This window comes from Aotus nancymaae, unplaced genomic scaffold (genome assembly GCF_030222135.1).
Source record: "Aotus nancymaae isolate 86718 unplaced genomic scaffold, 86718_ANA_hifiasm-v0.15.2.pri h1tg000046l, whole genome shotgun sequence".
NCBI classification, from domain to species: domain Eukaryota; kingdom Metazoa; phylum Chordata; class Mammalia; order Primates; family Aotidae; genus Aotus; species Aotus nancymaae.
The window spans coordinates 27,092,490-27,236,668 of record NW_026988460.1 but is presented as its reverse complement, the minus strand read 5'-3'; the positions used below and the strand labels follow the sequence as shown (position 1 = coordinate 27,236,668).

General features: G+C 44.5%; 1 protein-coding gene and 2 non-coding genes across 3 annotated transcripts; 2 read left to right on the top strand and 1 right to left on the bottom strand.

Annotated features, from left to right (window-relative positions):
• Positions 1 to 32,952: 32,952 nt before the first annotated feature.
• On the bottom strand, positions 32,953 to 33,083 carry LOC135268941 (small nucleolar RNA SNORA24). Its single transcript, XR_010337274.1, has one exon. It is a non-coding gene; the product is annotated as a small nucleolar RNA SNORA24 (small nucleolar RNA).
• A 12,731-nt stretch (positions 33,084 to 45,814) lies between these two features.
• Positions 45,815 to 125,203, top strand: RAB7A (RAB7A, member RAS oncogene family). Its single transcript, XM_012435380.2, has 6 exons — positions 45,815 to 46,025; positions 106,887 to 106,947; positions 109,449 to 109,575; positions 117,174 to 117,392; positions 118,356 to 118,484; positions 123,699 to 125,203. The coding sequence occupies exons 2-6, from the start codon at positions 106,895 to 106,897 to the stop codon at positions 123,792 to 123,794; spliced, it is 624 nt and encodes a 207-aa protein (XP_012290803.1). The 5' UTR covers positions 45,815 to 46,025; positions 106,887 to 106,894; the 3' UTR covers positions 123,795 to 125,203.
• Positions 74,680 to 74,843, top strand: LOC135268910 (U1 spliceosomal RNA). The gene has a single exon (XR_010337253.1). It is a non-coding gene; the product is annotated as a U1 spliceosomal RNA (small nuclear RNA).
• Positions 125,204 to 144,179: the final 18,976 nt, after the last annotated feature.

The window sequence follows — 144,179 nt, the reverse complement described above, 5'->3', positions numbered from 1 at the left end:
CAGACAAGAGGGCATTCTTTTTTTTTTTTTTTTTCTGAGACAGAGTTTCACTCTTGTTGCCCAGGCTGGAGTGCAGCGGCACGATCTCGGCTCACCACAACCTATGCCTTCCGGGTTCGAGCAATTTTCCTGCCTCAGCCTCCTGAGTAGCTGGGATTACAGGCCATGCCATCATGCCCAGCTAATTTTTTTTTTTGAAACGGAGTCGCTGTGTCACCCAGACTGGAGTGCAGTGTGACAATCTCGGCTCACTTCAACCTCTGCCTCCCAAGTTCAAGTAATTCTTCTGCCTTAGCCTTCCAAGTAGCTAGGACTAGAGGCGCGTGCTACCACACCCGGCTAATTTGTGTGTGTGTGTGTGTGTGTGTGTGTGTGTATGGTTTTTTTTGAGACTCGAGTCTCACTGTGTCGCCCAGCCTGGAGTGCAGTGGCACGATCTTGGCTCACTGCAACCTCCACCTCTCAGGTTCAAGCGATTCTCCTGCCTCAGCCTCCTGAGTAGCTGAGATTACAAGCTCCTACCACCATGCTGGGCTAATTTTTGCATTTTTTTTAGTAAGACAGGGTTATGCCATGTTGGCCAGGCTAGTCTCAAACTCCTGACCTCAGGTGATCTGCCCACCTAAGCCTCCCAAAATGCTAGGATTACCGGTGTGAGCCACCATGCCTGGCCTAATTTTTGTATTTTTAGTAGAGACAGGGTCTTACCATATTGGCCAGACTGGTCTTGAACTCCCGACCTCGTGATCTGCCCGCCTCAACCTCCCAAAATACTGGGATTACAGGCGTGAGCCACTGTGCCTGGCCACACCCAGCTAATTTTTTTTTTTTTTTTTTTTTTTTTTTGAGACAGAGTTTCGCTCTTGTTGCCCAGGCTGGAGTTGCAGTGTTTCGATCTCGGCTCACCACAACTTCCGCCTCCCGGGTTCAAGCAATTTTCCTGCCTCTGCCTCCTGAGTAGCTGGGATTACACACATGCGCCACCATGCTTGGCTAATTTTGCTTTTTTTTTTTTTTTTGAGACGGAGTTTCACTCTTGTTATCCAGGCTGGAGTGCAATGGTGCGATCTTGGCTCACCGCAACCTCCGCCTCCTGGGTTCAAGCAATTCTCCTGCCTCAGCCTTCCGAGTAGCTGGGACTACAGGCACGCGCCACCATGCCCAGCTAATTTTTGCATTTTTTAGTAGAGACGGGGTTTCACCATGTTGAGCAGGATGGTCTCGCTCTCTTGACCTCGTGATCCACCCGCCTTGGCCTCCCAAAGTGCTGGGATTACAGGCGTGAGCCACCGCGCCCGGCCTAATTTTGCATTTTTAGTAGAGACAGGGTTTCTCCATGTTCATCAGGTTGGTCTCAAACTCCCGACCTCAAATGGTCCACCTGCCTCAGCCTCTCAAAGTGCTGGGATTACAGGCGTGAGCTACCGTGTCAGGCCTAATTTTTGTGTTTTTAGTAGAGATGGGGTTTCACTAGGTTGGCCAGGCTGGTCTCTAATTCCTGACCTCAAATGATCTCCCTGCCTCGGCCTCCCAAAGTACTGGGATTACAAGTGTGAACCACAGCTCCCAGCTAAGAAGGCATTTTTACATGGGATAATTACACATAGCAATCTGGGTTGGTTGGTGAAGGTATTAAATATGCTAATGTAATGAAGAGTTTAGCCAAATTACTTTTTTTTGTTTTTTTCTTCTTTGTTTTTATATATATATATTTTTTTTTATTTAGCCAAGTTACTTACCTGTACTAAATGCTCAGTAAATATTATCTACTATTGTTTTGGGAATCCCTCAGTTGCTTGATGAAGTACCTTTTTGCCTCTGACACTTTATAAGGATGTAAAAATATGCTAGTTCTGTAGAGCTCTTACGATTTTCATCATCTTAGAGGCCACGTGGAAAGAATTTAGATTCTTTTTTTTTTTTTGGGGGGGGGACGGAGTTTTGCTCTTGTTACCCAGCCTGGAGTGCAATGGCGTGATCTTGGCTCACTGCAACCTCCGCCTCCTGGGTTCAGGCAATTCTCCTGCCTCAGCCTCCCGAGTAGCTGGGATTACAGGCACACGCCACCATGCCCAGATAATTTTTGTATTTTTAGTAGAGACGGGGTTTCACCACGTTGACCAGGATGGTCTCGATCTCTTGACCTCGTGATCCACCCGCCTCGGCCTCCCAAAGTGCTGAGATTACAGGCGTGAGCCACCGCACCCGGCCCAGAATTTAGATTCTTATTGTGGAGCCCACAGTAAGTTACTTAACCTTTCTTTTGTTGTTGTTTGGTTGTTGTTGTTTGAGACGGAATCCACTCTGTTGCCCAGGCTGGAGTGCAGTGGAGCGATCTTGGCTCACTGCAACCTCTGCCTCGTGGGTTGGAGCAATTCTTCTGCCTCAGCCTCCCAAGTAGCTGGGATTACAGGTGTGTGCCACCATGCACGGCTAATTTTTGTATTTTTAGTAGAGATGGGGTTTCTCCATGTTGGCCAGGCTGGTCTTGAACTCCTGACCTCAGGTGATCCACCTACCTCAGCCTTCCAGAGTGCTGGGATTACAGGCGTGAGCCACTGCGCCTGGCCATACTTAACCTTTCTTGGTTTCAGTCTCCACATGACTAAGGTGAGAATCGAAACCTTTTTCATAGGGTCACTGTGAGAATAGTAATTAGAAATAATATATGTAAAGCACTTTGTGCAGGGTATGCAGTAGGTACTCAATAAGTGGTACTTAATTCTGTAATAACCTTAGAGCTAAAGAACTAATACTGCCCTCTGGCAGAAGAGTTTCCCTGGTCAAGGGGCAGGGGTGGGTTGCTGCAGGGTGACAGTTAACACAGGAAGCCTACAGTGAGAAGTTGAAGGGATGGCAGGTTCACCAGCTTCAGAGCCTTGGACCTCAGGCTTCCTGTCTCTATTGGGAAAAAGGCCTCCACAGGAGGCGGATATGGTCTGCAGGCTATTGCAGAGATGCCTCTTTGCCAACAGCCACCTGCACTGTTTCATTTCACAGTTGCCTATAAGCCACTGTTTCTGAGGCTCATCTTCATACTTTAATATGAAGTGGCTGCTGCATGCTTTTTTTTTTTTTTTTTTTGAGACAAGGTCTCGCTCTGTCACCTAGGTTGGAGTGCAGTGGTGCAATCATGGCTCACTGCACCCTCGACCTCCTGGGCTCAAGCAGTCCTCCCTAGTCTCAGCCTCTCGAGTAGCTGGGACTACAAGCAGGTGCCCCAGCTGGGACTACTACACCTGGCTAATTTTGTATTTTTGGTGGAGTTGGGGTTTCGCCATATTGGCCAGGCTGGTCTCAAACTCCTGGGCTCAAGTGAACCTCCCACTTTGGCCTCCCAGAGTGCTGGGATTATACGCATGAGCCACTGCACTTGGTTGGCCCTTCTGTCTTTTGATAGAAAATTCAGTATGTAATGCCTTAGCCAAGCACAGATTTCAATTTTCTCATGAATCGAGAAGTCCAGAGAGGTAAAATCACATAATGGAGCCATTGGGCCAGTGTTACTTCTGTACCTTTGCTCAGTCATCCTTACCCTGTGGATATCATCCTCATTCTTGTCAACTCAGGGTCATAAATAAGGTGGCTGTCACCTCCTCTATCATATCCGCATTTCAGACAGGGTAGAAGGGAAGAGAAAATGGCAAACCATACTTGCCAGCTCAGTCAGCCCTTATTCTTATGAACTTTTCAGGAAGCCCCACCCAGCAACTTCCACCTACACTTCGTTACCTAGAACCATATTATATTACCTATAACCATATTATATGGTCACTTCTCCCTCCAAGGAACACTGAGAAATGAGGTTCTTTTTCTGGTCACATTGTTGTCCTGAATAAATCAGGGTTCTGTTAGAAGAACAAATTGGAAAGTAGATATGTGAGCAATACAGTAAAACTTCATTAACCAACATTGTTTGTGTTGCCTGACTGCAGGTGATCTGCCTGCCTCGGCCTTCCAAAGTGCTAGGATTATAGGCATTACCCACCACGCGCAGCCGCAAGCTTTCTTGACAGTTCTGTTTGGAGAAATCATGGGGCACCCAGGTTTCATCTGTTTTGTTGCTTTGTAACCTCTAAGGAGTTGCCATCACCTAAATAGTCTAAAAATTGGTTGCCACCACATCCAATCCCAGCCCATGTAAAGTGGGAAGAGAAGAGGTAGGCCCGTCTTTTTTTTTTTCTTTTTGAGACAGAGTTTCACTCTTGTCACCCAGGCTGAAGTGCAATGGCGCAATCTCAGCTCATCACAACCTCTGCCTCCTGGGTTCAGACAATTCTCCTGCCTCAGCCTCCTGAGTTGCTGGGATATAGGCACATGCCACCACACCCGGCTAGTTTTTGTTTTTTTTTTGGAGACAGAGTCTCACTCTGTCGCCAGGCACCAGGCTCGAGTGCAGTGGCACAATCTCGGCTCACTGCAACCTCCGCCTCCCGGTCCAAGCAATTCTGCCTCAGCCTCCCGAGTAGCTGGGACTACAGGTGCACGCCACCATGCCCAGCTAATTTTTGTAGTTTTAGTAGAGATGGGTTTCACCATGTTGGCCAGGATGGTCTTGATCTCTTGACCTCGTGATCTGCCCGCCTCGGCCTCCCAAAGTGCTGGGATTACAGGCTTGAGCCACCACGCCCGGCCTAGTTTTATATTTTTAGTAGCGACAGTATTTCTCTATGTTTGTCAGGCTAGTCTCGAACTCCTGACCTCAGGTGATCTGCCTGCCTCCCAAAGTGCTGGGATTACAGGCATAAGCTACCATGCCCAGCTGCATGCCCCTCATTTTTAAGAGTATAACCAATAAGTTGCTCATCCACTGGCCATGCTGTAAGGCTTTATTCTAAGCATTCATATATTCACATAAAAATCGAAGGTCTTACTATAATAAGAGAGGTCAAAACTTTTCCCTTAGCAGGCATGGTGGCTCACACCTGTAATCCCAGAACTTTGGCAGGTGGGAGGATTGAGTCCAGGAGTTAGAAACTAGCCTGGACAACATGGCAAGATCCGCCTCTACTAAAAAAAAAAAAAAAAAAAAAAAAAGCCAGGCAGAGTGGCACATACCTGTGGTCCCTGCTACTGGGGACGCTGAGCCTGTGGTCCCTGCTACTAGGGACGCTGAGCCAGGTGGATCCTTGAGCCCAGGAGTTTGAACCTGCAATAAGCTATGATTGCATCACTGCACTTTAGTTTGGGTGACAGAGCGAGATCCTATCTCTATGATATTTTTTAAAAAGGAAAAAAAAATTAGCTGGATGCAGTGGTGCATGCCTGTAGTCCCAGCTACTCAGGAGGCTGTGGTGGAAGGATTGCTTGAGCCTGGGAAGTCAAGGCTGTAGTGAGCTGTGATTGAGCCAATGCAGTCCAGCCTTGGTGACAGAGTGAGACCCTGTCTTAAACAAAACAAAACAAAACAAAATCTTTGCCTTCCTAGAGTTTACATTCTTCTGGGGTGACACAATGAACAAATAAGTATGTCAGGTGGTAATAAGTATTAAGAAGAAAACAAAATCAGGATAAGGGGATAGAGATGCAGATGATACTTTAGAGAAGATGGTCAGAAAAGACCTCATTGAGATTGTGATATTTGATCAGGGACTGCAAAAGAAGAGTGCTTCTGGCAGAAAGAATAAGTATAAATTCCTCAACATTAAAATGTGCTTGGTATGGCTGAAGAACAGCATGGTGAGGCCAGGTGCCTAAAATTGAATGAAATCAAAGGAATATGAACTAGATCATGTACAGCCCAGTAGGCTAGGATAAAGAGAGTGATTTCTTTAAGTAAAATCAAGGTTACTTGGGGGAAAAATAAAAAATAATAATTTTAAGAGATAGTGGTTTTTTTGCTTTTTGGTTTTTATGAGACAGGGTCTCTATTGCCCAGGCTGGAGTACAGTGGTACAATCTTGGCTCATTGCAACCTCTGACTCCTAGGCTTAAGCAGTCCTCCTACCTCAGTCTCTTAAGTAGCTGAGACTACAGGCACATGCCACCACACTCAGATGATTTTTTTTTTTTTTTTTTCAGATGGAGTCTTGCTCTTGTCCAGGCTGGAGTGCAGTGTTGTGATTTTGGCTCACTGCAACCTCCACCTTCCGGGGCCAACTGATTCTTCCGGCTCAGCCTCCCAAGTAGCTGGGATTACAGGCATGTGCCACTGTGCCCAGCTAATTTTTTGGTTTTTTATTAGAAACAAGGTTTCTCCATGTTGGTCAGGCTGGTCTAGAACTCCTGACCTCAGGTGATCTGCCCACCTTGGCCTCCCAAAGTGCTGGGATTACAGGCATGAGACACCGTGCCTGCTGGATTTAGATTTCTTAAAGACCATTCTAATAAGTTACAAAATCTATATATGTGGTATTACGATATATACTGGTCCACGGTTCCTGGTCCATAACTCCCATAGCCTTTGTTACAGTCTTTTGTTATAATGCTGGATATATTAGGCCTCAGGGCAGGCCTCTGAGCTTCTCCTGCCCTCCTTCCACTCTAATGTTCTCTAGAGTTTCCCACTTCTCTGATTGTGGATCTTCAGACCCTCCTGTAAGAAGGTCCCATCTTATACTCCATAGGAAGGAAGGTTGATGGTGAGAAGCTTCCGTAAAAATCCAAGAGAACACACTGGGCTTGGTGGCTTATGCCTGTAATCCCAGCACTTTGGGAGGCCAAGAGGCAGATCACCTGAGGTCAGGAGTTCAAAACCAGCCTGGCCAACATGGTGAAACCCTGTCTCTACTAAAAATACAAAATTAGCTGGGCATGGTGACACACACCTGTGATCCCAGCTACTTGGGAGGCTGAGGCAGGAGAATCACTTGAATTTGGGAGGCAGAGGTTGTGATGAGTTGAGATTGTACCATTGCACTCCAGCCTGGGCAACAGAGCAAGACTCTGTCTGGATAAAAAAAAAAAGATCTGACGATTTGACAAATCAGGAGAGAGGCAATAGTCAAATCCTCAACAGGCCAGTTTTACCAAAAAAAAAAAAAAAAAAAAAAATAGATTCACAGCAGCCAATCAAAAGGGGCCCATTCAACCTAAGTTGCTTGATAAGGAAGTCTCTCTGCTTTAAGCCATACAAGGCAAGTAACCCAAAGGAAGCTAATGTTAACCAATCCACTTTTTACACCGTGTTGTTTCATTGTTCCCGGTCAAGCTGCCTGCCTTAGAAAAACCTACTGCTCTGCCATGCCTGGTAGAGCTCCTCTATTTTGTAGGCTGGATGTTGCTCAGTTCATGAATCATCAATAAAAGCTAATTCGATCTTTATTTTGTTTATAGACAAGGTCTTGCTCTGTCACCCAGGCTGCAGTGCAGTAGTGCAATCCTAGCTCACTGTAACCTTGAACTCCTAGGCTCCAGTGATCCTCCCACCCCTGCCTCCCAAAGTGAAGAGATTACAAGCATGAGACACCACATCTGGCCAAATCTTTAAAACTCAATTTGTTGAAATTGTGTTCTTTGATGCAACCCACAGAATGGGAGAAAATATTTGTGAATCATATATCTGATAAGAGATTAATATCCAAATTGCATGCAGAACTCCTAAAACTCAACAACAGAAAACCCACTTTCAAAATAAGCAAGGGTCGCACAGCAGTGTGAGCATACTTAATATCTGTGTGAGATAGAGGAACAAACCTAAGTGATTTTTCCTACTCTTAGCCACTCAACACTACCAACAGAAGCTATGTGGGGGTTATTTTCCCACACACCAAACATCTATTCTGCGAATTCCCCAGCAGACACCAGCTGGGTGTCCTCCAGTTCAATTCTGACACCATCTACCTGGAGATAGTGTCAGATCCCACAGGTTGAGGGCTCAGTCCCACAAGACCACCCCCCATTTCACATGCTGCAAGCATGGGTTATGGTCTGTGCTTCTGACCAATTGGCTATAAATTGGGGTTCCTAGGATTCATTTAATTGGCTAATGTGGCTCACAAAACTCAGGGAAACACTTATTGATGTGTACTGGTTTCTAATAAGGGATATTACAAAAAATACAGATTAACACTGTAATCCCAGCACTTTGGGAGGCTGAGCAAGGTGGGTGGATCACTTGAGGTCAGGAGTTCAAGATCAGCCTGGCCAACAGGGCAAAACCCCATCTCTGCTAAAAACATAAAAATAGCTGGGCATGGTGGTACATACCTGTAGTCCCAGCTACTCAGGAGGCTGAGGCACAAGAATCGCTTGAACATGAGAGGTGGGGGTTGTGGTGAGGCTAATTGTGCCACTCCAGCCTGGGTGACAGAGTCTGTTTCAAAAAAGGAAAAAAAAAATACCAATGAACAGCCAGATGGAGGAGATGCCCAGGACAAGGTGTGGGGAAGGGGCACAGAGCTTCTATGCCATCTCTGGGTGTGCCCTTCTCCAGGAAGCAGCCTGTGCCCAGCTATTGGGAAGCTCTTCCGAACCCTGTCCTTTTGGGTTTTTTGTGGAGGCTTCATGACCTACACGATTGACTAAATCATTGGTCTTTGGTGATCAACTCAACCTTCAGCTTCTCTCTCCTCCCCAAAGTCAGGAGGGTGCTGAAAGTTCCAACCTCTAATAACAGGTTGGTTCCCTTGCCAACCAGCCCCCTTCCTGAGGATATCAGGGATCTGCCAAGAGTCCTCTCAGTAGAACAAAAGAGCTCTGCTCCTGTCACCAAGGAAATTCCAACAGATTTAGGAGCTCTATGTCAGGAACCAGAGTTCAAAGACCAAATGTTAGAACAAAAGATTGTCTTAGCAACCCTACTGCTTAGAAAATTACAAGAGTATTAGGGGCTTTTGTGCCAGTAACTGGGGCAGAGACCAATATGTACATTTCTTTTTTTTTTTTTTTTTTGAGACAAAATCTCCCTCTGTCACCCAGGCTGGAGTGCATTGGTGAGATCTCAGCTCACTGCAACCTCCTCCTTCTGGATTCAAACAATTCTCCCTGCCTCAGCCTTCCAAGTAGCTGGGATTATAGGCACCTGCCACCACACCCAGCTAATTTTTGTATTTTTAGTAGACCCATGTTGGCCAGGCTGGTCTTGAACTCCTGACCTCAGGTGATCCGCCCACCTTGGCCTCCCAAAGTGCTGGGATTACAGGCATGAGCCACCGTGTCCAGCCAATATTTCTTATTATCTCACAATGCCATTAAACAATACACTTAAAAATTGTTGGCTGGGTATGGTGGTTCATGCCTATAATCCCAGCACTTTGGGAGGCTGAGGCAGGCAGATCACCTGAGGTAAGGAGTTCGAGACTAGCCTGGCTAACATGGTGAAACCCTGTTTCTACTAAAAATACAAAAAATTAGCTGACGTGGTGTCACGAGCCTGTAATCCCAGCTACTTGGGAGGCTGAGGCAGGAGAATCGCTTGAATCCAGTGAATCCAGGAGGTGGAGGTTTCAGTGAACACCATTGTACTCCAGCTTGGGCAACAAGAACGAACTCTGTCAAAAAAAAAGGTCGGGGAGCTGGGCACAGTGGCTCACACCTGTAATCCCAGCACTTTGGGAGGCCGAGGAGGGTGGATCATCTGAGGTCAGGAGTTCAAGACCAGCCTGGTCAATATGGTGAAACCCCATCTCTACTAAAAATACAAAAATTAGCTGGGCATGGTGGTGGTGCACGCCTATAATCCCAGCTACTGGGGAAGCTGAGGCAAGAGAATCACTTGAACCAGGAGGCAGAGGTTGCAGTGAGCTGAGATCAATCACACCACTGCACTCCAGCCTGGCAACAGAGAGAAACTCCATCTCAAAAAAAAAAACTCAACACATATACACACAAAGTTAAAATTATAAATTTTGTTATGTGTATTACGTATATTTTACTACAATTTTTAGAATTTTCTTTAAAGAACAGGCAAAGTACTTGAATAGATACTTCTTCAAAAATGAAATGCAAATAGCCAAAAGCTCATGAGAAGATACTAAACATCGCTAATCATTAGGGAAATGAAAATCGAAACCACAACAAGTTATCACTTCACACCAATTGGGAAGACTGTTAATAAAAAATTACAAAACAGGCCAGGCACGGTGGCTCACGCCTGTAATCCCAACACTTTGGAAGGCCAAGTCAGGCGGATCACCTGAGGTCAGGAGTTCAAGACCAGCCTGTCCAACATGGTGAAATCTCATCTCTACAAAAATATAAACATTAGCCGGGGATGATGGTGGGTGCCTGTAATCCCAGCTACTCAGGAGGCTGAGGCAGGAGAATTGCTTGAACCCAAGAGGCAGAGGTTGCAGTGAGTCAGGATCATGTCACTGCACTCCAGTCTGGGTGACAGAGCAAGACTCCATCTCAAAAAAAAATTTTTTTTTTTCACAAAACAGGCCAGGTGCAGTGGCTCACACCTGTCAATCCAGCACTTTGGGAGGCCAAGGCAGGAGGATTGCTTGAGCCCAGGTGTTTGAGACTAGTTTAGGCAACATAGGGAGGCCTCATCTGTAAAATAATAATAATAATAGCCAGGTGTGGTGGAGCATGCTTGTGGTCCCAGCTACTTGAGGGCCTGAGGTGGAGGGAATCCCTTGAGCCCAGGAGGGGGAAGCTGCAGTGAGCCCTGATTGGGCCACTGCATTCCAGCCTGGGGGAAAGAGCGAGATCCTGTCTCAAAAAATAAAAAATAAAAAAAATTTAAAAATTCAATAAAATGAGACTCCATCTCTACATAAAATTTAAAAATAAAATAAAAATAGGCCAGGCTCAGTGGCTCACCCCCATAATCCCAGCACTTTGGGAGGCCAAGGCTGACAGATCACCTGAGGTCGGGAGTTCAAGACCAGCCTGACCAACATGGAGCAACCCTGTCTCTACCAAAAATACAAAATTAACCACGTGTGTGGGCGCATGCTTGTAATCCCAGCTACTCCGGAGGTTGAGGCAGGAAAATCACTTGAACCCGGGAGGCGGAGGTTGCAATGAGCCGAGATCACGCCATTGCACTCCAGCCTGGGCAACAAGAGTGAAACTCCGTCTCAAAAAAAAAAATAATAATAACCACAATCAAATACTGAATCTCCAAGTACACATCACCAGCTTCTATAATATAAACTACTAATGGCCAATCTTGTTTTTTCGCTGCCTATGAGTCATACATGCCCATGTCCTCATAGGCAGCACCTCTGCCTCCCGGGTTCAAGCAATTCTTCTGCCTCTGCCTCCTGAGTAGCTGGCTAATTTTTGTATTTTTAGTAGAGACGGGGCGAGGTGGGGAGGTTTCGTCATATTAACCGGGCTGGTCTCGAACTCCTGACCTCGTGATCCACCTGCCTCGGCCTCCCAAAGTGCTGGGATCACAGGCGTGAGCCACTGCGCCCGACGGAAAGTCGCATTTTAAAAAACTGCTGGAAGCACGCAGTGCTCCGCTCCCGGTTCAGTGACTAGCAGCCTTCCCAGCGTCCGGAAGGCTGTGCGCAGGCGCCGCCCCTCCAGCACCCCCCCGCCCTTCTGCGTGAACGTCTTCCATTCGTGACCGAGCTGCAGCTGGCTCCTGCAGACTCCTGGGCCTCCTGCAGGCTTCCTGGGGCATCTAGAACTGCGTGTCTCGCGCGGGTCCGCTCGGCTCCCCACTTGCTCAGCCACTGCCACTTACTCAGGACCCTTCCCCTGTGGAGCGAGATGCTTGGCGGGGACAAATACGGAGGCAAACGCTGGGCTTCCTCCTTCCGCAGGAACCATGGCCCTGATCTCCGGCCGCCTCCTACTGACCTGGGGTTCTGGCCCTCACCTCCCCCAGGACCTAAGCGCGCGGCCCGCCCCAGCTCCCTCTTTTTCCTCAGGGTTCGGGCTCCCAGCCTCCGCTCTCCATAACCACTCGCCTGCCTCACCAGGGCCCAGCCTGGCCCCTGTGAGCCGCCACAGCTCCGCGCCGTTCCCCGGCAACAGCGGCCCGGAGCTTGAGCTCCCGGCGCCCTCCCCGCTCCAGCCCGGGCAGCTCACACCCCTCAGGTGTTTTCTTTACCTTTCCCTTTCTCCCAGAACCCCTTGAGGATAGGTTGAAGACATCTTTTTGCTTAACCCCTACTTTCAAGGTTTATTTCCTAACAACAAAGACATTCTGTTAAAAAAAAAAAAAACCGAGTTCAGGCGGGGCGCGGTGCTCACGCCTGTAATCCCAGCATTTTGGACCTCAGGTCAGCAGTTCCAGACCAGCCTGGCCAAATAACAGGGTGAAACCCCGTCTCTACTAAAAATACAAAAATTAGCCGGGCATGGTGAGCGCGCGTCTGTAATCCCAGCTATTTGGGAGGCTGAGGGATGAGAATCGCTTGAACCTGGGAGGCCGAGGTTGCAGTGAGCTGAGATCACGCCAATGCACTCCAGCCTGGGCGGAGAATGAGACAACGTCTTAAAAAAAAAAAAAAAAAAAAAAGGATATGATACTGTTAACTCATTCAGAGTCCATCCTTTGTGGCTTTTTCCCACTTAGTTCGTCCAAGATCCAGTTAAGGAGCATTGCATTTTGTTATCACGCCTCTTTAGTCTCTTAATCTGGAAGAGTTTCTCAGCCTTTGTCTTTTCTAATCTTGATATTTTTAAAGAGCACAAGTCAGTTATTCGGTAGACTTCCTCAGTTTGGGTCTACTTGATGTTTCCTTCTTAATAGATCCAGGTTATACATTTTGAGCAAGTATACTTACTTGAGAATGTGTCTTTCTCATTTTGTTTTGTTTTTCTGAGACAGAGTTTCGCTCTTGTTACCCAGGCTGGAGTGCAGTGGTGCGATCTCGGCTCACTGCAACCTCCGCCTCCTGGGTTCAAGCAATTCTGCCTCAGCCTCCCAAGTAGCTGGGACTACAGGCGCGCACCACCATGCCCAGCTAATTTATATATTTTTAGTAAAGACGGGATTTCACCATGTTGACCAGGATGGTCTCGATCTCTTGACCTCGTGATCCACCCGCCTCGGCCTCCCAAAGTGCTGGGATTATAGGCGTGAGCCACTGCGCCCGGCCGAGAATGTGTCTTTCTCAGTGCATCTTATAAGAGATCCATGATAGTAGTTTTTTTGTTGTTTTGATTTTTTAGGTGTTTGGTTTTTTTTTTTTTTTTTTTTGAGACGGAGTCTCCATCTATTGCCCAGGCTGAAATGCAATGGCACCTTCTTGGCTCACTGCAACCTCTGCCTCCCGGGTTCAAGTGATTCTCCTGCCTCAGCTTCCCCAGTAGCTGGGATTACAGGCGTCTGCCACCACGCCCAGGTATTTTTTTTATTTCTAGTAGAGACGGGGTTCCACTATGCTGGCCGGGCTGGCCTCAAACTCCCAACCTCAGGCAATCTGCCCGGCTTGGCCTCCCAAAGTGCTGGGATTACACACGTGAGCCACTGTGCCCCACCTGTTTTGATTTTTTAAACTGACATAATAATTGTACATAGAATTTGTAGCAATTAAATCGGGGTAATTAACATATCTAGCATATCAAACATTTATTGTTTCTTGGTGTTGAGAACATTCAGTATCCCAGACAGGGTTTTACTGTACTACCCAGGCTGGAGTGTAGTGGCTATCATACACTACTGCCTGGAACTCCTGGTCTCAAGCACTCTTCCTGCCTCAGCCTCCCAAGGAGCTGGGACTACAAGCACATGACACTGGTGCAGCCTTCATGATTGTTAGTTTAGCACAATATTATGAATGTTAAATGTGATTGTTTGGTTAAGGTGGGGTCTACCAGATTTTCCACTGTAAAGTTATTTTATTTTGTTGTTTTTTGAGACAGTCTCGCTCTGTCGCCCAGGCTGGAGTGCAGTGGCGCAGTCTCAGCTCACTGCCACTTCCCTTCCCATCCTGGGTTCAAGTAATTCTCCCATCTCAGCCTCCTGAGTAGCTGGGACTACATGTGTGTGCCACCATGTCCAGCTAATTTTTGCATTTTTAGTAGAGAGGGTTTCTCCATGTTGATCAGGCTGGTGTTGAACTCTTGACCTCAGGTAATCCACACATCTCAGCCTCCCAAAGTGCTGAGATTACAGGCATAAGACACTGTGCCCAGCCAAGTTATTATTATTACTTTGAGACAGAGTCTTGCTCTGTCACCCAGTTTGGAGTGCAGTGGCGCAATCTCGGCTCACTGCAGCCTCTGCCGCCAGAGTTCCAGTGATTCTCCTGCCTCAGCCTCCTGGGTAGCTGGGATTACAGGCACATGCCACCACGCCCAGCTAATTTTTGTATTTTTAGTAGAGATGGGGTTTCTCCATGTTGGCCAGGTTGGTCTCGAACTCCTGGCCTCAGGTGATCCACCTACCTCCACTTCCCAAAGTACTGGCCTGAGCCACCGTGCCTGGCCAGCTCCAAGTTATTATTTTATAACTAATAATTGTACACACATACTTTGAGACCAACGTGGGTTTTTTTGTTTGTTTGAGACAGAGTCTCACTCTGTCACCCAGGCTGGAGTGCAGTGGCTCGATCTCAGCTCACTGCAGGCTTCGCCTCCCAGGTTCAAGTGATTCTCCTGCCTCAGGCTCCCGAGTAGCTGGGACTACAGGCATCTGCCACCAGCCTCGGCTGATTTTTGTATTTATAGTAGACCTGGGGTTTCACCATGCTGGCCAGGGTGGTCTCAAACTCCTGACCTCAGGCGATCCACCTGCCTCAGCCTCCCAACGTGCTGGAATTATAGGCGTGAACCACTGCGCCTGGCCTCCAACATGCTTTGTTGTTTTTTAACTAGGTAGGGGAATGAAAAGGAGGCACTTTGGAAGAGGGTTTGGTAAAAGTTTGCTTCTGGGATCTACTCTACTCCCACTCACCTAGTTTCCAGATCCCTCTTTCATCCTTACCATTGCTCTCCTCTAGCCCATCCATTTCTGCCTTGGATATCTTTAGAACCAGTGGCTGAACGAGGCCTTGGGGAACGTTTCTTCAAACCTAGGGCCTAGAAGATGCTAGGGTGTGGTTCTCAAAAACATTTTAGTATCTAAAACAGATAAAATAGAAGTTGTTTTGGTGGGAGCAAGAGCAATGGGCTGCAGACCTTCTCCTCAACTGGCTGGCCTCTGAAATACCCCATTCCACACCATGGGAAAGTATGGAAACCCCTGGCTCAACGGGCACACCAGTGGCCTCTAGCTACTCCGGAAGGCTGGCTTGGACCTTATCCATCTCTGGTTTGCTGCTTCATACACCACTGGCCTGAGTCCTGGGGCCATGTCAGAAGGGAGCCATTGGCTTTTGAGAAAGAACTCTAGGCCTGTCATCAGGCAGCATCCCATCCCCCTGCACCATCCTCACTGCTCTTTTTTTTTTTTTTGGAGACCGAGTCTTACTCTGTTGCCCAGGCTGGAGTGCAGTGGCGTGATGTCAGCTCACTGCAACCTCTGCCTCCTGGGTTCAAGTAATTCTCCTGCCTCAGCCTCCCGAATAGCTGGGACTACAGGCATGTGCCACCATGCCTGGCTAACTTTTGTATTTTTAGTAGAGATGGGGTTTCACCATGTTGGCCAGGCTGGTCTTGAACCCCAGACCTTGCGATCCACCCACTTTGGTCTCCCAAAGTGCTGGGATTACAGGCATGAGCCATTGCACCCAGTCTCCCTGCTGCTCTTTCTGTACTGTCTTCCTGGAATGTAGACTGCAGGCCAGAGACTGTACAAGGAAAAGCAGCAGAGACCCAACCAGCCCATCTCTCCTCTCTGCCCTGGAACCTGAAGGCAGCTGCTTCCCTCCAGCCTGCATCATTGAGGAAGCGGCCAGGTTGGAGGCCCAAGCAGAGGGCCTGGCAGATTTCCTGAGTACTCTCTGCCACAGACCAGACCCTCCAGAGGGGAACTGGGATCTGGAGAATGACCACTGCCACCAGGAAGTGGCCTGGAAGAGTTTTTCACTTCTCCAAAGATATTGTTCATGGTAGCTACTGGGCCTATAGATAAGTCAGATGAGGTGGGGGGTTGGAGGGCAGTGAGGAAGACATTGCCCAGGATCACATCCCAACCTTGTCACTGATCACTAGCAGCCATGTAATCCTGACAGGTCATTTCAACCTCTGACCCTCAGTTTCCATTCTAAAGTGGAGGCAAAATAAGCAGCTCCTACGGTTGTCATGATGACCAATGTAATTCTGCAGTGAATTTTCCAAATGTCAGGAATTGGAATGATAACTGCACAAATCTGTGCTATACCTTCATGCCAGCTCTATTATACTATTGCTTATCTAAGATATCCCCTAATTGCTTTGCTTTTTTTTTTTTTTTTTCCTGACATGGAGTCTTGCTCTGTCACCCAGGCCAGAGTGCAGTGGCGCGATCTTGGCTCACTGCAACCTCTGCCTCCCGAGTTCAAGTGATTTTCCTGTCTCAACCTCCTGAGTAGCTGGGATTACAGGTATGTGCCACCATGCCCGGCTAGTAGTTTTAGTAGAGACAGGGTTTCACCATGTTGGTCAGGCTGGTCTCGAACTCCTGACCTCGTGATCTGCCTGCCTTGGCCTCCCAAAGTTCTGGGATTACAGGCATGAGCCACTGCGCCAGGCCTATTTTTTTTTTTTTTTTTTTTTTTTTGAGACAGAGTCTTGCTCTGTTGTCAGGCTAGAGTGCAGTGTCACGATCTCAGCTCTCTTGTCTCACTGTGACTCCTGTCTCTCGAGTTCAAGCAATTCTCCTTCCTCAGCCTCCCAAGTAGCTATGACTACAGGTGCATGCCACCATGCCCAGCTAATTTTTTGTATTTTTAGTAGAGACAGGATTTCACCATGTTAGCCAGGATGGTCTTGATCTTCTGACCTCATGACCCGCCTGCCTTGGCCTCCCAAAGTGCTGGGATAACAGGCGTGAGCCACCACACCCGGCCCTGCTGTGCTTTTTAAACATGGGCATGTCCCAAAGCAAAGCTGCTTGAAAAACTGGGTTTATTTTACAGGTTATCATTTCCTACTCTACTTAAAATAGATGATTACTAAAATAAAAAATGTTCATCTTTATTCACTTCCTCATCTTTGTTTCTGAATCCTCTACCACTACCCTTCCTCTCCCCGAGTCTCTGATTGAATTTCCATAGTTTTGTTTGTAGGGAGAGAGGTCTAAAATCTCAGTGCTGACAGGTGTTTTAACTCATTTGGTATACCGTTGCAGACATTTGACCTGGGTCATGAACAGGATTGTACAATCCTCATCTTTAAATGTGGAAGAGAGGACCAATGGTGTCACAGAAGCAATATCCCTACAGAGAAGGCTGTGCTTACATTTGCCCTAACTGGCCCTCAGGAGTGGTCTAGTTCTTCACCTGAAGCAGGCTAGGAGTTTTCTGGTGGAGGTGTCTACATTGCCTTGTAGACATAACAGGCTCTCCAAAATGTGAGCCAGAGCCTGAATTTGAGCCATGTTTTAGCTGGAATGCAGCGGGGCAGTCAAACCACATACCTTCTGCATTAATCAGGGCTCAGTTACAGAAGACATGGCATTCTAGCCATTTTCATCAGGAAGGGATTTAATGCAGGTGATTAGATGCTCACAAAATCTCGGAGGATCTAAGGAAATGGGCTCTGGGTGGACCTCCAAGAATATGCCCAGAACTTGACTGGGTGTGGTGGCTCACACCTGTAATCCCAGCACTTTGGGAGGCCAAGGTAGGTGATCATCTGAGGTCAGGAGTGCAAGACCATCCTGGCCAATATGGTGAAACGCCATCTCTACCAACAATACAAAAATTAGCCAGCTGCAGTGGCATGCTCACTTGTATCCCAGCTACTCGGGAGGCTGAGGCAGGAGACTCACTGGAACCCAGGAGGTGGAGGCTGCAGTGAGCCGGGATCATCAGCCTGGGTGACAGAGTGAGGTTCCGGCTCAAAAAAAAAAAAAAAAAAAAATGCATCCAGAACAAAACAGCAGAACTGGCTTATGCTGAAACCTAGTGTCTCCCTGGTTGTGCTGGACAGCAGTGAGGACCCAGGCAGCAAAACAATGGCCCCCACCTGACTCCTAGCTGTTATATTATGCACTAGCGCATTAGAGGAGTAAAGCTAACTCTTATCCAGAATTCTAACTGCAAGAAAGTCTGGGAAATGTAAACTTTTTTTAAGCTCTCTAACCTCTGCAGTTTAAGAAGGCACACTAAGAGCTTGACATTGATGATAAAAACCAATTTAACATACCCACCACCTCAAATAAAACATCTTCCTCTCCAACACTTGGTCTCAGCCTACCTCTTCAGTCTTATCTCTAGCCACTCATCGAACCCATATGTATTCCGTGTTCAGGTGAATTGTCAGGTGCTATTGTCTGACTGTGTCCCATCCGTAATTCAAGTGTTGAAACTTAATGGCTACTGTAGTGATAGTAAGAGGAGGGACCTTTAAGAGATGATTAGACCATGAGGGCTTCTCCTTCATGGATGGGATTAAAGCCCTTATAAAAGAGGCTTGGTGCAGCAGCCTCCAGCTCTCTTGCCCTTCTGTGTTCCCCCACATGAGACCACGGTGTTCATTCCCTCCAGAGGACACTGCAGCAAGGCACCATGTTGGAAGCAGAGAGCAGCCCTCACCAGACAACTGGATCTGCCGAAGTCTTAACTTGGACTTCTCAGCCTCCAGAACTTTGAGAAATACATTTCTGTTCATTAGAAGTTACCCAATCTCAGGTATTTTGTTATAACAGCACAAGATAGACTAAGACACTGGGGTACCTCCAACACTCAGTGCATTTGCTCAAGCTGTTTCCTTTTTTTTTTTTTGTAATGAGACAGAGTCTTGCTCTGTCAACCAAGCTGGAGTCCAGTGGTGCAATCTCCACTCACTGCAACCTCTGCCTCCCGGGTTCAAGTGATTCTCCTGCCTCAGTGTCCTGAGTAGCTGGGATTACAGGTGCACACCACTGTGGCTAATTTTTTTGTGTTTGTTTTTTTCTTTTCTTTCTTTTCTTTTGCAACAAAGTCTCACTCCGTCACCCAGGCGGAATGCAGTGGCACGATCTCAGCTCACTGCAACCTCCACCTCCTGGGTTCAAACAATTCTCTGCCTCAGCCTCCTGAGTAGCTGGGATTACAGGCACCTGCCACCATGCCCAGCTAATTTATTTTGCATTTTTAGTGGAGACGGGGGTTTCACCATCTTGGCCAGGTTGGTCTTGAACTCCTGACCTTGTGATCCATCTGCCTCGGGCTCCCAAAGTGCTGGGATTACAGGCGTAAGCCACTGCGCCCAGCTAATTTTTGTATTTTTAGTAGAGGTGGGCTTTGGCCAGGTTGGCCAGGCTAGTCTTAAACTCCTGACCTCACACAATTCTCCCATCTCTGCCTCCCAAAATCCTGGGATTACAGGCATGAGCCACCACACCCAGCTCAAGCTGTTCCCTTTGTCTAGAATGTTCTTTCTTGCTTTTTCCCCCAGACAAATGAATTGCCTCTTCTTACAAGCTTCTTCTTGCCTCCTGGAAAAGAAGTCATGTCCTGGCCCCCTACAGCTCTTTGTGTGTACCTTTTAACATGATATATTTACATATGTGTCCCACACTTGACTGAGAGGGCAGAGATCATCTCTTTGCTGTCACAGCTGAGGAAAGTCTGAGTCAATTCCTTTTAGCTCCTGGCTTATTATTAAAAAAAAACAAAAAAAGGAGATCGAAATAGTGTATCAAAGTTTCTAGAATAGTCTAAAGGTTTAAGGTTGCCAACTTAAAGCTTTTCTTTTTGAGACAGAGTTTCACTCTTGTTGCCCAGGCTGGAGTGCAATGGCGTGGTCACAGCTCATTGCAACCTCCACCTCTAGTGCCCAAGCAATTCTTGTGCCTCAGCCTCTCAAGTAGCTGGGATTACAGGCACCCAACACCACATTCGGCTATTTTTTGTATTTTTAGTAGAGACGGGGTTTCACCCTGTTGGTCAGGCTGGTCTTGAATTCCTGACCTCAGGTAATCCACCTGCCTCAGTCTCCCAAAGTGCTGGGATTACAGGTGTGAGCCACCGCACCTGGCCCTAACTTAAAGCTTTTAATACAAAAATGGTGATGCAGGTGCTGCAGGCATAGATAGTCCCAGCTACTTAGGAGGCTAAGGCAGGACAATCGCTTGAGCCCGGGAGGTCAAGGCTGCAGTGAACTGCAGTTATGCCACTGCACTCCAGCCTAGGTGACAAAGTGAGACCTTGTTTTATTTTATATTTTTTAAAAAAGGACCAAACAACTCCTAGGCTAAGTGATCCTTCTGCCTCAGCCTCCAAGTAGCTGGGATTACAGGTGCCGTGACTGTCCACCTGCACATGTAATTTCATTCTCTGTTAGAGCAGCTGAATATATCCCTTGATTGATCCTGGTTCAGGACTATGGAGTGATATGATAAGCACTCTTGTCTTGCAGATATAATCTCATTTGGAGACAGCATTAAACTTCCAAATGTAGGACCTTTTTTATGAATGTGAGGTCCAGGCCCATGTTTTTCTCGGATCCCTGAAGAAGGTGCTAGACTCAGTCATAAAGCAGACTCTCACTATATAAAGGAATTAATGATTTAGGAGGTCATATGTTTTTTCACACTGTCTCAACTGCTCTTTCAGCAAAGTAGCCTATTTCCATCTCTAAAAGGGCTCCAGCCAGGCATGGTGGCTCATGCCTATAATCCCAGCACTTTGGGAGGTCAGGGCAGGAGCATTGTGTAAGTCCAGGAGTTTGAGACCAGCCTAGGCAACATAATGAAACTCTGTCTCTATAAAACAAAAAACAAACGAACAAACAAAAATTAGGCTAGGCATGGTGGCTTATGCCTATAATCCTAGCACTTTGGGAGGCTGAGGCGGGCAGATCACCTGAGGTCAGGAGTTGGAGACCAGCCTGGCCAACATGGTGAAATCCCGTCTCTACTAAAAATACAAAAATTAGTGAGGCAGGTGGTACATGCCTGTAATCCCAGGCACTTGGAAGGCTGAGGTAGGAGAATCACTTGAACCTGGGAGGCAGAGGTTGCAGTAAGCAGAGATCACGCCATTGCACTCCAGCCTGGGTGACAGAACAAGACTCTGTCTCAAAAAAAAAAAAATTAGCTGGGCATGGTGGCATGTGTGCCTGTAGTCCCAGCTACTTGGGAGCCTGAGGCAGGGAAGGAGCCCATGAGCCCAGGAGTTCAAGGATCCGGTGAGCTATCATCTCATCACTGAACTCCAGCCTGGGCAAGAGGGTGAGACCCTCTCTCTAAAAATAGTAAAGGAGGTTCAGCAAGACTCAGGAAGCTCATTATGTAGAGATGTCCATCACTCTGAAACACTGGAAATAACCTAAGAGGAAGTCAACATGGGAGGGGTTAAAGAACTAATGACTTACTCATTCAAAGGAAAATTACAGCCATTAAGATAATGACAATTATGTGTCAATGTATAAGAAGCTTTGAAGTCACGCTAAATCAAGAAAGATTATAAAATGGTATTGGGATTGGGAAATCAACTATGTTGAGAAACATACACAAAAAGGAGAAAATGTCTTTATCACCTAATATGAGGTAGGCCTTCTGCGGAGTCTCAGGGATACACTCACGAATAAGAGGTGGTCTTGATATGGCTCTCTGTTATGGTCCCTGCCCCCAGAACTCTTACCAGGAACCTCCCCAGGACAAAGCAAGTTAAATGTTTGATAGCCGCCTGTTGGTTGTGAGTGGGGATGAGCGTTCTAGAGCTTTTGCCAATTTCAGTGATGTAAACATTTTCGCCAGGCCGATTTCAAGCTACAGATGGAATTTCACTAACACAGAATTGGGAAACGATATACACAAATGGCTCTTGAGAGTCAGTGCAAACTAGCTACAGCAGCACATTTGGGAGGTGGTTGCTAAATAAGCAATAATTTATTCATAGGATGGAATCCTAATCAGCAATGAAAATATCATACTGTAGAATAATTAGTCATATTTGAAGAAGTTCATCTAGTTATAATACTGTTCAAAAAAAGAGAGAGAAAAAAAAAGTTCAGAATTTATTTCCAAGCTTAAAAAGCAAGTGGTGGCGGGCACAATGGCTCATGCCTGTAATCCCAGCACTTTGGGAGGCTAAGGCGGGCAGATGATGAGGTCAGGAGATCAAGACCATCCTGGCCTAACATGGTGAAATCCCGTTTCTACTAAAAATACAGAAAAAAAAAAATTAGCCAGGCGTGGTGGCTCTTGCCTGTAGTACTAGTTACTTGGAGGACTGAGATAGGAGAATTGCATGAACCTGGGAGGCAGAGGTTGCAGTGAGCTGAGATCGCACCACTGCACTCCAGCCTGGGTGACAGAGTGAGACTCCATCTCAAAAAAAAAAAAAAAAAAAAGGCCAGGCATGGTGGCTCACGCCTTTAATCCCAGCACTTTGGGAGGCCTAGGTGGGCAGATCACAAGGGTCGGAAGTTCGAGGCAAGCCTGACCAACATGGTGAAACCCTGTCTCTACTAAAAATACAAAACTTAGCCGGGCATGGTGGAGCGCGCCTGTAATCCCAGCTACTCAGGAGGCTGAGGCAAGAGAATGACTTGAACATGGGAGGCAGAAGTTGCAGTGGGCTGAGGCTGCACCACTGCACTCCAGCCTGGGAGACAGAACAAGACTTTGAGACTCCGTCTCAAAAAAAAAAAAACAAGTGGCTGAGGTCAGGTTTAAGACCAGCCTGGCCAACGTGGTGAAACCCTGTCTCTACTAAAAATACAAAATTTAGCTGGGAGTGATGGTGCACACCTGTAATACCAGCTACTTGGGAGGCTGAGGCAGGAGAATCTCTTGAACCCAGAAGGCAGAGGTTGCAGTGAGCCAGGATTGTGCCACTGCACTCCAGCCTGGGCAGTAGAGTGAAATTATATCTCAAAAAATAAAAATAAAAAACAAAATAAATAAATAAAGCTAAGAAACTTAGCAAAGTTCCAAGATATGAGATAAACATTTTTAATATAGTTCTATTTCAGTATACTAGCAGTGAAGAAAACCAGTATAGTAGCAATGAAATATCTGAAAATGCAATTAAGAAAATTCTATTTACAATAAATCAAAAATGATAAATACTTAGAAATAAAATTTATCAAAAATGTACATGATTTATACATGGAAAAGTACAAAATATTGTTATTTTTTATTTTTTATTTATTTATTTTTTAAAGATGGGGTCTCACCATGTTGGTCAGGCTGGTCTTGAACTCCCGACCTCAGGTGATCCGCCCACCTTGGCCTCCAAAGTGCTTGGATTACAGGCATGAGCCACCGCGCCCGGCCAAAATATTGTTAAAAGAAATAAAGAAAACCTAAATAAGGCCGGGCGCGGTGGCTCACACCTGTAATCCCAGCACTTTGGGAGGCCGAGGAGGGCGGATCATGAGGTCAAGCGATCGAGACCATCCTGGCCAACATGGTGAAACCCCGTCTCTACTAAAAATACAAAAATTAGCTGGGTGTGGTGGTGCGCGCCTGTAGTCCCAGCTACTCGGGAGGCTGAGGCAGGAGAATTGCTTGAATCCGGGAGGCAGAGGTTGCAGTGAGCCAAAATCGCACCACTGCACTCCAGCCTGGCGCCTGGCGACACAGCAAGACTGTCTCAAAAAAAAAAAAAATTCTAAATAAATAGAAAGACACCCATGTTCATACATTAGAAGACACACAGTTGTGCTGGGCAGGGTGGCATACGCCTGTAATCCCAACACTTTGAGAGGTCAAAGTGGGTCGATCACCTGACGTCAGGAGTTCGAGACCAGCCTCGCCAACATGGTGAAACCCCATTTCTACTAAAAATACAAAATTAGCCAGGCAAGGTGGTACACGCCTGTAATCCCAGCTACTCGGGAGTACCTAAGAGGGTATCACGTTAGCATCAGGATAGACATATGAATAATAGTAAAGAACTGAGGCCGGGCACAGTGGCTCATGCCTATAATCCCAGCTACTCAGGAGGCTGAGGTAGGAGAATTGCTTGAACCCAGGCAGTGGAGGTTGCAGTGTGCCAAGATCATGCCACTGTACTCCAGTCTGGGTGACAGAGTGAGACTCTGTCTCAAAAAGAAAAAAAAAATTGGGCCTGGCCCAGTAGCTCATGCTTGTAATCCCAGCACTTTGGGAGGCTGGGATCACCTGAGGTTGGGAGTTCAAGACCAGCCTGACCAACATGAAGAAACCTCATATCTATCAAAAATACAAAATTAGCTGGGTGTGGTGGCGCATGCCTGTAATTACAGCTACTAGGGAGGCTGAGGCAGGAGAATCACTTGAACCCCGGAGGCGGAGGTTGCAGTGAGCTGAGATTGCCCCATTGCTCTCCAGCCTGGGCAACAAAAGCAAAACTTCGTCTCAAAAAAAAAAAAAGTGTAAATTTTGTAGTATGTGAATTATAGCCTGGACTATAGATTAGAATTCACATTTAGTACGTTCTATGTCCTTCATAGATTAGAAGACATACAGTTATGCTGGGCAGGATGGCTCACGCCTGTAATCCTAACACTTTGAGAGGTCAAAGTGGGTGGATCACCTGAGGTCAGGAGTTCAAGACCAGCCTGGCCAACATGGTGAAACCCCATTTCTACTAAAAATACAAAATTAGCCAGGCGAGATGGCACACTCCTGAATTCACATTTAGTACATTCTATGTCCTTGTACTTTAACCATGACTTCTGAGGCTTGGTTATATAAGACCTCAAGTGATCTGCCCACCTCAGCCTCCCAAAGTGCTGGGAGTACAGGTGTGAGCCACTATGCTCAGCCGAATTACATCTTAATAATAATAATAAAAAGTAGGTTACAAAGCAATCTGTTTTGTGCATGTGGTAAGTTAGCAGCCTGTAAGATGAACCCCAGTGATTCTCACCTTCTGATAGTCACACTCTTGTGTAAACCTCTCCCCTCTGGTGTGGGCCAGATTTGTTTCCTCACTTCTAACGAACACAATACAGCAGAAGTGATAGAATGTCACTTCTGATATTAAGTTATGATAAGACACAATGGCTCAGATGATAGTGACTCTGGGTCCCTCCTCCTCTCTGTCACTTGTGTCCTCCCCCTGGGGAAGCCGGTTGCCATGTCGTGAGCATGAGCAGCCCTGTGGAGAGGTCCACGTGGCAAGGAACTGATGTCTCCAGATACCAACGAGAGCAGCCTCACCAGCAGGCAGGGGATGAGCTGCTGAGCTTCAAAGTGGATCCCTCCCCAGTCAGGGCTGGAGATGACCTCAGAGTGCCAAGGCAATCTGTCAGCGGAAGAAAAAGTGGGTGGACTTACACCACCAGTTATTAGGACCTATTATGTAAATATAATACAGTGCGATATTGGCATAAGGACAGGCGAAGAGATCAATAGGACAGGACGGAGTCTAGAAATAGATGCATTCACATACTGTCATCTGATTTATGGCAAAGGTGACACTGGACAGCAGTTGGAAAAGGAGTGTTTTTTGTTTTGTTTTTTTCTTTAGACAAGCTCTCACTCTTGCTCAGACTGAAGTGCAGTGGTGCAGTCATAGCTCACTACAGCCTCAAACTCCTGGGCTCAAGTGATCCTCCTGCCTCAGCCTCCCGAGTAGCTAGTACCACAGGCCCACGCCACCACATCCAGATAATTTTTGTACTTCTTGTAAAGGTGAGGTTTCACCATGTCGCCCAGGCTGGTCTCAAATTCCTGGGCTCAACCCATGTGCCCCCCTTGGCCTCCCAAACTTCTGGGAGTACTGGTTTGAGCCACAGTGGCTGGCTAGGAGGTCTTCTCCATAGATGACACAGGGTCACTTCTGCTTCTCAGGCTATGCTCACTGGCCATTGGTGCCCTCTGTGTGCCCAGGAGTCCACAGAACCCTGTGGGATCTTCCCTCAGCTCAGAGCCATAGGAGAGAGATCTGTCTTGGGTTTGATGTCTTCTTACCCTCTCAGCTCCTCTCCAGGGATCCCCCTTGCCAGGCCAGTCCTCCTGGGTGAGAAGCCAGCAAGATGCATGTGGTCTTCAGCCTCCAGTTTGGCCCCAGTGGTCCGTACCCACCGCCGTTCACGTCCATCTGTAGTCTCCTCTCACACTGAATCAAAGCTGACCTGGGTGATAAGCAGCATTCTGTCAGAGGGCCAGTGCATGACTTCTGAGGCTTGGTCATATGAGACCTTGTGGCACTGCCTTGGGCCTTTGGCTTGTTCTCTCGGGGCAAGGTCAGCTGCCTACCTTGAGGACACTCAAGCAACCCTGTGAAGAGAAGCTGAGTTGTCAGCACCAGTTTGCCAGCCACACCAGTGAGCCACCTTGGAAGCAGGCCCTCCAGCCCCAGACAAGGCTTCAGATGGCTCTGGGCCCCAGCCCTTGAGATTTTCAGCTGAGGCCCTGTGGAAAGTAAAAAAATTTCCTTTTTAAAGTTTCCTTTCTTGTTAAAGAATAAGTGTGCTAGATGGGCATGGTGGCTCACGCCTGTAATCCCAGCACTTTGGGAGGCTGAGGCAGGCAGATCACAAGGTCAAGAGATCGAGACCATCCTGGCCAATATGGTGAAACCCCGTCTCTACTAAAAATACAAAAAAAAATTAGCTGGGTGTGGTGGTGCACACTTGTAGTCCCAGCTACTCGGGAGGCTGAGGCAGAAGAATCGCTTGAACTGGGAGGCAGAGATTGCAGTGAGCCGAGATTGCGCCACTGCACTCCAGCCTGGTGACAGAGCGAGACTTAGTTTCAAAAAAAAAAAAAAAAGAGTAAGTGTGCTAATAACTTTGTTAAGCCCTATCCTATGTAACTGTTAGACATGCCATGCTTACAGGCACATAGTACATTCTATGTCCTTGTAGTTTAACCAAGATATCTGTGCTGGACGTGCTCACAGGCATGTCCGAGCTCTCCATTGCTTTTACCTGTTTAGAAAAGTTTTAAGTTGTTAGCCAATCGGGTTTTGGTTTAGATTGTGAGGTCTAGCTCCAGCCAACGAAGATCAGACACAGCAGTAAGGATGACCCCAAATGCGTAAGGAATCCATTTGTGTGTTTTCCTTTGTTCTTTGTACTCTCATGGCACGATGGCTAGCAAGGATACCCTTCCTACAGTCCAGGAGGTAAAAATTGCGTTGCTGAAAGATCTTTTGTCTCAGTATTAATTTTTCTTTGTGGCACCGAGCATCTATTTCCAGCAGGCCCCAAGCATCATGTAGTAGAGATAAATCATTCCCTGTTGGAGCTCCTAGCTCACAGAAATCCCGAGGTAATAAATGACTATTGTTTTCTGCCACTAAGTTTTGAGGTGTTTTGTATTGCAGCAATACATAACTAATACAATGGCCCAAGCCCAGTGCTGAACTCTGGGAAAGTCCTCGTTGTTTACTTCCCCAAGGGGGCTTAACAGCTAGCTCCCTGCTGCCTCCCTCTCCCTTCCCTCTCCAGGGAGGCAGAGGGCAGGATCGACCCATCTGTTGCCTCCTTGGAGGTTCCACTGGGAAATGAGACACCCATCTCCCCTGCTGATAGCATCGCCCCCCAGGCTTTAAGAATAAGTCTTTTAGAATCTCCTCACTTTGGCAATAGTGAGGAAGGAAAGAAAACCCCAGCATTCCCCAGTGGGCAGTGACTAGGATGGATTCCCTCTGTCATCTCTTCTCACACTTGTGCTCATATTCGGGGGTGGGGAGGGATGAGTGATTGTAGTAGGGCTGGTTCTGCCACCTCTTTGTACATACCTGTGGCATGTTCTTGCCCCAATCTCAACAGAGTCTTTGAATCATCCTTAAGCGTGAGGTCCACAGCACTATTTCTCGTCAATTTTGGATCTCCATTGTCAATACCAGGAAAACAGGAAAAGTCCATCTCAAACATTTGAGTCCAGGCTTTCACCACCTGGCATGACCTGATCTTTCTGCTTGGGTTTCTTTGCTGTTCCTGCTTCCTTTGCTCTAACTCCCTCCCCTTGGCAATGAATATATAAGCATTTTCTGGGACAATTTATTACATGCTCTCTTTTCACCAAACCTCTGCACACAGTGGTCCCTTTGCCGGAAACAACCCTCCTCTTCCTTTGCCCAACAGATTCTTACCCTTCACGAGCCATCTCAGCACTGCCTCCTTGGGAAAGCCCTCTTTGACTACTCTGTCTCTCTGGCTATATTAAGTGCCTCTTCTGGGTCACCCTAGCTCCTTTGCTTCCTTTACCACACTGTATTTGTGGCAGAGGAAGAAATACAATTTTTTTTTTTTTTAAGATGAAGTCTTGCTCTGTCACCTAGGCTGAAGTGCAGTGGTACAATCTCAGCTCACTGCAACCTCCACCTCCCCAGTTCAAGTGATTCTCCTGCCTCAGTCTCCTGAGTAGCTGGGATTATAGGTGCCCACCAGGATGCCCAGCTAATTTTTGTATTTTTAGTACAGATGGGGTTTCACCATGTTGGCCAGGCTAGTCTGGAACTCCTGGCCTCAAGTGATCTGCCCACCTCAGCCTCCCAAAGTGCAGGGGTTACAGATGTGAACCACTGTGCCCAGCCCAGAAATACAGTTTCTGAAGCACAATTTATTCTCCCTCTTCTTCTTTTTTTTTTCTGACAGAGTTTCACTCTTGTTGCCCAGGCTGGAGTGCAGTGGTCCGGCTCCCCGTTCAAGTGATTCTCCTGCCTCAGGCTCCCGAACAGCTGGGATTACAGGTGTCTGCCACTACGCCCAGCTAATTTTTCATATTTTTAGTAGAAATGGGTTTTCACCATGTTGGCCAGGCTGGTCTCGAACTCCTGACCTCAGGTGATCCACCAGCCTCAGCCTTCCAAAGTGCTAGGATTACAGGTGTGAGCCACTGCCCCCAACCTTATTTCTCCCTCTTCTATAGCATGTGGATGCTGCTGGAAAGCAGCTGTCCAGCTGGCACCCTGTTTCCCACCACCTCTTACATCTAGGTGTGGTCATACTACTGGCTCTTGCTAAAGGAATGCAAGCAGAACCCATTATGTGTCACTTCCACACCAAGGCCTTTAAAAAGCGGATGTGTCATCTACACACCATCAATGTCCTGCTACCAGCTGTCTTTGGGCAATGACATGACCCTTAGGAACGGTGCCGCCACAAGATGGTTGGAGCCCAGTGTCCAGGATCAACGTATAGAGGAAAGCTACCTGCTTTGACTATGTCTGAGATGTAATTCCTTTGAAGGCCTATTTGTTACAGCAGCTAGTGTTGCCTTAATACAACATTGTAGTGTTTACTGGTGTCTCTCCACTAGAATAGTCTTTTTGTTTGTGTGGTTTTTTTAGGCAAGTTCTGGCTGTATCGCTCAGGCTGGAGTGGAGAAGTGGCGTGCTCTCGGCTCACTGCTACCTCTGCCTCCCAGGTTCAAGCCATCCTCCCACCTCAGCCTCCTGAGTAGCTGGAATTACAAGCCTGTGCCACCACACCTAGCTAACTTTTGTATTTTTTGTAGAAATGGGGTTTTGCCATGTTGCAATCTGCACACCCCGGCCTCCCAAAGTGCTGGGATTACAGGCGTGAGCCACCGTGCCTGGTCTCTGGCTAGACTAGTCTTAAAGGAAAAGTAGGAGTTCTTTAGGTGAAAGAAGATGAACTGGGGGTGGGGGTGGGGGAAGGACAAAAGATCAATGACTGTATCAGTAACTCAATAACTACTCACTGAATGCCTACCGCCTACTATGTTCCAGGCATTGGAGGGACAGACAGTCAAGACAAAGTCCTCACTGTCATGGTGCTGAAATTCTAGGGGGAGAAACACTGAGCATGTAAATACATAAAGCACAGAGGAGCATTTCTCAGAGTGGCGACATGGAGAAAATATAGCAGTGTAACAAGCTAATGGGTTAAAGAGTAACTGGGAAAAGGTACTGGACCGGATGATTCAACAGGGCCTCCCTGGAGTGTCACTTGAGCCAAGACTCCAATGGTAAGAAGAATCCAGCCACGCAACGAACTTTGCAGTGGGGAAGGGGAAGGAGGAGACTTTCCTAGATAGAGGAACTAGAAGCACAAAGGCCCTAAGGTGGGAGGGAGTTTGGTGCACTTGAGAAAGAAAGAAGACCAGTGTGGTGGGAATAGATCGATTGGGGAGAGAATGAGGCTAGATGGGGGCAGGGTGTGTCTTCACCCCTCGTCCCTGCGCTATTTTCCCCGATCATACTTATCGCCTGATACGCTATATATTTCTCTTCTGTACATGCTTTATTTTCTATCTCTGCACTAGGCTGTAAGTCCCATGAAGGCAGGGATTTCTGTCTGTTTTGTTCACTGCTGTCTCTTGGTAGACAGTGCCTAGAACAGTGCCTGCCACACAGTCTGCCCAAGATGTGTTTGTTGAGTGAATAACTAAATGAAAGATAGATAAAGGCCACATAGTGCAGGGCCTTAAAGGCCATGGTAGGATCATTCTAGGCAAAGGGGATTGCAGGTGCACTCAGGGAGAGGCAAGTTTTGGTTAGGTTAGGACAGGCCAAGCCTCCCACAGCATGGAGCCAGAGGAGGGCTGCAGTCCACACTGTAGAAAGAGTGGCAGGGTAAAGGCAGTCCATCTGGTCCTCCTGGTCTCCCTGGTGCTTGTTAATCTGACTGGCAAAGTCTGAAGCAGGCAGGCGCTGTGGTCTGGTGAAGCAGAGCCAGGGGAGACATCATCCCAGTGAGAGAACATGGAAGGAACTCACAGCCACAGCAGGGCAAGCGGCCCCATTTCCCAGCAGCCCCGTGAGCTCAGTGTGGCAGGGGGCAGCTCTGGGGCTCAAGCCCACTAGGGTAGCCCATTGGTCCTGGCGTTATCGCCTGTCCTTTCTCAGGCCACTTGCTCTTCCCATCTGTGTCAGTCCATTTGCGCCACTGTAAAGAAATACCTGAGTCTGGGTAATTGGCTCAGAGTTCTGCAGGCTGCACAGGAAGTGCGGTGCCAGCATCTGCTTCTGCTGAGGCCCTGAGGAAGCTCCCAATTGTGACAGAAGGCCAAGGGGGAGCAGGAATGTAATGCGAGAGAGGAAGCAAGGAGGTGCCATGTTCTTTTAAACAACCAGATCTTGCCGGGCGCGGTGGCTCAAGCCTATAATCCCAGCACTTTGGGAGGCTGAGGCGGGTGGATCACAAGGTCAAGAGATTGAGACCATCCTGGTCAACAAGGTGAAACCCCATCTCTACTAAAAATACAAAAATCAGCTGGGCATGGTGGTGTGCGCCTGTAATCCCAGCTACTCAGGAGGCTGAGGCAGGAGAATTGCTTGAACCCAGGAAGCGGAAGTTGCAGTGAGCCGAAATCACACCATTGCACTCCAGCCTGGGTAACAACAGTGAAGCTCCGCCTCAAAAAAAACAAAAAACAAAAAACAAAAAAACAACCAGATCTTGTGTGAACTCAAGGAGATTAACTCATTCATTACCAGAAGGAGGGCAGCAAACCATTCATGAAGGATAAACATCCCCCATCAGACCCCATCTCCAACACTGTGGATTACATTTTAACATGAGATTTGAAGGGAACAAACATCCAAACAATAGCATCATCTATCCAAAGCTGTCAATGGGGTAGAAACTGTCATCCTCATCCCACAGGAGGAGGAACTGAGGCTACATTTTTTTATTTTTTTGAAATGGTGTCTCTCTTTATTTCCCAGGCTGGAGTGCAGTGGCACAATCTTGGCTTACTGCAACCTCTGCCTCCTGGGTTCAAGCAGTTCTCCTGCCTCAGCCTCCCAAGTAGCTGGGACTACAGGCACGCACCACCACGCCCAACTAGTATTTTGTGTGTGTGTGTGTGTGTGTGTGTGTGTGTGTGTGTGTGTGTGTATTTTTAGTAGAGTCAGGGTTTCACCATATTGGCCAGGCTGGTCTTGAACTCCTGACCTCGTGATCCACCCACCTCAGCCTCCCAAAGTGCTGAGATTACAGGTGTGAGCCACTGTGCCTGGCCCTATATTTTGTTGTAAGAATTCTTCAGATGCAAGTGACAGAAATCCTACTTGAGTTGGCTTGTTTTTCTTTGTTTGTCCCATAGAAAAGAAAGCCCAGGGAAGTAAGAGTAAAGGAGAGAGAGGAGTGAGTAAAGAACTGAGTGAAGGAGGAAAAGCGAAGACAAGATCGAGTGTCATCAAACTGGCTGCAGAGTCTCAGCAAACATGGTTGTTGGGTTTGAGCTGCCAGATCAAATATAGGATGCCTGGTTAAATTTGAATTTTAGATGAACGCAAAGAATTTTTTTTTTTTTTTTTTTTTTGAGACAGAGTCTCACTCTGTCGCCAGGCGCCAGGCTGGAGTACAGTGGCACAATCTCAGCTCACTGCAACCTCTGCCTCCCGGGTTCAAGCAATTCTCCTGCCTCAGCCTCCTGAGTAGCTGGGACTACAGGCACACACCACCATGCCCAGCTAATTTTTGTATTTTTAGTAGAGACAGGGTTTCACCATGTTGGCCAGGATGGTCTTGATCTCTTGACCTCGTGTTCCGCCCGCCTCGGCCTCCCAAAGTGCTGGGATTACAGGCTTGAGCCACTGCGCCCGGCCGCAAAGAATGTTTTAATACAAGTATTTGTATTCACTAATTCTGATAACCTAGATGAGACATCTCCAGGGAGGTCATGCTGAACAGTCTCTTGGGAAGAGGAAAAGTAAAAGATATTAATCCTCAGTTCCTTTCTGAATCCTCAGTCTTGCTGGTCAGAGTTTACTCATGGGAATGTTCACTCCCCACATTTCTATGTCATATTACCTGGCTCATCTGGGCAGTCACTGGAGAAGCCAAAGCCTCTGAGTCCACTCAGGCTGGACCTGGGCACTGATGTTGCTGCAGCTGCCGCTGAGGCAGCCCCCGGGTGCAGCTGTGACTTTCCATTCAGCAAGTGGTGAAGGCCTAAAAGTGGGGTTGGGGGCCTAAGAGGGAGTGGGAGGGGAGCAGATAGCTTCTGAAATGGCTGAATGTGGGTGCCCAAAATTGTGTCACTCAGACAAGTCTCTTTTCATTTCCTCGTTTTCCTCTATTTTGACTTGGATTCTGCTATGGTCTGAATGCTGGTGCCCCTTCCCAAAATTTCTATGTTGGAACTCCTTTTTTTTTTTCTAGAAACATTTGAACAATAGTTTAGAAAAGTTTGCCCAATAACCTGGAACCCTCCAGGTTTTTAATGGTGAAGAATGTTACTTGTACAGGTCAGAATCTGATACCAATGAAATGGTGACAGCTTTGTCAATAAACAAGAATATGCTCTTCCACGGCTAGAAAGGGCGACTGACACAGCTGACAGGTTCCAAAGATACATGGAGACTACATTGGAACTTAACCATCAAGGTGATGGTATTAAGATGGTATTAATCACCTTTGGGAGGTGATTAGGGCTCTACCCTCATGAATGAGATCAGCGGCTTTACAAAGGGCTTGAGGGAACCTGATCATCCTTCCCGCTCCCTCTGCTGTGGGAAGACTCAGCCAGAATGCACCATTTTGGAAGCAAAGAACAAGCCCTCACCAGACATTGAATCTTCCAGTGCTTCGATCTTGGACTTCTCAGCTGCCAGAACTGTGAGGAATAAATTTCTATTGTTTAGCCGGGTGCAGTGGCTCAAGCCTGTAATCCTAGCCCTTTGGGAAGCTGAGGCTGGCAGATCACCTGAGGTCAGGAGTTCAAGACCAGCCGGGCCAACATGGTGAAACCCCGCCTCTACTAAAATACAAAAATTAGCCAGGCATGATGGCAGGTGCCTGTAATCCCAGCTACTCAGGAGGCTGAGACGGGAGAATTGCCTCAACCTGGGAGATGGTGGTTGCAGTGAGCTGAGATCGCACCACTGCACTCCAGCCTGGGCAGCTGAGCGAGACTCAATCTCAAAAACAGAAAAAATTTCTATTGTTTATAAATGACCCTGTCTAAGGCATTTTGTTACAGCAGCAGGCATGGCAAAAGACAGCTTCACTCTCACATAGGTTCTCTCAAGGAGATGAGAAGTCCACCAACAATTCTAGACATGCTTTAATCTGTCTTCATGCTCCTTCCATCCTAAAAAAATCCACTGAGTGTTATTGGCCCCGATTGCCCTGGATGTGGTCAACTGCCCCTCTTCCAAAAGAGTCACTGTGGGCAGAGGGGTGCAATGCAGCCTGTGTGCAGGAAGGCTCTAGAAAGCAGTTGTGGCTAGTGTGGCACAAGGAAGAGGAAGGATAGGAGATTACGTGTTCGTGTGATGTGTGGTTGTCTTCCTGTGGGTGTTCCTCCAGCCACACACACAGAACTGGGAGCTCCTGGTGCACTGGTTCATCTCTGGGTCCCTATGGTCATACTCTGGAAGTTAAAATTGATGTATTCAGTTTTGAATAAATGAATAGACAAACCTTCATTTCCTTTATAGCACCTAATAAAAAAGTGCTTCAAGTCACCACATGAAATTTATCTCACCTGGCAATGGATATGTAATGTCAGTTATTCCTTTGTAATGTAAAGGAGCACTTTATTTATTTGTTTTTAAGTTTGTTGGTTGTTTATTTTAAGAGATGGAATGTTGCTACATTGCCCAGGATGGACTCAAACTCCTGGGCTCAAGTGATCCTCCTGCCTCAGCCTCCGGAGTAGCTGGGACTACAGGTACGTGCCACTGCATCTGGCTGAAGGAGTGCTTTATAAATCACTTTCACATCTGATTCTCACAAGAACTCAGAGGTAGGATTTATCATCACCATTTTATTTATTTATTTATTTATATTTTTTTGAGATGGAATCTCACTCTGTCACTCAGGCTGGAGTGCATTGGTGTGACCTTGGCTCACTGCAACCTCTGCCTCCTGAATTCAAGTGATTAGCCTGCTTCAGCCTCCCAAGGACAACAGGCAGGCACCACTACACCTGGCTAATTTTTTTTGTATTTTTAGTAGAGATGGGGTTTCACCATGTTGGACACGGCTGGTCTCAAACTCCTGACCTCAGGTGCTCTGCCCACCCGGCCTCTCAAAGTGCTGGGATTACAGGTGTGAGCCACCATACCTGGCCCATTTTATTATTTTACTTTTGAGACACAGTCTTGCTCTGTTGCCCAGGCTGGGTATAGTGGCACCATCTTGGCTCACTGCAACCTCTGTCTCCCAGGTTCAAGTGATTCTCTTGTCTCAGCCTTCTGAGTAGCTGGGATTACAGGTCTGTGCCATCACATCTGGCTAATTTTTGGATTATTATTATTATTATTTTTGAGACGGAGTTTTGCTCTTGTTGCCCAGGCTGGAGTGCAGTGGTGCAGTCTCTGCTCACTGCAATCTCTGCCTCCCGAGTTCAATTGATTCTCCTGCCTCAGTCTCCCGAGTAGCTAGTACTACAGGTGTGCACCATCATGCCCTGCTAACTTTTGTATTTTTAGTAGAGATGGGGTTTGCCATTTTGGCCTGGCTGGTCTCAAACTCCTGACCTGGGGTGACCTGCCCACCCTGGCCTCCCAAACTGCTAGGATTACAGGTGTGAGCCACCGTGCCTGACCATATCACCACCATGGGAAGTGAGGATACTGGGGCCCAGAGAGCTCAAGTGAATTGCTCTGACACAGGCGCTCAGACTGAATGCTGAAGATCAGGAGAAGTTACCAAGGATAAAAGACTATGGTGCAGCATGTTGGGACAGCCAGCCAGTGACTTCTGGATTAATAAAAACTGCCAAGAAGAAAACCTTGGAAAAGCTGTCCACTTTATTTATTTATTGAGATGGAGTCTCGCCCTATTGCCCAGGCTGGAGTGCAGTGGCGTGATCTCAGTTTACTGCAAACTTCGCCTCCCGAGTTCAAGCAATTCTCTGCCTTAGCCTCCCAAGTAGCTGGGATTACAGGCGCCTGCCACCACACTCAGCTAATTTTTGTATTTTTAGTAGAGATGAGGTTTCACCATTTTGGCCAGGCTGGTGGTCTTGAACTCCTGACCTTGTGATCCACCTGCCTCAGCCTCCCAAAGTGCTGGGATTATAGGCATGAGCCACCACGCCTGGCCAAAATTGTCCATTTTAAAGCAGCAAAACCTAGCTAGGCACAGTGGCTCATGCCTGAAATTCCAGCAATTTGGGAGGCCAAGGTGGGAGGATCACTTGAGCCCAGGGGTTAGAGACCATCCTGAGCAACATAGCAAGACCTCCATTTCCACAAAAATTTAAAAATTAGCTTGGTATAGTAGTTCCAGCTACTTGGGAAGCTGAGGCAGCAGGATCGCTTGACGTCAGGAGTTTGAGTCCAGGCTGGGTCACACAGTGAGACCCTATCTCTACCAAAAGACAAAAAAAAATTAACCAGGCATGGTGATGCACCTGTGTTTCCAGCTACTTGGGAGGCTTAGACAGGAGAATCACTTGAGCCTAGGAGGTTGAAGCTGCAGTGAGCTATGATCATAGTACTTGCACTCCAGCCTGGGTGACAGAGCAAGACCCTGTCTCAAAAATAAATAAATACATAAAGAATAATAAAATAGGCTGGGCGTGGTGGTGGCTCATGCTTGTAATCCCAGCATTTTGGGAGGCCAAGGCGGGTGGATCATGAGGTTAGGAGATCAAGACCAATCTGGGCAACATGGTGAAATTCCCCCTCTACTAAAAATACAAAAATTAGCCGGGAGTGGTGGTGGGTGCCTGTAGTCCCAGCTACCCAGGAGGTTGAGGCAGGAGAATGGCTTGAACCTGGGAGGCGGAGGTTGCAGTGAGCTGAGATTGCACCATTGCACTCCAGCCTGGGCAACAGAACAAGATTCCATCTCCAAATAAATACATAAATAAATAGTAAAGTAGCAAAATCCAGAGAACTTTACAAATCATGCAAAGCGGTGTCAGAATAATTCAATATTTTTCTCTGCTTTAAATTGCTCAATCATGTGTTGACATTTGTCAATGCCCAGTAGGGTGCTGGGGACATTGAAGCAGATCAGAGCAGCTCCTGGACCTGGAAGAGCCCCCAGTTTAGATGATAAATAAACAGCCAGAGAGCCACATCAGGGGTCTACCAGGGCTACTAGGTTCACTGTGGGAAAAGAGGAGAAAAGGGCAGTGGCCAGAAAAGGCTCTGCTGTACAAACAACTTGTGAAGGGAGACACATCGCACACACATACACAAACACACACACTCCCCACCCCCCAGCTTAAAACGTTCCAGAGGGTTTCTTATCACATGTGGTATAAATTTGCAAGGCCTTGCTATGACCTGTGAGACCCTATATGGCCTAGGTTTGTACATTGCTCCCACCTCAACTCTTTCTTTTTTTTTTTTTTTTTTTTGAGACGGAGTTTCGCTGTTGTTAGCCAGGCTGGAGTGCAATGGCATGATCTCGGCTCACCGCAACCTCCGCTTCCTGGGATCAAGCAATTCTCCTGCCTCAGCGTCCCGAGTAGCTGGGACTACAGGTGCGCACCACCATGCCCAGCTAATTTTTGTATTTTTAGTAGAGACGGGGTTTCACCTTGTTGACCAGGATGGTCTTGATCTCTTGACCTCATGATCCACCCGCCTCGGCCTCCCAAAGTGCTGGGATTATAGGCGTGAGCCACCGTGCCCAGCCCCCACCTCAACTCTTTCTACTCTCTCCCTCGCTCACTCTGCTCCAACCGTGCTGGCTTCCTTGTTGTTCGTTGAGCAGGACACCTTTTTCTGCACAAAGCTTTTACCCTTGCCATGCCTTCTACCTGTAATATTTTCTGCTCAGGTATTTCAAAAGGCTGGCTCCGTGTCAGCAGGTCTCTGTTAAAATGTTACCTCCAGTGGGGTGCAATGCCACCTACCCGTTGTCCCAGCTACTTGGAGGCCGAGACAAGAGGATGGATGGCTAGAAGCCAGGAGTTCGAGGCAGCAGCACACTCTAATTGTGCCTGCGAATAGCTTTGCACTCCAGCCTGGGGACCATAGTAAGATTCTGTCTCCAAAAAAAGTCATTTCCTCAGAGAGACCTTCCTGGCCACCTCTGTCTAAGTCACCTCTCCTCACCTTCACCTCCATCACTGTTCTGCAACACTGTTTTATTGTCTGCATCTCATTGATCACATTACGGATTTTTTTTTTTTTTTTTTTTTTTTTGAGACGGAGTCTCGCTCTTGTTACCCAGGCTGGAGTGCAATGGCGCGATCTCGGCTCACCGCAACCTCCGCCTCCTGGGTTCAGGCAATTCTCCTGCCTCAGCCTCCTGAGTAGCTGGGATTACAGGCACGCGCCACCGTGCCCAGCTAATTTTTTTGTATTAGTAGAGACGGGGTTTCACAATGTTGACCAGGATGGTCTCGATCTCTCGACCTCGTGATCCACCCGCCTCGGCCTCCCAAAGTGCTGGGATTACAGGCTTGAGCCACCGCGCCCGGCCTTTTTTTTTTTTTTTTTTTTAATGGAGTCTTGCTCTGTTGCCCAGGCTGGAGTGCAGTGGTGCGATCTCAGCTCACTGCAACCTCCGCCTTCCAGGTTCAAGCGATTTTCCTGCCTCAGCCTCTCGAGTAGCTGGGACTACAGGTGCCCACCACCATACCCAGCTAATTTTTTTTGTATTTTTAGTAGAGATGGGGTTTCACCATCTTGGCCAGGCTGGTCTTGAATTTCTGACCTCATGATCTTCCCGCCTCAGCCTCCCGAAGTGCTGGGATTACAGGCATGAGCCACTGTGCCCGATGATCACATTATGGATTTTTTTTTTAGAAAAACTTAAAATATTTAATAGTTAATTATATATCAAGGTTGAAACTTCAACATATATAAACTTACGTCCACAGAAAAACCTAGCTCCCTTTCCTGTCCCATTTTCAGATGTAGTATAGTGGCTTTGTGCTATGTCAACTAAGCTACATTTACCAGAATTCTCTAACAGCAGTGATTTTTTTTTTTTTTTTTTTTTAGACAGTCTCACTCTGTTGTCTAGGCTGGAGTGCAATGGTACAATCTTGGCTCACTGCAACCTCCACCTCCTGGGTTCAAGCAATTCTCCTGCCTCAGCCTCCCAAGTAGCTGGGATTACAGGTGCCCGCCACCACGTCTGGCTACTTTTTTTTGTATTTTTTAAGTAGAGACGAGTTTTTGCCATGTTGGCCAGGCTGGTCTTGAACTCCTGACCTCAGGTGATCCACTCGCCTCAGCCTCCCATAGTGCTAAGATTACAGGCATAAGCCATCATGCCCGGCTGATATTTTTAATACTCTGAAGGTCATGCAGCATGCCAGGCAATGGGGCAGCTCATACATTGTGTCACTAGACTTGTTGGCAAAGGGTGCCAACCCAGAAGTGCATCTCCTACAGCCCCCACCAGCTCTCCTCCTTTGGCTTCTCTGAATCCTGGCCCAAGTACGTGTGCAGCTCTGGATGAAAAGTGTTGGGTTCTGCTGCTGCTCACCCATTCATGGCACTGAACTTAGAAGTGATGAGAGACAGATAAGGCTCCCAGTTGGTCCTCATGGGTGGCTCTTGTTATCCTCATTGGGCCCAGTGTGTCATTATTCTGATTCACATCCAGCTTTTATTCCTCAATGCTGGTATAACTGATCTGAAGTGGCTGATGTTGGGCTCAACACTAGACACAGAAGCAACAGCCTGTGTAGACTTTCTACCAACTCCCACAATTCAGTAAGTTCTAACCCCTTCCATTAATTCCTCACTCTCATCACTCACAGTGCTTCTACTTCTCTGATTTTAATTGATATACCAGATAACCACTTTTTTTTTCAGATAACCATTTTTATTAGTTGCCGAAGTGTGTCCTTACTCTTCACTTTTTAAAGCATATGATATATACTCTTCTGCATCTGGCTTTATCATGTAACAATATCTCTTGGAGATCTTTCCATACCAATATATGGAGAATTCTCATTTTTTTTTTATAGTTGCATAGTATTCCATTGTCTAGATGTACCGGACTTTTTCACCAGTTCCCCATTGATAGAAATTCTAACGAAAATTGTGCACGCATGCGCCCGTGTGTGTATGTGTTTATACATTGTGTACCACACTAAGTAGTAAGGGTCTTGACATCAGGGGCCTTGTTTTTCTCGTGTCCTTAGAACCTAACAAAGCCTAGCACATAGCAGATTCTCAGTAAATCATTTTTGAAAGAACTGACCTGTAGTGAGGTACTTCTCCACTTTCTCTATGGGCAATCCTGTTCACACCCATTACTTTCATTTCCATCTACTCTGTCTTTTTTTTTTTTTGAGACGGAGTTTCACTCTTATTACCCAGGCTGGAGTGCAATGGCGCGATCTCAGCTCACCGCAACCTCCGCCTCCCGTGTTCAGGCAATTCTCCTGCCTCAGCCTCCTGACTAGCTGGGATTACAGGCACGCACCACTGTGCCCAGCTAACTTTTTGTATTTTTAGTAGAGACGGGGTTTCACCATGTTGACCAGGATGGTCTCGATCTCTTGACCTCGTGATCCTCCCGCCTCGGCCTCCCAAAGTGCTGGGATTACAGGTGTGAGCCACCGCGCCCGGCCCGCATCTACTCTGTCTTTTATTTATTTATTTATTTTGAGATGGAGTCTTGCTCGGTCTCCTAGGCTGGAGTGCAGTGGCGTGATCGCTGCTCACCACCACCTCCGCTTCCTGGTTTCAAGCAATTCTTCTGCCTCAGCCTCCAGAGTAGCTGGGATTACAGGTGCACACCACCACATATGGCTAATTTTTGTGTGTGTGTTTTTAGTAGAGGGGTTTCACCATGTTGGCCAGGCTGGTCTCGAATTCCTGACCTCGTGATCCACCTGCCTTAGCCTCCCAAAGTGTTAGGATTACAGGTGTGAGCCACCGTGCCCAGCCCATTTCCATCTACTCTCAAATTTCTATTTTCAGCCCAGGCTACCCTGAAGAAACCCAACTTCCAACTCTGCCTTAGACCAAAATGTTTAACTGCTTCCTCCCTATCTCCACTTGGATGTCCACAGAAATCCTTTGTCTCAGCATTTCCAAAATTGAACTTCTCACTCCTAACCTCCTCCAACCTATCTGCTGTGCTTTGGATATGGTTTGTTTGTGCCCCCAAAATCTCATGTTGAAGTGTGATCCCAGGCCAGGTGCAATGGCTCATTCTTGTAATCTCAGCACTTTGGGAGGCTGAGGAGGGCAGATTACTTGAACTCAGGAGTTCGAGCCCAGCCTGTCCAACATGGTGAAACCCCGTCTCTATTAAAAATATAAAAATTAGCCGGGCATGGTGGCAGAGGCCTGTATGATGTCACCAAGGCTGATGCCATCATAGCTCACCGTAATCTCTGCCTGCCAGGCTCAATCAGTCCTCCCACTTCAGCCTCCTGAGTACCTGGGGGCCCCACCACACCTGGGTAATTTTAAAATTTTTTAGTAGAAATGAAGTCTTGCTATGTAGCTTAGGCTGGTCTGGAACTCTTGAGCTCAAGCAATCCTCCTGCCTTGGCTTCCTAAAGTGCTGAGATTACAGATGTGAGCCACAACTCCTGGCCTCAAGTATTCATTTACAGCGACACAAAATGCTATCCCTCTGTCCAGGGTCCAATGTCCTTCTCCCTCTGGCCTCTCAAGCTCATCCAAATAATACCAGGTCTCGCCCATGACCCATTTATTTCAATAAGTAACAATCCCTACCTTTCCCTCTGGACCCAACCTCACATCTAGTCCCAGCTTAGGCTTCCTCCCTGCTCACCTAGTCCCTGAACCTCCAGCCTCACCTCCTACAAGACACCAAGTTACTACAGCACTTTTAAAGCAGCTGCGATTGGCCAGGTGTGGTGGCTCATGCTTGTAATCCCAAGGTGGGTAGATCACGAGGTCAGGAGTTTGAGACCAGCCTGACCAACATGGAAAAACCCCCATCTCTACTAAAAACACAAAATTAGCCAGGCGTGGTGGCGTATGCCTGTAATCCCAGCTACTCAGGAGGCTGAGACAGGAGAATCTCTTGAATCCAGGAGATGGAGGTTGCAGTGAGCTGAGATCGCGCCACTGTACTCCAACCTGGGCAACAAGAGTGAAACTCCACCTCAAAAAACAAACAAACAAAAAAACCCAGCTGTGATCATGTCATTTCCCTGACAACTCTGGGATCTGTTCCCACCCACCTGTTCTACTGAAGGTGTTTTATACAACTCTTCCCTTCCCCTTCATTTTGTATAGGTCCTATTCTGGTTTATCTATTGCTATGTAAAAAAGCACCCCAGAACACAGCTTAAAACACAAATTCTTAACAACTCATGGTTCTGTAGGTTGGCTGGGTTCAACTATAAGGTAATTTTTACTTAGGACCTCTTGTGTGGTTGCAGTCAGCTTTTGGCTGGAGCTGCAGTCATTTGAAGCCTCGCCGTGGCTTGATGTCCCAAATGGCTCAGTTACATGGCTAGCAGATGATGCTGGCTGCTGACTGAGAGGTCAGCTGGGACTATTGACAGGAGTGTCTATGCATGGTTTGGGCTTCTCACAGTATGGAGGCTGTTTTTTTGAGAAGGAGCTTCTACTACTTAAGCATTTCAAGAGCTCTGGGCAAAAGCTGTAAGGCTTCATGTGATCTAGCCTTGGAAGTCATAGGATGTCATTTACGCTACATTCTACCAGTCAAACAAGTCACCAGCCCAGATTCAAAGGGAGGGAAGACGACTCCACATCTAAAAGAAAGGAAGAGCAAAGAACTTGCCACCATCTTTAATCTACCATGGTGAACCTTCTGGATACAAATTATTTCTATTTCTTCCAGGTTCAAAATATAAGGTAAATCCTCACTGAACATCATCCATAGGTTCTTGAAAACTGCAACTTCAAGTGAAATAATGTATGACGAAATAAATTTTCTTATAGGTTAACTGATAGGAACAATAGTTAAGTTTCTACATCATATTTCTGGGCACAAATACATCACCAAACGTATAAATAATGCTCAAAACACGTATTTTTTGTTTGTTTGCTTTGAGACGAAGTCTAGCTTTGTCGCCGAGGCTGGAGTACAGTGGTGCAATCTCGGCTCACTGCAATCTCCACCTCCTGGATTCAAGTGATTCTCCTGCCTCAGTCTCCCCAGTAGCTGGGATTACAGGCACATGCCACCACACCTGGCTAATTTTTGTACTTTTAGTAGAGACGGGGTTTCACTATGTTGGCCAGGCTGGTAAAGACCAAAATACTTCTAATATTAAATATTAAAGTAAATGTGAACTATATATACATTTAAGACAGATTAATGAAAATGGGCAAGATAAGTATTTATCCAATTATTCCATCTCAGGGTCACAGGTGGCCAGAATCTATTCTGGAAGCTCAGGACAGGAACCAACCCTGTACAGGATGCCATCCCATTGCACACAGGTGTGTGTACACACACACACACACACATGCACATGTACTCAAACTGGGACAATTCAGACACGCCAATTCGCCTAAAGGGCACATCTTTGGAATGTGGGAGGAAACCAGAGGAACCAAGGAAAACACAGACATGGGGAAGAGTGCTAACTACACAGACAGGGGCCCCAGCCAGGAATCATTTTTTCTTCATCAATGTTATAACTGAAATGATGTTATTGGAGGACCTGCTCTACTTAACTCCTTCCAAGGACCCTGAAAGTCTCAATCCCAATACGTCATTGGCTCAAAATGGGTCCTGTCATGCAAATCAGGTCAAGGTGTGATGAGTTCCTCAGATATAATTCCTTAAGAACAGTTCTGAGTACTGTTCCTCTGAAGGTCTGTGAGCTAGAGGCGTTATCTGCTCTCCACAGACCCAGCATACAGAACATAAGCAGAGTAGACACTTCTGTTCAAAAGGGGGAAAAACAGGAGTGATAGCTGCCACTGGGTCATAGTATTTCTGAAATCCAGCCAGGTACATGATGCCAGTTTCTTGATTCGAGTCCCCTCCTGCTCCCTGGGAATGATTATCTGTAGCTCCTGGCTCTACCTTCTTGGCTCATATAGGTTTCTTCTAAGTCATCCTTTCTTTCCCACAGGAAATACCCCATGTTTGCATCTGAATAGCCTTCTCAGAAGTCCTCTTAGAAGGCTGGGGGCCCACATGTCCCATTTTAGGTTTGCGCTCTGCCTTTTCTGGTATAGTAGTTGTCCCTTGCTATCTGTGGTGGATTGGTTCTAGGACTTGGATACTCAAATCCTGCAGTTGGCCCTGCCAAACCTGGGGATGAGGACTACTGCGTTCCTAGTTGCTACTTTATCTTCAAGCCTAGAATTTTGATTGGCTGCAGAATGGGATGGAATTATTATAACTCTTGACCTTCGAAACTATTTTCAGTTTCCATTCCCTTGAATACTCTGTAAATTGTACATATTGAGCACCTACTATACCCTAACACTGTTTCAAGAATCAGGGATTATCTTGGTGAATGAAACACAAAAATAGCTGCCCTTATGGAGCTGCCATTCTAGTGGGGAAGGCAGACACTATGCAAATAAGTGAGTAATGTAAGAGGAAAAACTTTGGGAGGCTGAGTTGGCAGGATTATTCAACACCAGGAGTTCAAGACTGCCTGAGTAACATAGTAAGACCTCCTCTATTACAAAAAAAAAAAAAAGGAGAAAGCAGTAAGGGAGATGGCAATTTTTTTGTGTGTGTTGCGGTGACAGAGAAAGGGACTTCAGTTTTAAATAGGGAAGGCTATTTTACTGAAAAGTTTACTTTAAAGTCAAGACCAGAGGAAAGTGAGGGAGTGGCTAAGCAGATACCTGGAGGGACAACTTTTCAAGCAGAGAAGTACAACTGCAGAGGTCTGATGTAGATATGTGCCTTCTCTTTTCTTTTTTATTTATCTTTTGGAAGAAACAGTCTTGTTATGTTGCCCAAGCTGGTCTCCAACACCTGGGCACATGCAAAGTGAAAGCAGAGAAAGAGTAGACTTACCCCAGAGGCAGATGGTATGCAAGGCCATTTCAGAATACACATAGAGAAAACAGGAGAATAGATTGTGAGGTTTTTGGGGAAAGAGCCAATTTTAGTTGAAAAAGTAGGGGAAACCCCAGACATTGTACCATCTCAGGCTTGAGACTGCTCTCCTAGCTCCTAAGATTTTTTTTTTTTACCCAGACCATTCAACTCCTGAAATCTTATCAGGAAGCTGCTGACCACCAGCTTCAGGTGTTTCTATCTATTGGGAGACTGCCTTTCCCCAGTTCTGGCTGCAACAACCTATTGTTTTAGAGTGACAGCTTAACAACCACCTGACCACTACTTGATGGTTGTCTCACATTGCTGGTGGGGGAATGGCCCATCTCCTGCCCTGCTCAGGTCTGACTACTTATCTACCGTAACAGTTGCAAGGTTTTTAGATGGAACAATTGAAAGAATGGAGTTTGAATGAACCAAGATAAGAAATGACTATGAAAGTGCATTGTTGAAGATGTGGACAAAAGTTCTGAGTGGATCCTGATGTGTTCAGATGAGGCTGGTGCTTGCGAGGCTGCTCCATGCTTGCAAGAGGAGTTCTACTAGGTCCATCTTTGTCACATCTTCTTTAAGACTAAGTTCAGAGAGGCTTAGCTATTTTTCCATTTTCGTGGGCTCTCTCCTCTGCCAGCCAAAGTGTCTTTCTTTTAAGTGTCTCTATCACCGAGCCACACAATTGCTGTAGTCATTTACAGTCTACTAGAAGGATAACACACATTGGCATCAGACAGACCTTGGTTCAAAACCCTGCTCCACCAGTTTCTGTGTTGAGCTAGACCAACTGACCTGATATGCTGGGTCTCAGTTCCTTATTTGTAAAATGGTGCTAATAATCTTTGCTTAAGTGGTTAAAGTAAGGATAAATGATGTCTTCCGAAGAAGGACACAACTGGAATGGCCAGTTTACCCCTCGTCCTCTCTTCGCCGGCATTCTTTATTCTGGAGTAAGGAGGGATGGCTGAGGGAATCCGTCTGTGGGTCCAACATGGCGCCGTCCTGCTCCTTGTACAAGCCTCAAAGATGGGGACAATCATCTGGGGGCAGACATGTTTGTAGCACGTGACCCAGGCTCAGGCCCGAAGCAGCCGGAACGTGAACGTGACGCAAGGTTGAGACGGGACTCCTCCTCCTCGCTCTGGCGTCGAGCGTCTCGTGACAGGTACTTCCGCTCGGGGCGGCGGCGGTGGCGGAAGTGGGAGCGGGCTTGGAGTCTTGGCCATAAAGCCTGAGGCGGCGGCAGCGACGGAGTTGGCGGCTTGGAGAGCTCAGGAGAGTTCGCTGGAACAGGAGCTTGGACCTCCCCACTTTTGTCCTCCGTTGAGTCTCCTCCTCGGCGGGAGCCCTCGCTACGCGCCCGGCCCAGAGCCTCCAGCGCAGCGGCCGCGGTAAGCAGCGGGCCCAGCCCGGCCGGCGGCCTGGCCCCATCCCCCTCTTCAGCCCCTTGGTCGCCAGGGCCTCGCGTCCTCCCTGTCCTCCTGGGCAGACTCCTGGCCCAGCCCTGGCCTCGCGGGGAAACTCGGCATCGCTCGGGTCCCCGGAGCAGGCCCGGACCCCGCCCGGCTTGGAGAGGTCGGAGGTCGTCGGGTGTGACCTCTGGCGGGGTTGCCGACCCCGGCCGCCAGTCTCGGACGCTCTATTTACTGTTGGTGTCGATCTCAGAGACCCGAGAGGATTCCCTGACTTGGGCTGCCCTGCGCCGCGGCAGGACGCGCTAGCCGGTGGAGTTCCTTAGCGCGGCGAGCCGGAGGGTGTCGGAGCCCACCCTGCCGGCCGCTGTGCCCACCTGGCGGGCATGGGTCACAGGCGCTTGGGCCGAGCCGCGCGTTCCTCTCCGGCTCTTCAGTTGAACAGCCTGACCCTGTTAGTGGGAGAGGTTTCCTGACGGCAACTGAGTCAAGGCAGTAAGTCAGGTCACGTGCGCTGGGCTCGGCTTGATACTTGTGTACATTGAAGTGCCTCTGGCGCTGGGAGACGGGGAGCTTTTTGTCCTAGGCATGTTACGGTAAATCCTGAGGTAAGTTTTTCAACTCATTTGAGGAAAGATGGTAGTTGGATGTAGAGTTGTGTTTCCATTCCGATCGTGTTGGGGGCCTCTTTCTGCATTCATTTTAGTCTTGTTACCTAATGGTTCATAAGGGGAATATTGAGAATACGGACAGCAAGCATTTGAGTTTTTATTGTATGCTAGGCAGCGTGGCAAGACCTTTTAACAGATCATTATGCTTACCCTTTGTTGAAAGAAAACATAAATCTTCTGAAGTACCACTGTTGTGCCCACTTAACAGAGTGGGAAGTTGAAGAACAGAGAGGTTAAGTCATTTGACCAAGGCCACACAGCTAATAAGTTATGAAGCAGAGTTTCAAGCCTAGGCAGTCAGAGTCCAGAGCAGTGTATTCAATTTCTAGGTTATACTGCTTTCACGTGCCCCCGAAGCTTGGTGGTTTATCTTTTGCCACCTGGTATCTGTACCTCCCTGCCTCCCACCGCCTCCTTTCTTTCTATTGATGTCATTCGAAAGTCTTTCTGGTAGCATCAGTTCTACCTTAAAGCTATAAGAAATGCCATTTGCGACTTATCATGCATGTTGTAGTGCACTATCACCGAATTAGGAGCTCTTTAATACTGGCAGGGTACTTAATTGAGGTTTGAAAAATTTCGCACGTAGGCCTGGCAAGCCTTCTTCGTGAACCTTTCTTACAACCTTAGTTGATGGCTGTCCAGCCAGTTGGTTCTTTCCTGTTGAAAATACTGCATCTTTGGTTTCCTAAAGAACAGGCTCTTGTCTCTTCCTTGTGACTTAAGCAGCTGATGAGGCACATGATTTCTCATCCATGGATTAATAAAATCTCCTCTTAGTGTGTTTCTCTCTTCAAACTTGGGAAGTTTGTTCAGATTTGAGTTTAAGAACTGGAAGGTGAGTTAGGAGTACTTTTGAAGGGACTGGCTAAGCTAAAGCTTAGTGTTCACAATCCTGTTGTATTCAAATGTGTCCTTTTTTAAAAATTTTGCTACCCAGCCTAAAATATTTAAGTGAGTAATAAGTACTGTAGCTTTATATAATGTTTGAGTTTAGAGGAGAGTAATGATAGACACCTTTTTATTCATTCATGAAGTATTTTGAGTATTCATTGAGTATCAGCAATGTATCAGGCATTGCGGGATATTGACTCAGGGAGATAGGCATGGTTCCTGTCCTCAAGGAATTTTTAAAAGGTGAATAATCTTGGCCAGAAATTCTGTTGTGGAATGATTTGGCGGTAGAACTCCAGGCTTTTTGAAAGAGTTATTTTCTCATCTCTGCCAGTGAATCAGTAGTAATCCAAAGGCTGGTGCTCTGGCTAACTTTAAGACTTTGTTAATTTTAACAACAGCATTTGTATATATGGCTTGCTCTCCAGAGAGTGTAGAAGATAATGTTACAGTTTCTAATTAATCTCATCTTTTAAAAAGTAACCTTCAGCACTCAACTTGTTTCTCTTTTTGCTCTAGTGGCATTTTATTTTATTTTTTTGAGATGGAGTTTCACTCTTGTTGTCCAGGGTGGAGTGCAATGGCGCAGTCTCTGCTCACCGCAACCTCTGTCTCCCTGGTTCAAGCAATTCTCCTGCCTCAGCCTCCTGAGTAGCTGGGATTACAGGCATGCACCACCATGCCTGATTAATTTTGTATTTTTAGTAGACATGGGGTTTCTTTGTGTTGGTCAGGCTGGTCTCGAACTCCTGACCTCAGGTGATCTGCCCACCTCAGCCTCCCAAAGTGCTGGGATTACAGGTGTGAGTCATCTTGCCTGGCCAACTCTAGTGGCATTTTTTGTTCACTCAAGAGGTAGTCTGTGTCACTGCCATTAACGTTGCACTGCAATATCTTTGAGCAAAGATACATTTGGCATGCTGGATTTTTTTCTTCAGCTGGGAAGAAAGTTTAATGTAGCACTGATACTGTACCAGCCATAGTTTCAGTACCATTCTAGGTAGAAAAGCTGTGCTGCTCTATCTTCCACAACTTTCTAGATTCCCTTCTTTAAGAGATTTGGATTTTACATTTGTGGTAGAACATTAGTAAACAGAAGGGCGGAATACAGAAAATACTTTAAAAATAGTTTTATTAGTATAACCTTCTAGGTAGTTAGCAACCACTTGGGGCAATTTTGTTTTTCTTTTTTTTGTGCCAACTGTGCCTAAGCTCCCAAACCCTGTAATCAGAGAACAATGCTTGATAGTAAAGTGTGGCTTTGAATCAGTTTTCTGACCCTACTGCCAAGTGAGGCCAAAAAGTTTTGCTTATTTGATTAGCTTTGAATATGTCCTCAAAGAGATCTTCACTAATAACGTTTTTGCTCTTACATTTGGCATTAGCCTTTGTTTTTGTTTTTTTTTTTTTTTGAGACAGAGTTTCGCTCGTTACCCAGGCTGGAGTGCAATGGCGCGATCTCGGCTCACTGCAACCTCTGCCTCCTGGGTTCAGGCAATTCTGCCTCAGCCTCCTGAGTAGCTGGGATTACAGGCACGCGCCACCATGCCCAGCTAATTTTTTGTATTAGTAGAGACGGGGTTTCACCATGTTGACCAGGATGGCCTCAATCTCTTGACCTCGTGATCCACCCGCCTCGGCCTCCCAAAGTGCTGGGATTACAGGCTTGAGCCACCGCGCCCGGCCCTTGGCATTAGCCTTTGTATGCAGAGATGTAGCAAACACAGACCACACAAATATGACAGTTGTCTTATGCACATTCCTCTCTGGCATTTGACACAAATATTTTAGTTTTTCCTATGATAAAATATCTAACTCCCCATTCATATAATTAAACAAATACAGCTGAAATAGGTTTGACCAGATACTGGATTTGGAGCTGTAGGCAGGCTTTTCCTGGGGAGATAAGGTTTAGAAGTCCTCCTGAATAAGACTAAACAGAGGTTCCCCTTGGCACTAAATGTCTTCTTCTGAAGGCAACTGAAGCTCTAGAAATGAACTCCCCACCTCCCTGCGTATTTTTTAGCTGTTGGCTTTCTGTTGATGACTCTTAGCTCTCATCGTATTCTGGCATCCATTCCTTTGTGTTACTGCACGCTTATCTGTTAATATTATCTAATAGATCTCTATGCTCCTCTGCAGTTTGCTGCAGAAACATTGTGCAATGTGTTGATCTTTTCAGTTATTTGCTCTCACATCTTCCCTCTCTTCTGTTTTTCCGCTTACTCCATATGGCATTAAAGACAAAAAATAATTTGTATTTGTGTTTTAAAACTTATTTTTAAAACATTTCTTAATGGTGATTGTGGTCACTGCGATTTGTGAATCAGAGGTGAAAGTGATGTGGCGAGTGAAATCAAAACAGGCATTTTAGCAGTGTCTGTTGCCAGTTTCAATTTTAGTATCCGAGGCTGTGATTACAAGAACATATTTAAGAATAGCTACTTGCAAAATATCTCCTTGGGGGAGGAAGAAAGCTTGGAAATTGGTTCCAATGCTGACCTACAGTATTGGCCTTGTTCATTTGCTTGAAGATGTAGTACTTAATTCATGGGGTCTGGAGTCTCTGTTTTGGTGATTTCATCACTGCTGAGGAGATCAGTTTGCCCGATTCTGTTGTCCACTTCTGGTAGCTTGGAGCTGCCTACAGTTGGGACCAAGCAAATCCGAGGGAACCTATTAAGGGAAGCCTGGGAACAGGGCAGTTTAGGAATTCTCCAGCCTTGCTTGTCTCTTAGTTGGTCTTACTTGTATGGCTACTGCCAGAAAAAGGAAAGGTTCTCTCTTCTCCCTCAGCCTTTCCTTTCCAGCTTTGGTTCTTTCTCCTGGGCATTAACCATTTCAGAACAGGAGTCCTTTAAAAATTACTTAGTGAAATAAATAGTTGTATCATTTATTTCCAATATTGGAATATAAGTGTAATAAAAAGTTGGTTTCCATTTGATAAACTTTTTAGTTTGAATTATTTGAGAGTACATAGTTACAAAGCCGCTATGAATTAACCTTAAATAACCCAGCATAAACTTTATGAAAAATAGCATCCCTTGTATATGATATTCAGTCTGCCTACCAGCAGTTCTCCCATGCACTTACAGATAGGGGGATCCCTGAGATAACTACAGATCATCTAAAACCCACTCTTAAATCCTCTGACCTGCACCATGTTGGTGGTTGTTAAAAGAGCAGTAAGATTTTGTAGAAACCTTCCTACACAACATTTGCCTTTAAATGCTTTTTAATATTTCTGTGGTGCTTGTAGTTTACATTTGATTTTATTTGGTGCTCACAACTGTTCTGTGTATCTGCCTTAGATAGCTGAGGGTGGATGCTCTGGTGGCTCAGCTGGCATGTCAGTCTAGGTCTTTTAGCTCAGTGCTCTTTCTGATGTACCATCCTGCCTTTCCGTTGTACGCGAGTGCCCTAAAGACCACATCATTTCACGCCTTATAAAAGTGCTCATGCCTGTAATCCTAGCACTTTGGGAGGGTGAGGCGGGAGGATTGCTTGAGCCCAGGAGTTCAATACCAGTCTGGGCAACAAAGTGAAATCCCATCTCTACAAAGAAGAAGAAAAAAATTAGATGGGTATGGTAGTACACCTGTGGTTCCAGGTGTGTGGGAGGCCAAGATGAGAGCATTGCTTGATTCCAGGAGTTTAAGGCTGCAGTGATACGTGTTCATGCCATTGCACTCCAGCATGGGGGGGCAGAGCAAGACTCTGTCTCAAAAAAAAAAAAAGGAAAAAGAAAAGAAATTGAACTCTCCCCAAAAATGAGTGAGAATTTAACTGTGGAGGAGACTGGACACTCTTGGGTCTTGTGACATGTGATACTTCTCATAGTAGATACTGAATGAGGAGAAGCTAGGGATCATGGGAATAGCTGTATTTTTCAAATGTTTATTGGTAACAAGTGAGGAACCTGATGCATCCAGCTCCAGAGTAAGGTTTATTTGCCATGGTAACACTGGATAAGCACATTATTGCCTGTATTTTGAAGTAATTTATCATTTCTTTATTTTAGTAGACATACATATATACAGAAAAGTGCACAAATAAGTGAACAGCTTGGGGAATTTTTACAAACCCAAAGGCCCTCTTATATCTCCTTTAAGTCATTATCATCTCCTGATGCTTGGGTAGTGAGTCTTCTGATCTCTAGAACTGTAGACTAATTTTGCCTGATTTGGATTTTGTGTAAATGGAATCATACACTGTGTATTCTTCTCTATCTAGTTTCTTTGACTCAGTGTTGTTTGTGAGGCTTTATGTTGTTGTGTGCAGTTGTAACTGGAGTTTTCATTGCTCAGTAGTATTATGTGATATATCATAATGTATTTAAGTAAAAAGACTGAGTTTTAGGGTATGTGTCTGTATTCATTTGCTAGGGCTGCCATAACAAGTATCACAGATAGAGTGGCTTAAACAGACATTTATTTTCTCAATTCTGAAGGTTAGAAATCTGAGGTCAAACTGTTGGCAAGATTGGTTTCTTCTGAAGCCTCTTCTTGGTTTGTATATGACTGTCTTCTCTTCCCTATATCTTCGCATGATCTTTCCTCTGTATTGTCTGTGTCCTAATTCATTTAGGAGACCAGTCATATTGGATTGAGGCCCACCCTCATGACGTTACTTAACCTCAGTTACCTCTTTAAAGGCCCTGTCTCCAAATAAGTCACATTCTGAAGTATTGAGGATTAGGATTTCAAAATAAGAATTTCAGGTGGACACAGTTCAGTTCATAAAAAAAGTATTCTACTCTAGTCAGTATGGCCAGTTTTAAAAGTTGTACCAGCATGCACTCCCACAAGCAGTATATGGGAAGTCCAAATATTCCACATCCTTGCTAGCAGTTGTAACTTTTTGTCTTTTTAATATTAAGTTTTTCTGGTACAATCCATTTCTTTTTGGCACCATGGTATACCCTGTTTACTTACCACTGTAGGGGAAGCTCAAGGGGCTGGGGAAGGTGGTCCTGGGGTAAAATGTGTCATAGTTTGAGACTACCTCTTTTAAATGCTGCTTAAATCCATTGGAGTCAGAAGCAGAGGTTTGGCCAGGCACGGTGGCTGACGCCTGTAATCCTAGCACTTTGGGAGGCCAAGGCGGGCAGATCACTTGAGACCAGGAGTTTGAAATCAGCCTGGCCAACATGGTGAAACCCTGTGTCTACTAAAAATACACAAAATTAGCCAGGTGTGGTGGTGGGCACTTGCAATCCCAGCTATTTGGGAGGCTGAGACATGAGAATTGCTTGAGCCCAGGCGGTAGAGCTGAACCAGGGAGGTGGATGTTGCATGAGAATTGCTTGAACTCAGGAGGTGGAGCTGAGATCGTGCCACTGCACTCTAGCTTGGGCAACAGAATGAGACCCTGTCTTAAAAAAAAAAAAAAAAAAAAAAAAAACAAAGAAAGAAAAAGAAAGGAGAGCAGTGCTTTAGTCCAGTGAGTGAGCAGTTAGTCTTCCATAGTAGTGCATAGTTTATTACTTTTGTAGTCTGGAGTCCATTCCTGGTGGTGGAATTGACCTATAAAAGAATAATCTGTGGCCAGGTGCAGTGGCTCATGCCTGTAATCCCAGCACTTTGGGAGACTGAGGCGGGCGGATCACGAGGTCAAGAGATCAAGACCATCCTGGCCAACATGGTGAAACCCCATCTCTACTAGAAATACAAAAATTAGCTGGGCGTGGTGGCGTGCGCCTGTAATCCCAGCTACTCAGGAGGCTGAGGCAGGAGAATTGCTTGAACCCGGGAGGTGGAGGTTGCAGTGAGCCGAGATCCCGCCACTGTACTCCATCCAGCCTGGCGCCTGGCCACAGAGCAAGACTATCTAAAAAAAAAAAAAAGAATAATCTGTGGTGTATGAATCTAGCCATAGTAGACAGTGCTTTCATTCAAACTTCTTTTTTTTGGTCAGACACTTGAACCCTTAAAATACCACATTCTTTCATACATATGTTAGAAATAGGTCTGTTTTGCCTATTCTGACTGACCTTTCAGATACTAGCAGGCCTTTGACCACCAGCTTTTTGGCTGTGTACTTTTCAGCTTTGTGTATCCACTATAGACCTTAGTTTGATTGAAATAATATATGACTTTGCCTCTCTTCCAACTCTAAACCACTTGAGGACAGGGATGAATCACTATTCTAATCTTGAAATATTACTAAACTTTTGTTTAAAATTTTTCCAGTTCTAACTTTGCAGAGTAAGTTATTGTTTATAGCATGCAAGTTATGCTTCTGTGTCAGTGGTTAATATATGTAGCTTTCCTGAATGATGAACTATGTGTTCTGTGTTCATTTAACAGATTTTTCTTCTCTACTTTAAGAAAACACTGTTGGCCCCTGTGGGGAATTATTCAGGAATAATTGTAAACACAGTGTGGATGAGACTCATTTATTTAAAGAAAATGCTGGAGTTGTTCAGTTCTGGGGTGGTGAGGGACATGTTGAGTGGAATTTTTTTTTTTTTTTTTTTTGAGACAGAGTTTCGCTCTTCTTACCCAGGAAGGAGTGCAATGGTGTGATCTTGGCTCACCACAACCTCTGCCTCCTGGGTTCAGGCAATTCTCCTGCCTCAGCCTCCTGCTTAGCTGGGATTACAGGCACGCACCACCATGCCCAGCTAATTTTTTGTATTTTTTTTTTTTTTTTAGTAGAGATGGGGTTTCACCATGTTGACCAGGATGGTCTTGATCTCTTGACCTTGTGATCCACCCGCCTCAGCCTCCAAAGTGCTGGGATTACAGGCGTGAGCCACCGCGCCCAGCCCTGTTGAGTGGATTTTTAAATAAAAGGGTAGGCAGGTGAGAGTTGGGAAACCATTATAGTTGGAAGGAATGGCATAAGTCAGTGAATGGATGTAGGGATTGCAGTAGCTCTAAACTGAGAGTGGTTATATGTATGGGAACCAGATCCTAGTAGGGAGGGCAGGCACTGTAATGCTATGTTGGAGGATTTAAGTTCAACCAAGTGGCACTTCATTCCATAATGCTGGAATAGGCAAGGCATAATCTCACTTGAACCTCCAGTTAAGGATGAGGAATGGCTTTGATGTTGTAATTTGTCCAAAGAAACCATACATTAAGAACTTAGCAGCCCAGGACTGAAATACAAGTGTTGTGCCTAAACTTTCAGAGTGTTGCTTCCTCAGAAGTGGCTTTGATGAAAAGTTAAACATGGGAGCTGGTTAGAGGGGGTGGGATAGAGGAAGAGAGCAGTTCATTTAGTTTTCCTCTTTAGCCAGCCTATTTGCTCCCCTTAGCAATTTATGGGCAGTCTGTTTTACTGGTTTAGTGCCTGAGATAATCTAGGGTTGATAACAAAAGCTTTCAGCTATTGAAAATAGTTCTTATGTAACTGTCTGTTTTACTAGCTATCTGCTTTCCAGTTTGTCTTAACAAAAAGAAGAAAAGGCACAAGTCATCCTGGTCTCTCATTAGAGACTAAACTTTTGGTTTAGTACCTGGGTTTAGAAAGCTTGATAACAGTGGTACATCTTATCGAAGAATCTGCTGCTCTAGAAGCAAAGTTCTCTTCACAAGAATTGCCTTCCAAGGGACTTGCTTCTTTGTGTAAGTTGCCTTTGCTTTTTCCCTCCCAGCAGGAATGCAATACTCAGAACAAAGTACATAAACAATGTATTTACATTTCGTAGAGGTTGTTACCTTGTTGAAGCTTCACAAATGTGTAAGCAGCATTTGCTTTGTCATTTTTTTTTCAGATGAGGAAATGGACCAAAAGGTCATGGTCGTATCTTGGAGCCACTGTGTTAGTGGGACTGGGAGTAGCATCCAGTATTCTAAGTTAACATAATTCTTTAATAATGGCAAAAGAATAATGGCATCTTCTGTGGAAGAACAGCCTTTGTAAATTTTATCGTTCAGTTTTATATAAATGTTTTAAAAAGAGGGAAGATCAGACTAGTCTGTTTCTTTTGAAATATAAATTTTCAGGTGGTAAATCTTCAAGCAGTATCAGAATAAGCTAGGTTATGCTGTAGTAGCTAATAACCTCAAAGTGGTCAAAAAGAGCATAGATTTTCTAGAGGCTCTGCATCATTCTTACTCCGGCCGAAAGAGCAGCCGTGATAGGAATATTGCTGGCTGTCTTGGCAAAGGGAAAAAGATTGGAGGCTCTTGTTCCTACAGTTAAATTCCAGCACAGGAATGACACATTATTTCATGTTACTTTTGCTTACAGTTCATTGGCCAAAATGAGTCACACCACACAAGGAATCAATTGTGAATGTGTGGACTTGGAAGTCACGGAGTAGGAAATATTTGGGAAATAGCACTAGTATCTTACTTGGCTTATAATGTGTAATAGCTATTGGCAGAAATAACTGTCATATGTAGATTCTCTTTCTACAAATCAGCTGGTTATTTAAATGCTAATAAGAGCTTTGTTATAGATACTGGGTTGCCCATCTTTACTCACTAATCACCTTCCTGTCCTAAGAAACTTGCTTTTTTTTTTTGAGATAGAATCTCGCTCTGTCACCCAGGCTGAATACAGTGATGGTGCAACCCCAGCTCACTGCAGCCTCTGCCTTCCAGGCTGAAGTGATCCTCCCACCTTAGCCTCCCAAATAGCTGGGACTAGAGGCGTGCACCACCATGCACCAGCTAATTTTTTATGTTTTTGATAGAGGTGGGATTTTACCATGTTGCCCAGGCTGATCTTGAACTCCTGAGCTCAAGCGATCCTCTCCTCTCAGCCTCCCAAAGTGCTAGAATTACATGTGTGAGAAATCTATCTTTCTCTCTTTTTTTTTTTTCTTGAGACAGGGTCTCACTCTGTCACCTGGGCTAGAGTGCATTGGTGCTATCATGGCTCACTGCAGCTATGACTTCCCAGGCTTAGGTGATCCTCTCATCTCAACCTCCCCAGTAGCTGGGACTACAGGCACATGCTACTACATCTGGCTAATTTTTTGTATTTTTCTTTTTCTTAGAAATGGAGTTTCACCAAGTTGCCCAGGCTGATCTCAAACTCCAGGGCTCCAGCGATCCTCCTACTTTGGCCTCCCAAAGTGCTAGGATTACAGGAGTGAACCACCATGCCCAGCTTTCCCCTGTCTTTAGAACCCTCCCCTTTAATGATTTGTTCTTTATTTTATATTTTAATTTTTTGAGATGAGGTCTCACTGTTGCCCAGGCTGGAGTATAGTAGCCTGAACACAACTCACTACAGCCTCGAGCTCAAGTGATCCTCCTGCCTCAGTGTCCTAAGTAGTTGGGCTCATAGTTGTGTGTCACTATGCCCAGCTAATTATTATTATTTTATTATATTTATTTATTTATTTATTTGAGACAGAGTCTCACTCTGTCGAGCAGGCTGGAGTGCAATGGCGCGATCTCGGCTCACTGCAACCTCCGCCTCCCGGGTTCAAGCGGATTTTCCCACCTCAGCCTTCCAGGTAGCTGGGATTACAGGTGCATGCCACCACGCCTGGCTAATTATTGTATTTTTAAGCAGAGACAGTGTTTTACCATGTTGGTCAGGTTGGTCTCGAACCCCTGACCTCGTGATCCGCCCGCCTCAGCCTCCTGAAGTGCTGGGATTACAGGTGTGAGTCACCATTCTGGGCCGCAAGTATTAGATTTTTAATTAGGTTCATGAAGCCTCTAAGCATTTCGTGTTTTGCTTTCTCCAGTCTTTTTTTTTTCTTCAGTATTTGAACATATATAGTCATTTCATAATCTGTAATTTAGTTGGATTTTTACTGTTAACTGTTGTCTAACTTTGACAAATTAGATTTGTCATTCCTGGTGGAAGATTATTAATGTCCAGTTCCATAGGAATTTCCCAGGTTTCACATACATTGAAAATGTTCCTTGAGGCCGGGCGCGGTGGCTCACACCTGTAATCCTAGCACTTTGGGAGGCCGAAGTGGGTGGATCACCTGAGGTCAGGAGTTCAAGACCAGCCTGGCCATCATGGAGAAACCCCATCTTCAAAAAAAAAAAAAAAAAGAAAGAAAATGTTTCTTTTGCCACAAATGTTTCTTTTCTGCCTTATTTATTTTAACAGATAAAGAGGGGTTTAATTAATTTTCATGATTAAGAGTGTACCATTGGGCCAGTCTCTATTTTCAGGGATGTTGCAGACATGTTAGCAGTCTGAATTGAACAAAACAGTTGCCTGTTAAAGACAGGAAGAAAATACACTGCATCAGCAAAGTCTTCTTTTTTCCTCTTGTTGTCTTCTAAAGGCATAGCTAATCATTTCTGCATGTTGTTATATGAAACTTGTCTACATGCAGTTGTTCACCTGTTCCTGCCAAATGGCTCTCTTTTGTGACTTGCAGTACTGTGAGTTTATAAAGTCATCCTGAGTTGTAGAGTACCCATGATCTTGTGGGGAGAGGGAAGGAGGGCTGTCTCTGAGGAGGGTGGAACCTTATGGCCAGTTTTCCGTTAGCCAAGTGTGGAGGTGAGGGAGTATTGGAAAGATTTTTCCCTGTGAGAGTATATGAGTATATGAGGGAGGTAAGCATGTATTGGCCGACCCGGCAATGCACCCCCATCCCCGTACAGATGGTATATACAGTTAGTGAAAAACTTCACTTGTTCAAAGGACAAGTCAAACAGTGTATATCAAAATCTAAGAAATTAGTTTAGTTTTTCTCCTTCCCCCTGCTGTGGTAGGAACCACCACACTCTCCTATACTCGTGGAAAGGTAGTCAGCATGCAGGTACCCAGAAGATGCATTGTGCCAGATGCTATGGTAGAGAGATGCCAGAGAAGGAAGATGGTTCCTGCCCTGGAGGAATTTTTCTGGTTGGCTACCCAACATGAAGAATCACCTACCAGAGAGGATGATATAGTATGAAATAATAAGATGTGATAGTAGGCTTTTAGGACAGTTTTTCACTTTTTTGTTAATAGGCAATGGTATATGTAATAAATCCAGTTGTACAAAAGGAAATTTTGAAAACAAGTGCCACCTCAATTCCTGCCTACTTAGGGACAATATTGAACCCTACAGAATTGCTGTTTTTTGACCTACAAAACGACAGTTTTTAATTAAAAATTTTTTTTCTCTCTTTTAAAAGTATGTAAATGCAGCTGTATTTGGAAAAAATGAGCTTTATACAATAATACATGTAAAGTGAGTATAACTTATTTAGTACCCCACTTTAAAAAGTATGTAAGTACAGTTTAGAATGTTCAGCCAGGTATAGTGGCTCATGCTTGTAATCCCAGCATTTTGGGAGGCCAAGGCCAGAGTGTTGCTTGAACCCAGGAGTTCAAGACCAGACTGGGCATCCTGGGGAGATCCTGTCTCTACAGAAAAAAAAAAAAATTAACTGATTGTGGTGGCACATGCCTATAGTCCCACTAATTTGGGAGGCTTAGGTGGCAGGATTGCTCGAGTCTGGAAGGTTGAGACTGGAATAAGCCATGATTGTGCCACTGCACTCCAGCCTTAGTGACAGAGTGAAACTCTGTCTCAGAAAAAAACAAATGTTTTTTAATATTACATGTATGTCTCTGTTACTTAGAATATGTATTTTGAATTGACGTAGGGGCAGAATTTTTTTTGTCACTTGGATTTTCTCAACTGAGAGGGATATATACAGGGGAAAGAAGAATGGACCTCCACATATGTTAATGTGGCAGAACCTGGGAGGTGGGCTGTCTGGGTAAGCAGACATTCTTGGGCAAGGATTTGAGATATTGGTAGGCCTTGAAAATGAGGGGAAAGAATTGGGACCAAATACAACAAGAAAGCAAGCCTGGTATGCAATATCGATTTCATTTTAAGTGAGCTTTGTGCTCTTAAAGTATGTTACTTTTCAAGAGCCTAGGTAGGAAGTACTGTGATGTGGCAAAAAGCAGAAAGTTTTGTACTTATTTTCACATTAGCCACATTTTTGTCATGATAATTATCCATATTTACATATTTAGAAGGGAATAACAAAATGATATCTGAGGGGGATTATTCTGGTAGAAAAGATTTACACTTATTGTAAAACACAAGTATGATGTATGCAAGCCTAGTATAAGATGATAGCCATGGCTATAAAATCAAGGAAGGCAATTTGACAGACTTTTTTTTTTCCTTTTTTTTTTTGAGATGGAATTTTGCTGTCGCCCAGGTTACAGTGCAGTGGCATTATCTCGGCTCACTGCAACCTCTGCCTTTGGATTCAAGCGATTGTCCTGTCTCAGCCTCCCAAGTAGCTGGGATTACAGGCGTGTGCCACCATGCCCAGCTAATTTTTACGTTTTTAGTAGAGATGGAGTTTTGCCATGTTATCCAGGCTGTTCTCCAACTCCTGACCTCAGGTGATCCACCCAAAGTGGTGAGATTACAGGCGTGAGCCCCTGTGCCCGGCCCTGTTTGACAGACTTTGCATCTGACAGACTGCACAGGTTAGGGATGAGGGGTGGGCATGGACATGTGCAGCAGAGTCAGTGATAGAGAAGTGGAGAAGCAGGGCTGATGCTCTTGAAAAACAGGAGTAACCTTAGCTCTCTGGGCACTTCGATAGAGATCTGGGCACTTTGGGCATAGTGTGATACTCAGGTTTGTATCAACTTCTGGTAATACAGAATAGAAGTTCTTGACTTGCCCTTTTGCTGCTCATCAAAGATTATATTATATGCATGGCCATTGGATACTGAGTGGTCAGTTGCTGAAGCAGTTTTCGCTATTTTTGGCTATGTTTAGTAGAAATTGCTGATTGTTGAAACATCAATTTCCCAAGCGTTTTGAGTCCTGTCTTACTCTACTGATAAAAATGAGCTGCCTCAAAAAAGGGCATGTTTTAGAAAGAGAAGGTTAGAGAGCGTTTCCATAGTGAGAGCTAAGTTATTTTCCCTCTGTGGAGCATTCTTTGTATTCTTTCTTATATATGCTTCTCAAAAGGTGCTTCCAATAAGACAACAGAAGCTAAAATATTTCAGCAAAATATATTCAAGTTCTAATGTGTGCTGGGCACAGAGTTAGAAGTATTCACTCCAACTGTAGCTTCAGAGCACTGGGCAGTTGTTTTCAGAATAAAGACACTGGATGCAAATTTTGTGTCATGCTCTTAATCACTTCTTAATGCTGTGTTTCACTTCTGGTATTTTGAACACTGCTTAAACCCAGGATCTACTAGTTTGATATTTTGAGTCTGCTTTTACATTAGATTATCTTTATCTTCTTCTGCCACATATCAGATCCTTTCCTATTGTAGTCTTTTTTAGTCGTAAGAGATTTAAGGAAGGAGTTAGGTGGGTGACTCATCACTATCCTTTTTTATTTTTATTTTATTTTTTGGAGATACAGTCTGGCTCTGTTGCCCAGGCTGGAGTGCAGTGGCATTACCTTAGCTCACTGCAACCTCTGCCTCCCAGACTCAAGCCATTCTCCCACCTCAGCCTCCCTAGTAGCTGGGACTGAACTACAGGCATGCCTCACCATGCCCGGCTGATTTTTGTAGAGATGGGGTTTCAGCATGTTGCCCAGCCTGGTCTCAAACTCGTGAGCTCAAGTCATCCGTTTGCCTTGGCCTCCCAAAGTGCTAGGATTGTAGGCTTGAGCCCCTGCAACCTGTTGACTATCTTTTACTGCAACTAGAAAACAGATCATACCTGTATGTACAATAGAATATGCATGTGCCTGGCATTCTCTGCAAAGGGAATTAGCAGTGACTCAGGGATTGAATGTGTTTGATTGAGGTCTAAAAATTGGACTGGGCCACTGATAATTAAATGAAGACTACAGACTGGGGTGGTGATGTCAAGCAATATGGCGAAGTAGGAAGCTCTGAGGCCTTAATCTTTCCCACCAAGTCAACCATGAGCTGGAAAGAGTGGTTGGAATCAAGTATTTTGAAACTCAGCAACTTAATTAGACACTTAAAATGACCCAAGGGAGTGATGTGTGAAGGAGAGGCTGCTGATTTTTTGTGAGTGGTGTGCTCACAGATGGACAGTTGTAGCTCTCAACAAGCAATAATCAGCAATCTCTGATCAGTGGGAGAAGCAGATTTCCAGAGTACCACAGTATAATACTCAGACTATTCTATTTCTCAACAAAATTACAAAACATAAGAAAACAGGTAAGTGTGGCCCATTCATAGGGAAAAAATATTGACAGACACCATCCCTGAGGAAGCCCAGACATTGGAATTGCTAGCCAAAGACAATGAAGTAACTATCAGCAATATGCTCAGTGGACTAAAGGAAACCATGGACAAAGAAGAACTAAAGGAGAGCAGAAGTACAGTCTATGAACAAAATGAAGAAAGAGGCTTGGTATAGTGGCTCACACCTATAATGCCAGCATTTTGGGAGGCCAAGGTGGGAGGATCGCTTGAGCCTAGGCGTTCAAGATCAGCCTGCTCAACGTGACAAAATTCTCTCTCTTAAAAAAAAAAAAAAATTTGGCTGGGCGTGGTGACACATGCTTATGCCTGTAGTCCAGCTACTCGGGAGGCTAGAGTGGGAAGGTCACTTGAGCCCTGGGGTTGGAGGCTGCATTGAGGTATGATCACATCACTTCACTCCAAGCTGGGTGACAGAGTGAAACCCTGTCTCAAAAAGATAGAAATTATAAAAAGGAGGCCGGGCACAGTGCCTCATGCCTGTAATCCCAGCACTTTGGGAGGCCAAGGTGGGTGGATCACCTGAGGTCAGGAGTTCGAAACTAGCCTGGCCAACATGATGAAACCCCATCTCTTTAAAAAAAAAAAAAAAAGATAAAAAGGAGCTGTACAGAAATTCTGGAGCATAAAAGTACAATAACTGAAATGAAAACTTTATTAGAAGACTTCACCAATACATGTGAGCAGACAGAAGGGCCCATACCTAGGTCAGGCCTCTTAGAGGGTCTGATCCATTTGGGAGACATTTGAAATTTACTCTCTCAGTTATTTTGAAATGTGATACGTTATTATTTGAAATATGATACTTTATTATTGACTACTGTTATAAAAAGAAAATATTACACTGGAAAGGTCACACTCCTTCAATATCCAGTTGGGAATCTCAGTAGCACAGCCAAGTGATCTGCTAAGTTGCTTTGGGGATCACACCCGTGCCACTTCTATAACTGCCAACACACAGCCTGGTTCACAAGACTTCCTTATCCTATTGTGGACCTTTTGGCCCAATTAACATAGGCCCACAGGATTTAAAGTTGCCTTTGGTCATTGTGAAAAGTTAACCAGGTAGTATCAGTGTGAGGTCACATACAGTGTGTGCGTATCTGCCCTGCGTTCGGCTCATAGCCACTTGTAGTAATTTTTTGCTGTTGGAGTCACCTCCATACTTCTCTGAAGTCACTTTTCTGTTAAATTTTACTGGTTAATTCCAAGTACTGCATGTCTACATGTTGCCTAAACTAGGGTATGCACTGCCCCAATTCTGTGCAGGGAGGGTGCAAAACAGCAAAATATTTGTGACCCATCTTTCTGGAGCTTCAGTTATACGGTAAAATTTGGAAGAAATAGTAGTTTAAGAACCACATATATATATATGTATATATATATGTATTTATATGTGTGTGTGTGTGTGTGTGTATATATATACTTTTCTTTCTTTCTTTCTTTTCTGAGACAGAGTTTTGCATTGTTGCCCAGGCTGGAATGTAGTGACACGATCTCATCTCACTGCAACCTCTGCCTCCCTGGTTCAAGCAATTCTCCCACCTCAGCCTCCTGAGTAGCTGGGATTACAGGTGTGTGCACCACCATGCCCAACTAATTTTTGTATTTTTAGCAGAGATGGGGTTTTGCTGTGTTGGCCAGGCTAGTCTCGAACTCCTGACCTCAAGTGATCCATCTGCCTCAGCCTCCCAAAGTGCTGAGTTTATAGGTGTGAGCTACCGGGCCCAGCCGAGAACCATCTTACTAAGAAAAGACAGAGAAGAGCAGGAAAGGGGAGAAGTGTTCCAGGAAACACAGTCCAGGCTCTGACGTTGCCCCAGGTGGAATGGAGGGACTCACCCCTTACTTTGGATAGGGTGCTTTTGAAGGCCACAGGGGTGGCGTGTGCCTGTAATCCCAGTTGCCCTCTTGACTTGAATCCCATGCAGAGACTTCGTTGGCAGTTTGTACACACCCATCCTCTGCTGGTTGAGTCCTCTGAGCTGGGTGCGCTGGACATACAGCAACATGGACTTCTTGACCAGCTCCCCCGGCAGCTATTTAAGTCCATGCCTGGCTGACCTGCCATGCCATGTTGTCAGGATCCATGGAGCTCAGGATCTTGTTGCTTTCCATTCTAAATGCAAGGAGACATTTGAAATAGGCTCAGATATTCTGAAATGTCCAAATGTACATTATTATTGACTGTAGTCACCCTGCTATGCAGTAGATCTCAAAACTTACTCTTATTCAAAACATTTTACCCTTTGATAAACAACCCTACATTATTTCTCTCTCCCACTACCCCAGACTCTGTTCACCATTAATCTACTCTCTTATTTCTGTGGCTCAGCTGTTTATTTTTAGCTTTTAAATTTTTCTTTAATTTTTAGAGACAGGGTTTTGCTCTGTTACCCAGGCTAGAGTGCAGTGGCTTGATCATAGCTCACTGCAGCCTTGGACTTCTCCAGCAGCAGTGAGGGAAACCCAGAAGTCACCTGTCCCCAACGATAATCTTGGGAATCAAGTCCCTCTGTGCTGCATGACCAGATGTTGTGACCTGAGCCTCTCCCCTATGGCAAGTGCCAGGCCCAGTAGGGGCCACGAGGAGGTTTGTCAGTTTCATCTTAAGAATACTTTGCTGACCTGGCACAGTGGCTCATGCCTGTAATCTCACCACTTCGGGGAGGCTGAGGCAGGCAGATTATTTGAGGTCAGGAGTTCAAAACCAGCTTGGCCAACATGGTGAAACCCTGTCTCTACTAAATAAAAAAAATTAGTGTGGTGGCACATGCCTATAATCCTAGCTACTTGGGAGGCTGAAGCAGGAGAATTGCTTGAGCCCAGGAGGTGGAGGTTGCAGTGAGTGGAGGGGGCTGTGTTAGTATTGGTCTCATTTTCAGGGAGAGTAAGGTACTAGCAGGCATGGGTGGCTTTTCCAGTGGTCTTCTGCCCTGTTCTTCTAGCCTGCTGACTTATAGAGGTAACCAAGGTAAAGGTGGGAAAGGCAGGCTAGCTTAGACTCCTCCTCTTTTGGTAGACGGGATGTGGGCTAAGCTTTGGGGAATGGGGAAGAATTGGTGGGACCCCCCCAGAAGGCGAGGGCTGCACTCTGAACCTTCCTCTAGTTTCCTATACAACAGGACTAGGTGTGTGGCCATGGCGTAGTCATATTTTTTTCCCCAACAAGGACTCCTGGATGTGGTCAAGAATTAGAGGATGCATGGAAACACCTGGATGTCCAGGCAAAAGTCTGCTGCAGGGGTGGGGCTTTCATGGAGAACCTTTGCTAGTGGGAATGGAGCCCCCACACAGAGTTCTCCACTGGGGCACCACCTAGTGGAGCTGTGAGAAGAGGGCCACCATCTTCCAGACCCCAGATTCGTAGATGCACCATCAGCTTGCACCATGTACCTGGAAAAGCTGCAGACACAACACCAGCCTATGAAAGCAGCCAGGAGGGAGGCTGTTCTCTGCACAGCCACTGGGGTAGAGCTGCCCAAGACCATGGGAACCCACCTCATGCTTTAGCGTGACTTGGATGTGAGACATGGAGTCAAAGGGAGATCATTTTGGAGATGTGAGAGTTTAATGCCCTGCTGGATTTCAGACTTGCATGGGGGCGTATAGCTCCTTTGTTTTGACCAACTTCTGTCATTTGGAATGGCTGTATTTACCCAATTCCTTTACCCCCATTGTAGCTAGGAAGTAACTAACTAACTTTTGGTTTTACAGGCTCATAGGCAGAAGAGGCTTGCCTTGTCTCAGATGAGACATTGGACTGTAGACTTTTGTGTTAATGCTGAAAAGAGTTAAGACTTTGGGGGACTGTTGGGAAGGCATGATTTTTTTTAAAATGTGAGAACATGAGATTTGGGAGGGGCCGGGGTGGAATGATATGATTTGGCTATGTCCCCATCCAAATCTCATTTTGAATTCTCATTGGTTATGGGAGGGACCTGGTGGGAGGTAATTGAATCATGGGTACAGATCTTTTCCCGTGCTGTTCTCAAGATAGTAAGTCTCACGAGATCTGATGGTTACAAAAAGGGGAGTTTCCCTGCACAAGTGTTCCTCTCTTTGCCTGCCACCATACATGTAATATGTGACTTGCTCCTCTTTGCCTCTGCCATGCATGATTGTGAGGCTTCCCCAACCACATGGAATTGTAAGTCCAATTAAATTTCTTTTGTAAATTGCCGAGTCTTGGGTATGTCTTTATCAACAGCATAAAAACAGGCTAATACAGTAACCTCCTAGCTATACTAAACTATATATCCTAAGAATGCTAACCAATAATACTGGTGCTACAAACTATGCTAATTAATGAACATAATACTAACAATACTAACTGTATACTGACTACACTAACAATGCTAACCAACAATACTAATATGCTAACCAACAACATTAACTAAATAAAAAATGAAAAAATGAGAAAAACAACAAAGGAAATGGAAGAAAAATGGGAAGAAGATAAAATAATTTAAAAAGTGGGAAAAAAGTAAAGAAGGATGAGTAAAAGAACAAAGAATAAGAAAAAGGAAATTTTAAAAATGACAAAAAAAAGGACGAAAGTAAAGGAAAGATAAGATAAAAGAGAAGAAATGCACTTGGGAGGAAACAAGCTAATTGTGGTCTATGTTTGTCAGGTCACCAAAAATCAGTTTACTGGGCTGTGCACACCAAAAACTTAGGTCCAGCCAAGTGCTTATTTAGGTGTTTGTAATTCTAGAACAATGGCTCCTTATAATATCAGAGCAAGAAATGGGCCAGTCATAGCTGTGGATAATCCATAGTAGTTTTCTCACTTTTTGTCTCAATAACCTTTTTCTATTTTTTTTTTTTTTTTTAAGAAGTGCTTATTTTTTAGGTGGGTTATAGAGATTGAATATAGATATACATCAGAAACCTGAAGTATGCCACAACAACCTTTTTCATTTCTAAGTTCAAAATCTGTAAATACCTTTTGGCTTTTAAACATGTCATAATGTGTACACTCAATATTCAATACCTTTTTCTTTGAACTCTGAATATTTGGTCTCAAAATGATGCTACAAATTAACTAACATCATGATATCATAAGGAATTGTTCTATTGCATAAGAAACGATCGTGTGCATTATTAACATCTGTAGAATGAAGAGGAGGATATCTTTTATCATAATTTCAGAAGATCATCATCAGATTTCTCGTCAGAACCTTTGAGAACACAAGTTAGTAGGTTGATGTATTCAGTTGTTGATGGAAGAAAACTGTCAATTATGAATTGTATATCCAGCAAAACTGAAATCCTGTCATATGCAGCAACATGGTTGAAACTGGAGGCCATTATGTGAAATGAAATTAGCCAAGCATGGAAAAACAAATATCGCATGTTCTCACTCCTATGTCAGAGCTAAAAAGTAGATCATATTGGTGGGGAAGCGGATAGAGGATGAAGGGGGGAAAAAAAGAATATAAATGTATTTGTTACCCCAAACTGTATACTTAAATATGATAAAGATAGTAAATTTCATGCGTGTGTGTGTGTTAAACCGCAATAAAAAATATTTTTAAAAAAAATGAGGGTGGAATTAAAACATTCATTCCCAGATATCTTAGTCTTTTTGTGCTGCTGTAACAAAATACCTTAAGACTGGATAATTTATAAAAAACAGAAGTTTGTTTCCCACAGTTCTGAAGGTTGGGAAGTCCAAAATCAAGGCTCCAGTAGATAATGGTGTTTGATAAGTGTTTGCCCTCTGCTTCCAAGATGTTCCCTTGTTTTTTCTGTGTTCTCACTTGGCAGAAGGAAAGAACTTGCTTCCTTGAGTTCTTATATAAAGTCATTAATCCTATCCATAAGGGTGGCTGAATCATCTCTTGAAAGCTCCATCTCTTTATTTTTTTATTTTTTGTAGAGATGGAGTCTTACTGTATCACCCAGGCTGGTCTCAAATTCCTGGGCTCAAATGATCCTCCTGCCTGTACCTCCCAAAAGTGCCGTGGTTACAGGTGTGAGCCCCACTTCTTAATCCTGTTGCATTGGGGATTAAGTTTCAAGATGAATTTTGGAGGAACACAAACACTAAAACTGCAGCACCAGATGATCAAAAGCTTAAAAGAGTTTGTTAACACTAGATCTCCCTTCATGTAAGAAGTCATAAAAGTTGAAAGGACATTAGACAGGAAAACAAATCTGAATGAAGATACAATCATGTCTGATAAAGGTAAATACATGAAAAATTATAAAAGCTAGTACTATTTGTTTTCTACATGATTTAAGAGACTAATGTATCAAGTTATTAGTCTGTGTTTTGAACACAGCACATAGAGATGTAATTTTGTAGCATTAATGGCTGAAAGATGGTGGGGTTGCAGCTGTGTAGGAGCAGTTTTTATGTTATTGAAGTTAAACTTGGTGTACATTCACATCAGAGTGGTATAACTTTAGGGTGTTAAATGTCACCCCCATGGTAACCACAAAGAAAATACCTGTAGGATACACACAAAAGGAAATGTAAGGGGAATTAAAATGTTTTTTCTGCAAAAATCAGCTAAACACGAAGGAAGATAATAATGCAGGAAATAGGGGACAAAACAACTGCGAGGCATATATAGAAAACAAACAGTAAAACCAAAAGTTCTGCCTTATCAATGTTTACTTTAAATGTAAATAGCTTAAACCCTGTAGTCCAAAGACAGATTGGCAGAATGGATAGAAAAGACTACAGACTGATCCAGCATGCTGCCTATAAGAGACTCATTTTAGATCAAAGACAAAAAAATGTAATGTGTAAGGATGGAAAAAGATACTCTTTTCATATAGTAACCAAAAGAGATCAGGGTTGCTACACTAATATCAGACAAAATATACTTTAAATAAAAAAAGTTTGCAAGAGACAAACAAGGACATAATATAATAAAAGGTTTAATACAGCGAAAAGACAAAACACTTACACATTTACACACCTAATAACAGACCATTCAGATATGTAAAGCATGACTGAAAGTGGAAGGGAGAAATAGTTCTACAATAGTAGTTGGGGACTTTAATGGGTAGAACAACCAGGCAGAAAATAAACGGGGAAATAGAATATAGTACTTGAACAATACAAGAAACCAACTAGGTCTTGCCGACTTACACAGGACATTCTACCCAACAATAATAGAATGCATATTCTTCTTAAGTAGACTTAGGACCTTCTCTAGGATAGACCATACATTAGGCCACAAATTAAGATTCAGTTGATTTTAAAAAATACTATACCAAGTATTTTCTTTGACCAAAATGGGATGAAGTGAGAAATTAGTAACAGAGGAAAACTGGAAACTTTGTGTAAATTAAGTAACACCCTCTTCATGAACCAGTGGGTCAAAGGAGAACTCACAAGGGCAATTAGAAAAGAAAAAAAGGATTAGAAACAATTTAACAGAAAGAAAATACAACATTGCAAAACCTATGAGATGCCACAAAAGCAGTGTTGAAGAGGAAATTTATAGCTATAAGTGCCTTCATTAAAAAAGGAGGAAGACCTCAAATCACCAATCTAATTTTATAAAAAAGATTGTACTCCAGCCTGGGCAACAGAGCAAGGTATCTACTTCGTTAAGGTATAAAATTGGTGATTTGAGGTCTTCCTTCTCTTTTAATGAAGGCACTTATAGCTATAAAAAAGAAGGAAGACCTCAAATCACCAATTTTATACCTTAACAAAGTAGAAAACAGTAAACCCAAAGCTAGCAGAAAGAAGGAACTAATACAGTAGAGATAAGTAGAAAAATTCAGCAAATCCAAAAGTTCTCTGGAAAGACTAACAGAATTGACAATCTCTTACCTAGATGGACTAGGCTGGAGATGAGAAACCCAATTCATAACCACCTTTGTTTGTTAAGTTCTTGGGACTGTACTCTTTCCACTTTGGACGATGCCGTCTCCTCAGCCTTGAAAGTGATATGATTTTATATGTAGGGAACTCTGAAATTTTCTCACACACAAAACACTTTTGGACCTGCTAAACTAATTCAGCAAAGTTGTAGGATATAGAATCAACAAAAGTTCTATTTCTGTAACACTAACAACAATCTGAAAAGGAAATTAAGAAAGCAGTTATATTTACAATATCATGGAAAAGAATAAAATAGGAATAAATTAGGTAGGAGCAAGATTTGTGTAGAAAACTACAAAACATTTCACAAAGAAAGTAAATACTTTAATAAATGGAAAGGTAACTTTTGTTCATACATTTAAAAACTTACTATTGTTAAGATCACATTACTCCCCAAAGTAAGAAATTCAGTGCAGTTCTTATTAAAATATCAATGATGGTTTTGCAGAAAATAGAAAAATCTATCCTAACATTGATACAGAAAATCATGGGATCCTCAGGAGCCAAAATAATCTTGAGAACACACAACCAAGTTGGAGGTCTTACACTTACTGATTTCAAAATTTACTACAAAGCTACACCAATGAAAACAGTGTGGTAATGGCAGAGGTTCAGATTTGGACTGTTGGGGTTTTTCACCTTAGTATTCAGTATCTTTTTTTTTTTTCCATCAGTTATCATTAGTTTATTATAAAAGAGAGATACGGAAATTATTTACATGATGAAAGATTTCAGAACTTCAGTGGAATGGGCAGCTTCACATTGATGCCATTTCAATAGTGACTTATTTCAGTCTACATAGTTTCCAAGAATGTCACCATCTCTAAATAGGAAATAATCCTTGTCATCTAGAACTACTTTGGTGCCTCCATATTCTGGGAGAAGAACTTTATCTCCAACTTTCACGCTAACTGGTTGAATCTCTCCACCCTTTCCTTTAGAACCCGATCCAACAGCGACTACTGTTGCTTGCAACACTTTTCTTGAGATTTTTCTGGAAGCATAATGCCTCCTTTGGTTACAGTTTCAGCAGCACTCCTTTCAACCAATACTCAGTCAAAGAGTGGGAGAAACTTTCTAAACGCCTGTCCTGCCATGACTCCCTCAGCCTCAGACTCGTACTCTGCTCTGGCGCCCAGTATCTTTTTTTGAGACAGAGTTGTGCTCTGTCACTTATGCTGGAGTGCAGTGGCATGATCTTGGCTCACTGCAACCTCCACCTCCCAGGTTCAAACAATTTTCGTGCTTTAGCCTCCCAAGTAACTGGGACTGCATGCCACTATGCCCAGCTCATTTTTGTATTTTTTAGTAGAGATGGAGTTTCACCATATTGTCTAGGCTGGTCTTGAATCCCTGGCGTCAGGTGATCCGCCCGCCTCTGCCTCCCAAAGTGCTGGGATTACAAGTGTGAGCCACCGCACTTGGCCCAATTCCACTCTTGTGCATCCATCACCACTGTCTTATTTCCAGAACCTTTCCTCATACCAACCAGAGACTATACAAATTAAGCAGTTATTCTCCATTTTTTTCTCCCCCAGCCATACTTGATAGAACACGAATATCAAATAAGTGCTGTGGAGAACAGTAACACAGGGTAAAGTGGAAGCGTGCTATTTTGTGTAGGATGGTCAGGGAAAGCTGGCATTTGAGCCACTGATGGTGCAGGAGAGAGAACAAGTGTGATATTGAGGCCAGGTATGTTTAGCAGGTTGAAAGCAAAGCTACAAGTGCAGGAGAGGCAGAGGCATGAGATGAATGTTTTATATTTTATTTTTAATTAAAAACAAGTTTTTTTTTTTTTGGAGACCGAGTCTTACTCTGTCGCCCAGGCTGGAGTACATTGGCACAATCTCAGCTCACTGCAACCTGTCTCCTGGGCTAAAGCTGTTTCTCCTGCCTTAGCCTTCTGAGTAATTGGGACTGCAGGTGCCCACCAGCATGCCCAGCTCATTTTTGTATTTTTAGAAGAGATGTGGCTTTACCATGTTGGCCTGCTGGTCTTGAACTCCTGATGTCAAGTGATCCACCCACCTCAGTCTCCCAGAGTGCTTGGTATTACAGGCATGAGCCACTGTGCCTGGCCTAAAAACAATATTAAAAAAGAAAAAAATAGAGACAAGGTCTTTCTATGTTGACTAGGCGGGTCTCTAACTCTTGAGCTTAAGCGATCTTCCCACCTTAGCCTCCCAAAGTGCTGGAATTACACTTGTGAGCCACTGCGTCCAGTCTATTTTATTTTTTATATTTTTGGAGTCAGGGTCTTGCTCTGTTGCCCAGGCTGGAGTACAGTGGTGCAATTGTAGCTCACTGTAACTTCAAAGTCCTGGGCCCAAGCGATCTTCTCACCTGGGCTTCCCAAATCACTGGGATTTTACACCTGGCTAATTTTTAAATTTTTTTGTAGAGACAGGGTCTCACTTTATTGCTCAGGCTGGTTTTGAATTCCCAACCTGAAATGATCTTCCTGCCCTGGCCTGTCAAATTCCTGGGCTTACAGGTGTGAGCCACTACCCCAGGGTTTTTTTTTTTTTTTTGAGACAGAGTTGTCTTGTTCTGTAGCCAGGTACCAGGCTAGAGTGCAGTGGCACGATCTCAGCTCACTGCAACCTCTGCCTCCTGGGTTCAAGCAATTCTCCTGCCTCTGCCTCCCGAATAACTAGGACTATAGGCGCGTGCCACCATGCCTAACTAATTTTTGTATTTTTTAGTAGATGGGGGTTTCACCATGTTGGCCAGGATGGTTTTGATCTCTTGACCTCATGATCCGCCTACCTCAGCCTCCCAAAGTGCTGGGATTACAGGCATGAGCCACTGCACCCAGCCAGGTTTGGTTTTTTAAATTTTGCTTGTTTGTAGTGACATTCATCAAGAATGAGTGACTTTAAAACAACAACGAAAAATATTTAGGGATTTTTACTCTTGGGCAGGTATGCTTCTGTCTCTCAGCATTTATCAGATAAAAGGGGTTGGAGTAAATCAGTGATGTTTTGTTTGTGGATAGAACTCTTGAGGGTTCCCTGAACATGATCCTTTGGTAGCATTGGATTGCTCTTGGCCATCCCATGAATAGCTGTATTTTATCTGTTTTTTACTTAAGATTTCATATATGAGTTCATTTGAAATGTTACTGTTGCCACAAAGAAACAAAATCCCTGGCTCAGAGTTTTAAGGGGACTTGTAGTTCTAATGTTCCTCAGGCTTTAGTTAAGTAGTAAACAAACTACAGGTTGTTTTAAGTTCAGTAAAGATCTTGAACCTACAGCCCCTGTGTTTTACAAATGAGGAAATTAAGATCAGTATCTTCTGTTTAATTTCTTTTTTTCAAAGAAGCCAAATGTATCATAAGCTGATAGGTCTCTGGCCATGAAATAGGGTTTCAGTTATATTGAGATTGTTGAGTAACTATGGGGAAACTGAGAGTTTACATTTTAAAGCAAATGTGTTAACCTAAGAGGAATAAAATTAAGTAAACCATGTGTTAGCTCCTCGTAGTGTGGCGGGAATTCAGTATTATGGTGGAAAAGCCCCAGGAGTTTAACGTGGTAGGTAATGAAGGTTTATGTTAATTCTTTTCCATGATTATCTTGGTCGCTGTGTGTTGTCATCTCAGGTTACTTTCTAGCTGTGACTACCTAAAAGTTGTCTGAGGGAGGCTGTGCACTGGGTGATCTTGTGAGGCAGGTGGACGTCTATTCTGCCAAGATCTTGTGGGCTCAGTTTGAGAATGGGTTTTAAGTTTTAGTCACTTTACGCCTCCTTTGCAGGAATGTAGCTTTTGAAATAGAAGCAAAGTGTTGCAAAACCTTTGACATTGTATTCTTTAGCACTTCCTCCTCAGCCTGAAGATCTCAGCTTTTGCTTGGGCATTACAACACCCCATGATACCTGAACCTCAAGTGAGCTCTGTTAGCTTTTCATATTTGCCCGTGTATAATGGGGACTTTTATGAGTCAATTTGACTGGGCCTCAGGTGCCCAGATATTTGGCTAAACATTATTCTGGGTGTGTCTGTGAGGGTGTTCTGGATGAGATGGACATTTGACTTGGTAGACTGAGTGAAGGTGACTGCCCTCCCCAGCATGGGTGAAGAGGAGAGGCTGAGCAGGAGAGCAGGAGGCTGAGCAGGAGAGTGTTCCTTTCTCTGCCTGATGGTGCTTGAGATGGGGCATAGGTGTTCTTTGGCCTCTGGACTCCAGGCTCCAACTAGAGTTTAACACTGTTAGCTCTCCTGATTCTCAGACCTCCCGACTGCAGGTTATGGGACTTCTCAGCCTGCATAATCTTGTGAACCAATTTCTTTGTAATAACTCTATGAGTAATCTGTTGGTTCTGTTTCTCTGGAGAGCCCAAGTACTCCAGCAGTAATAGTCACTTTTTCCTAGAGATAGGTTTTATCTTGGAGGATCCTTCTGTTGATCCTTCCCATATCTCTGTTTCACAAACACTTCCTGCAATGTAGAGTGCTAATAACTGGTTTGTGAGTACCTCCCAGATATACTGGGATGAGCAAAAAGGTCAGTGCCATCACCTAACAGGCTGTTGATTGTCAAGCCTTTGTATAGAAGCAAGGAAATTCATCTAGCAACCATAACAGAGGCAAAGCCTAGAAGTGAAAGATGAGTAGATTTTTGGCTAGCAAGAGCTACAGAAAAACACTCAGCCTCTAGCTTAAACTGAGGTATAAACATATGGAACTAGTGTAGACCTTGAAATCTTTTCTGCTCGAATCCTCTTGGTAGGGAGACCTAGGCAAAATCTTGTCATTTCCACTGACAGTCCCATAGCAACTTCAGTTAAGGTATAGACCTATATAAAGTGTTTTATCCCTTAAAAGGCATCATCACCTATTTCCCTGTGGAATTCTCCTTACAACCCTAAGAGGTGGAGAGGAAGCCTTTCTTACAGATAAGGATGGAAATCGTGCAGATGCACAAATTTGTTTATAAAGCAAAGTAGAAACCAGAGTACCAAGGGGTCAGATTTTTCCAGCCCCCAAATCCTTGGCATAAGTGTACAAAAAGTAAGCACAGCTATTCTAGGGTTTTCTTAGCCTGCCTCCTCTCCATGTTAAAATTCTGGCCTTTATTCTGTCCTTTGAAGATTATCTCTCTATACTTACCTGGCAGAGGAGATACCATGATCACGAAGGTGGTTTTCCCAGGACGAGGCTTATCCATCGCACTCCGGATGTGCTGACCCCTGCGACTTCCCCAAATGTGGGAAACTCGACTGCATAATTTGTGGTAGTGGGGGACTGCGTTTGCGCTTTCTCCTGGTAAAAGAAAAAAAAAAGAAGATTATCTCTACCCAGTTGAGGATTCAACATCTAGATACCCTCTTTGAGAAGCATTATTTAAGCCCTCATATAATGTTGGGTTAGATTCCTGATCACCTCCAGCCCCTTATTTTGTGTTGAGAGTTTGTTTTGATTACAAAGTCATATATACTCATTGTTTTAAAACTTAAAATATGACAAACCATAGTCAAAGTCTTCTATACCCCTACATCCTACTCGGAGGAAGAAGTCTTGGCTATGCCTATGACATCACACATATATTACCATTTTCCTGTCTGCTTATCCAGGGTCTCCTTAAACCACGCTTGAAGTAGGGAGACTATCTTAGTCATTTTTGCATCTCTAGCAGTTGGGTTGGTGCATATATTTGGGAAATGAATCTGTGCTAAGGTCACCAGCCTCTGAACAGGCCTTATATACCAAGGTCTGTGTCCAGATTGGCATGACCTTTGAGTTAACGGTCCTTTATTTAGATCTTCAGGACTGAGTTCTCTGCCACAGATTTGCCTTCTGGAAAAAGGTACCTCTCCTCTGGAGCAGCAACTGTCAGCCTATAAATCCTGTTTTGAAAGTTGGAATTTTAGTTAAATTACAGGAACAGAGTGTGATTGTATACAACTTAATTAACATATTGAAATAGGGATCTGAACAAGACTATTTTAGGCATTGCTGAAAAGCAGCTGAGCATTTAATGTTTTCATTTATGTTTATGCCTGCCAAACTGTGGCACCAGCCCCACCAAGATGTCTGTGGTGCACTTATTTGCAGAAGGTGTGGAGGCTTTGCATTTCCTCCCCCTGGACTTGGCACCATATTTGCATGTTTTGCCAGTTATCTTAAAGTGGGATTTTTTTTTTTTTTTGAGACTGAGTCTTGCTCTGTTGCCTGACTGGAGTGCAGTGGGGTGATCTTGGTTCACTGCAACCTCCACCTCCTGGATTCAAGCAATTCTTCTGCCTCAGCATCCCAAGTAGCTGGGACTACAGGCGTGCGCCAATGTGCCCAGCTGATTTTTTGTATAGCAGAGACGAGGTTTCACCATGTTAGCCAGGATGGTCTTGATCTCCTGACCTCATGATCCGTCCGCCTGGGCCTCCCAAAGTGCCGAGATTACAGGCATGAGCCACTGCTCCTAGCCTTAAAGTGGGATTTTAAATCTATTGTAAAACAAAAATAAACTTCATGGTACTTAATGCCACTGAAGTATGCGCTTAAAAATGGTGAAAGTGGTAATTGTTGTATATATTTTACCATAGTAACTTATATAGGAATACTTTCTATAACCTTATGCTAATAAATTTGAAAACCTGGAGGGGAAATTTTGCTGGCAGTGTTGAACTAAAAGTGATGGGTCAGTTTGTTCTAGGCTACAGGTACATTTTCCTGTGTGAAGATTAAAGATGAAAAAGGCTAAGGAGGAGGAACAAGGGAAAAGAAAAGTGGAAACTTTAAGGGTTTCTGCTAACTCTTCCCAAGGAATTGGAAGGAATGTTTTCTAAATGTTCCATCCCCTTTTAAGCTCTCCTCCCCAACACAGTTAACCAAGGAAATTGTTATTTATTCTTTATAATAAAACTTCTCCCCATCACAGTTTTTTTTAACCTCCTGAAGTCGTATCCGCCCCCCGCCCCGACTTCCCACCATGACCTCCAAAATGCAAGTGATTATATGAAAACCTGAAGGATTACTTAAATCGGAATGAGTATTGAGTGCCTTCTGGGAGTGGGGAATGAGGTGGGGTGACAGCATTATTGGTCAAACAAACTTGAAGTACTTTGGAAGGTTTGGTTTGGGGCATTTCTAATTGCTGAAGTTACCAGGACCCCACCCTGGTGGGGGAAGAACCTGAGGGTGGAGATTAGAAGCAGAATCTTGTTTATCTAGATTAGGATCCAATGAGAGCTTCTGCCCCAACTGTCCTGTTCAGAAAGCCCCTCTTCCTCTAATGTGGAATAGCTGTCACAGTTTATTATGAAAAAATGTCAAACATACACAAAACAAAGCGACTCAGTGTAACAGATACAATCTCCTACCTAATTTCAACAGTTAGAATTTTCTGTATTTGCTTTATCTGCTCTTTCAGTTGAGCTGCTACAAAGTAAATTAGATCTCATGATACTTCACCTGTAAATGCTCTGAAGTCCTTTTAGAATGTGGTCCCTCCTTCTCTTTTTCTGTCATTATCTTTACTTTTGGAAAGATCAAACCAGTTGTCCTAACAGAGTGTCCCACATTCTAGGTTTGTCTGGGTGCATCTTCTGAAATTTTTCTTTCTTTCTTTTTTTTTTTTGAGACAGAATCTTGGCTCTGTTGCCAGGCTGGAGTGCAGTGGCGCAATCTTGGCTCACTGCAACCTTCGCCTCCCAGGTTCAAGCAATTCTCCTGCCTCAGCCTCCTGAGCAGCTGGGACTATAGGTGTGTACCACCACACCTGGCTAATTTTTGTATTTTTAGTAGAGACAGGGTTTCACCATGTTGGCCATGATGGTCTCGATCACTTGACCTTGTGATCCGCCTACCTCGGTCTCCCAAAGTGCTGGGATTACAGGTGTGAGCCACCGTGCCTGGCCATCTTTTGATGTTTAATGTATTTCTTTATCCCCACTCTTTCTTCTGAAGTGGAAGTTAGGTCTAGAGGCTTGAGTACATTTAGCTTATATATTGTTGACAGGAATACTTCATTAGGTACCTCATAATGTCTGATTATTCCAGTATTAGAGACAGTAAGTTTAATCATGGTATTAAGGTAGTCACAGCCATATCACTGCATTGTAAAGATACTTTTCCTTCCCCTACCCCCATTCCTGTGTGATTAGGAAGTGCATGGGGTAATACTTTGGTGCCATGGGATCTTTTAGTTTCCCACCTACGGTATCATTGATAATCTTTAACTGAATCTTTCTTCATTAAGGATTGTAAAATTATTTTTTATTTCAATCATTTTAAATATATTCCTTCTGCTGGCATTCCCTGTTAGATTCCCGCCCCCGCCCCCCCCGCCCCGCTTTTCACCTGATACAGTTCCTACTTAAAAGCCAGGATACATTGTTTTCCTCTACCTACCTATTTTCAGAGTGAGGAGTTATTGTTAGAAGTATTCGTTCATCATTAATGAAATTGTTTTGTTCATCAAATTATTTCAGGAGACCAAGCTACAAGTGAGCAAAATAATCTGGGTCCGGCAGGACTACAGAGGTCAAAACAGAGGACAGATAAGAAGCTGCGAGTCGTCCCACAGAGATGGCAGGCTTCCCCCTCCTGTTTAGCAGGGCTGGAAATGAGCTCCCTGTGACTTGTCTCTGTCCTTTCCTGGTTCCTTCCAGTCACGTCAGTGTGAGTGATGAGTAGTGCAGTGACAGCCTCTACCACATACCACATTTCTGCCCTGTAATAGCTTTGCCAGCCACAACTTTAGCACTGTGCCAAAATCAGCGCCTGTTTCTACCTATTTTCTACTTTTTCTACCTCTCTTCTGCTAGCAATACTGTGTTTAACTAGAGTGACCTTCCTGTCCTTCCTCACCATCCCTGCTTCTCACACTTACATTCTTACTAATTCAACTCAAGTAATACACTTAAACACATCCTATATTGAAGAAATCCCTTAAATCTTCCATTGACCTCTTTGGGCTGTTGTCACAAAATGTCTTAGACTGGGTAATTTATAAACCACAGAAATTTATTGCCCACAGTTTGGAGGTTGAGGAAGTCCAAGATGAGGGCTCCAGTAGATGCACTGTCTGGTGAGGGTCACGCTTCTAGATGGTGCCTTTTATATGCCCTTACATGGTATAAGGTGGCTGGCTCCCTGCAGCAACTTTCCTAAGGTCCCTAATCCCATTCACAAAGTCCCTGCCCTTCCTGACTTAATCACTCCCCTACAGGCTCCACCTCTTTTTCTTTTTTGAGGCTGGAGTGCAATGGCATGATCTTGGCTCACTGCAACCTCCACCTCCCAGGTTCAAGTGATTCTCCTGCCTCAGCCTCACGAGTAGTGGGATTACAGGCGTGTGCCAGCCATGCCTGGCTAATTTTTGTGTTTTTAGTAAAGACAGAGTTTTGCCATGTTGACCAGGCTGGTGTTGAACTCCTGACCTCAGGTGATCCACCTGCCTTGGCCTCCCAAAGTGCTGGGATTACAGACCTGAACTACTGCGCCCAACCAGGCTCCACCTCTTAATACTATCGCCTTGGGCCTTAGGCTCCAACATACTGATTTTGCAGGGGCATTCACATTCAGACCAGAGCAGCCCCTCTACTTAGATGTGCACAGATGTAAAAATTAACATGAACTCTGATATGCTCCACTGAATACAGGGACTTAAATATGGCACCTTCAATATATAAAATCAGTATGTTTGCCAAATTGCATCTCTCCAGAGGACAGAATCTGAACTAGTTGTTTAACCAGTAAGTTTCAAACAGTGAAACCAAGTAAATACCAGTTATTCAGCAATAAATTAGGACACCCCAAGAAGTCCTCGGTAACCACTGTCATAGGAAACAGCAGATGGGTCTTCCACTAGAGCAGAAGGCATAAAATTGGACTACATTTATTGTATGGTTCTTTTCTGGCTTCATGATTTTAAAATCAACTACCAAGAAGATTTGAAAATAAAAATCAAAAGTCCACCATGATTTTCTGGGGGGGAAGAGAAAGCAGCTCCTGAACCAAAAATCTCTGTCTACACTAACAGAGCAGATCCCATAGGAATGGCCATATTTCTTTTCTTTATTTTTTATTTTTTATAGAGACAGTGGTTCACCTTGTTGCCCAGGTTGATCTTGAACTCCTGGACTCAAGCAATCTGCCTGCCTCAGCCTCCCAAAGTGCATGGATTACAGGCATGAGCCACTGTGCTCAGCCTGGGTCATATGTTTAACTCTTTGAGGAACTGCCAGACTGTTTTCCAAAATGGCTGTACAGCTTTACATTCCTACCAGCAATGCAGAAGGGTTCTAATTTCTCCACATGCTCGTCAGAACTCGTCTGTGTTTTTGATTCTAGGAGTCCTAGTTGGTGTGAAGTGGGTTCTCCTTTCTTTTGACCTGATACCATTTCTTGCTGCAGCCTTCATGCCTAGTGCCTGATGATGCTTCACCCTGCTGCATGTTAGCATTCAGATTTGATTTAAAATCCAAGTGGCTCAGCCCCTGCTCTGAATTGTCGCTTCAGTCAGGTGTTTGCAGCTAGTCTCCTGGGGAGTTGCTGGGTTTTAGTCACAGAATACAAGAGGGATGCTCCTTCTAGGAGCTGAGGGTTGGGAAAGTATGGTGAGGCAGGTTAAGATAGAGGAAGTCAGGTGTGGCAAGCAAACAGATAGATCTGGGCTTGTGGGACCCTCGGAAGGGATGTGGGGCCAAGCTCTTGGAGGGCCTGAGGAATTAGCTCAAGGAGCTTTGGCTTTCAGTAGCTGCTCCTGTGTGTAGCAAAGCAGGCTGGAGTAGAGTTAAGGGAGCCTGGGGTAAGGAAATAAATTGAGAGTCAAGAAGTAATGATGCTACTAGGATTGTAGAAATGTAAAGAGGTTAGGGAAAGATTTGTATGGCTGGGGCTAAACCTGATGTGATGGTTGGGGTAAAGGAACATATAGTGTTCCTCTTGGGAAGGGCAGATGAGGTGAGTGGAAAGTTTCTGTCTAATGTGACTTTAGGTGCTAACAGAACACAAGGCAGACGTGTGTAGCAGAGAATTAAGAAAAGTCGAAGCTGGAATTCAGATCAGCAATCATGAATGCAGTGAGAATTGAGGCAGTGCAGAGTGGCTGCTTCTTCCATGTCATTTCCTCAGCTATCTGTAGCCAAAAAAGCTAAGACTATACTTTTTTTTTTTTTTTTAAAGAACAGCTTCATCTGAATATAATTGTCATACATATTGAAACTATACACTTTGAGTTTTCATATATGTATGTATCTGTGAAATCTTTACCACAATCAAGAGAATGAACAAATCTGTTACCCTGAAGTTCCCAATATTCCTTTGTAATTCTGCCTTCCTGCCTGCTGCCCCTTCCTTACCCCTCTCCAGGTAACCACTGATTTGCTTTCTAGTTTGCATTTTCTGGTATTTTGTATAAATGGTATCTGTATATATACTTTATATACAGTGTATTTATTTGTTCAGGGGGCAGGGGAGTATCTGGCCTCATTGGACATTATTATTTTAAGATTGATCTGTCCTGCATATATCTATAGTTCATTCCTTTTTATAGCTCAGTGGTATTTCATTGTATAGCTATATCACAGTTTGATTAGCTTTTCTGTTAATGGACATTTGGGTTTATTCACGTTTCTGGCTGTTATAACAAAAGCTGCTGTGAACGCGGGTGCACAAGTCTCTGTCTAGATCTGCGTTTTCATTTCCCTTGGGTAGGTAACTGTTTCGAAGGGGAATGGTTGGGGCATATGGTAGGCATATGCTTTAACTTTGTTTAAAAACCTGAAATACTTAATACATCATAAAATTCACATATGTAAAGTGTGTGTTTTTTGTTTTGTTTTGTTTTTGGAGACAGGGTCTTGTTCTGTTGCCCAGGCTGGAGTACAACAGTGTGATCATAGCTCACTGCAGCTTCATCCTCCTAGGCTCAGGTGATCCTTCTACCTCAGCTCCAAGAGTAGCTGGAACTAAGGGCACACACCACCACACCTGGCTAATTTTTTTTTTTTTTTTTGACACAGAGTATTGCTGTGTCACCAGACTGGAGTGCAGTGGCATGATCTCAGCTCACTGCAACCTCTGCCTCCCGGGTTCAAGCGATTCCCCTGCCTCAGCCTCCCAAGTAGCTGGGACTACAGGCACGCGCCACCACTCCTGGCTGATTTTTTTAAAAAAATATTTTAGTAGAGATGGGGTTTCACCATGTTGGCCAGGATGGTCTCGATCTCCTGACCTTGTGATCCACTCACTCCAGCCTCCCAAAGTGCTGAGATTATAGGCGTGAGACACCATGCCCAGCCTAAAGTGTGCAGTTCAAATAATCACAAGATTATACTACTATCACCATCTAATTACAGAACCTTTTCTTTTCTCTTTCTCCTTTCTTCCCTCCCTTCCTCCCTTCCGTTGTACGCCACCACACCCAGTTAGTTTCTGTAGAGACAGGGTCTTGCCATGTTGCCCAGGATTTCTTCAAACTCCTGGGCTCAAGTGATCTGCCTGTCTTAGCTTCCCAGAGTGCTGGGATTACAGGCATGAGCCACTGCATCAGGCCCACAACATTTTCATCACCTCAAAGTGTACATCTAACTTTTAAAATGGTTTTTCCATTTCACATTCTCACCAGCAATGTATGGGAGTTCCATCTGTTCCATGTCCTTGCCAACACAGGACGGTCATTTAAAAAATTTTTAGCCTTTTTTTTTTTTTTGAGACGGAGTTTTGCTCTTGTTACCCAGGCTAGAGTGCAATGGTGTGATCTTGGCTCACTGCAACCTCCGCCTCCTGGGTTCAGGCAATTCTCCTGCCTCGGCCTCCCGAGTAGCTGGGATTACAGGCATGCGCCACCGTGCCCAGCTGATTTTTTGTATTTTTAGTAGCGACGGGGTTTCACCATGTTGACCAGGATGGTCTCGATCTGTTGACCTCGTGATCCACCTACCTCAGCCTCCCAAAGTGCTCTAAGGGAGCACTTACAGGCATGAGCCGTTGCGCCCGGCCAATTTTTAGCCTTTTTAAGAGGTATGTGATGGTATCTCATTAATGTTTTAAATTTATATTTCCCTAAAGAGTAGCAATGTTGAACAAACATCTTCACCTGCTTATTCTTTGTTGAAGTATCTGTTCGATCTTTGCCCACTTATTTTATTGGATTGTTTTTTTTTCTTAACTGTGTTTGAGAGTTCTTTGTATATTCTGATTACAAGTCTTTTGTCAGATACGTGATTTTCAAATATTTTCTCTCAGTCTGCGTCTTTCATTCTATTAATAGTGTTTTTGGAAGAACAGAAGCTCTTAGTGTTGATGAAGTCCAATTTGTCAGTCCTTCTAGGGATTGTGCTTTTGGTGTGACATCTGTTAAAAGACAAAATTACAACACATTTAAAGATCTTAGTTGGCTTTTATTTGCAATTCATGAATCAGGGCAGCCTCCATTCTATAAAATAGAATGAAAACTTCCAATGGGCAGTTGCAGAAGAATGGGCTTTGTAAGGTGGGAACAAGGAAAGAATAATTGAAAGATAACTGGTTAATCTCAGGTTACTTTTTTGTAAGAATTAAGAGGGTAATTCCTTATCATGCCTGCTAAAACTGGCCTGTTTGGGTATTTTCTCTCTCTCTTGATTTTTTAGAAGGTCAGATAACTTAGTTTTCATTTGGTGACATGGAACTTTAGCTCAAGTGACTCTGTTTTGTTTGATCTGGTCTTTTAAGGCCTAGTGCAGGAGCTCAGTCCAAAACAATGGCCTCCTGTTATTTTTGTTTAATATATCTAAGAAATCCTTGCCTAACCCAAGATTCTGACAGTCTTTTGAAATGGGATTAGATTGGCTGACGCCCTTTTGGGCCTCAGCCCACTTGCTCCCAGGTTGGAAAAAAAAAAAGAAATGGGATTGGATTTTAAACTAAGCTAGGATCTTGGGTATTCAGAAGCCATCTAAGTTTTTATAACCTGTCCTCACCACATATACTGGAGAGTCAGAACTTATCGGGGAGGGGAAGAAAGCCAGTTATGAAAGTAGATCATCAGTTGCTCAGTCATCTGTCACTTTATGTGCCAAATGCCCCTCATGAGCCAGCTCTGTAATCCAGTGTATAGTTCCCCAACTCTTGCATTGTCCTCTGTGATTTATAGCTTCGTTCTTTCTGCTGTCAAATGAATGTATAAAGAAAAAAACCCAGAACTTAAGAAATTATAATTAAGAAGGCAAATCTTCCATCTTTCTCTTCCTGAAAAAAAATCCAAGTATAAGTGATTTTTTTTTTTAACATAAATCGTTATACTACTCCTTTCCATAAAATATTTGGGAGCTGACTGCTTGTTAGGGTAACCTGACAGCTCTGCCACTATTTCCCCTAGTCTTTAAATGTTGAGAAAGGAAATGTGACCTTTTTTATTTTTTTTGAGTCAGGGTCTCATTCTGTCACCCAGGCTGGAGTGCAGTGGTGCAATCACGGCTCACTGCAACTTCCACTTTCTGGGTTAAAGTGATTTTCCCACCTCAGCCTCTTGAGTAGCTGGGACTACAGGCATGCACCACCAAGCCCAGCTAATTTTTGTATTTTTGGTGGAGATGGAGTTTTCACCATCTCTGGATTTCAACCACCTGGTTGTTGGCCAGGATGGTCTCAAACTTCTGACCTCAAGTGATCCGCCCGCCTCTGCTTCCCAAAGTGCTGGGATTACAGGCATGAGCCACTGTGCCCAGTCTACAATTTTAAGTTTTATATTTGGTGGAAAATTTCCTCAGTCGTGGGACTCATCTTCAAGAGTGGAGACTAAAATAGTTTCTGTAATTTGTCTGGCTAAAGGACAAAGAATTCTACAGCCTCTACAGCCTGAGTTGTAGCAGGTTAATAAGGGGCTTACTCCATTTCATCAGTAACTGTCAGTGGTTCCAGGGATTCAAGAGGTATAGAGATACTATGCTTAATGGTAATAAGGTACCACTTATTGATAATGTACCAGGCATTGGTCTCTGGCATCTTAACATCTTTGTACTCATATCTTCACAGGAGCACATGAAAATTAAATCATCTACCTTTTACAGATGTAGGGATTTAGTAGAAGGTAGAAGGAGGCCAGATAACTAAACCTTTACTTGTACGGCTAATATTAGGTTGGTGCAGAAGTAATTGCAGTTTTTGCAATTACTTTTAAAGTTTTAGAGCCCCGATTTGAACCAGAGCATCTGAGAATCTCTTTGGTCTGTATACCAGAGTTGTTCTTGTATGTGAATAAGGAGTAGATCTGAATGTCTTGACTTCACCCTTGGAAGCCACTGCATTCTGACCAGCCTTTGTGTGACCATTTTGTTGACTATGATGAGTCTTGTCATTCCTTAAATTCTCTCCTATGATATTATATTTTGCTCCTGAAGATGATCAAAACACCCTCAAAACTTAGGTGGAGACATTGTTAAATCTAGGCGATGGATATTGTTAAAAGAGTTTTCAAAAAAGGGACGATCATGACTAATTTTAAATATAAAATGAACACGTTAAAGATTTTAACTCAGCCAGGCGCGGTGGCTCAAGCCTGTAATCCCAGCACTTTGGGAGGCAGAGGCGGGTGGATCACGAGGTCAAGAGATCGAGACCATCCTGGTCAACATGGTGAAACCCTGTTTCTACTAAAAATACAAAAAATTAGCTGGGCACAGTGGCGCGTGCCTATAATCCCAGCTACTCAGGAGGCTGAGGCAGGAGAATTGCCTGAACCCAGGAGGTGGAGGTTGCGGTAAGCCGAGATCACGCCATTGCACTCCATCCTGGGTAACAAAAGTGAAACTCTGTCTCAAAAAAAAAAAAAAAAAAAAAAAGATTTTAACTCATTAAAGGAGAAGAGGATGTTACAACTAGTTCAGGGAGGGGGACAACAGAGCAGACATACATGTAATAATGTCGAAATGAACACAACTGGCTTTTCCACAGGGAAAGGTTATCAAAACAGTTCAATTACATATCCATAGACAAGAGTGATTTGCATTTCCATCAGTTCTACACAATTTATAGTTGCTGAAGGGCAGTGAAAGGCTAAAATAAGATAACCTAGAAGGATGTGTTCCAAAGCTTAGAGAATACATCTAAATATTGCAGTTTCCATTGGAAACATCTCGTGGTCTTTTTTTTTTTTTTAAATTTGCTTATAGAATGTGAGAGTTTATTATTGTCTTTATTTTTTTTTTCTTTCGTAACACATGTTTAAAACTCTTATTTAAAAATGTTTTTGATGGGGATGGGGGTTGTGAATTAAATTCCTAACATGTCCTAATAGTTACATGTTATGCCTAATGTGTTAGTGTACTGGGGTGATATGACACTTATTTTAAGCCTGATGCACTTAGAAGCATTCTACTTTGGATATCTGTTCTGAGGGTGATAGCCACAAAATGAGCTTGAGCCCTTTTGCAAATTGTCGGACTTGTGTTGGTTTCCTGTGTCCCTAATACCTGATTTGGAAGACTCAATTAAGGGTTTAGAAGCCTGCAGAAACATACGCTGTTAGGTAAGAGTTGGTTGTCTGATTCCCCCAGGGGTGACTCCCCCTTCCACCTTTCTAATGTTAGTAGAGACAAATGCTGTATGGCTGAAGTTTTTGATTCCTTTGATCTTTTTGCGGTGTTGGGTGGAGAGTGGTTGGAAGAGGAATGGCAAAAAGTTCACATTCCTTTTTTTTTTTTATTGAGACGGAGTTACGCTCTTGTTACCCAGGCTGGAGTGCAATGGCGCGATCTCGGCTCACCGCAACCTCCGCCTCCTGGGTTCAGGCAATTCTCCTGCCTCAGCCTCCTGAGTAGCTGGGATTACAGGCACACGCCACCGTGCCCAGCTGATTTTTTTGTATTTTTAGTAGAGACGGGGTTTCACCATGTTGACCAGATGGTCTTGATCTCTTGACCTCGTGATCCACCTGCCTCGGCCTCCCAAAGTGCTGGGATTACAGGCTTGAGCCACCGCGCCCAGCCAAAAGTTCACATTTCATCCAGTCATCTTCCAGTCAGTTGGATCATCTTTTGAAGTGAAAGCCTCCTGGATCTTTTTTGGGGGGTGCGAGACAGCCTCGCTCTGTTGCCCAGGCTGGAGTGCAATGGTGCAATCTTGGCTCACTGCAACCTCTGAGGCCTCCCGGGTTCAAGCAATTCTTGTGCCTCAGCTTCCCGAGTGGGTGGGATTACAGGTATGAGCCACTATGCCTGGCTAGTTTTTGGGTTTTTTTTTTTTTTTTTTTTTTTTTTGAGATGGAGTTTCACTCTTGTTGCCCAGGCTGGAGTGCAATGGCGCGATCTCAGCTCACCACAACCTACACCTCCTGGGTTCGAGCAGTTTTCCTGCCTCATCCTCCCGAGTAGCTGGGATTACAGGTATGCTCCACCAAGCCTGGCTAATTTTGTATTTAGTAGATACGGGGTTTCTCCATGTTGGTCAGGCTGGTCAAACTCCCAACCTCAGGTGATCCACCCGCCTCAGCCTCATAAAAGTCTGGGATTACAAGTGTGAGCCACCGCGCCTGGCCTAAGGTTTTATTAGAGACAGGGGTTTCACCATCGTTGACTCGGTTTGTCTCGAACTCCTGACCTCAGATGATCCACCCACCTCAGCCTCCCAAAGTGTTGGGATTACAGGCGTGAGCCACTGCACCCTGCCGACATCCCTTCTTAATGTCCTTCTTTTACTTAAATATATGAGGAATGAGCCACTGAGAAGAGAGAGCTCTGATTGGGGTCCTTTGATTGGAGAATAGCAGTAATACTGGTAGGAGAGGTGGAAATGCAACCTAGGCATTTGTAGGTCTTTGAACACAGTTTATGTTCAGATGGGAACTGGTAGGCTGCCTGGCTTTTAGTGAGACTATTCACCTTGCCTTCTATTGAACCCCATTATCTTGGTAAACTCTAGTTCAGTCTGTCTTCCGTTAGTCTCCACCCTTCCTCCACTGGCAGAGAAAAGGACACGTTTTGCCTTTCATCTGGTGTAATTCTCTCCTTTCTTAGTAGCAGTGCTATACCACATTCTCTAGGCTTCCTGATTTGAGAACTCTGAGGCTTGTATCCCATGGATGGTAGTAGAGGTTAAGTTTTCACTATTTGTCCTGAGCAGGCATGATGTTAACGCTTTGCATTATTTACTGTACTTGTTTAGGAGCATTAAAAAATTCCAAGTGTGGAGACAGATTATCCTTTACCTGACTGAATTTATTTTATTTTGGGATGTTGTTGGAAGTGGTCATGAAGAAATTGTTTAGGAATGTAAATCTAGTCCTGTGAAATGCCTGTTAACCAGGATTTTTTTGTTGTTGTTTTAGCTTGACAAGTAAAAATTTTTAATTGATAAATAAAAATTGTATATATTTGTGGTGTACAGTATGTTTTGAAATATATACACACTCATTGTGGGATGGCTATATCAAGCTATTTAACATTTGCATTACCTCACATACTTATTTTTTGTGGTGTGAATGCTCAAAATCTAGTCTCTTAGCAATTTTCAAGTATACAATACACTGTTATTAACCATAGTCACCATAATGTGCAACAGATCTCCTATTTCTCCTAACTGAAATTTTGTGTCCTTTGACCATTGTCTCCCCAGTTACCTTGTCCTCAGGTTCTGGTAACTGCCATTTTACTCTCTGCTTCTGTGAGTTTGTTTTCTTTAGATTCCACACGTAAGTGAGATTATACTGTATTTGTCTTTCTGTGCCAGGCTTATTTCACTTAACATAATGTTCTCTAGGTTCGTCCACATTGTGGCAAATGATAGAATTTCCTTCTTTAAAAGACTGACTAGTATTCCATTGTGCATATATACCACATTTTTTTTTCTTTTTTTATAGGCAGGGTCTCACTCTGTTGCCCAGGCTGGAGTACAATGGCGCAAACACAGCTCATTGCAGCTTAGACCTCTCGGGCTCAAGTGATCCTAATCCCTAAAGGCCCAGCTGCCTCATTCTCCCAAGTAGTTGGGACCACAGATGCACACCACCACAGCCAGCTACTGTATTAATTTTTTTAGAGACGGGTTTCATCATGTTACTTAGGCTGGTCTCAAACTCTTGGGCTCAAGCAATCCTCCCGCCTTGGCCTCCCAAAGTAGTGGGATTACAGGTGTTTTGCCACTGTGCCTGACCAACTACATTTTCTTGATCCATTCCTCCGTGGATGGTTACTTAGGTTGATTCTATATCTCACTTACTACTGCAGTGAACATGCAAGTGCAGATCTCTTCCACTTACTGATTCCATATTCTTTGTATATCATTGGATCATATGGAAGTCCTATTTTTAATATTTTCAGCAGCCTCCATACTGTTTTCTATAATGGCTGTACTGATTTACATTCCCACCAACAGTGTGCAAGGGTTCCATTACTCCACATCCTAACACTTATCTTTGTCTTTTTGATAGTAGCCATTCTGACAGGTGTGAGATGGTATCTCAATGTGGTTTTAATTTGCATTTCCCTAATGATTAGTTAAGACACACACACACACACACACACACACACACACACTCTCTCTCTCTCTCTCTCTCTCTCTCTCTCTCTCATTAGCCATATGTCTATTTTCTTTTGAGAAATATCTTTTTAGGTCCTTTGCCCATTTTAAAAATTGGGTTTTTTTTTTACTGTTGAATTGTTTGAGTTCCTTATATGTTTAGTGTATTAAGCCTTTATCAGATATATGTTTTGCAAATATATTCTCCCATTTCTTATTTTGTGAGACAGGGTTTCACTCTGTTACCCAGCCTCTGGAGTGCAGTGGTATGATCACTGCTCACTGCAGACTCTACCTCCTGGGCTTAAGCGATCCTCCCACTTGAGCCTCCCAAGTAGCTGGGACTACAGGCTCATGCTACCACCCTTGACTAAGGTTTTATTTTTTCCTCCTCTGTAGAGACAGGGTCTCCCTTTGTGGCCCAAGCTATTCTTAAACTCCTGGGTTCAAGCAGTCCTCTCAAGGTTTTGGGATTACAGGCAGGAGCCACTCTGCCCTGTCTCTGTGGTTATTACAATACTTGAGAATAAAACACATATGACTGCTTAAAAAACTCCTTAGAACTCCTCAAGAGGACTGTCTCCAGTGTGATTAAACTATCACTAGCAGATTTTCACACTTAATCAGAGAAAACTTCGTGTTAAACAGAATTGTAAAGATTCGCATTGAAGTTTTAAAACTTTACCCTGCTCAACCAAGGATTCTATAAAAGCTGCTCCAGTTAATCAGTGTGATCAATTTCTGTTTTGTTTTGTTTTGTTTTTGAGACGAAGTCTCACTCTGTCTTACTGTGTCGCGTAGGCTGGAGTGCAGTGGTGCGATCTCAGCTCATTGCAACCTCTGCTGCCCAGGTTCAAGTGATTCTCCCACTTCAGCCTCCCAAGTGACTGAGATTACAGGTATGCACCTGGCTAATTTTTATACTTTTAGTAGAGACAGGGTTTCACCATGTTGGCCAGGCTGGTCTTGAACTCCTGACCTCAAGTGATCCATCCGCCTCGGCCTCCCAAAGTGCTGGGATTATAGGCATGAGTCACTGCGCCTGACAAAAGAGCCAGTATTTTTATTGTGTGTCAGGAAGGAAAGAAGATGGTGTAGATATCAAGTAATGAAACGAGTAAGGGCTATAAATTGAGTCTTCAGATGTTTAAAGACTATATATTAATTCTAGTAAAATGCATCAGAATTGTTTAGACCAACACTATATAGTAGATGTGTCCAATGTAGTAGCTATGGCTGAGAGACTATATTTGATTTCATGGGATTTCCTTTAAGTATGCCCGAGCTATTGGATAGCTCGGGTTTCAACTAGTGTTTCTCAGTCTTTTTTCATTATCGTACCTCTCTTCTACCCCTAAACCTTTTTAGACCTTTTTTCCCCTAATGTCTCCCCTGCTTTAATGAAATTTTAATGCCATGGATATACTGTGCATATATTGTGGCTACTAGAGGGCTGCAGATCCATGTTAGTTATCACCTCTCTTAGGAGTGTGTGCTCTAGACTAATCAGGGGTTGGCATAATAGTGAAGCCTGACTGTTGTTATATTTCTTGGGCAGTTAAAATCGCTAAAGGCTAATCATATTTATGATGAATATTATTCAGAACTTCAAAACTGAGGAAGTTTTTAGAGTTTTGGAAGTTTATAAAATGCTCATTGTTTTTTTCTTCATATGTAACATTCTTAAAGCATCAACCTGTTTTAGTAGTGGGTAGTACTTGTACAAAGATACAGACATTTAAAGAAATAGAAGGAGTCTAATCCAGCCAGAGAGGCAACCAGGAAGTTAAAGCATCTAGAAACCGTGTTGCATGCAGAAGAGTTGAGAGAACCAGAGATGTGCAGTTTGGTGATTGAGAGACTGGATGTCTCCAAATAATGATGGATATCACATGGGAGAAGGATTAGATTGGTACTTTGCTGCCTCACAGAACAAGGCAGGGAGAAGAACTGCACAAAGACAGAATCTAGTTTACTGCATCATTTTGCAGCCAGAATAGTTTGAAGATGGAACACTGCATAGGAGGAAGTTAATCATCACTGGAAGCGTTTGGGCAGAAACCAGGTGATATTTCAGTGTTGTGGACCAAGTATATTGACTAGTATAGAATTGAGATAAAATGACTTTGGGCCGGTGAAACCCCGTCTCTACTAAAAATACAAAATTAGCCGGGTGTGGTGACGGGGCTCGTTGGCAGGCACCTGTAATCGCAGTTACTCAGGAAGCTGAGACAAATTGCTTGAGCCAGGGAGGCAGAGGTTGCAGTGAGCTGAGATTGTGCCACTGCACTCCAGCCTGGGTGACAGAGTGAGACTCTGTCTCCAGAAAAAAAGATTCATTGTAGTTGAGTTTCAGGTGCTTTGGTTTTCTTCTACAACTGGCTTATCATTTCTAAATACACAGAATTGTAACCATAAGAGGTCCATTACCTGATGCATGCAGCAATGCTGAGACACTGGGTTGTAGCAGAAAAAGAGGTTGGTTGTGTGTCGGGGGCCAGTGTTAGAGACAGGATTTTGTTCTGTCACCCAGACTAGAGTACAGTGGCAAGATCATAGTTCACTGCAGCGTTGAATTCCTAGGGTCTGGAGATTCTCCTGCCCCAGCCTCCGGCGTAGCTGGGACTGCAGGCACGATACCACGCTTGACTAATTTTTTATTTTTTGTAAAGACGGGGTCTCGCTATGTTGCCCAGGCTGGTCTCAAAACTCCTGGCCTCCCAAAGTGTTGGAATTACAGGTGTGCCACTGTGGCCAGCCGAGAAAGAGGTTTAATCATAGTGCCACCACATGAGGAGATAGGAGAGAAATGCACATCCATTTCCCCAGGGAGTTTGGGGCTGGGGTTTTGAAGGGTTTTAAGTGGGCCGAAGTGTGGAGATTATTGATTGGTTAGAGTGCAGAATGAAGTCATGGGACAGGGAGAGAAGCTATATTCTCATGCTGATCATGTTCCTCCATTGGGGTCTTCAAAGGTTGCTTGAATTGGGGTCTGATATACATCTTAAGTGATCCTTAAATAAAAGCCTTATGATTCTAATGTCAGAGATACTGTCTATAGGAACAGTGGGGATCCAAATCAATTTTTACACAGTCTTAGGACTGTGATGTTAGAAATCCTATCTCTAGGAACAGTAGGGATGCAAATGGTCAGACTTGTAGCAACAAGGAAAGGGGTGAGAGTGCAGCCTGATTAATGCTTTATTATAACTATATTTCTGTCCAGAACTCAGCAGGCAATTTTTGTCAACTCTTTGGAGGTGATTTCAGAATTGCATAGATGCCCTTGTCCAGGAAGCAGTTGTGAAGTAGCTAGTTGAATATAGCCACTGAGGTTTCCAATTTAACACTTACAAAGCTACAGGATACAATGTTGTACTTACCAGCTTATAGAGAACTGAGATGGCCTCCTTTTGAAGTAAGAAAGTGTTTGCAGTTTTGTCTGTATGTCATCCCCAGCACCTAGCTCAGTAATGGACACTTCATGGCACTCAGCAAGTGTTTGAACTGAACTTGGTGTGTTTACCCCTTAGCTCATGGTCAGTGACTACTGCTTCTGAATTTAAAACGGTAACACGTGATCAGATATAAGTGGGGCCCAGAAAGAGGGCTGTTACGGTGTATGATGTTTTAGTGTGAAGTGGGTAGGATCATGTGTGATAACCCATGTCCTTAGGGCCCATGTGCATGTACAGTCACTGCAAAACAATAGAAGTGGAGGCAAGAATTCAGATTGGTATAAGGGAATGAGTCACTTAGTGACCCAGTGCCCATGATTCAGTGCTGCTTTGTTTTTCGTCTAACAAAGGGCATTTTTGCCCTTTGTAAAAATTGGTATTGGCTAAGCAGGACTACACAAAGGTCTCCATATGTATCTTTTTCAAATGACAAGGGTCTTATGCTAAATATGACTCTCCACTGCACTGTTTGTTAACATATAATGCAGTACATCAATGCAGATCACATTGTGGTTTTAGTTAGTATATGGGTGAATGAATAATATGTATTAGAAATATAACAAGGACATTAGACACATGTCTGCCTTGAAACGGATATAGCAAAAATCTTTTTTTTTTTCTTCAGCAGCTCTACTGACGAAAGCAAAAATCTTAAAGTTAGTATGAGAGACTACAGTTGTGAGATTTGAAAGGTGGAATAATACTTGTTGATTAAGTACATATTTTTCATCTAAGTTAGAAAAGCCCTCATAACAAAGCCACTCATATTTCATGTGTCAAATGGAATGCTAGGAGCTTTCTGTGCATTAGCTCATTTGTGGAGGATTCTCATTTTTCGCATGGAAGCAGAGGCACATTTAAGTTCACACAGCTGCCACATGGGGTAGCCCATGCCTGTAATCCCAGCAGTTTGGGAGGCCAAGGTGGGAAAGAGTTTGAGACCAGCCTGGGCAACATAGAGAGACCTCGTCTTATCTCTTCAAAAAAGAAAAGCTGGGCATGGTCGCATGTGCCTATAGTCCCAGCTACTCAGGAGGTGGGAGGATCTCTTGAGCCCAGGAGGTCGAGGCTGCAGTGACCATACCCCACTGTACGCCAGTCTGGGAAGCAGAGAGAGACTCTGTCTCAAAAAACAGTTCACAGAGCTGAATGTATCTGAGATGGCATTAAAACCCATGGCTGTGGCTGGGTGCGGTGGCTCATTATAATCCCAGCACTTTGGGAGGCCGAGGTGGTGGATCACCTGCGGTTAGGAATTCAAGACCAGCCTGAGCAACATGGTGAAACCTGTTTCTACCATAAAATACAAAAATTAGCTGGAAGCGATAGCATGTGCCTGTAATCTCAGCTCTTCAGGAGGCTGAGACAGGAGAATCCCTTGAACTTGGGAGACAGAGGTTGCCATGACCCAAGATCATGCCACTGCACTCCAGTCTGGGCGACAGAGTGAGACTCCATCTCAAAAAAACAAAAAACAAAAACCCACTATGGTTGTGATCCTGAAGCCTGAGGGTAGGCTTTCCATTGTGTTGTTTTGACAATTTCTACCTATCTTTCTCCAGTGTTCAGTATAATTAGCAGTCTTCCTGAGCATTTTGGAGCATTTCCTTCTGGTTACCTACAACAGGGCTATGATCTCAAGTTCCTTAAGCATCTTTGAATGGGACAAAATAGAACCTGGCCTGCTACCTTGCACACAACTAGCTGTGGAGCCTTAGGCAAGTTATGTAAATATTGAGTTTTCAGGAAGAAACTGCCATTTGAGCCCTATCTGAATGGATAAACACTGCACATGCCAGAACCATTCTCTCTCCTGGTCCATCCAGGCTGATACCCGCATAGCTTGAGATGCTTAATGTCTTCCTCCCTGTGCTCTTTTCCCCAGCCTCACAAGCAGCAGGTGAGGTCACCTTTGATAGTGCCACATAAGCTCTGTGGACTGGCTCTAAGGGACAGCACTGTGTTCATGGCACTAAGGCCTCTGTGACCAGTAGTAACAGCAAAAGTGACTGTACCTTCTGATACTTAGCTCCCTCTTCTTGTGGCACACAGTAGCATGCCTCTGTTGTCCATGGTAGGCTCTAGTAAGATGTGGGGCTGTCAGCAGAATTTATTGAGGAAATGTGGGGGGAAGTGCCCAGGCATTCTGTATGTTTTGTATAATCTCTCAAGATTTTGTTTACTCTCTCCAATTGTTTATTACCAAAGGATAACAGGTCACCCAGCATGAAGAATTACTGTCTATACCTTTTAAGTAAGAGTCCAGGCAACATTTATTGTTGTTGCTGACTCAGAGAATTCTCCTTGACTAGAATCGTTAGCCTGCCTTTTCCTGCTTAGTGGTACATATGAGGTGTCAGTAATGGGCAAGAGGCTCAAAGTCTTCATTTGAGTAAGAGAGTGTCTTGTGCTAAGAATCTGCAGCCCTCAGTGGAGCCTAAAAAAAGACACTCTCACAAAGGCAGTTACCAGAAATATGTATCTAAACAAAGACAGACTGGCATTCTCCATCATCTCTTCCTTGGCCTCTGGGCATGTCTACTGTCCCTGCACCATTATTTACCAAACCCTCATGCCTCAGGCACTACTGGGATTAGAAACTTGGGGATGAAGGAGAGAATACCTTTAAGGAAAATTTGTTCCTTTCCCCCCTTCTGCAGCCCCCTCCTGCCCTAGCCCAGTTGGCTGAGACACAGAGACACAGGTAGTCATGATTCAAGTATGATTTTTAAAAAGGTGTTTGGGCCTCAGATGCTCTTGGGTTTGAGGGAGTGGTGTCCAGGAAGACAGGCTCTTAACATTTTCTAGACCTCACCTGCCTCCTCTACATGAGCAGGCTCCTGGGCAGAAAGGGCATTATATTAAGGAGTGAGGTGGGACCCTGTGGGAGGAATGGCAAGCCCACTTGAGACAAGTCATGTGGTGACTGGGAACCAGGTGTATTCTGGATAAAGACTGTAAGGGTAGACCAGATATCTCCCTCACCTGGCCGCTTTTATGTGCCCACTCAGGCCTCTAACCTTGTTCAAGCCATGCCTTTGGACCCTGTTCCTGCATTCCAGCTGTCTCATTGCCTGCCAAGCTAAGTTACTCCACACCCCAGCAACACCCATGCTCAGCTGCTCTCTAGACCTGATGCATCAATCTTGCTCTTTCTCATTCCAGTTATTTAACATTTTCCACTCTGCTTTCTGGGAACTTCTTTGAAGCTTGTTAAGGGATTGATAACCAGTAAAATGTCTTGACCAGTGATTTTTAACATGCTGAAGAACACTTCTTTTTAGCCATTGCACATTCAGCTGTTTAGTCTTACTTTTGAAAATGTTTAGTATTTCTGTTGGTAGTGCTCTCTACTTTACTGTACTGTGCCATGATTATGTCATCTGGCCCACCAGACAGCAGACCTCTAAATGGCAGGTCTAGCCATCTCTTCTCTTTTGCTTTCCGTGTCTGATGAATGCATGGAACATTCCTAATTTAGCGTGGGCATCTAGATGGACATCAGCCATAAAATCCTAGCACAAACTAGTATTCCTTCAATTAACAATGAGCTAAAATATAACTAAATACCACTATATCTTTAAGAATAGATTTGGTTGAGGTCACCTCAAACTTAGCATGTCTAAAATCAAACACAGTTCCTCCCCAGGAAACACCTGTTTTTCAGAGTTCTCTGATCTAAGAAATCCTCTTGGTCCCATGAGACATAAACCCAGACAACTTCCTTGGCATTTTTCCTCATTTCCCATACCCCTCCCAATCCAATCCATCACTAGATGCCATCCACTTTTATTTCATCCCGTTCCCTTCTGCTTTCATGCTGGTCTAGTGCAGTCTTCTCTTGCCTGACGGTGGCAGCAGAGTCCTCATTGTCCACAGCACGGTCTCTTCCCCTTGCCACTGCAGGCAGGCAGGGCGCTGGCTCTGCAGGATGAACATTGCTGCTTAGAAACCTCCATAAGTCAGGCTTCTCATTACTCTGTGGTTTTGGGACCTTAGTACAGCCCACTGTGTCCTGCATGATCTGGCCCAGGCATATTATTTTCATTTCCCCCTGAGCCTTGCATGTGCTGTTCGTTAAGCAAAACTCTTTGCTTTCTTTTCCTCCTTCAGATCTAAGTTCAGTTCTTCCTAGAGAAATCCTTCCTTAATTCTCCCAACTAAGGTAATTACCCTTAAAATAAACTTAACATATCCTGATCACAGTAGTATTTTAAATTTTTGCATTTGGTATGATTTCTCCTTATAGTCTTATGTCCATTTTTGCCCTTGATATATGTTTGATGAGTATAGTAAGATTAATAACATGATGATTGGTAGTCCTGGGGCTTTAGAGTTCTATTCATAGCATGATCAAATATTAGAGTAGAGCTTCTTGAATCTGTAGAAGAGAAAACAAAATTAAATTTTTTCTTCTGGGCACAGTGGTGCGTAGTCCCAACCACTCAGGAGGCTGAGACAGGAGGATCACTTGAGCCACAGGAGTTCTGGGTTTTAGTGCATTATACCAGTTAGGTGTCTGCCTTAACTTCGGCATCAGCAGAGTGACCTCTCAGAAGCAGGGGACCACCAGGTTGCCCAAGGAGTGTGAGCCAGCCCAGGTTGCAAATAGAGCAGATCAAACAGCTCTCCTATGCTGATCAGTAGTGAGATTGCACCTGTAAAAAGCCACTGCACTCTAGCCTGGACAACATAGTGAAACCTGTCTCTTGACAATAAAAAAATTAAAAGAATTTTTTAGGCCGGGCACAGTGTAATCCCAGCACTTTGGGAGGCTGAGCCGGGCAGATCACAAAGTCAGTAGTTCGAGACCAGCCTGGCCAATATGGTGAAACCTCATCTCTACTAAAACTACAAAAAATTAGCTGGGCATGGTGGCGCATGCCTGTAATCCCAGCTACTCAGGAGGCTGAGGCAGGAGAATTGCTTGAACCCAGGAGGCGGAGGTTGCGGTGAGCCGAGATAGTGCCATTGCACTCCAGCTTGGGTAACAAGAGCGAAACTCCATCTCAAAAAAAAAAAAAAAAAAAATACAGAAATTAGCCAAGTGTGGTGGCCTGCACCTGTAGTCCCAGCTACTTGGGAGGCTGAGGCAGAATCGCTTGAACCCTAGAGGGGGAGGTTGCAGTGAGCTGAGATCACACCACTGCACTCCAGCCTGGGCAACAGAGGGAGACTGTATGAAAACAAAAATTTCTGTAAGATATTTGGTCAGCTCTTTGATGTGCTTCTCTCACTAGATATTTTTATTTTAATGAAAGTGTTTGTCCTGCTTCTCCCTCTTAATGTTTCTTTTTGAAGGCTTCTATCTTTTCCTTCTGAGTTTCCTCCTAGAGGTGGTAATTCTAAATGGAACAACAGACGAACAGCCTACTTCCTAAGATCCTTACAGTAAAATTTTTCTTGGAGCATACAAATTATGCATTATCAATGGAATATGTATTTCAAGTCATATAAATTCTGGCATCTCAAAGTGGGGAGGGTAACACCATGGAATTGCTTAGGTAGAAATGGAGCTCTGTTAGAGGACCGTGACTCAATAAGAGTTCCCTTTGGGGGTGGCAACAGAAGGGGACATTGTCTTACAGGTGGCCGTCTTTTCATTCTATGCTGGCTGTAGGATCTGTGGTCAAAAGGACAGTCCCTAAGGAGGTGTGGCCCTTCTCACTCCTGCCCCACGTCCTCCACCAAGTTAGTAGAGTGGGACAGTGCATTTGTAGACCATCAGCTGCCCCAGATGGTGCAGCAGAGTGTAATGGAAACTGGAGAAAGGAAAGTTTGTGTTTGTTTTGGGCTCTGAGGAGGTCAGAGGAAGCCTCTCAATAAAGGCTGAATTTGTCCTGAAAGGAAGGGAGGAAAAATAGCGACAAACAAATCCTGGTGCGCCAGAAGCATAGAATCCAGACTTCAGGTTTGAGGGTTATTCTGAAATGTGGTTGTATTGAATTGAGATTGGCCAGTTGCAGGGCATGGAAGGTGCTGTAGGACAGGGAGGTGACTTGAAGGAGAACAGAGTAATACAAGGCAAAGGTTAGGAAAAAGGTCCAAATATTGCTTGCCTACCTCACTCTGAGCCTTGAAGTCCATCAGCTTTGAGGGCAGGATGACTGCTGGGTCTTCTGTCATGGTCATATACAGAACATGAAGTCTTGGAAGAAAATGAGATGGAGAGAGAGACATTTACCCATGTTCGTGCTGGTGAAAGTGTAGAATGTTACTTTGAAATCTGCTCAGAAGCCCACTACTTCTGAACTCCGTGTCCCTATGATGCTTCCTTTCCAGTGCTATATTTAGATCATATGTTCAATAAGTCACATTCTAGTAGGCAGAGTAGGCAGATACGCTCAGCAAACTGAGAGGCACGTGGATGAAATGTATTCTGCTAATCTAAGAAATGCTGAGTGATTAAAACATGTGTGAGTCTGATCAGATTGTACCAACAGAGTGTATATATGTAGATTCATCTCATAATTGAAAACAGTGTGTGCTTAGCAGCAAGGAAAAGTTTGAGATTATCCATGTGCTGACTATCATGCAACCTTAATGTTAATAACATGGGAAGATATTTAATGTAGAAAAAACAAGATGCAAAGTTATACATGGTACATAACCTCAACCATTTGAAGGAAAACTGAAAAGACATATACTCTAATACTAATAGTGATTGCTTCTGAGAGATGGAATTGTCAGTAGCTTTTTGTCTTTGCTTCATTCTTTCGTACCTTCCTGAGTTTTTTTACAATTCCATACTATAATTAGGGTGGAGATAGTGCAGGGAGCAGAAAAGCCAGCTGTGGTTAGGACCTAGCTGTTGCAGGCAGGCAACCTGGAAACACCAAGCAACTAAAAATATTAACGAGCTATAGAACATTAATTGGTTTAACTGTCATGGTTTTGTTGAACCTTTAACATTTGTTTAAATATTTGTTCTGCTATCATTACAGTGTTGGATTGGACACAACACTGTAGATCAGAATAGTAGTTGTAGACTCTTCACATCAGTGGTTTCCAAACCTGGTATGTGTACGTGAATTGCCATAAAAGACTTGTTAAAAGTCCTAGCCCTCAGGAGCCAGAACTCTTTTGGGTGAGAGCTGGTAGTGCAGAATGGCATGGTAGGGACTGGGCTGACACTCCTGGTAATTTCAGCTCTGCCACTTAATTGCTGTGTGACCCTGGATGTGATAAACACCTAATTCAATTTCATCTTCTGCATTTTACACTGTTGTTTTGTTGGCTTTGCAGATATAGTCATTCTCTTTATCTGCAGTCAACCATGGTCCAAAAATGTTAAATGGAAAATTCTAGAAATAAGTTTCTTTTTGTTTGTCTGCTTTTTCAGACAGAGGGTTGCTCTGTCACCCAGGCTGGAGGGTAGTGGAGCGATCAGAGCTCATTGGAGCCTTAAACTCCTGGGCTCAAGCCATCTTCCCACCTTGGCCTTCTGAGTAGCTGGGACTTACAGGAGTGTACCACCACACCCAGGTAATTTATTATATATTTGTACAGACTGGATCTCAATATGTTGCCCAGGCTGGTCTCAAAACTCCTGGCCTTAAGCAGTCTTCCTGTGTCAGCGCTCCCAGAATGCTGGGATTACAGATATGAGCCACTGCGCCCGGCCGTAAGTTTTTGTTTGGATTAGCTTGATGAAAGCTTGTGCCATCCCACCCAGGAAGTAAATCATCACTTTGTTCAGGGTTTCCACACCGTAGATGCTACCTGCCCGTTAGTCACTTAGTAACTGTCTTGATTATCACATCAACGTTGCAATGCTTGTGTTCAAGTAACTCATATTTGACTTAATAATGGCCCCAAAGCACAAGATGCTGGCAATTTTGTTATGCCAAAGAGAAGCTCTTGAAGCATAAAGGTAAAAATTGTTGACTTAATAAGGAAAGTGAAAAGATCGTATGCTGAGGTTGCCAAAATCTGTGAGAACATATTTTCTATCCTTGAAATTGTGAAGAAGAAAAAAGAAAATCCTGCTAGTTTTGCTGTGGCACCTCATACTGCAAATGGTAACGCCAGTCTATGATAAGTGCTTAGTTACAATGGAAAAGGCATTAAATTTATAGGTGGAAGACGTGAACATCATCAATATGTTCTGACGGATGACAGGTTTGGTACTTGCTGCATTTCAGGCATTCATTGAGGGTCTTGGGGCCTATCTCCCATGGATAAGTGGGGACTACTATACTTAGCTTTCATTTCCTGGGTACTGCAACACCATAAAGCCTTCACCTCCACGTGAGCTATTATCCTGTGTATCCATACAAAATTGTACCTGGAAGAATTCAGACTTTTGAATTGCCAGCTGACCCCAACTTCCTAGCCCTTCTCTGCTGTCCTCATTTTCACCACAGCAGTCTTTTGCCCTTCTCCTAGGTGCCACTGTGCATTCCCGGTCAGCCTCTTTCTGACACTGACTCTGCTGGTCCAGACCCTTCAACAGTATTTTTCTTGACCTTTTTACCTGCTGATGTTTCCTTATTTTGTCTGCTTATGTAGCCATTTGGCTTCTCTGTGGCATAAATTAAGAAGGTGATGACTGTAGACTAATAAAGGAAGATACCAGCTTTTGATTTGTTAGGACATGAGAAACATTGTACTTGAAGAAAAGAATTGTTTCATCATTCGAATACTGGTAGTTTCGCTCTGAGGAGCTTCTTCCAATGCACACTGGTGAGGTTTGGTTTGGTAGCAGAAGGAAAGAAATGTGTTCTGAATATACCTAACTCTAGAAAAAGTTTAGAGAATATTAATATATACATGGCTTAATGGATATCATCTAAAATGCTTTCTTTGAAGGACCAGGTCTCGGAGACCTTGTGTAACTAACTTTTTCTTCCTTTCTACTCTGCTGGCTGCAGATTCTCCTGTGAGAGGAAGTGGTCTGTGCTTTAGAAAACTGTTTTCCAGTTAGAAATTTCAAACTTTGTAGGCTTCTTTTATTTTTTGAGACATCATTTCGCTCTGTCGTCCACGCTGGAGTGCAGTGGTGCAATCTCAGCTTACTTCAGCCTCTACTTCCCGGATTCAAGCAATTCTCCTGCCTTAGCCCCCCAAGTAGCTGGGATTATAGGTGTGCACCAACACACCGAGCTAAATTTTGTATTTTCAGTAGAGATGGCGTTTTACCATGTTGGCCAGGCTGGTCTTGAGCTCCTGACCTCAAGTGATCTGCCTGCCTCGGCCTCTCAGAGTGCTGGGGTTAAAGACATGAGTTACCATGCCTGGCCGTAGGCTTTTAAAAAATAATTTCAGTCTTCAGAAATCCATGAAGATGGTAATAGAAATTGATAACAAAAGCAGAAATTGCTGGTGTACATTTTGAAGCTAACTCTGCTTGGGCAGCTTCTTGTGGCAAAAGTTGTATTTAGTTTGTTTTGTTCCTGGCTCTTTTCTAGAAATAGATGTCTCATTCTTGATCTGGTAGAACATTAAGTACAAAAATATATCTTTTAACTTTTACCAATTTGAAGCCATCAGTGTCCTGGTGAAAGATGTGGAATTCTTATGATTGGCTGTTTAGTATCATTTGCAACAACTCTGAAATGCTTAGCAAGCCCTGAGTGAAGATGAAAATCTGCATTTAAGTATAATTTGTCTTACATGATGGATGGACATTTTTGTCATCGGAAATTTATTTGAAAAAAGTCAACAGATTAACATTTTTCTCCAAAGTGGAGGTGGCTGTTTGAGTATAAAGGTAATGTGCTCCTCTGAGAGTCACAGTTAAATATAAAGAAACAAAAACATTTGTAATCCCACCATATGGAACAGCTCACTAATATTTGTGTGTATTCCTTTCTGCTTCATGTGTAACCATTTTTACATTTAACTCTTTACTCCTCTGGGAATCTCTTGGGAGGAGATGTAGGGATCTTAATTCTCACCAAAATTTTTCTGGCGCTTACCATTTAGTGAATTGTTAATCTTTTTGCCACTGAATTTTATAATTTCATATTTGTCAAAATTGTTCATTTCTGATGTCTCTTTTCTTGATCAGTTTAGTCCTATTCCAGCACCTCACTGTTAATACTGTATTTTTATAACATACTTTGCAAGATTATAAGGGCAAGTCTCATCATTAGTGGTTTTGGGGAAGGAACATTTCTTGTGTATTTATTTTTATGAATAAAAATTTTTAAACTAAATTCTCCCCATCTCCCCCCACCAAAAAAAAACCAACCCATACTTGTTTAAAAAGGCGAGAATGGCCAGGCGTGGTGGCTCACACCTGTAATCCCAGCACTTTGGGAGGCCGAGGCGGGTGGATCACGAGGTCAAGAGATCGAGACCATCCTGGTCAACATGGTGAAACCCCGTCTCTACAGAAAATACAAAAAAATTAGCTGGGCATGGTGGCGCGTGCCTGTAATCCCAGCTACTCAGGAAGCTGAGGCAGGAGAATTGCCTGAACCTGGGAGGCGGAGGTTGTGGTGAGCCGAGATCGAGCCATTGCACTCCAGCCTGGGTAACAAGAGCAAAACTCCGTCTCAAAAAAAAAAAGGCGAGAATGCATGTTTTTCCATTAAGGCTTCCATAGACTGTTTATTCAGATTTGTTTTTCTCTGTAAAATTATCATTTTTCTCATTTAGGTCCTGTACTCCTGTTAACCACTATAATAGTGATGGTTGTATAAATTAGAAAAATCTTTCAGGAAAGTAAATTGGCAAAAATCATGAAAGCACTGCTTCTTTTTTTTTTTAAAGATGGAGTTTTGCTCTTGTTGTGGGGTGCAGTGGCACAGTCTCAGCTCACTAAAACCTCTACCTCCTGGGTTCAAGCGATTCTCCTGCCTCAGCCTCCTGAGTAGCTGGGATTAGGCACCCACCACCACGACTGGCTAATTTTTTGTATTTTTGGTAGAGATGGGGTTTCACCATGTTGGCCAGGCTGGTCTCGAATTCCTGGCCTCAGGTAATCTGTCCTCCTTGGCCTCCCAAATTGCTGGGATTATTGGCGTGACCAACTTTGCTTTTGATTCAGTAACCCTATCCCTAAACAGTATCTGTGAGTTACAGTTGTCAGAACCCTTTCCTTGCATGAGAATTTGACTGTTGGTTAACTTTCTAGCTCTGTTTCCCTGGGAGCTAGACAAGGCAGAACATCCATCACATTTGTTGCTGGGCTTGTTCCTTATGGTAAAATGTCCCCTGGTTGGTAAATTACATATACCTGATGGGCCACAGGCTTGTGTTTCATGGAACATAGTGACTCTGCTGGGCATGTCCTTATGGGGAGCCTAAGGAGCTGTCAAAAGAGATATTGGCACCCTCAAGATTGAGCATTCTAAGTCAGGATATTGAGTCAGCACAATCTCCCTGTGCCTGAGCCACTGTGTGGAGTCTTGCAAGAACTCCTGCTGCTGATCACCTGCCACTGCCCTACCTGCCAGCTGTGTCTCTGTCCCAGTCTTTCTCAGTAGACTTGTGCCAAATGTGGCCTGTGATAGTCTTATGAGTCTGAATCTAGGAAGATCTGCCCACCCCTAAACTCCCTCATAGGTGTTGCTATATCTCAAGGAAGTAATCCCACAGACAAAAATTCAAAGATGTTCTTTATAGCATTTCCCCAAAATTTTGATACATTAAATAAAGCAGGAATGGCTATTTAAATGCTTAATTCACTCAAAGGAATATTAGACATTAAGACTACAATAACATCCAGGTGAAGTCTACTACCAAAAAGAGAAAAAAAGACTACAATAACAATAATATAATCAGTATTGGAAACAAGGATGAGTAATAATGTGGGAAGAACAAAATACAAATTGTCTGCTGGGATGTGCTGCACCCACTGAAGTTGGGATTTCAGTGGTTTCAGGGCAGTGTTCTTGGGCAGTTTCTGGGATTACTGTAACTGGGGTTTGCATATGAGGAGAGCAACTTTGGTGTTGTGTTCTAATGCCCAAGAGGGTCGGCCACGTAAGGTGGCCTCATGGTGACTGCCTTGTGACATGTGTGAGCAGAGATGCAAAGGGAAGGAAACAAACATGTAATCTGTCCTGTGGGAGTGTGGAGGTTGAAGTGTATTTCCTGTTTCTTTTCTTTTCAATGTTATTAAACTACATTGACACACCAGTGAAATTTATTAACAAACCAAGTTACTAAGTGCTTGCTTTGGCAGCATATATACAAACCAAGTTACGCAAATCCCTTTTCCCATTCTCAAAATCAGTCACTTTCATAAATATTCTCAAAGTATCTTTGCAAATCTTTTCATTGTCTTTTTATTTCTTTTTTTATTTTATTTTTTGGAGACAGTCTTGCTTTGTTGCCCAGGCTGGAGTACAGTGGTGTGATCTCGGCTCATTGCAACCTTCGCCTCCTGGATTAAAGCAATTCTCCTGCCTCAACCTCCCGAATAGCTAGGACTACAGGTGCACATCACCACGCCCAGCTAATTTTTTGTATTTTTAGTAGAGATGGAGTTTCACTGTGTTGGCCAGGCTGGTCTTGAACTTTGCAGGCTGGTCTTGAACTACTGACCTCAGGTGATCCACCTGCCTCGGCCTCCCAAAGTGCTGGGATTACAGATGTGAGCCACTGCACCTGGCCTTTTTATCCCTTTTCTTAATATGCCTTTCTTTGGATTTGAAACTTGCCCCCATTATCATCATCTGATCTCTATCTTGAAATGTAATACCAGACCTTAGAGTGAGACATTTAAACTTTGACCAGTCAAAGCGGTCCCTAGGGAGGAAGGTAGGGAATAGTGGGGCTTCACATGTAATGGATAGTTTGAGGTATACCTCTCAGTGCTGATTATTTTGGAAGACAGAACTCCAAGTCATCTTATACTACCCCTAACTAGCACTTGTAAGAACTTGCTAGATGAATGCTGGTAGGCTCAGATACAGTGTCTTCACAGTCCAGCCATGGGCATGAGGCTTTTGGCAGAAAAACAGCTTGACCATCTGCGTAGGTCGTGGGACCTGGGGTTATGTGCCTAGCAAACCATCTAGTCTGGCTCCTATTCCCATACCGTTCCTATAGCCAGAAACAGACTCTGAAGCCATCAAGGATGGTCACTTTCAAGAGCATAGACCTTGTTACCAAATCCTGCCCTGTAGGACAGTAGTCAGGTCTGATATTTCCTTTTAGTTAGTGGTCTTGGGTGTAATACCACCTGTTGAGAAAGAGAGCAGTTCACAGCTAAGCATCTGGGAAGAGGTGGATAGCTTGATTACCTTGCCTAGGTACTGTGATCTGCTGCTTCTCTCTCTGTCTTCTGGACTCTGTGTTCTGTTACTCATCTCTGTATTTGGCATACCTTAAGATGGTAGCAGCCAGTATTTACTAATCATCTACTGTATTCTAGTCACTGTCCTCAGCATTTTATTCATTCAGTCTTCACAGCATTCTTAGAACATAAGAACTATTATTTCTATATTCCCTATTCCAGCAGAAAAATTAAATAACTGGCTCAAGGTCATATAGGTAAATTAATAAGCGGCAAAACCAGAATAGAAATCCCTGTGGCCTGGGTTCATATCTGCTGCTTAAGTCACTCCCACGGTAGGCACTGCTGTCAGTCTTGCCTTCAAAAGCTAGGTGGTTAAAGAGGAAACTAACAAGTAGTCCTTCTGAGACCCATTCATTTTCTGGAAGTCACTGAGTCAGACCCTGGCAAATGAGAGGCAGTTGCAGCAGGAGTCCTGTCTTGGTGAGTAGATAGACCATGCTGTGGCAAGTGCTGCAAGACAGTTGAGCAGAGATGAACCATCTCTCACATCTTCTGGTCATGAGTAGACAGGGCTGCCTGAAAGATTTTTTGGAAAAGCGCAGTCCCTAGAGCCGCAGAATCAAGTATTATTCAGATGGTAACCAGCATTTAATAAATTTCTACTTGGCATTGAGCATACAGTGGGGAGTAAAAGTATCTTAGTGGACATTATTAGAAAGGAAAGAGAACAAATGAATACAGTACATAAAAACATCAATTAGCAGTAAGTGCTCTGAAGAAAAAGCAAGCAGAGTAATGGGATAGAGAGCAAATGAGGGGTTATGCTGCTTTAGATAAAGCGATTACCTCTTTGAGAAAGTGATACTGAAGCAGCGACCTGAATAAAGCAAGGACCCAGCTGTTGAGCAAGTTGGAGCATTAATTCAGATTGCCAATCCATTCAATTGATCCACTGCCCAAGCGAGAGAATACATTCTCTGCAATAGCTCGCTGGGGCAGGATGGGCCTGCCGTGCTGTTCTGCCTAGCTCTTGGGTCCAGAGTTCTGGTGAGTGATACTGTTCTTTGTCAGGGGCCCCTGGGTAGAAAGAAGATAACTAGCAGGAAGGCTCAGGGCCCTGCACTCCGGGGGCTACTCAGACGTTTGTGCCAAAGGAGGTGTTTTGCCTTGGTGTTTCCATCACACTCACAGTGATTTCTCCTTTTCCCCCTTTAGTTTGAAGGATGACCTCTAGGAAGAAAGTGTTGCTGAAGGTTATCATCCTGGGAGATTCTGGGTAAGTTTCTTATGATTCGAGCTAACAGATTGGCTCAGAGCTAAGCCTCAGTGCTGCGGACCCCACACCCTCCATGCTGCCACTTCCTGCTTTCATAGTGGAGGCTTAGGACCTTACATGCTTCCCTGCATGGCAGAAATTTAGATGATCCCTTGTTATGTAAACTTTTGTTCTCTGGTTTTTAGCATGATTTTTATGGGGAACAGATGACTATTTGAACTCACCTAAGGATACACATTTTCATGGAATCCCTTTTCTCCAAGCTGGCCAGGCTGGGGATTCTTGCTTACGTAGATTTATTGCCATTGGCATCTGGCCTAGCAAATGTGTGTTCTGAGTGCACCATACAGTATCCTCCTGCTGCTGTGCCTGCTTCAGGTCTATCTGCAAAGGAACCTGGGATGGCAGAACTGGGTTCTGATTCTAGATGTGCCACTAACCATGTAGCTAACTCTAATGGCTCTTAAGATTCTGAGGTAGGTGGGGTGAGGTGGCTCATGCCCATAATCCCAGTACTTTGGAGGCTGAGGTGAGGATTGCTTGAGCCTACAAAAACAAATTTAGCCAGGTGCTGTACTTGTATTCTCAGCTGCTGGGGAGGCTGAGGCGAGAGGATGGCTTGAACCTAGGAGTTTGAGGCTTTAGCAAGCTATGATCCTGCCATTGCACTGCAGCGTGAGTGACAGAGCAAGACCCTACCTCTTAAAATAAAAAGATTCTGTGGTAGGCTTTTCAGACTTGGCATCTGAAGGGCCATGAAAGCTTTGACGCATTGGAGGCTTACGTATTTTTTAAAATAACAACACTAACAAATGCAGGCATGCTTCTTTATTCCAAAGTCCCCTGCCCTTCCTTTGAAAAGCCAGAGGTTTTTCTATCTTGACTGGCTTATTTGACTCACATGAGGAACCTTTTTTTGTGTGTATGTGAGAGATAGGGTCTTGCTATGTTTGTTGCCCAGACTAGAGTGCAGTGGTGCAATCACAGCTCACTGCAGCTTCAACCTCCTGGGCTCAAGCGAACCTTCCACCTCAGCCTCCAGAGTAGCTGGGACCACGAGTATGTGCCACCACTCCTGGTTAAATTTTTGTATTTTTTGTAGAAACAGGGTTTCACCATATTGCCCAGGCTGGTCTCAAACTCCTGCACTGAAGTGATCGATCCACTTGCCTTGACTTCCCAAAGTGCTGGGATTAGAGGCTTGAGCCACAACGCCCAGCCTTCAAAGAACCTTTTATTCACCAGCATTTGTCCAGCCTCAGACCAGTGGGCTAGGGCTCAGATTTGCACTCTCCACCCTACCCCGCAATCCATCCCCATCTGGATGGAAAGGTAGTGCTTTTAGGCCTGCCTTCCCATAACTTGTGCAAAAAAGTTTCACCAAGCCCTTGTTTGATTCCAGATTTTACCACTTCTTCCGTTGGAGATTCTGGCTCAGATGGTCTGGGTTGGAGATCACTGCCATAGGCTGTCTGGGTACCTCCAGGTTCTTTAATACGAATATGAATGTGTTCCTTTCTGGCAAAGGAAGGTGCTATCACTGACTATGGGGAAGGTTTTTGCATTATGTTTAGGTTGCCCTAACCTCATTACACAAAAATACATTGTCTCTTGCTGAATTTTCTTTACTGGAAAACATATTTGGAGGAGCATTCTTTGAGGTAGCTTTGGTTTGGTGATATATTGGTGCTTTTTCTGCTTCAGATTTTAAACTTTAAGCAGCAAAATTGTCTGAGTGGTGTATGTTTGCTCGAAGCCAAGGTCTTCCTCCTGGTGGTACTTCATAAAGCTGAATAGCCACTAAATGGAGAAACATCTAAGATAGCAGGGATACTGTTGGAATAGCAGAGCAATCTTACTAGTGAAGCTTCTTTTAGAAGGAGTATATTTGCTGGCATCCTTCTAGAATGGAAAAAATAATACTAGGCTCTACCATTTGACCTGACTCTGTCAAAACATGTAAGCAGCTTTTCCACATCTGCCCCACATCTGTACCCTGTATTTTTACCCAGAGAGAACGCACAAAACTTCAAAAGTATAATGCTGAGAAGGCTGCTGGCATTGCCCTTTGCTGTGAGGGCAGTTCCTTGTCCTTCAGGTCAGGCAGATTCTTTTTATTTATTTATTTTTTTGAGACAGAGTCTCACTCTGTCACCCAGGCTGGAGTGCAGTGGTGTGATCTCAGCTCACTGCAACCTCCGTCTCCCAGCTTCAAGCAATTCTCTGGCCTCAGCTCCCGAGTAGCTGGGACGACAGGCACTTGCCACCATGTCTGGCTAATTTTTGTATTTTTAGTAGAGATAGGGTTTCACCTTATCGGCCAGGCTGGTCTCGAACTCCTAACCTTGTGATCTGCCCGCTTCAGCCTCCCAAAGTGCTGGGATTATAGGTGTGAGCCATTGCGCCCGGCCAGGCAGATTCCTTTAAATGCTTCAAGTATCCGTGTCAGTTTCAGGACCCTCCTATTTGACTTAACACTTGTGGTTTTTCTCCAATTTCAGAGTCGGGAAGACATCACTCATGAACCAGTATGTGAATAAGAAATTCAGCAATCAGTACAAAGCCACAATAGGAGCTGACTTTCTCACCAAGGAGGTGATGGTGGATGACAGACTAGTCACAATGCAGGTAAGCATATGTCTTGGCTGTGCTAACCAGGCCTTGACAGTTCATTTAGTCTTAATCTTTCTTCATGCATAGAATTTTCTTTCCCTGTTATTCAAATCTTTTTATTCTATTTGTAGATAATTGGCTGGCACTCAGTGAAATTAGAATTTCAGATAAATAGTGAATTCTTTTTAGTATACTTCTAGTATGTCCCAGATATTACTTGTTAAGACACACTAAAATTTCTGCTTTTTTTTTTAAATAAAAAAAAAAAAAAAAAGCTTAGATTTATCCTTTCTTGTTTTTGTTGTTGTCTTAGGTTTTGTTTTTTGCTAAATTTGGCAACCTGCAGGTCTCTGTCTTGAGTCTCTCTTGACATCCTTGCCCAGTGCTTTAGGTGAACATCTTTGTGTCTCCCCTCAATAGTCAGACATAAAGTTTATTTTTTTTACTTTGTATTTCATACATAACTTCAAGAGTTGTGTTTCTATTGAGCCAATCTGTTTTTTTTCATGTATCAGCTTATTAATCATTCAAGGGTTTCCCTTTCAACAGTTAGAATAAGATACAGATTCTTTCATACGACTTTTTGAAAATACTTCACATTCTGGCTGTAAACTATTACTCACTTTTTTCTCCCCCATTAAGTCATTTTGTTTGTATATATGTATTAATTATATCCCAAAAAAAGAAACTCCTGAAGGATACCTTGAGCCCAGGATTTGGAGGCTGCAGTGAGCTCTGACTGCTCCATTATACTCCAGTCTGGGTGACAGAGTGAGACCCTGTCTCTAAATTTAAAAAAAAAAAAAAAAAAATCCCAGGATTTTGCCTCCTGTGTTTTCATCTCTTTCTTCATGGTCCATGATGCCAGCTGAGGTTGTCAGTAAAACCTCACTTTGAAACCGAACTTGGAATAAGAGTAGATTATTCTGTCACTTTTCTAGATCTTTGAGTTACACATCAAATCTGGGGCCAATCATTCCAGGGACAGGTTTAACCTGCCTATGAGATTTACGGTAATTTTCCCAGCTCTGTGGTCACCAGTGATTTCAAATTTGTCAATGTGATCATGTTTCATCTTCACAGTTAGAACCAGACCATGACTTTGGAGCATAGCCTAATAATAATAACCTGATGTTTGCGCTTGAGAGCATCAGCCAAGACATTCACGCATACCATTATGGAGGCATGGAAAGATGGCAGAAATAGCTATTACTTTTTTTTGTCTCCTTCCAGTCTTTCCAAATCATGTGCTGCTCTTACAGACCTGTGTTGGTGGATGTGTCTCTGCTTCCAGCAGGGCCTTACACACCTGAAATCTCCAACTTTTAGCTCAGATCTTTTGAAACTTCTATCTTTATGGCAGTTGTTCTTTCCTGTATACTTCTAGAGGCGGATACAATTCTAATCCGTAGTCCTAGCAGGTACCTGGCAAATAGGGGAAGCTCACTGAAATGTGTGAATGATGTAGGTTAGAGGTAGAAGTTTGAACATGTGTTGACCTCAAGCTATGGCATGCTCCTAGAGGATCAGGACTCTTTTAACAATTGACTCACACTTCCAGAACAGAGCTAGTATGAATCTCCCATCCTCACCTCACCTATACACATACACCTAGAGATCTTTAAAATATAACTGTAGTTTAAGCAAGTCAAGCTTTGATAGTAGCACTGGAAAACCTCAGCCCAAGGAATTGGCAAAGCTTGTGTCTGAAGTTGTTGCAGAATCTCAGTCCCACTATCCACATGTATAGACATCTTTGTCTCAAAGGATTTAACATAAACAAATAAAAATTTATCATTCCTGGCAAAAACAAGGGTAAGACCACTCTGTAGGGATATTTACTACCACAGGAGAGAAGATGAGTTCATAGCCACATGAGGAAATAATGTACCACAGAGATGTTCACAATGACTAGAGATGTTCTAAAAAGAAATAGAAACCATAATGGAAAAGGGATACTATAAAAAATGAGAATATGGAAAACTTACAACTTAGAAGTGAAAAAATAGTATTGAAATAACCTAAATGAACAGTTAAACTGTAGATTAAATGCAGCCGAAAAAAGCAATAAGTCATAAGAGCTGAGCAGATTTTCTAAAAGAAGACTTAAAATTGTAGGAAACTGAAAAGCAAAATCTTAAGAGCAACTATAGAAAAAAAAGACGTGACTCAATAAAGGAACAACAGACTGAGGAATTCTTAACAGAAGGCAGAAGGGAGTAGAATAACGTCAGGGAACTGGGGTAAAGGCCCATCTGAAGATTCTCCATGTGTATTAGCAAGACTCAGACTACCTCTTACTCAGGGAAAATAGAACTTCTACGACTGAGCTATGGTTTTGGTAGCCATGTGGGCCAGGGGATTCAGAAATCAGAGCCCAGCCCCTACAGGGTTGGGAGTTGTCATAACAATCCCATCTGTACCACTAAGCTCTGGGATCTTGGGGCACTGCACTCCTGAAGCAAACCCTATTAGGAGATCCACAGGGTACTGAATGAAGTGAGGAAAGAGTGGAAAAAGATAACAAGTTCCCAAGAGGTTGAAGCAAAAGGATGGCCCTTGTGCTCTTGCAGCCAGCTTCAGATACTAGAAGTAAATGAAAATCATTGTCTCTGGAAAAAGACATCATTATCCTAGATCTTGAGGAATCCCCATGTGTTTTTCGAGGGCTTTTAGTAGCTTTCAATAAACAATAATCAAAATAAGAAAACAGGGCACCACAAGAAACCAGTGGAGACTTCCCTGGTAATTCCAGAGTGTTTTTGTAAAGAAATAAGGAGCATACAGAGTTTCAGTAATATGAAATGACTAAATCCTAGAGATCTGTACAGCATAGTGCCTATAGTCAATACTGTATTATACACTTAAAAATTTGCATGCTGGATGCAGTGGCTCATTCTTGTATTCCTAGTGCTTTGGGAGGCCAAGAGAGGAGTTCAAGACTAGCCTAGGCAAAATAGTGACACTTCATCTCTACAAAAAAATTTTTTTTAAAAATTTTCTAAGAGGATCTTATTTTAAGTGGATCTTATTTTAAGTGTTCTTATCACAAAAAATAATAAGAGGATGGGAGGAAACCTTTTGATGGGTAGGTTTGTGGACTACATTGTGACAATAGCTTTCTCTCCAAACTCATCGAGTTGTGTATGCATTAAATGTGTTCCGCCTTTGTATGTCACCCATATCTCACTAAAGGGGCTTTGGTTAAAGATAAGATCATCTTTTATCTGCAGAGAAGAAACTAAACAGTTAACATTGATTTGGGTAGAAAACACAAGTCATTTAACTTGTGAAAAATGAAGCACAATTATTGGAATTTGGAAATTCGAAGAATGCTGCTAACCTACAGCAGATTGGCCACACCAGAAAAGGGCTGGAAGACTGAAAGAAAAATGGCAGGAAATATGAAAGAGAGAAGTGAAAGTGTGAAGATTGGACCTACTTTTTAATCAGTCTCAGAAGGTGTAAAGAGAATAATAGATCAAAGATGATATTTGCTGAGAATTTTCCAGAATTGATGTGGCACCAATCCACTGACTCAGGAAGCCCAAATTCCAGGAAGGATAAATAAAAAGAATTCTATGTAAGTCATAATGAAATTAAAAAAAAAAAAAAAGACTTGGCCTGGCGCGGTGACTCACACCTGTAATCCCAGCACTTTGGGAGCCAAGGCTGATGGATCACAAGGTCAGGAGTTCAAGACTCAGCCTGGCCAAGATAGTGAAACCCTGTCTCTACTAAAAATACAGAAATTAACTGGGCGTGGTGGTGGGTACCTGTTATCCCAGCTGCTTGGAAGACTGAGGCAGAGAATTATTTGAACCCGGGAGGTGGAGGTTGCAATGAGCCGAGATCGCACTGCTGCACTCCAGCCTGGGTGACAGAGCGAGACTCCGTCTCAAAAAAAAAAAAAAAAAAAAAAAAAACTTAAAAATAGCCAGAGGAAAACTTGACAAACACTGCACTGAGGCTGACTCTTGGCAGTTGCAGCAGAGCCCAGCAGGCAGTGGCATATGTTCGGAAAGAGACGGGCAGCACAGTGTTCTGTCTCTGCTGAAATAACCCTCCTGAATAAAAGAGACATCTTTAAGGGCTAGTGGCAGAAGTTCTAAAGGATAACTCCAGGCAGAAAGTGATTTCATGTAGAATGCTATGAAGGAAGAACATATGCTTATATCTATTTTTGGAATCATGAGTATGTAACTGCCAAAGTAATGTAAGGAAACAAAGATCAGAACTATAATCTAATGTATAGGGGAAGATTAGTGACTGCTGTATTTCTTGTTTATTTTTAAAGTTCTTGATACCGTTCAGAAAGAAGTTGGAAATTGATTAGTATCTTAGATGGAATCAAATAAGCATGAAAAATTTCCAGGGAACATATTGTGAGTTTGTAGTAATTTAAACAGTGATATTAACACTATGATATGCACACCACAGGAACATAGGGCACAGGGTGCACCTCTCTGGGAATGCATGAGGAGAAGGGAAGTGTAGGGTAAGTATTTTATTTATTTTTTATTTTATTTTGAGATGGAGTCTCACTTTGTTGCCCAGGATAGAGTGCAGTGGCATGATCTCGACTCACTGCAGCCTCCACCTCCTGGGTTCAAGCAGTTCTTCTGTCTCAGCCTCCTGAGTAACTGGGATTACAGGTGTCCACCACCACAATTGGCTAATTTTTTGTTTTGTTTTGTTTTTTTAGTAGAGATGGGGTTTCATTATGTTGGCCAGGCTGGTCTCGAACCCCTAAGTGATTCCACCTGCCTTTGCCTCCCAAAGTGCTGGGATTTTAGGCGTGAGCCACTGTGCCTAGACAGTAGGGTAAATAAGTGGGACCAGGACAGGACTTTGCATTCCAGTGGGGGGACCAGAGGATTCAAGATCTGAAGGTGGACAAAATACAAAGTGAAAACTTTAAAAATGAAAATAGTGAATACTTTGGACTTCTGGCATTTGAAAATACAGAAAGTACAAATCATAAAATGTTAAAAGATTGATAATAGATCACATTAAACATCTGAATAACAAGATTCCCAGAATAACAGAAACAAATCACAGAAGGAGGTGAAAAAGATGATAATGCCTAATAGTATCCAAGCAGTAGGCCACCTGGTGGATGCTACAATATAGGGAGTGGAATAGCCTCAGATTGATGGTGGGAGTGTAGTAATGAGTACAGCCTTTTCAGTAGAAACTGCCATTCTGCTCCCCAGTGTCAAACATACACTTAGGCAGCAATCCAGAGTTCTGAGCCTGAGTGTATGGCCCAGAGAAACTCCGCTTCCCGGGCTCAAGTGATCTTCTCGTCTCAGCCTCCTGAGTAGCTGGGATTACAGGGTTCCACCACTGCACCTCGCTAATTTTTTTTTTTTTTTAGAGAGACTGGGTTTCACCATGTTGGCCAGGCTAGTGAGCTCCTGACCTCAGGTGATCCACCCGCCTTGGCCTCCCAGAGTGCTGGGATTACAGGCTTGAGCCACCTTGCCAGGTGGGGTATAATCTTAAATGGAGAAAACAAAACGTGTTGAGACAAGCAGCCTGGCTGGTTTCCTGTTTTGATGTGGTCTAGAGAAAAAGAACAGAAGCCCCCTACTCAAGCTGTAGCTTACCTAACTTCCAGACAATCAGCAACAAAAAACCCCAAGAAGATGTTATCACAAGTTCCCACTTCATGGGGCTAGGGACCTCCCTGGGGCCCCCCAGCGTGTGTAGTTACACTTCAACTTATAGTTACTTTTTCCTCATTTTAATGCCAAAAATCACACCCAGGATGGAGATTTAACCTGCTAATGCCACAATTTTTGAAGAAGCATTTCCAGCCACTGTGCATGCACTAGAAAAACCCCTCCTATACATACCCTGACATCACCCTTCCCCATAGGAAAACCCTTTAAAGTTAACTCCCACACTGCTTTCGGGGAACAGCTGCCCCTTTCCTTTTGCAGTGCTAGCTCACTATGCACAAGCTAAATAAACTTTCACTTTCTCTTTGCTATTGGGTCTGGTGATTTCTCTTGATTTCTGTCATGGAAGATGACAAGAACCCAGGACACCGTTAACAATTTCAATTAAAATATTAAAAAATTTAAAGATCACAGTCAGCCATAGGACTGTACTTGTTGTTGATGTTTTGATAAATATGGCCTTTATTTTTGTAAATTCAAAGTTAATTTTGTTAACTTTCTAGGAACCCCTTAACTTGTCGACTTTTCTTTTTGTTGTTTTACTTTACCTTCTTTGTGTATCTGAGTCCCAGATGATGAATTGGTTCCACCTAAAAGTAGCAGAGTTCTTACGTAAATCTGCTTGTAGGAGTCTATCTGAAGGAAGCCATTTGAAATACAGAAAAAGCTCTCTATGCTGATGTTAATTGCTGAGTTGTTTATAATTATAGGAAATTGGCAGCAATATTTTCTTAAAGATAGGAATGGGTGGTTCACTAAATTTGTTAGGCAGCAGTAAAGTCCAGCGAACTGCTCTCCCATGTCACGCCATCTACTGTCGCCAGAGTGCCCTGGTGTGTGATGGGGTAGAGGGGAGGGGTGTGGGAGAATGTGGAGAGTGTCACATATGCAGTCTAGGATTTCAGCTCCAGAAAACCCCTCTGTGCAGATGACTAGAACTCCTTCCTGTGTGGGAGGATGCCAAGTGTTCTTTTGTTTGTTTGTTCTTTTGTTTGTTTGTTTGTTTAAGAATGGGGTCATTTCTCCACTTTCAGTGATGCATACATATTCAATGTAGAACATTGGAGAACCAGGAGAGCACAGAGATGAGTATCACCAGCAGCCCTGATCCTGTTCAGTCTACATGTGTGGACTTTGTTTATTGTATCTGGGGAAGGGAGAAGAGCATTTAGTGCCCTAACCTGCTGAGAGGCAGTGGAATGATTAGAGATAAATTTGTCTTTTTTGCTCTTCATCCTTATATCTGAGTTGTCATCATATTCGTCCAGCTCTGTTTGAGTACCTAGGGCAGTGAGGATACCCAGCCTTGGTCTTAAAACTTAGCATGGCCATGAATGATGTGGCCAGCTTGGAGCTGCTCAGTAGAACCTGGTTTAATCTTTACTCTGGCGTGTGTTCTCATTGTCTTTCTCTTGGTCTCTTTCTGTCACAGTTTTTCATTTGTTTTGTTTTTTTAATTGAAGTATAATATAAATGAAATAAAACATACTAATCTTTTTTATTGTTTCGGCAAACTTTTCATACAGTAAAATACATAGATTGAACTGTATCATTCATGAGTATCACCTCACCTCCCTGTATTTCCATTGCACCCAGAAAGTTCCCAGAGTACTTAAGTCTTAACATTTATAGCTCAACTTCCACACACCACCTACATGTGACCACTACTTGGATCAAGATATAAGAAATTTCTAGCACCCTGGAGGTTGGACTCAGTGTCACCCGCTCATAGACACATGCTCATATATGCTATTCGTGAGGATTGATTTGGATACTCTGGTGCTGAAATTTGCTTCCTGATGTCTCGTGTCACTTGTCTTTGTGGGTGGCCCCACAATCTAGCCCATTTCCTCTGGCACCGCGGCATACACACTCATGGTGCTCTGCCAGCATTATCCCAAGGAATAAATGTTTTGTCTCTCACAGATTTGGGACACAGCAGGACAGGAACGGTTCCAGTCTCTTGGTGTGGCCTTCTACAGAGGCGCAGACTGCTGCGTTCTGGTATTTGACGTGACTGCCCCCAACACATTCAAAACCCTAGATAGCTGGAGAGATGAGTTTCTCATCCAGGCCAGTCCCCGAGATCCTGAAAACTTCCCCTTCGTTGTGTTGGGAAACAAGATTGACCTCGAAAACAGACAAGTAAGTACCAATGATGATAGGTATTGTCACACTCACCTGCTCCCCAGGGGCCTTGTGAATTTGGAGAGTTCCTTGCTAAGCTCACATGGCTGTATGAGGTGCTGGTGGAAATCTTATTACCTTATGCGAGCCCTTCAGGCCAGCTGCCTTTTAAGGACCAGGACCCACTGACCTGGGTTAAGTCCCCATGCTGCCCCCAACTGGCTGTGACTTTGGACCATTGTCTTGGCTCTCTGAGCTTCAGTTCCCTTTCTGAACTTTGAAAGAGGGAATTCAATTTTGTCATTCTTAGTAGTGGCCTCCCAGCGCCTCCAGGCCATGCCTGGATCTCCATGTGTGCAGAATATTGCTTTGGGCTTTGAGTGAAATTGCTGTACTGTAGTTTCAAATATCATTTCTGTTGGAAACATAGACTCTTTGATTAATTACAACAAGGTTTATTTCTGACCATGGATCTCTTTTTCTCCCCTTCCTAAGTGACTTAGTCCTTATCTCTTGGCTGAAATTGGGCTAGGGGTTGGGGAAGAAATGAGAACGTGTGAGTGGCATGGGTGACATCACACTAGCAGTAATGGGGAAGGGACTATAAACCTTAAGACCAAGCTGCTGGGCAATTCCTGTCCTGGGATCTCTGAGGTCCCAGTAAATACTCTTCATTTCTTCCTGGACTGGCTTCTTACTCCGTTCACAAACGGCTTTTAAGGTTGGTGAACGGAGGGTCAGAAGGTATGGGCTATAGACCGAGACAGGCTTTGAGCTGTCTTGCTCAATCCTAGCTATCCTGAACATAGCCAGCAGGGCGAGTTTGGATGGGTCTGCAGGTCCCCTCCAACACCCTCTTTCCCTAAGTCTGTGTCCTCACCTGTACCACCTGTAGGCAAGGGGCCATGACATTTCCTGGGGAGGATGGAGTCACTGCTGGCTGCTTCTGTCATGAGCCTGTCTGCACCCTGCTTCTTTCAGGTGGCCACAAAGCGGGCACAGGCCTGGTGCTACAGCAAAAACAACATTCCCTACTTTGAGACCAGTGCCAAGGAGGCCATCAACGTGGAGCAGGCGTTCCAGACGATTGCACGGAATGCACTTAAGCAGGTGGGTCTCCCACAGCTGACCAGCCCCTTTTGGTGATGCCTGACCACTGACCCAGCTCATGCCTGGCCTCCTGTCCTTAATCTTCTCTAGCCTACTCTTTTCTATATAGCCAGAAAACCCTGTGTGTTCATCTGGGAAGGTTATGACATGTTCTGCTTAAGCTTCCAGAAATCCCGCTTTGTGGGAAATAATCTAAAAGATGCAGAGGCCATGAAGACTGAGGCTGCCCTCCTTTTTTTACTAGGCTTGTTCTTGTTTTCTTTGCATGCAATTGGGAGATCAGGACACTGGGAGACCCCAGTCAGATTGCTGCTTCTATTTAAGGAGGAAGTAAACTTGAATATGAATCCCAACTCTGCTCCCTACCAATCATTATATCTAGTTTGGGCTTTAAAAAAAGATATTATGGCTGGGTGCGATGGCTCAGACCTGTAATCCCAGCCCTTTGGAGGCCAAGGTGGGCAGATAACTTGAGGTCAGGAGTTCAAGAACAGCCTGACCAACGTGGTGAAACCCCATTTCCACTAAAAAATACAAAAAATTAGCCAGGCCTGGTGTAATCCCAGCTACTTGGGAGGCTGAGGCAAGAGAATCGCTTGAACCCAGGCAGTGGAGGTTGCAGTGAGCCAAGATCACACCACTGCACTCCAGCCTGGGTGACAGCAAGACTCTGTCTGTCTCAAAAAAAAAAATTATATATATATATCTAAACTTCTACCCTCTCACCTGAAAAATAGGAATACCTGCTTTTGCAGAGCGATTATGAAGATTAAATGGGACAGACTCTTTCAGCTCTCACATACTGACAGGTAACTTTTTTCCCTAGGAACGGTTAAGTAAACAACACAAGGAAGAAAATGCAGGAAAACTATTCAAGGGCTACAATATCTAGAATTTCTGATTTACTGTTTCTGTGATTAGATATAACCACTCATGTGAGTTGAAAGTCTGTTTTGATGTACAGCTGTGTTAGGGGCAGTGGTGAGTTAAGGCAGGTCACGAGGCATCATCAGACAGTATCTAGGGGTGGTCAGAGTTATGGTGGGTTTTGGGGGGTTACAGAGAACACTTGAAGCACGTGGTGGCTGTGAAGGGCAAGGCACATTCTGCTGACTCCAGGAAGCTGGCTGAATGGAGGTAATGGCTTTCGGCAGGGCAGAGAGTTGTTTCGAATGGTTGCTGCAAGGACCGGGGAAATTCTGGCATGAGTGGGGTCTGCACTAAGTGTTCCAGAATAAAAGGGACAGACCTCTACCCAGTGAGGAAATTGTTCCACCCAGAGTGCCAGGAGAGCCCTCAAGTTGTAAGGAGCAGACCAAGATGCAGACTTGGCTACCTTCACCCGCATATAATAAACTGTTATGTTTTTCTTAATGTTCATATAAAGGAATGGAAATCCAAATACCTGTGAGAAAGTGCTTCCCACCTGTTTCCCTGTTACCTGGCATCAGAGTTTTTCTCCTCCATCACTACTGTCCCTGTTGTCTTCTAATAATGCTTTTATTTTTAGAGCTAGCCCCTAAGGAGTTAAATTTTTAGATTGGAAGATGCGTTTTATTGTAAGTTAGGGTGCCAGGTTGCTTTCCCCAGGTGGAGTAACATTTCAGCAGTGTGGGCTTGCTTTCTCCTTCCTCCTTGCCAGCAAGTAATAGGTGTCGCCTGTCACTCTGCTGACATTGCCAACCTTTGAGTGAGTGAATTGCCACCGTCGTGGCTGAGTCCCTCTGAGTCCCTGTCTCTGGGGCTTAGCCATTTGGATTTTCTCTGCTACACACAGCCAGCACACAGCACACAGCACACAGTTGGGCATCTCTCAGTTCTGATGAACTGTTGGTGAATTGAAGTTAACTCTACTTGCATTTCAAGTGACTTTTCCAACTCTGTGGTCTTTTTAAGTCCTTTGACCTTAGGAAAAAAATAACTTTTTATTTGGGTATATCATTTTAAACTGCTGTGTTTCCTATGTCTACATCAGATTTGTCTCTAATTCAGCTGGAATTTATTTTGGCTTATGGCAGGTAAGAGGAACTCACCTTTTCTCTCAGACAGCTTAGCCAGTTGTTTGAAATCAGTTGACTGTTGTTATATAAGGGATTTCCCTCTCTGAATAGACTGGCCATGCTAAATGCTCATATGTGCTGGGATCTGTTTCTAGTCTCTGCAGTCTCTTCTGGTGATGTCTGTGTTCCGTCTTCAGGACTGTCTTGATTTGACTACCTGATGAGGCAAGTTTCCCCTTGCCACATTCTTTTTTTTTTTTTGAGACAGAGTCTTGCTCTGTTGCCCAGACTGGAGTGCAGTGGCACGATCTTGGCTCACTGCAACCTCCACCTCCCAGGTTCAAGCAATTCTCCTACCTAAGCTTCCCAAGTAGCTGGAAATACAGGCATCTGTCACCATGCCCAGCTAATTTTGATATTTTTTAGTAGAGACGGGGGTTTTACCATGTTGGCCAGACTGGTCTTGAACTCCTGACCTTGTGATCTGCCCGCCTTGGCCTCCCAAATTGCTGAGATTACAGGCATGAGCCACCATACCCAGCCTGCCACATTCTTTTTTAACTAATAATTTTGTTAACTAGTAATTTTGTTTGAGTTCCACCATTTTCCTCTTTCACCTCCCATCCCCCAAATAAAACTGTTGAGATTTTGACTTGAATTCTTGATTTTCTTCAAGCCATTGTTTTTTTCTCATTGATTGCAATTATGTTGTGACTGTTGAATTAGTCTGCTCAGGCTGTGTTAACAAAACCCGACAGCCAGTGCGGCTCTAACAACAGATATTTTGTTTCCTCACATTTCTGGAGACTGGAAGTCTGTGAGCAAGATGGTGGCACATTTGGTTTCTGGTGAGGGCGCTCTTTCGGGCTCACAGACTGCTGTCTTCTCGCTGTGTCTTCCCATGCCCTTTCTGCTGTGTGCACAGAGAGCAGACACACGAGCAAGGTGTCTCTGGTGTCACCTCTTCTTATAAGGACATGAATTCTCTCAGATTATGGCCCCACCCTGCGACCTCATTTAACCTTCATTCCTTACTTACTCCAAATACAGCCACCTGAAGGGTTAGGGCTTCCACACAGGAATTTTGGAGGAACACAAACATTCCGCCCAGCCGGGCGCTGTGGCTCACGCCTGTAATCCCAGCACTTTGGGAGGCCAAGGTGGTAGATCAGGAGTTTGAGACCAGCCTGGCCAGCGCAGTGAAATCCTGTCTCTACTAAAAAAAAAAATACAAAAAATGAGCTGGGCATGGTGGCATGTTACTGTAATCCCAGCTACTCTGGAGGCTAAGGTAGGAGAATTGCTTGAACCGGGGAGGCGGAGGTTGCAGTGAGCTGAGATTGTGCTACTGCACTCCAGACTGGGAGACAGAGTGAGACTCCATCTCAAAAAAAATAAAAAAATAAATAAAAAATAAATCACAGTCCACTAGAAGAAATGGGAAAAATTAAAATAAATAAATAATGTTTAAAAATTAAATGAGCTGGGTGTGGTGGCTCACGCCTGTAATCCCAGCACTTTGGGAGGCTGAGGTGGGTGGATCACCTGAGGTTGGGAGTTAGAGACCAGCCTAACCAACATGGAGAAACCTTGTCTCTAATAAAAATACAAAAACTTAGCCGGATGTGGCAGTGCATGCCTATAATCCCAGCTACTCGGAAGGCTAAAGCAGGAGAATCTCTTGAACCCAGGACACAGAGGTTGCAGTGAGTCGTTATTGTGCCATTGTACTCCAGCCTGGGCAGCAAGAGCAAAACTCTGTTTCAAAAAAGTAAAATAAAAAAATATCTAGAATAATAGGCAAGCCTATTGGGACAGAAAGTAGATAAGTGGTTGCTGGGTCTAGAGTGTCATAGAATGGAAACGGGAAGGAAGGAACTCCTAATGGCCATAGAGTTTTTTTGAGGGGGTAGTGAGGGTACTTTGGACTTAGTTGATGGTTGCCCAACTTTCTGAATATACTAAAAATTATAGAAGTGTACACTTACTTTATGGCATGTGAGTTAAAACCCAGTAAAGCTGTTAGGAGTGCAATGGCTCCGTCTTGACTCACTGCAACCTCAACCTCCTAGGTTCAAGCGATTCTCCTGCCTCAGCTTCCTGAGTAGCAAGGATTATAGGAACCTGCCACCACACCTGGCTAATTTCTGTATTTTTAGTAGAGGCGAGGTTTCACCTTGTTGGCCAGGCTGGTCTTGAACTCCCACCTGCCTCAGCCTCCCAAAGTGCTGGAATTACAAGTGTGAGCCACCATGCCCAGCCAAATCTGTTATTTTTTAAAGTATGTGTTCCTAGATGGTTTATACTTTTATAGCTATTGTGAATTGAGTGATTTTTTTTCTAGATAACTTTTAATGACTAGAAGCAGTACCTGCTTTATCTCCAAATCCTAGAACAGTCCCTGGCACACAAGCGCTCAATATTTAAGTGACAGTGTTTTCCTGTACCCAAAAGTAGAATGCTGTTCCTCATTGGAAATGTGTTACTTTAGCAAAAGTCCCACTAAAATGACCGTAGTCCATCTGCTCTGATCACTTGTCACAGATAGTGATAAAATGGATCCACAGATGCCTTTCTAGGCCTGCAGCATCTGGGAGACAAAACTCTGCTGAACCTTTGGAAGAAAAACCAAGGAGACGAGAGGCCATTGGTCCAGAAAAGTGAATGGGAGATGGGGAGGTAAAAGCAGTGTTCCAGGCTGAGAAGGCAGCTCGCACTCAGCTCCAGCCACTTCACCTCATGCATACTTTGGCTAAGGGTTGCCAGATGTTTTGAGAAAAACTAGAAATCCAGATCATTGTTAACCATTCACAACTGTATGGAACATACAGAAGGCACCTGAACTGGATGTGGTCCCCGAGCTCTGAGATTGTGATCTGATGGAGGACATCTGTGAACTGTGATCTGATTGAGAGTGTCCGTGAACTTCTGTCCTGATTGTTGAGTGCAGACTACTGCTTCTCCTAGCAGGATTTCTCTCTTCACATTAACCTGGAGTTCTCACAAAATCTGTTTTTCTTTTGCTACTCCCCTGAACATGGCACCTTCTGCCAGAGCACTTCCTTCACTGAGTGGGTAGGCTCTGCTTCACAGCTCCCTGCCCACTCTGCCCAAGCAGAAGTGAGCCAACCCCTCCTGGGCAGAAAGGGCCCACAATGAGGGCTGAAATGTTTCTGTTCCCTGAGTAACCAACCTTTCTCTGTCTCCTATCCAGGAAACAGAGGTGGAGCTGTACAACGAATTCCCCGAACCTATCAAACTGGACAAGAATGACCGGGCCAAGGCCTCCGCAGAAAGCTGCAGTTGCTGAGGGGGCAGTGAGAGTCGAGCACAGAGTCCTTCACAAACCAAGAACACACGTAGGCCTTCAACACAATTCCCCTCTCCTCTTCCAAACAAAACATACATTGATCTCTCACATCTGGCTGCCAAAAGAAACCCCATCCAACACAGTTACACCCCACATATCTCACACACACATACACACACACACACACACACACACACACACACACACACACACACACAGAGATCTGAAGTAAGCAAACTCCAGCCCCTGCCCGTGATGGCTCCTTGGGGTCTGCCTGCCCACCCACATGAGCCCGCGTGTATGGCAGCAGGACAGGCCAGTGGTGGAAGTCATTCTGATACGGAGTTGGCATTGGAAGCTTATTCTTTTTGTCCACTGGAGAGAGAGAGAACTGTTTACAGTTAATCTGTATCTGATTATCTGATTTTTTTTAACGGTCTTGTGGTCTTTTTACCCCTCCCTTCCCCCTCCCTCCTTGAAGGCTACCCCTTGGGAAGGCTGGTGCCCCATGCCCCATTACAGGCTCACACCCAGTCTGATCAGGCTGAGTTTTGTATGTATCTATCTGTTAATGCTTGTTACTTTTAACTAATCAGATCTTTTTACAGTATCCATTTATTATGTAATGCTTCTTAGAAAAGAATCTTATAGTACATGTTAATATATGCAACCAATTAAAATGTATAAATTAGTGTAAGAAATTCTTGGATTATGTGTTTAAGTCCTGTAATGCAGGCATGTAAGATGGAGGGTTGAACCCTGTCTGGATTGCAGAGTGTTAATGGCTGAGAATTGGGAAATCCAGCTAGCGGCAGTATTCTGTACAGTAGACACAAGAATTATGTACGCCTTTTATCAAAGACTTAAGAGCCAAAAAGCTTTTCATCTCTCCAGGGGGAAAACTGTCTAGTTCCCTTCTGTGTCTAAATTTTCCAAAAGGTTGATTTGCATAATACAGTGGTATGTGCAATGGATAAATTGCCGTTATTTCAAAAATTAAAGTTCTCATTTTCTTTCTTTTTACCCCCCGCCCCCACTCCACACTTCAAAACTCCCCTATTAGATCAGCATCCTGCTATGAGAGTGAAAGGAAAACCCTAACAGATCTGTCCTAGTGATTTTATCTTTGTTCTAGAAGGCGCTCCTTTCAGGGTTGTGGTATCCTTAGGTTAGCGGAGCTTTTTCTCCTTTTCCCCACCCGTCTCCCCAATATTGCCCATTATTAATTAACCTGTTTCTTTGGTTGGAACCCTGGCAGTTCTGCTCCCTTCCTAGGATCTGCCCCCGCATTGTAGCTTGCTTAACGGAGCGCTTCTCCTTTTTCCAAAGGCCTGCATTCTAGGGTGTGGGCTGAGTTCTTCTGTAAAGAGACGAACGCAATGCCAATAAAACTGAACAAGAACAATGATCATCTGCCTTTGCCCTGTCTTTTTTTCCTTCTTCAAGAGTCTTGGCTCAGTAAAGACCCCATGAGCTGATCATAGCCAGTGCCTTATCAAGCAGGAGAGCCCTCTGTAAATGGGCATGTGTGGTGCTTTGGGGCAGAAAGGCTCTCTCCTGTCTGGTCCTGTAGTGCCTGTCCCTAGTTTTGATTGGGAGGGTGGTTATTTTAATCGCAGTGGTGGAGGTTGGGAACCACGAATGGAGAAAGCATTGTCCCTTTAGAAGAGCAACCACAAACTGCTGGTGACCTCTGAGCCATGCATAGCCTGTAGGTGTAACTGTAACCTAGTCATGTGTTATGTGTTTTATTTTTAGTTGACCTAGTTACTAACACTTAGATGTATAATTCTGCATTCGTCACAGGAGAGGAAGATTTGGCAGCAGAGGCCCGGTATTTCAACATAGGTAAGCCCCCACCTGGAATGGAATAGTTGTCACTTAGAAGCAGTCTTATAAAATCGTAGTAGTTCAGGTTGTGAGTCACTTGAGGTTTTGCAGAAGTACCTTGTTGACTTAGAGCTTGAATTCTACTTTGCTACACTTTTCTACATTTTCACTTCTCAGGCTCCTCAGTTGGTTTCTTTCCTTATGGCTCCTCTTGGCTTGTACTTTATGTGTTAAAAATAGCATAATTTAGAAGCTCAGGTGTATGGCTTGAATCTTCTCTGGTCCCGTATTTTGTTTGTGCCTCATCAGGTCTTTGTCCTCTAGAGGAGCAGAATTCTCTCCAGCTTGGGGCCCAGTGACTGGGCCACAGTTTGTGTACCCTTGTGTGATGCTCTCCTCTGCAAATCAGGCCTCTATTCTTCTGATTGTGTTCCACTAGTCTTGACCTTGTATGTGACATTAAAATGGACCTTGACCTCTGCCCTTCTTGACCTTCATCCTAAAACTGATGATCATCCTGACATTAACCTGCCTTAGCTTGAGATGAATGTAATCTTTAATTGACTCTGATTTCAACCATTGTTCTTATCATATCTTACCCAAATTTTAATGGCTTTGGCTTTGAACTGACTTTGACTTTACCCTAAACATGATCACCATTGAGTGACCATGACTCTGACCCACCTCCTGACCTAATAATCACCTGACTTTGAAGTTAACATGGAACCCTACCATGACAATAGGTCTTACTCTCTGACCTGGACTAATTAGTCTCATGTCCCATCAGCCTGATGGTTGAGCTTGGTGTCATATTATAACCCTAAATTGTACAATGTTCATCTAAGGGATTCAGCTTAACCACAATAGGAAGTCATACCTGAAACTGAGCTCTGCACTAACAGAGCTCAGTGCCTTTTTCTGTATTCCTGCTTAGATTTAGCATAAGCATGTATTTTCACTCGAAAGAGAGGAACATGTCATTTTGCTACAATAAGCAGTAAGGATTTACTTTTGAGAATAATGTCTGGGGCTGAGTTTGTTTGCAGTACTACGGATTGTTTGGGTTCATTTGTATTTGTCTCGAGGTGAGAATGAGAATTGAGATTAATTTGTTATTAGATTTACATCCATCTCAGTTTGCTCTAACAAGTAACTAGAAGTTACTTTTGACCAGGTGTGGTGGCCCACGCCTGTAATGCCAGCACTTTGGGAGGCCGAGGTGGGTGGATCACTGAGACCAGGAGTTTGAGAGCAGCCTGGGCAACATGGCGAAACCCCGTCTCTACTAAAAATAAAAAAATTAGCTGTGTGTGGTGGTGGGCACCTGTAGTCCCAGGTATTTGGGAGGCTGAGGCAGGAGAATTGAACCTGGGAGGCAGAGGTTGCATTGAGCCAAGATTGTGCCACTGCTTGCCAGCCTGGGCAACAGAGTAAGACTCGCCTATCTCAAAAAAAAAGAAAGTTTCGGAAAGGACGTCTGGGAATGAGTTTGTTGTACTAATATGTACTTGTTTCATTAGTACTCCTTTCTCAGATCCCAGCTCACTCTATCTCCATGTGAGTCAGTGTGTTTCTGTGCTAACAGGAATTCTCATCCAAACTCCTACTTGAGTTCATTCAAATTCCCCTCACCTTTCAGTAAGAACATGCCTTTGAGATTAATGTGTGTTGCGTTGCGTATATTCATGTCAGTTAACACTGACCAGCAGCAATAAGATTTCACCTTAGAAATAAATGACTGAGACAAAGCTTTTTTGCACTGAAAATTATGCCTTCCAATAGTATGAAGTAGGTGCATCCTGGTTCACTCTACCTCGCAGTAAGAATGTGCCCTAGAGAGGAATGTATGTTGTCTTGGTTACCTTCCTCTCAGTTTTCATTCGCATGCAATTAGGAGTTATATGAATCAAATAAAATGTACTAACATGGATTCTTTTCACTACCACATTAGACTCATCCTAATCATTTTATGCCAGTGATCATCCTGACTGTGATCCTCTTGAGGTGACCTAGGATTAACTTTGAAACTGACCCACGTGTACTGACCTTGACCATCTTCGTGACAACATCTTACCCTTTTTATCTTAAACATGACACTGATTCCTTTTTTTTTTGAGACAGATTCTCGCTCAGCTCACTGCAAACTTTGCCTCCTGGCCTGAGTTCAAGCGATTCTCCTCCCTCAGTCTCCCAGATAGCTGGGATTGCATGTGTAGAGAGGGGTTTCACCATGTTGGCTTGGCTGGTCTCGAACTCCTGACCTCAAATGATTCACTGCTTTGGCCTCCAAAAGTGCTGGGATTTTAAGGGTGTTCATCATGATCTTGAATCTCAAACACAGCCATCCTGACTTTAAGCTGAAATAAGCATGAACTTGACCTTGAATTTGACTCTAGCCCTAATTCTGACTATTGTCCTCACCCTAACCATCACCCTGACCATGTTTTGCCCTCATTTTAAATTTGTCCTTGAAACTGACCTTGATTAATTTTGAACCCAGTACACTGATGCTTTTCATGGCCCTGAATCTGAATCTGAAGCCAACCCTGAACAATGTCCTGGCCATAAGTTTATACTTGCCCTAAGTTTATACCTGAATTTAGCTGACCTTAATAATTCTTAAGTCATAAAGTTATCCTGTCATTGATGATAGTCTGCCTTTGAACTGCTCTGACCTTAAAATGACCTTGATCCTCTTGGCTCTAATCCTTAGCCTTGGTATGACTTTGGACCCAGCCCTTGGCCTCATGCTGATCAGCATTCTGACCACATTGCTAAGTTTCAACTTTACCTTGAGGTTGAGCCATTCAGACCTTGATGTGACTTTGAGCTTGAGCTTTTCCTTGAAACCGACTTCATCACCTTAAACATCATTCTGGCCATGTCTTAGTTTTTGTTTTTTTTTTTTTTCCTGCTTGACTTTGAACTTGACCCTGCCATAAATCTTCAGTTTGACATAATCATCCTGACCTTGTCCTACCTGACTCTGAAACTGCCTTACCTTCATCTTGATGCTGCCATTGTACTGACAATGACCTTGAACTTTTCCTTGATCCTAATCTTAACTATAGTTTGAACACAGACTGTCATCCATACTTGGACCCACCCCAACATTGAAATGATCTTACCCTAAAATTTGGCCTTGGCATTAACCCCAATTCTTATCTTCACCCTTAACTTTCTTTGATTATTTGATGATCATTGATCCGACCTTGAATTTGACCCTGATTCCGAACATGACCGACCCTTTTAGAGCCTTGCCTTGTGTCCCAAACCACCAGCACATTCCAGTGCCTAATTTCTTCTTTTCCATTGGCTCTTCTCATAGACGTGTCCTATAATCATTTGCTAGGAGTGTCATAACAAATACCAGGCTGCAGGGCTTCAGCAGAGGAAATGTTTTTTGTTCCAGTTTTGGATGATAGAAGTCTGAGATCCAGGTGTCCACAGGGTTGTTTCTTCTCAGCCGCTCTCCTCAGCTTGTGGATGCTTCTCTTGTGGTGTCTCCACATGGTCTTCCCTTCTATGCCTTTCTGGGTTTGAATCTCCTTTCTGTGGACACCAATCAGATTCAATTAGGGCCCAACTATATGACTTCATTTTACCTTAGTTACCTCTTTAATGGCCCCATCTCCAACTACAGTGACTTGCTGCTGAGGTACTGGGGTTTAGGCCTCAGTACAGGAATTGGAGGGGGACACAGCTCAGCACATCACCTCCCGTCACCTCCCCTAGGTACATCTTAACACTCATAGTCATCACTGTCTAATTTTCTTTCCTTGAAGCTGGCTTTATCCCAAATTTCCCTGCTTCTGACTTGTTTTAATCTTTAACAGTTTTGTGGGGGTACAACTAACCCTCTGTAAAGAGAAAACAGATCTAGAAAGCTGAGCACTTGCTGGGCGTTGGTTAGTTTTTCCTAAGAGTGGCTGTACATTGGAATCACCTGAGGGCCTGGGCCCCACCAGATTTACTGAACTTGACAGTGCCAGGGTGTGGCTCATGTATCCTTTTAAAACCTCTCCAGGTGATTCTAATGTGTAGCTGGAGTTGAACTGGTGTAAAAATATTTCCCTAAATATTTTATTAACTACAAATGTGTGAAGTCCACAGCTGGTTCCTAAGAGACAAGAAAAAGTTTGGCCTTAAAAAATTTAAAGATCTCAAATGTATGCTCTAACCTTCCCCACCACCACCGCCACTGAGTTGCAACACTGCATAGATTTTGTATGACCCACTTTCCCTACATACATCCAACCAATATTAGTAAATAGGAAGATAGCACACAAAATCCAGCTCTACTTTGTGTTTAAAACATTGAAAAATGGTACAACACTTCAATCACACTCCGAATTTCTCATAGTGACCACTAATTGAGGACCCACCTTATTTAAAACTTGCTTGCCTGGCTCCCGTGCTAAGAAACCAACTTGGGTCTGTGATGGGAGCCCGGCAGGCTCCAAGTGGAATGTGTATGCTCCAAGAGACTGGGTTTTAGGGTGTGGTGCACTGTGAGTGCTGCTGTTCTGCCAAGTGAGCTTGGCCTGGTCCACAGTGACTACCAGGTTTCCATGTCCTGAGTTTCCTGGCTAGGTAAAAGATAACTGAAAGTCTGGAGAAGAGCCCAAAACTACTAGCATGGCACATGCTGTCCCCGCCTCTTTCCTTTAAGGGGAGGAACCATGTGCCCTCACAATGCCCTTTTGCCAGAAGTCCTGCCTTCATTCACACTGCAGGGCTAAAGATGCCCCTTTTGCTTGGGGTCTGTGTATTTTTGTTGTAGTTTGATGGAAGGGAGCCAGTACTGGAATTTTGTTGGCTTTTTGGCATCTAATCATAGCCCATGGGTACATTATTACTCCCTACTTTATGCCAGGAAAGAGGGTAAAGGTTATTAAAAAAAAATCCCTAGCTTAGGGGAGGGAAAGGCCCCTCTGGATGGCCCATTGAACAGAGGTGATGAGTTCAGTAGTTGAGTTTCCATTGGTTTGTGTTGCTTCTGCTTTCAGAAGCAAGCTTGGCTGGCAGTTTTGAAAAGTACCCTGGGTCCCTAGTCATGTCTGCACTCCCAGGAATGCCTGTTGGGGTACTAAGTTGTGGAAGGACAGGGAAACTACTTGACAAATTTCATTCCTTGCCATAGAACAGGATCCTCCAACTCTAGATGTTAACTTAGGTTATCTTGGAGAGATTACCAAGATCCTGTTAAGTTACTTGATTCTCTAGCTGCACTACTTGGTTAAAGGAAATGACCCTCACATCTATGGTCAGTTGATTTTTGACAAGGGTGCCAAGACCATTCAATGGAAAAAAAGACAGCTTTTCATTAGATTGTGCTGGGATATGGATACCTGTACCTATCTGCAAAGAATGAAGTTGGAGTCTTAACCTTGCACCATATATAAAAACTAACTCGAACTGGATCAAAGACCTAAGTATCAGAGCAAAACTATAAAACCCTTTGAATAGGGGAAAAGCTTCATGACTATGGATTTGGCAATGATTTATTTGATATGACTCCAAAAACACAGACAACAAAAGAAAACATAAATTGGACATCATGAAAATTTAAAATTTTGAGGCATCAAAGGACACTATTAAGAGAGTAAAAACTTATCACATGGGAGAATCACATATCTCACAAGGGATTAATACCCAGAATATATAAAGAAGTCCTACAACTCGGTTTTAAAAAGTGATTCAAAAATGAGCAAAGGGCTTAAGTATGTATTTCTCCAAAGAAAATACAATGATCATAGTCAGTTCACCAGAAAATGCAAATCAAAACCACATTGAGCTACTATTTTTTAAAAACACACAAAACAGCAAGTGTTTGTGAAGATGTGGAGAAATCAGAACCTCGTGCTTTACTGGTGGGAAAGTAAAAAAGTGTAGCCACTTTGGACAGTAGTCTGGTGATTCCTCAAAAAGTTATAACATGGAATTACCATAGGACGAGCAACTCTCCTCTGAGATGTGTACCCAAGAGAACTGAAAGATGGGATTCAGATACTTCTACACCCATGTTTGTGGTAACATTATTCACATTAGCCAAGAAGTAGAAACAACTCAAACGTCCAACAGAGGAATGGATAAGCACAATGTGATATGTATATAGAATACAGTATTATTCATAAGAAGGAGTAAGATTCTGAGTCATGCTGCAGTATGGATGAGACTTCAAAACATTATTCCAAGGCCGAGTGCGGTGGCTTATGCCTGTAATCCCAGCATTTTGCGAGGCCAGGGTGGGAGGATCATTTGAGCCCAAGAGTTCAAAACTGCCCTGGGCAACTTAGTGTGACCCTATCTCTACAAAAAGTAAAATTAGCCAGGTGTGGTGTCATGCGCCTGTTGTCCCAGCTACGCAGGAGGCTGAGGCAGGAGGATTGCTTGAGCCTGCAGAGGCTGCAGTGAGTTGTGATTGTGCCACTGCACTCCAGCCTGAGCAACAGAGTGAGATCCTATCTCAAAAGAAAAAAGAAAACATTATTCTAAGTGAAATAAGCCTGACACAGGAGGACAAATATTGTATCACTCTACTCTTAGGAAGTACCTAGAATAGAAAAATTCATAGAGACAAAAAGTAGAACAGAGTGGGGTCAGGGAAATGGAGAATTACTCTATAAGGGATACACAGTTCTGTTGGGGATGATGGAAATGTTTTGGAAGTAAACAGTGGTGATGTTTGCACATTGTGAATATATTTAATGATGCTAGAATTGATACTTCAGATGGTAAATTTTATGCATTTTTTTTTTTAAGACGGGATTTCACCATGTTGGTCAGGCTGGTCATGAACTCCCGACCTCAGGTGAGCCACCATGCCTGGCCTTATGCATGTTTTATGCTGTTTTTAACTAAAAAAAAAGGAAACTACTGAGTGAAAAAAGTCAAAGATCATTGTCTAAAGCCCATGAACTTGAAAATGAGGCTTCACCTCACAACCCCAGCTACATGTCTTGGCAAAGGATCTCTGGCCAGCCGCTGCCCTCGGAAACCAATTATGAAGGAAAACCAGGTCAAGAAGCTGACACCTGCCCCACAGGAGCTCACAGACTCAGGGCCAGACAGCTGCGGCAATGGGGAGGGACCTCTGTGGCACTCGGGTTTGCTGTCACAGAGACCATGTCCATGGGTTGTGCAGTGGAGCCTTGCTGCAGTCACGGGCAGCACAGGCTGGAAACTGCACTGGTCACAGGCAGCCTGCAGGCCAGCCCTGAGCTGCAGGTGGGTTTTGTTTTACATCCTGCAGTTTTTCTTTAATCTGAAGTTTTGTGATTCCAGTGTTTAAAAACACACACACACACACACACACACACACACACACACACACACACACACGATGACATATAAAAATGCTGATGCCCACATCCCTTCAAAATATCTTGCAGCCCCAGGCCCCCATTCTGCTTGCTGCAGCAGCTGGAGCCGCCGGTGCTCCCTGGCAGGGCCACTGCACGCTCCAGCACCAGCCCCTCATGTTATGTCTCTCAGGCAGATTTAGATCATCTGCCTGGCCAGGTAGGCCTGCAAGCCTCTAGCCCCTGGGAGAGAGACAATGTATTAGTTAGGGTTCTTTAGAGAGACAGATCTAATAGGATATATGTATATATGAAAGGAAGTTTATTAAAGACAATTGACTCATATCACAAGTCAAAGTCCCAAAATAGGCCATCTGCAAACTGAGGAAGAAAGACGCCAGTAGTATCAGTCCAAGTCCAAAAGCCTCAAAAGCAGGGAAGCTGACAGTGCAGTCTTCAGTCTGTGGCCAAAGGCCTGAGAGCCCAGGGGTGTGAGTCCAAAGGCCAAAGAATCTGGTGTCTGATGTCCAAGGGCAGGAAGCATCCAGGACAGAAGAAAGATGAAAGCCAGAAGACTCAGCAAGCCAGCTTATCCCACCTTCTGTCTGCTTTGTTCTAGCCACGCTGGCAGCTGTTAGATGGTGTCCACCCACATTGAGGGTGGGTCTGCCACTCACAGTCCACGGACTCAAATATTAATCTCTTCTGGCAACACCCTCACAGACACACCTAGGAACAAGTTTACCAGCTATCTAGGCATCTTTCAATCTAATCAAGTTGATATATTAACATCACAAGTCCTTGTCAACTTGAACCCATATACATCTCCTGAAATCATACTTAATCTCCAAATAAAGGAAATAATAAGGTCATAATTACACCTAACATAATACAGCTATCCTTCATAACAACCAGAAGCACACTAATCCTTAACCTAAATGCTGTTACATAAAGTAAGCAACATTTAAATGCTGATATAAAATCAATAAATCTTATGTGACATGTTAAAGGAAAAAGGAAGTAAATAAAATGAAGATGTTGCCCAGCACTTTGGGAGGCCAAGGCGGACAAATCATGAGATCAGCAGTTCGAGACCAGCCTCGTTGAAATGGTGAAACCCTGTCTCTACTAAAAAATAAAATACAAAAAATTCGCTGGGCAGAGTGGTGGGCACCTGTAACTCCAGCTACTCAGGAGGCTGAGGCCGAGAATTGCTTGAACCTGGGTGGCAGAGGTTGCAGTGAGCCAGGATCCCACCATTGCTCTCCAGCCTAGGTGACAGAGGTTTATAGTTTCCCATTGACCTTAATCTCAGGGCGTGGTAATACTAAGATATGCCCTAAGGGATCCTGCATTCCATGCATACCCTTCCTTATTACCTTCATTGTGATTTCATCTTGATAGTTCAGGTCAGTCACCCCAGCCAATACTGTAACTCCCTTCTTAGCCTGTGGACTTAAGAGGCAAGAGAAGCCCAAAGTGGTCAATTGACAATTTTCCACTTTAATTGAATTATTGTTTTGCCTCCTGGTGGCAATATTCCTTCCTCTGGAACTGAGACCTCTAGGCCAGCAGAACATAATGTTGCAGGAACAGGAAGCAAAACTTTGCTGGTGTGTCACTAGGGGTGATGGTAAGTGGTGCCACATCCGCTTCCACCCCTTGATTCCTGGACCCGTGAATCCTGGCTATGGGAGAAACTACCATATATTGAATGCTGATTCAGAGCATACACAGCCTTCTAGAGAGTTTTGCCCCAGTCCTGCAAAGTTTTGTCACCTAGTATTGAAATGGCATTCAAAAGGCCATTCCACCATTCCATCAATCCAGCTGCTTAAGGATGTTGTGGAACATGGTAAGACCAGTGAACTCCATGAACGTGAGCCCACTGCTGCACTTCTTTAGCGGTAAAGTGAGTGCCTTAGTCAGAGGCAATGCTGTGTGGAATACCATGATGGTGGATAAGGCATTCCGTTGAATCCAAGGATGGTAGTCTTGGTAGAAGCATTGCATGCAGGATAGGCAAACCCATATCTGGAGTAAGTGTCTATTCTGATGAAGATAAACCTTTTGCCTTTTCCATGATGGAAGAGATCCAATATAATCAACCTGCCAGCAAGTAACTGGCTGATCACCCCAAGGAATGGTGTTGTATTGAAGGCTCAGTGTTGGTCTCTGCTGCTGGGCACCCAGCAGTGGCTGTAGCCAGGTCAGCCTTGGTGAGTGGAAGTCCATGTTGCTGAGCCCATGTGTAACCTCTGTCACTGCCACCATGTCCACTTTATGAGCCCATTGGGTGATGACGGGTGGCTGAGGAAAGAGGTTGAGTGATATCTACAGAATGAGTCATGATAAATATCCACATGATAAAAATCCTCCTTTGCTGAGGTCACTCTGGTGAGCGCTCACATGGGACACAAATATCTTCACAGTTTTTGACCACCTACTGTGGTCAGAGAAATACATCCACATATCTCTTCCCCCAGTTCACCAATTTTCCAATCATGCTTCTTCCAAGTCCCTGTCGATTCAGCCAAACCATCGGCTACAGCCCATGAATCAGTACATAATCGTGCATCTGGCCATTTCTCCTTCCATGCAAAGTGCACAACCAGGTGCACTGCTCAAAGTTGTGCCCACTGTGAAGATTTCCCTTCACCATTGTCCTTCCGGGATACCCTAGAAAGGGGCTGTACTGCTGCAGCTGTCTACTTCCAGGTGGTACCTACATATTGTGCAGAGCCATCAGTAAACCAGGCCCTTGTCTTCTCTTCCTCTGTCCACTGATCATAGGGAACTCCCCATGAGGCCATTGGTGCAGGCTGGGAGAGAGAAGGCAGGGTGGAAGGAGTGGGAACCATTTAAGTCACTTCCTCATGTAACTTACTTGTGCCTTCAGGACCTGCTCGAGCCCAGTCGCATATACACCACTTCCATTTGATGATGGAATGCTGCTGTGCACGCCCCTCCCACATTATGGCTAGATAGGTCAGGAGACACCCAGTTCATGATATGCCGTTCAAGTCACATGGTGACTTGGTGACCCATAGTCAAATGTTCAGTTTCGAAAAGGAGACTAGTTATCTATAGAAGATGACAGAGCCTTGCTTCAAAATCCTAGAGGCCTCTGCTGTGATTCACCTGTGGGGGCCTGCCAAAGGCGCCAAACAGCATCCCTATCTGCCACTGACACCTTAAGCACCATTGGATCTCCTGGGTCATATGGCCCAAGTGCCAGAGCAGCTTGCACAGCAGCCTGGACCTGTTGCAGAGCCTTCTCTTATTCTGGACCCTACTCAAAACTGGCAGCCTTTTGGGTCACTTGACAAATGGGCAGGAGTAACAAACCTGAATGAGGGATATGTTGCCTCCAAAATCCAAATAGGCCCACTAGACATTGTGCCTCTTTCTTGGTTGTAGGAGGGGCAAATGCAGCAACTTATCCTTCACCTTAAAAGGAATATTTCAACAGGCCCCAAACCACTGGACTCCTAGAAATTTTACTGCGGTAGAAGGTCCCTGTGTTACCAGATGGTGCCATGCAGGTCCAGGCTGTTGGTGTCCTGAACAAAGTATTGGATGAGACACATAGCAAAGCAAGGCAGCAGAAGTGGATTAGGCACAGCATTCCACTCTCAGAGGGGAACAGCGGACCGACCTCTGTAAGGTGAGATCAGCCCCGGAGTGGTGTAGTTTGGATCTTTCTATGTGTTTTTTCCTTCTCTTCCCAAGGCTGCCTAATCTCTAGCCAGTGTCTGCCTTTTTGATTGATAGGTGTGTTGCTTAGTTACTTTGGCCCCTGTGTGCTTGTGCACTGCCTCCATCCCATAATTTTAAGTTCATGCATGATATGCAGTTGATATGCATGAATTTTAATGAGCTGATTACCATACCAGGTCATGGTAAGGATACAACAGCGGCCTCTTACTGGTTTGGTCTGGATCCTGCTGGTCGGGGTGTACTTGCTCCTTCTCTTTTTGTTTTGGCCGCTCAACTTCTGGCTCTTCCCTTGCTTCTTGCCCGCTGCCCTTTACCTTGCTTCTGCTTTCTGCTTTTACTCATTCTGCCCTTTATTTAACTTTTAATTCCCTTTGCTATTCTTCCGCCTCACTTGAATTTTAGTCAGATTTTTTATCCATCACCTGGCACACAAATGTCTTCCCAGTAAGTTCAGTGTGGCTGCTACTTCTCCCTCCACTCAGCATGTCATCAATGTAATGGATCAGTGTGACATCTTGTGCAAGAGAAAAGCAATTAAGATATCTGTGAAGAAAATGACCACACAAAACCAGAGAGGTGATAGAGCTCGCAGGCAGGACTATGAATTTATATTGCTAGCTTTACCAGCTGGAGGCGAATTGTTTCTGGTGGTCCTTTTGGACAGGAGTGAAGAAGAATGCAATGCCCCACACTCAACTGCCAACAGCCCAAAGCCAAGACTCCCCGTGGCAGAGCCCCAGGAGGCCGCCTCCCTCCCAGCACTGCTGCCCAGGAGTGGATGGATGTACAGGCATCCTGGTGTCTCAAGTCAGGACCACAGCTGACCGAGTATGGCCACGTCCTCTGTGGGCCACCTGTCAAGGGCATAGGTGACAGACGCCCCAAGGTGCAGTGACCCGCCTTGCCCAGAGCTAACACTCAGGGTGGTCAGGGGGCACTAACTCTGGTCCTCTTCCCTTCCTCCAGGCTCCTTCCTCACCTTATGGCTAGATGGGTCAGGCTCCACATCTAGGAGACAGGAGCAGATTATTACCCTTTAAAGGAAAGATGAGATAGCCAGAGAAAATGTAACAGAAAAGGAATCAGGGTGAGGGGATTGGGAATGGCAGAGAAGGAGGTGGGGGAGAGGGAGTTGGGGGCAGGGCTGGGACAAACAGAAAAGACGAAAGGGAGGGGGCCAGGGAAATAAAGTCCCAGAAGTCAGCAGGGACCAGAGCCACAGTGGGGACCTCAGGAGAGCAGGAAGCTGCGTCTACCTAGGAAAGGTGGAGAGAGAACTGCAGTGAGCCAGGCAGGGAGGAAGGGAGAGGGTCAGGGTAGAGGAAGCAGGGGACAGACAGGAAGAAGAGATGGGGCCCTGCGCCACGTGGGGTGGAGGGGCCCTCTGGTCTTCATGAGGCTCCAGACTGTCCTTCAGCTCACCTGTAGCTTTGAATAGGAGGCCTGTGAAGGCCACAGGGTTGCCAGATCCCCTCTTGACTTGAATATTGTTCATTGACCCCAGCAGCAGCTTGGACACCTCTGTCCTCTGCTGAGTGCCTCTGGGCCAGGTGTGCTGGGCACACGGCAGCATCAGCATCTTGCCTAGCTCCAACCTGCAGCTGTTGGAGTCTATACATGGTCAACCTGTCACAGGTTTTTAATGTTTTTGAACCTCAGGATCTTCATCCTTTCCATTCTAAATGCCGGGATTCAACATGGACTCTCTCAGGTGTTTGCCATATGCAATACATTCTCATTCACTCTGGTCACCCTCCTGACCAGCTCTTTCCCCTGTGCATCTGAGACTTTGGTCCTTTAACCAACAACACCCCATTCCCTCTCTCTGCCACTCTCCACTCTGGTCAATAAAGTTCAGATGTTTAAGAAACACATCTTCTGGCAGCCCCATGGCAGCCTTGGCTTTTGTCAGCGAGGCTGCAATGCTTGGAGAAAGCTGCCTCCTGGGATGTCACTGGCACAAGGCTCCTTCTGGGCAATTTCCACTGCTACTGGTGCTGTGGCTGGAGGGGGAGGCCACGGGATCACGCTGTTCATGGGAAATGACTGGCTTCCTCTGCAGGCCGGCAGGTGCACTGGCAAGAATGGTGGTTTTTCTGCCCTGACTTCTGGCTTTCCTGGGACAGCTGAATTTTAAGTCTCAAAAGCTGGCTCACTGGGAGCCCTCTTCAGTTTTTCCCAGAAGGCAGGCACTTTGGGGGATGAGGAAGGACAGGTGGAGCCCCAGGAGGAAGGGACGATGCTCTGATGCTGGAGTGCTTCCTCTTCTGTTCTTTTGTGTTTTCCAAAATGAGGTAGCTTGCTTGGGATCGTTGATTTCTTCTCCAGTGATGACACCGAGATGCTCTTGGCCTGGAATCCTGTGGCCACCATGAGCTCGGTTGTTTGGGGTTCGGGTGGTCCAGGAGTGGCTCTTGCTATGTTGTGAGGCGTCATCTTGGCACTGTTTACACATGGATCCCAAGTCGGTTTGTCCAGTGGGGACCACTCCCTGGGGTCTAGTGTTAGAAAATTTTAAATTATTATTTGAATTTAATATGGAAAATGGTGTTGAGTAGTGCTTTCCTGTCATCTTTTGGTCTGGAGGTCCATGGAGTATAAGGGCAGAGCCCCGGTCACCATGGAATACCATGTGATGCTGAGGCAGCCTGCATCCGTGAGGGGCCCTGGCACTCCTGGCCCAGGAGGAGTTCTTGGACCACGCAGGGGTACATGCCACAGAGGGATTCCAGCGTCCGCTCCTCCCTGAATGTCATGCAAAGCAAATTCCATGATTTTTCTATTGCGTTATTCATGGAGTAGGATGTTTTGTCGATTTGGGTCTCGATGTGCCATGTTATTTCTGTGGCAGTACTGCAGTGCCCACAGAATCGGCCTGAACACGGTCCCGGCCTCCCCCTTCTCGATGCGGCCATGGTGGCGTATCTGGTGGTGCAGCTCTCCTCCTCCGGCGTACTCTGTCACCAAATAGACAGTGTCCGCCTTGTCGATCACCTGCAGGAGCTGAATGATGTTCAGGTGACTGAGTGTTGGTGATACTCATCTCTCTCTAGAGACACGGCTGCCCCAGGACCACAGCTGATGGAGTGCGGCTGTGTCCCCTGCAGGCCACCCATCAAGGTCACAGGCGACAGAAGCCTCAAGGCAGTGGCCCATCCTGAACGGGGCTGACCCTCGGGGTTGGGAGACAGCACTAACTCAGGTCCTCTCCCCTTCCTCAAGGCTTCTTCCTCACCTGGGGTGAACGGCTCCCAGTCCCAGCACCTCAGGGGCCTTCCTGTTTCATTTATACCAACAATCATTCGTTGTCCTGGGATAGAGAAGACAGACACGCTGGCCCCTGGGTGGGCGAGAAGATACTGGTCTATAAATACAGAAAACTCCAAGTAGGGACAGGGGCTAGGAAGGAAATACCAGGAAAAGTGAGGGTGGAAGATGGGGTGACCCTACTGCAGATGGGGTGCTCAGGGAGGGCTTCTCTGAGGAGATGACATTCACTAGATTGACAAAAGGGATGGGCAGGGCCTGTGAAAGTCTTCTAAGAGAGGGAATGGTAGTGTCTAGCGGGGTGGCCCAGGATGGAAATAGGGCAATGGGTGGGGGTAGGGGTGTGAGCCAGGCAGGCAGGGGCCTGACACCGTGTGATGGGTGCAGGGGTGGGACCCATAGAGGCTCCCAGGAAGCTCTGGGCCTCAGAAGATGGGGAAGCAGGAGGACCCACTTGGAGGCAGCACCCAGGCAGGGGGCCAGAGCCGAATGCACCGCACCACCCTCCTGGGGCTTCCCCTAGGCCTCACTTTCTCTCCCCACGCCCTGCACTCTGCTACGTATCCCTTCCCCTTCCTTGGCCAAGTGGACAGAGGAAGTGGAACCGCTGGAGGCAGGAGCACTGGACTGGGAATTAGAGTGAAATCCAAATGCCCCATGGGTCCAGCTCTTCTCTGGAGCTCAGCTTCAGGTCAACTGGGGTTAGGGGAGAAGGGATGGCAAGACCAGCTGTCAGGGCCCTTCCCACTCCACGCTGAGATGCTTCTCAATGGGCTCAGGGGCCATCTCAGGAAGAATTTCTGGTTATAGAAGAGTAAAGGGAACAAACATGTTTTGAGTGGCACATATATCAGGCTCTAGACTGGCTGTTAGTTTGGGTGGGGTTGCTTTTTTTTTTTTCCTCTCTTTCACAAAACCTGACAATCTGTGTTTCACAAGGCACACATCTAGGAGACAAAGAGGCAGATTATTAACAATTACATAAAAGATGATTTAGCGAGAGAAAATGTAGCAGAAAAGGAATCAGGGTGAGGCGATTAGGAATGGCAGAGAAGGAGCTGGAGGGGAGGGAGTTGGGGGCAGGGCTGGGACAAACAAAGGAGGAGGGGAGGGGGCCAGGGAAATAAAGTCCCAGAGGTCAGCAGGGACCAGAGTCACAGTGGGGGCTCAGGAGAGCAGGTAGCTGCGTCTACCTTGGAAAGTTGGAGAGAGGACTGCAGTGAGCTGGACAGGGAGAAATGGGGAGGGGCAGGGCAGAGGAAGCAGGGGACATACAGGAGGAAGAGACGGGGCCCTGGGCCAGGTGGGGCAGAGGGGCCCTCTGATCTCCAGGAGGCTTCAGGCTGTCCTTCAGCTCACCCATAGCTCTGGATAGGCCTTTAAAGGCCACAGGGTTGCCAGATCCCCTCTTGACTTAATATTGTTCACAGACCCCGACAGCAGCTTGGACACCTCTGTCCTCCACTGAATGCCTCTGGGCCGGGTGTGCTGGGCACATGGCAGCATCAGCATCTTGCCCAGCTCCCACCTGCAGCTGTTGGAGTCTGTACATGGACAACCTGTCACAGGTTTTTAATGTTCTTGAACCTCAGGGCCTTCGTCCTCTCCTTTTTTTTTTTTTTTAATGTTTTTTTGTTTATTTTCTTTTCGTCCTCTCCATTCTAAATGCAGGGATTCGACATGGACTCTCTCAGGTGTTTGCCATATGCAATACATTCTCATTGACACTGGTCACCCTGCTGTGCACTAGATGTCAAAAACTCTTCCTCCTGTCCATCTCAGAATTTGGTCCTTTGACAGAAAACCCCTAATTTCTTCACTCTGCTGCTCCCCGACTCTGGTCACCATTGATCTACTGGCTATTTTGATGAGGTCGACTTTTTTAGATCAACACTTCTGTGACATGGGGAATTTGTCTTTCTGAGGTTGTAGAGATGCTAAGTAGCGTGATTTTTTCATTCCACAATGCACACCTCTCTCGAATCCTCACGTTGTACCCCATAAATGAATACAAGCATGATTTGCCAATTAAAATAGTAATAAAGTCATAATAAATACAATAAAATGCAGGAAGTGCGGCTCGACCGCCCACCTACTTGATTTTTGTCATCAGCCGTGCAACTATGTTGGGGTGATCTTATTGCTTATTTTCTCCAGTGGATAGATGCAGAATACTCTTGAAATAATTGAAACACATCTTCTGCCATCTAAGTACTAACCAGGCCGGACCCCGCTTAGCTTCTGAGATCTGACGAGATCAGTCACGTTGAGGGTGGTTTGGCCATGAGCCCAGGAGGCAGAGGTTACAGTGAGCCAGAGATGCTGCCACTGTACTTCAGCCTGGGTGATGGAGTGAGACTCTGTCTCAAAAAAAAAAAAAAGCAGCATCTGGCAGCCCTGCCACAGCCCTGGCTTCTTGTCCACTTGTAGCACGTGAGCTTCCTGTGATGATTGTTGCTGAGCCAGGAATGTTTCTGAGTCTTCATCACTGCTAATGGTGATCTCGGTGGAGGGGGAGACCACAGGGTCATGCTGGGGGGCTTCACTGAAACTGTCTGGCTTCATCTGCAGGCAGGCAGGTGCATTGGCAGGAACGGTGGACTTTGGCTGAATGCTGAACGTGGGACAACCTGAAAGACATTTGCAACGGACTCTCTCAGGTGTTTTTCAATATGCAATGCGTTCTCATTGACTCTGGTCACCTTGCTGTGCACTGGATGTCAAAACCTCTTTCTTCTGTCCATCTCAGGCTTTTGACCTTTGGCCAACAACTCTTCATTTCCTTCCTCTTCCCCACCCCAAACCCGCTCTTGGCCTCTGAGTACCATTGATGTACTCTCTACTGGTGCTCTGGCTGGAGGGGGAGGTCGTGGGGTCATGCTGAGGGGTCTCATGGGAAATGGCTGGCTTTCTCTGCAGGCTGGCAGGTGCACTGGCAGGAATGGTGGTCTTCTGCCCGGACTTCTAGCCCTTCTCAGGCAGTTGAATTCTAAAAGTCTCAAAAAGTGGCTCACTGTGAGTCCACTTCAGCCTCTTCTGACCTACACTATGCACGTCAAGAACAAAACATAGAATTCCCCAAGCATATGTCCACGGCAGGCACTGGCACCCCTGGCCCAGGAAGAGTTCTGGGGCCACGTAGGGGTACGTGCCACCAAAGGCTGGCAGTGTCTGCTGCTTTGTAAGTGTGATGCTGAAGCCAAAGTCCAGGTATTTGACGTTGCCTTCCTCATCCAGTAGGATGTTTTATGGCTTTAGATCTCCATGTTTGGTGTTTCCGAAGACAAATCTAGTGGCTCCTTGGCAGCACTGGCTCTGTCCACAGGCAGAAGCTGAGGTCACACCATCTGATGCCCAGTGGAGAGGGCTCTGGCTTCCCGGGCTGTTCCCTGGGGACAGGTGACTCCTCCCGGGCCTCCCATATGGACGAAACTGGCTTCCCGGGCTGTTCCTGGGGATAGGTGACTCCTCCTGGGTTGCCCCCACTGCTGCTGGTGCTCCGGGTGGAGGGGGAGCCCACGGGGCTACACTCAGAGATCTGCTGGGATTGGTTCAACTCACCTCCAGGCCCAGTAGGGAACAGGCAGGCAAGGTGGCTCTCTGGGCATCTTCTGCTCTGGCCCTGGTCCTCCTTGGGCTGCTGGATTTCTGAAGTAAAGGTGGGAAAGGCTGCAGTGAAGACCTTTTTCACCAAACATTCCAGCCTTTGACTCTCCTTTGGTTGGACAGAAAGGATGGACTTAACTTTGGGGGATGGGGAAGGTCAGTGGGACCCCCAGCATTAGGTAGGTGGCCATGGAATAATCCTATTTTTTTTCCTAATCACATTCCTCGATGTGCCAGAATGTCATGGCCACCATGAGCCAGGTTGTTAGGGGGCCCAGGTGACTGAGGAGTAGCTGTATATGTGGCCTGAGCATTTCCTGGCCAGTAGTGACCCAGGGGTCCCGCATCAGCTGGTCCTGTGTCGGTCACTCTCTGGGGTCAAGGGTTGGAAATTTCTTGATAAATATTTCAGTTTGGAAGGAATATAGACAGTACATAATGCTTTCCCTGAAGTATGTTTTTTTTAGCCTGAGAAGTTCTGCCTGCCAAATGGCAGGGCCCTGGCCCCATGTAATGGAGGGGGAGAGCCAAGACCCCCATGACCACTGTGGGGCCGTGACACTCGGGGCCCAGGGAGAGTTCTGGGGCAGCTTAAGGGGAGGCCCAGCAAAGGCGCTCAGCCTCTGGTCTTGGGAACATGTGGTGCTGAAGCCACAGT

Excerpts from the sequence above, each read along its gene's own strand:
- RAB7A (XM_012435380.2), top strand. The coding sequence starts at position 106,895 with ATGACCTCTAGGAAGAAAGTGTTGCTGAAGGTTATCATCCTGGGAGAT. Across the intron at positions 109,576-117,173 it reads ACAGACTAGTCACAATGCAG|ATTTGGGACACAGCAGGACA; the intron begins GTAAGCATATGT and ends TGTCTCTCACAG. Across the intron at positions 118,485-123,698 it reads CACGGAATGCACTTAAGCAG|GAAACAGAGGTGGAGCTGTA; the intron begins GTGGGTCTCCCA and ends TCTCCTATCCAG.